At 36.9% G+C, this 144,179-nt stretch overlaps 1 protein-coding gene across 2 annotated transcripts; it reads left to right on the top strand.

Moving 5' to 3' along the window:
* The first annotated feature begins 78,273 nt into the window (after window positions 1-78,273).
* Window positions 78,274-137,106, top strand: DNAJC10 (DnaJ heat shock protein family (Hsp40) member C10). Of its 2 annotated transcripts, XM_024766541.1 has the most exons (24): window positions 78,274-78,470; window positions 79,030-79,080; window positions 79,975-80,324; window positions 82,122-82,284; window positions 84,261-84,311; window positions 89,961-90,043; window positions 90,652-90,783; window positions 91,346-91,439; window positions 92,524-92,601; window positions 110,450-110,493; window positions 111,141-111,278; window positions 113,275-113,364; window positions 114,141-114,254; window positions 115,773-115,887; window positions 120,850-120,977; window positions 121,278-121,394; window positions 125,152-125,253; window positions 126,466-126,621; window positions 127,575-127,708; window positions 128,357-128,410; window positions 128,686-128,833; window positions 132,324-132,443; window positions 134,234-134,338; window positions 135,642-137,106. In XM_024766541.1, the coding sequence occupies exons 3-24, from the start codon at window positions 80,121-80,123 to the stop codon at window positions 135,651-135,653; spliced, it is 2,382 nt and encodes a 793-aa protein (XP_024622309.1). In that variant the 5' UTR covers window positions 78,274-78,470; window positions 79,030-79,080; window positions 79,975-80,120; the 3' UTR covers window positions 135,654-137,106. The 2 variants fall into 2 exon arrangements, with proteins under 2 accessions (XP_024622309.1, XP_024622317.1); XM_024766549.1 differs by lacking the exon at window positions 79,030-79,080.
* Window positions 137,107-144,179: the final 7,073 nt, after the last annotated feature.

Here is a 144,179-nt window from a genome sequence, read left to right as displayed (position 1 = left end):
GATAGTTATATTTCCCCTTTTATTTGTAATTATGTCTCCTGCTGCTCTAGTTACCCTTTTTCTCACTCTAGCAATAGGATAGCTCTGTTAGACACCATAAGAGGCAATATCCTTCTACCTTGAAAATTATGTCTTATTTCCTTCACAGCTTCTGTGCCCAACTGGGTCCTAGACTTACTATAAGTAATTTCCTAGTTTTACAAAGTTAAATTATTGTTTCAAGTATCTCTATAACTGAAAGAAAGTGGAATACAGCAAAGAATTGTTTGTAATAATTCAAATTTTATTTTAAAAGATTATTACTCTTATAAACACACAGTTTATGTAGTACCCTTCGATTTTAAGTAAAAGGATCAAGTTTATGATATTATAAGACGATCTCAAATTATGACTACTATCAGGTGCCAGTGTTGCTTTGTTTCTCTCTGAATTTCTTAATTCATTAAATAAAAAGCATATTTTTTTCCAGAACCTAAGCAAAAGGAGAATGATTTCATGACGTCATGGTAAACTCAAACCACATAATTTGTAGCACTCAGGTTATGTTGTATCCATTTAGGTCTTAGAGACTTATTTTCCAATCCTGCTAGATTACAGATAAAGATGAATTTCATGTTGGCTCCATTTGCTGCAATCAAAACAAAGTAAAATAAAATGGCATGATGAATAGACTTACTCAAATACAATTAAGACAAACTGTCAGGGTGATAGCAGGTCAGCATGAAATGGGTAGATAGCACAACATGAATAAGATTTCAGCTGCTCGGGTCAACAATGTGACATTGATTGCATGGAAAATTTTGAAAACAACATCTTTATCCATGTAGTCAAAGAGATTTTCCTCATCTAATACCACTTTAAGAAGGTACACCCTGTCTTGCCCTGCTCCAATCTGGTGTTTGTACTTTTCTTCCTGTTTCTTATCTACATCATCTTCCAGAAGCCCCACCAGTCTGTCATTTACACAAAATCTAAAAACTAATTCACACTAAAATAGAAATGGCTAGTGTTATGTACAGTTACTTGTACTTAGAATACCCTTACTATTAGCTTGAAAGTCTTTGTCTCTTATTAAAAGAAGCCATGGGGGAAAGAGAAGAGGTGTTAATTTGTGATTTAGGTCATGGATTTGTTCTAGCAGGAATAGGAAGAACATGACTTCTGGGTCCACAGTTTTCTCATTTTGCTCCCACTTCCATTTCATCCTGCCCTTATTTCAGATATTCTCAAAACTTTTTCTAATCACTTTGCCTGCATCCTAAGAGAACATTATATTCTTCCAAAAACAAACTTCTACCTATCTCAAAAGCTTAGGTCCGCATGAAAATATTAAAAGGACAGCTATTCATGTTTAAGTTCAGTACAAATCCTCTTATCTGAAACATCAGCATTTGTAATTCGTCAATTTATCAAAACCAGTTGGTGTAAAGGGTTGAATCATTTAAAAGCATTGCATATATACTTTAAAATTTTTACCTGAATTTAAAATATACAAATGTACATTCATTTTCCAGTTTTTTTCATGTAGAGCAAAACATCTGTGAGTATGAGCCCACTACTTGACTGGAGTTTTGTGTGATACCTTGCATGAACCAAACTCCCAATGCAGTCTACAATTTCCAATTTCAATTTTTTAATATGAAGAGAAATCTCAGGGATGCAATCTTTCAAAACAATCTGAATAGAAAATCCTTTCATATTGTATAATTTCTCTAATGTTTTTACTGTTGTCTCACCAATACTTTATCTGACAGGAGTTTTAAGGGACCTTTTTAATTGAGTCTTTCCAAAGCATTCAGTCTAGTTATCATGCAAACAACACTCTTTTTCCATTCTTGTCAGTTTATGGAATATTTAATTAAAATTATGTTTAGTGGGCTTCCCTGGTGGCGCAGTGGTTGGGAGTCCGCCTGCCGATGCAGGGGACACGGGTTCGTGCCCCGGTCCGGGATGATCCCGCGTGCCGCAGAGCAGCTGGGCCCGTGAGCCATGGCCACTGAGCCTGCGTGTCCGGAGCCTGTGCTCCACATCGGGAGAGGCCACGGCAGTGAGAGGCCCGCATACCATAAAAAAAAAAAAAATTATGTTTAGTGATTATAATAAAACTCACATAAAAGAAAGTGTGGGGACAAGCTTCTTGATTTATGGTAAGTATGCAACTGTCCAAGGAGGAGCAGAGTGCATGAGAGAGCAGTCTTCAGCCATCTGCATTCAGCTTGCTCTGGTCATGGATATGTTTTGCAGAGGGAATGTGGAGCACCAGTTCAGTGGGCAAGTTGGATAAATCAAGGTGTGCGGAGAGAGCCTCTACTCGGTACAATGTGGTCTCACAGACCAACATAACTCAATAAAGCTTGAGCCAGACACAGGAAAATCCAGTTATCCCAGAGAGTTCTCTCGGGTACTGTCTCTGCGAAGAGATCAAACAAGGAGTATGTATTATAACCATCCACCTCCAATATGTTTATAATACTAAGATACCAAGTATTGGAGGAAATGAAAATAACTTCAGGAACAGGGTGGACTAAGAACACAAACAATTGAAACAAACCAAAGCAGTAGCAAAAGAGTCCTGCTTTGCCAAAGCAGGTTTTCAGCTGTCAGTTTTGTAGCACAAAGCTGATCCAATTATCATATTTTGTGATACTAAGGATTGCAGGTGTCACTATTATTCAAGGAATAATGTTACCCTTGCCTTGAATGCCTCATCTCACATGGGTAGCACTTTTTGATACTCAGAGAGAAAAACAACTCTCTAATGTGAGGACTAAAAGAAAATAAGTTTATAAGAATACTTGATGAAATGAGAATGAATTGTTTTAATAGCAGTGACAGATATTATAGTGATCAAAATTCACACAGCATGTACGGGTGAAGATTCATCTTTAGTAGGCCCTTAATTACTGCATTCATCCTAATGATTGGAACCTGCTCCAGAAATATGAAAACAGGTGCACAATAAAAGATAGCATAAAATGTCACTCCATGTGAATATAAACTGCAGTTGAAATTATTGTATTGGGTTGGTCAAAAAGTCCGTTCAGGCTTTTTGATAACGTTGTACAGAAAAACAAACTTTTGACCAACCCTATAAGTAATATCATGCAACTTATAGGATCTTAATAGAATAATTTGAATTTAAAAATTTAGAACAATAAATCAATTGGATACTCTTCATTATAAAAACCTCTATTTTTCAGTGAGGTTGACTACCTCTTTTATGGTTTTTTTGTTTGTTTGTTTGCTTTTTTGCGGTACGTGGGCCTCTCACTGTTGTGGCCTCTCCTGTTGTGGAGCACAGGCTACGGACGCGCAGGCTCAGCGGCCATGGCTCACGGGCCCAGCCGCTCCGCGACACATGGGATCTTCCCGGACCGGGGCAAGAACATGCGTCCCCTGCATCGGCAGGCGGACTCTCAACCACTGCACCACCAGGGAAGCCCTCTTTTATGTTTTTTAATTATTTGTACTTTGTTATTTGTGAACTGCTTATATCTTTTGCTCTCTTAACTTTTAGGCTGTTGGTCTTTGGTTGAGCTCTAGAAGCTTTCTGTATAATGGTAAGATTTAATCTTTGCCTGTGATATGAATTGCAAAATTTTTTCAAGATTGCAATTTGTTTTTTGACTTACCATGTGGTATTTTTGTCATGAAGAATTTTTTTCTTTTTTATAGTTCCAAATCCACTAATCTTTTTTTATTAAAAATTCTGGATTTTGATTCATAGTTAGAAAAGCCTTCCCACTGAAAAATAAATTTTCATCTAGTATTTTAATGGCTTCTTCTTTTACATGTAAATTCTTGGTGCCACTGAAATTCATCATAGTATATAATGTACAATGTGGATCCAGTTTTATTTTTTCCAGAGAGCTACCCATCATCCCAGGACCATTTGTTTAATAATACATTTTTACCCATTAGTTTTGGGATAATACCTATGTAATATACTAGATTTCCATATCATTTATTTCTGGCCATTTGTTTATTTATATACTAGCTCTCTGTTGAATTATTGAGACATAAAATGTTTTGCCTCCAGGAAATCCTGCCCCTACCACTATTGCTCCTTTTATCAAAGTTCTTTTCAATATTCTTGTTCGTATATTTTTTCTATATAAACTTTATAATCAATTTTTCTAGCTTAAAAACACTTGGTTCTCTTATTGGATCACTTTAAATTTATAAGTTATGAAGAAATGATAACTTCATGATTTTGAATATTCCTGTCAAAATCTTGGTATATCTTTCCATTATTTCAATTCTTCTTTTGTGCTCTTCAGGAATGTTCTAAAAATTTCTAGATATAGGTTTTATATATTTCTTGATGTGTTTATTTCTAGGTATTTTATGGAGTCATTTGTTTATAGTTGTTCCTTATATAATAAAAAGTACTGATTTCTCTATGTTACTTCCATGTCCCTTTACTTCACTGAATGTTCTTATTTACAGCAGGTTTTCAACTAATTACATGGGGCAGGGGGTGGGGGGTGGGGTTGGTTATTATGCAATCATATTCTCTTCAAATAATGTTTCTTTCCTAGTAGTAGATACAAAAGGATGAACTTTATCCAAACAAGGTCAGAAAAACTGCAGTAATGAGACTGGAAATGAGGACTGAAATACATGTAACTGTAGAACTGACACTGACTATAAGTGAGGATAAGGGCAAAAAATCAGGATGTAAATATAGTATGTTCTGAAAATGTAGAAATGATAAACTAATAAATACAGGGAGGGCATAAAGGAAAGGTAGAGAGTAAATAAATTTTCTGATTGTCTTGTCTGTAATAGCTGGGAGTCAAAAATGTTATTTGAAGCTGACAAATCAATTAATAGAAATATATGCATATTTAACCATAGAAGGGTAAATACTAAGAAAGACAATTTTATTCTATACTATCAGATAGTGGAAGAAAATGGAGGGAACAGGAAGGAAGAAGAAACATGTTTATTTTATTAGTTGTCTTAGGGTTGATACTGTAGACTATACATAGTTATATTTATAAAGGCAACCACAAGGGAGGGAAAAAAACTCCTTAACTGTCAGAAGACATATAAAGAATAGAAAGCAAAGACAACAGACTTCATAGTAAAAGTTTTCAAAAAAAAAAAAAAAAAGTTTTCAAACATGTGTAAAATATGGGGGAATATTAAGTTTCTATATACATGCTTCCTTGTACATGCAAAAAGAAACTTTGGAAGGATATATAGGAATCTATATAAGGGAGTTACCTATGCAAGGGGAGGGGTGGGAAGAAGAATATAAAGAGTACTAGGCATATGGGGAAAAGGATGGTATAGACTTTTTACTGTGTTTTTAATTTAATTTAATTTAATTTTAATACTACCTAATCAAAAATTAATTTAAACATAATATAAAAAATATATTCAATCATTAAAAACTAGGCCCACTTTCTATCTGTTGTCATATCATAATTAAGCTATTCCCAATATTTTATAACTAATATAAAATTAAAGTGATTATTTATTAAATATTTCCCAAAATCTTGGGTATTTCAACATTCCCTCCCCCATAAAAGCAAATATAAATTGAAATATTTTAACCAAGAGCAAACCCATAATCAAAATTGGTTAATTGGGCTTATTCGTTCCAGATTTTAAAAGTAAATCATGGGCTTCCCTGGTGGCGCAGTGGTTGAGAGTCTGCCTGCCGATGCAGGGGACACGGGTTCAAGCCCTAGTCTGGGATTCTACCCCCAGCATCATCTTAAAAAAAAAAAAAAAGTAAATCATGATGATGAACAAGGAGAAGGAAATGAATTTATAATTAACAATTTACTATAGTTTTATATTCTAAGAGTACCATTAGTCTTCTTTACATTTTCATATAATGAGTTAGTTTTACAACTTGAATAATGACTAAAGAACTTTGCATAGTTTTTCTGAGGTAAGAAAAAAAATCTTAATGTTTTCAAATAACATTTTTATTATTACTCTTCTTAGACAGACGTGATAATCACTTGAAAATTTTAGCACTTCAGTATAGCTCCTAGTCATGGTACATGAGACAATATATGTCTTCACGGTTGACAGTTGAAATAATCTTCAATTGTCAAAAGACATATCAAAGAAAGAGTATCTGCACATTTTCCTAATTTACTCTGGCATACCTGAAGTCCCTGTAGAAACTATTTTTTTACTAAGCAATTGCATTTAATCTAATTAATAAGATAAAGACCTGTATGAGAAAAGTTTTCATGTTAATAAGCTTTATGGCACAAATTTATCTGTTATTTCTAAACCGATAGCAAACATCTCAGCAGGGTCTACATATGATAAGAAATCCTACAATATTAAGTTATTTTTAGCTAAAAAAATCTCTTTTATTTTTCTTCAGTTAAATTACAAACTATATAACATAATGAGAAATATTTGGAGTTTAACACTATGGAATTGTTCAAGCCAAAACATTTTCAGTATCAAGTGATAGAAAAATGTAAGACCAAAAGGTACATCTCCTGCTGAATCCAGGGGTTTAAACAATTTCATCAGAACTCTGTTTTCTTGCCTCTTTGATTTTGGTTCTGCTTGCCTCTGCTTTGCTTGAAATCACATAGGATTTGTCTGTGTATCAGCAAAATGGTTGCAGGTATTCCTAAAACCATATGGATTGTAGAAGTTAGAAACCTGGAGGACTCTGAATCACCCAGTTTGAGTTACATGCTTATCCCTTTAGCAACCACTGAAGTCGGGGGGATGCAGTGCTCTGAATGGTCAGGCCTGGACCATAAGCTAAGTGGTATTGAAAACATATAGACTGGCCAGGCCTAGCCAATTGTTATGAAATGGGAAAATGGGTGGCTCCCTAAAAGAGAGGTGCTAAAGGAGTTTCTGTATTTTTCTCTTTACTCATATCTGATGCTAAGATATCAAAGCCAGTTAAATAAGCTTTAGAGGCTCTGAAAAGGGTTTCTTTGAAGGCTTTCATATTCACATTAGAACCCTGAGTTATTTCAGGGAATACATCTGGTTTCAGTCCTGGGAATTGGATCTTCCGATGGCACTTCAGACTTTCTAGTGGCATCCATTGTTCCCTCTAATTGGCTTGGAAAATGTCTTAACACTTCTATAGGCAGAAACAAGTGATACAAGTTGGCAAACCTTTAACCAGGTCTCAAATAAGCACATGGCCAAGCATAGAAGATCAAAAAATTACAAGAGGGTTGATGCCTGTCATTTCTCTTCACCCACCCTCCTCTTGGAGCATGCACCATTCCCCTGCAGCCCTACAAGGCAGACAGTCCTACTCTTTGCATTAGCTGCTTAGGTCCCAGGTTAACTATTACTGGGTCCAGGCCCTCCAAGAGCCCAAGTCCTCCACAATTCCTGGCTATTTGCTGCTGTTCCTCCAGCTCAGTTTTAAGACTTTACATGTATTTACAATTACAGCACATTTTTACACTTGTAAACTCCTCTTGAGGTGGGTATAATTCTAATATTTAGAGATTAAAAAGTGGTGCTCAGAGAAGTTAATTAATTAATTGCCTAGACTGGCACAGGAAAGTATCGAGTCAGACAAATGAACCTATCTACAAAACAGAAACAGACTCATAGACATAGAGAACAGACTTCTTGTTGCCAAGGGAGAGGAGGGGAGGGAGGAGATGGACTGGGAATTTGAGTTTGGTAGATGCAAACTTTTACATTTAGAATGGATAAACAACAAGGTCCTAATGTATAGCACAGGGAACTATATTCAATATCCTGTAATAAACCATAATGGAAAAGACTATTTAAAAAAGGAATGTCTAGATGTGTAGAACTGAGTCACTTTGCTGTGCAGCAGGGATTGGCACAACATGGTAAATCAACTCTACTTCAATAAAAAAATTCTTAATTAAATTAAATTAAAATTTTAAAAAAATATTTAGCCAGGTCTTCCACCTAGGTCTTGTGTTTTTTTTCCCTATACCCAGCTTCCATGTTCTCTCTGGGTCAGCCTCACATGCTTGCCCTGGGACCGCTCTTAGTCCTCCGTTGTCTCTTCTGATCATCTCAGCTTCCTTCCTAACCCTTATATAACTTTCTTCCCAATAGCTTTGTTCTAAAGCAAACAGTACTATTTTGGTAATGAAGTATCTTTTGTTTGTTTGTTTTTTTAAGTAATTAAAATAATGTCAAAGTGGAAAAGAGGATTAATGAAAGAGAGAGACAGAACTCTCATCAGAACCATCAGGTACTTGCTTTGGCACATCTGAGAAAGTACAGGAAAATACAATATTGCAATTCATTTGCAAGACATTTAAGCTGCTTATGTTGATTTCTTGTTAAATCAGACTGGGAATTCAGCTAACTCTTGTTGACTTATAAAACCAAAATTCTCTCTTTAGCTTATGACAGATGATAAATAAATGCTGATGACCAATCTGTTACAATTTTCCCTTTCATTTAAATCCTCAGAAACCTACAGTTTGCCTGAAATAAGTCAATGCTCTTCAAAAGCCTAATGGTCATATTTAATTTATGTTAAGTCAGAGATACCTTCTTTCTAATCAGTGATTACATGAAAAAATCTTGTAACAAGCTTCTACACCCGAAGATTGACTAACCACCAAATAACCAATCTTAAATGTGGGCTTGTCCTCCTGATTTCTCAGTGTCAGAGAATATTCACACACACATACATATATATGATATATATATATACACATATCCTTATGCATTTATCCTTATATATATATATCTTGATATACATATATCTCCTTATATACATTCTAACATATTTTTAAATATATATATCACAATATCCATCTATATCCTTACATATATTCATATATATCCATACACACACACATATATACATATATATATAAAGCAATCTATGAAACCCAAAGTTGTTATTAGATCCAAATCATGGAGTTTGGATAATGGTTTCCAGAACTAACAGATCAAAAACCAATTGAATAATTGATTATGGAAAAAGCCTAAATCATGATTAAATAAATAAGGAGTTGGATTCTGTGTAAAGCTGCATGCGTAATTCTTTTTTTTTTAATTGAAGTATAGTTGATTTACAATGTTGTGTTAGTTTCTGGTGTACAGCAAAATGATTCAGTTATGTATATCTTCTCTTTCATATTCTTTTCTATTATAGTTTATTACAAGATATTGAATATAGTTCCTTGCTCTATACAGTAAGGCCTTGTTGTTTACCTATTTTATATATAAAAGTTTATATCTGCTAATCCCAAACTCCTAATTTATCCTCCCCTTGCTTTCCCCTTTGGTAACCTTAAGTTTGTTTTCTATGTCTGTCAGTCTCTTTCTGTTTTGTAAATAAGTTCATTTGCATCATTTTTTTTAGATTCCACATATGTGATATCATGATATTTGTCTTTCTCTGACTTGCTTCACTTAGTATGACAGTCTCTAGGCCCATCCATGTTGCTGCAAATGGCATTATTTCATTCTTTTTTATGGCTGAGTAGTATTCCATTGCATATATATACCACATCTTCTTTATCCATTCATCACTGATGAACATTTAGTTTGTTTGCATGTCTTAGCTATTGTAAATAGTGCTGCTATGAACATTGGGGTGCATGTATCTTTTTGAATTAGTTTTCTCAGGATATATGCCCAGCAGTGGGATTGCTAGATCATATGGTAACTCTATTTTTAGTTTTTTAAGGAACCTCCATACTGTTCTCCATAGTGGCTGTACAAATTTACATTCCTACCAACAGTGTAGGAGGGTTCCCTTTTTCTCCACACCCTCTACAGCATTTATTATTTGTAGACTTTTCGATGATGGCCATTCTGACTGGTGTGAGGTGATACCTCATTGTAGTTTTGATTTGCATTTCTCTAATAATTAGCCATGTTGAGCATCTTTTCATGTGCCTATTGGCCATCTGTATGTGTTCTTTGGAGAAATGTCTATTAAGGTCTTCTGCCCATTTTTAGATTGGGTTGTTTGTTTTTTTGATATTGAGCTATGCAAGCTGTTTGTATATTTTGGAAATTAAGTACTTGTCAGTCACAACATTTGCAAATATTTTCTCCCATTCCATAGATTGTCTTTTCATTTTCTTTATGGTTTCCTTTTGCTGCACAAAAGCTTATAAGTTTGATTAGGTCCCATTTATTTAATTTTGCTTTTATTCTTTTTGCCTTTGGGAGACTGACCTAAGAAAACACTGCTACAATTTATGTCAGAGAATGTTTTGCCTATGCTATCTTCTAGGAGGTTTATGGTGTCATGTCTTATATTTAAGTCTTTAAGTCATTTTGAGTTCATTTTTGTGTATGATGTGAGGGAGTGTTCTAACTTCATTGATTTGCATGTGGCTGCCCAGCTTTCCCGACACCACTTGCTGAAGAGACTGTCTTTTCCCCATTGTATATTCTTGCCTCTTCTGTAAAAGATTAATTTACTATAGGTGTTTGAGTTTATTTCTGGGCTCTCTGTTCTGTTCCATTGATCCATATGTCTGTTTCTGTGCCATTACCAAGCTGTTTTGATTACTGTAGCTTTGTAGTATTCTCTGAAGTCTGGGAGGGTTATGCCTCCTGCTTTGTTCTTTTTCCTCAGGATTGCTTTGGCAATTCTGGGTCTTTTGTGGTTCCATATATATTTTAGGATTATTTCTAGTTCTAGTTCTGTGAAAAATGTCATGGGTAATTTGATAGGGATTGCATTAAATCTGTAGATTGCTTTGAGTGTATGGCCATTTTTACAATACTATAATCCCTCCACCCCAAGATCATGAGATATCTTTCCATTTCTTTGAATCATCTTCAATTTCCTTTATCAATGTTTTTTAGTTCTCAGCATATAAGTCTTTCTGTGTGTATAATTCTTTATGTAAGGAATTCTTACCTCTGACTGACAATGTGCAAACAGAACATGGTTCAGAGGAAAGGAAGTAGGTTCCACACTCTCTGACTATTGAGCAAGCTACTTGATCTCACTGAGCTTGTTTCCTCACTTGTAACATGAGTGTAACAGCATTATTTACTGCAATGTGATGTTGTGAGTGTTTAACAATATAGTGCATGTAAAGTACCTGGCACATGCATTGAAGTACTCAATTAAAGAAAAAAAACTAATTGAGTTCAAACATTCATTAGGTTTGGAATCAAATGCAAGGCTTTTCTATACGGTAAAAGACTCTAGCAAAACTCTATACTATTAGGTAATAATTATAACTCTTACAAGTGTATGTCATTTTATAGTTTACAAAGTAAATATACTGCAAAGTGTAGAATGAGTTACTGAACCATAAGATTGAGGTTCTAACACCAGTTTTGCTAGAACTGCTATGCCTGTGATCTTCAGTATGACCTAATCTCTCTGAGACTCATTTTCATGTCTCTGAGTGGAAAGGATACAACCTGCTTCAGAGGATCATGGTGATGATTAACTGTGACAAGGAAGGTAGCATGAGTGGCAGAGTGACTAGCATATGGTTTCCTCTTCTTTCTCAATCCTATTTAAGACATAAGCAAGGCCAGTGAAACTCACCAAAGTGTTTGAACATAAGTGGATTCTAAAATAAGAAAAGTTGGGGCTTCCCTGGTGGCGCAGTGGTTGAGAGTCCGCCTGCCGATGCAGGGGACACGGGTTCGTGCCCCGGTCTGGGAAGATCCCACATGCCACGGAGTGGCTGGGCCCGTGAGCCACGGCCGCTAAGCCTGTGCATCCGGAGCCTGTGCATCCGGAGCCTGTGCTCTGCAACGGGGAAGGCCACAACAGTGAGAGGCCTGCGTACCGCAAAAACTAAATAAATAAATTAATTAATAAAATGAGAAAAGTTATGTGAATATATATATTTCAAAGATAAATAATACTATCAAGTTTTTTCAAAAGCGTAGAAATTTGAAATAGTGTAAATCATTTCCTACATCCTCAGGCACACCCACATGTTCCACATTTTTGCAACTGTTTTCTGTTATGGATTGTTGTTTTAATGTAAATATTCCTTTTTGCCTGATGAAATATTATTTCTTTGGGGTATTCTTTCTAATAAAATTGTCACTTATCATAAAATCATCACTGCCAATTTATTTCTTTTCACATTTTCCTCATCTGTACAAAGCCACAGAAGCATGGTTGGCATTTCTTATTCAAAGCACATCAATAATTTTGGAGGCCAGGCTAACTTATCTTTTTTCTGTCAAACTGAAGTCAACTGTTGTAACATTTGGAATATAATGGAAAGCCTGTCAGATATTCAAATAATAGTAGAACAGTGTTTATCAAAATCATTATGCTCAGGAAAAAAATTGGCAAAAACCTTGGATATCTAAAGTAAACAAAACATGATTTTTTTTCAGATTACCTTGTTTAAGTTTTCAACCCCTAATGAAAAAAAAAAAAAATGTGGCCAGTACTGAACAAAATATGCTAAATCCAAGAACAACATAATTGGAATTGTTAATATGACAGAGTAAAACAGTAAAAGTTATAACAGCTTCATGTTCCATAGTTAAGAGAAATCCATGTTTCAAATATTCTCTCTCTCCTAATAAGATAAATTATTATTCATCATAATGTCACCCAGAAGTAAAGAATTTTCCTAAAATAAAATTTCTCTTTTCCTAAATAGCTGAATTAGTGATTCATTGCTTTTCTGTTTGGGGAATAAAATGTCATTTTTCAGTTGAAAATAACTGCTGATAGGCTACTTGAAGATATAAAAAATACATAAATGAAATGGTATAGTGTAAAAAAGAAAAAAAGGCCTTTAGCCACTCTTCCATGTAATTAGGTCAGTAAGAATATAGGTCAGATTGGTCATGGATAATTACAGTAAGAATTAAACAAAGTCACCTCAAAAGTATAATTCCCAAGTCAGTGAAACGTAAGTGTAATCCAATTAAAGATTGTAATATAGCTGAAGAAATCATGTATTGATCAGAAAGGTTGATGCTACAAAATCAGTCTTTTACAAACATTGGCAGTGCCTCCCCAAATTGTCTCAAGTAAAAAAAATAAGAAATTTAGCCACACAAATAACCACTACATAATTTGTCATTTTTCTTGTGGGATCTTTATATATGTGCTTTGTCTTTATAATGTGTCAACGGCCTCCTAGAATTTAACTTAAGCATCATTGAGATAGCCTGGAAGCTTCTGCAGGGATGGAATAGGGTCATTTAGGGAAAGACATGTCACGTCACCTTCTTCTGAAGAGAAGAAAAGAATTTAAGTCCAACACCGTCTGGTTCCAAAACTCTTTCATTAATATGTGGCCTTTAGAAATGCTATGGCATAAATCATCTTGGATGGGTGCAATTTCAGAATCATTTATTCCAATTCAATTCAGGACAAGGAGCATCTGTAGATCAAATAGCTTTCTAAACCCAAATTACACAGTGGGCTGATAAGCTATCAAAGTGAAATTCTGTCATTGACAGTGGAAGCTAGGCAGAGGAGGAGGGGAAAGGAAAAGAAAGATGCTCAAATTCATCTAGTGAGAAAAAAGTCACGGAAAAGGAAATGAGCATGAACAGATTAATTTCACGCCTTTCTAAGAGACTCTGTTCCAAGAAGTTGATTTTCAAATTTGCTTGAAGATAACTGTCTACAATAAAATTCTCAGACCTCTGCCCAGAACTGCTAAGCTACAGTGTGCCCGGGGAAGAAATCTGGTAACTTGGCAATCTGTACATATAAGAAGGCTGTTAGCGAGTCTTTTCAGATAACTTTGGGATACACTGTCTGAAAAGAGAATGTCAAGTTATTAGCTGAGAAGATGTGTTTATATGCTTATTGTGATATTCTGAGCTTTGGGAATAGTGAGCCTAATTCCTAATAAGATCATAATCCAGTTGTTGGAGTCAGAATAGGAACTCTGATTCAGATGAGCAGAACAAAAATATCAAGGCCTCACAATGTGGGGTGAGAGCTTAAGTGGACTCTATTAAGTAACTCTAGTTATTAAGAAGTTAAGGCAAGTTACAGTCTATTACCAGTTGCAATTACTTTAGACAAACAAGAGCATCCTGATATCTGCAATATGAAGACATGGCTGCAAATCTTGACTTTTTCAGCCACATTTTTATCATCTGTACAAGGAAGTGATGATACCCAATTTATAGATGCCTGTTATAAGAGCCGATACACTTTGTAAGTTAAATAATGTGTTTTGAAAGTGCTACATAAATGTAAGGGATTATGACTACCAGGTAAAGAGGATGAGGGCAAGTGTTGGTGTTAGGGGAGTCCAACAAGGTATGTCCTTAATGGTGGGTGGTGAAGCACCACAATGGGAATGCGGATGGAAGAACCGGACAATGCAGTCAAGTGGCAGCAGATAACATAGTCCCCTCTAGTGGCCTGTAGTTCACCTGCGACTACCGTCTCCAGGTACTGTACAGAGAGAAGTAAGATTCAAGTTACTTGGGGACGAACTGGGTAGCTGGAAGGTTACCAAGATAAAATCCAGACATTTGGGAAAAAAATTCATTGCCCACTTCCTGGAAATGGAATGTACGATGGGAGTTTTGCGCAACACAAATTATTAGCCCTGAAAGCACAGTCAGAATAGGAAAACAAAAGTGAGTTATTCCTAAAACTTCAATTCCCCTTGGTCAATTCTGGCAAAGCTGAGAAAGGGCTTTTATACACAAGGGCTGGTAAACCAAACTAAGGAGGCAACAATTATTCACACAAAATGGTATTTAAGAGAGACGTCTGCTGCCAGCAAAGAGATCCAGAGGTTTTAAGCACACATGGCTTTTTACGTACCAGGCAGGTAAGGTACAAAAATGGGGGGATGTGAGTATTGTTAGAATTTATCAATAAAATGCAATGGCTTAAATGCAGTCAAATTCAGATTTTTTTATAACCTACTGACAAACCAGAATAATCTCTGAGCTAAATTAAACCCTGAGTGACCAGGTTTTTACCATCACCTAGCCCATTAATGGCCCAGGGAAGGGGGCACAGATATAGATAATGCGATATCTTCATTTACTATTAAAAGATTTTTTTAACCTTCAGATTCAGATTTAAGGAATATTCAGTTAACACCTGCTATAATCCAGGCACTAGATGAGACCCTTCCATATACATTTAATGTGCAGGTAATTAGGGAAGAAGCAAAGTAATGTGATGATGCCACTCCCAGAAAAATCCCAAAACTCTGACTAAAGTAACAATATATGTTATTACTAGCAATAACAATCAAGTAAAGAAATTAAGTTAAACATAATTAAGCAATGCCGAGAAAACAATTAGAGCTACACGTATTAGATAGAACGTTTAGCCTTTTAAATACAGGTGTATTCTCCTGAGAACTTAATTACATCCTAGGCATTAAAGAACATAAACTATCCCAAGTGAAAGCATATAACATAAAACACAAAATCCCACTAACACATACTAATTTCAAGATCTTGCATGAGAATTCTAACCTTCTTGGAAGTATTCACGATGAATTTTAAATACATGCATTCATTGCTGCACTTAAAAGGAATTGTACCACCTCTTGAAAAACAGGAATAGAGTGCCCTCTAGAGTCTTGCTTGTATTTTTAATGCCAAATCAAGGGGAAATTGTTTTGACAATTTCTGGGTATGTTCATTAAAATTTAGAAATGTGGCAAATTTGTTTATTGCTGCTACAAAAACGTATGTATCTACAAAATTTAGTATAGTTATTTTCCCCCGAGAAATCTTTGAACATTACTTATCTCCATAGAACCGAAAAAACTAAAGTTTTAATTTAATATGTGTTGCATTTTTATTTTACTTTCTTTCTATGGCCTACACATACAAATATATTTGAAGCAAATCTAATAACAGCAAGCTAGTTTCATCTTTTATTTATACATATATCTATTTTTTAATTTATTTATTTTTGCTGTGTTGGGTCTTCGTTTCTGTGTGAGGGCTTTCTCTAGATGCGGCAAGCGGGGGCCACTCTTCAATCGCAGTGGGCGGGCCTCTCACTATCGCGGCCTCTCTCGTTGCGGAGCACAGGCTCCAGACGCGCAGGCTCAGTAGTTGTGGCTCACGGGCCTAGCTGCTCCGCGGCATGTGGGACCCTCCCAGACCAGGGCTTGAACCCGTGTCCCCTGCATTAGCAGACAGACTCTCAACTCTCAAAGCATTCTCCTGCGCCACCAGGGAAGCCCCCTATTTATATATATTATTTGTTTATATTATGCATTCATTTCAGTCTGTAAGTTCCCAAAACAGTGTTTGTTAATGTAACATTTGAAGCCTCTACCTTAAACTGAGACAATGCATGAGGATAACTAATTAATGCTTTTACAAATAAATGAATCAACCTACAATGATTAAAATAGAGGCGTAACTAGTAATGCCCTGTTTAAGACACACAGATCAGGATGAGGTATAACAATAGGCATAATAGGAGCACGTTTCTAAATAACATGTGAAGGCTGAAGCTGCAGACTTTGAACCAGAAGATAAAATTCAAAGTCTAAAACGATGAACAGTTAGTTCCTTCAGTTTAACAAGAGATAGGCTTTGATTTAATATCCAGCTATCCACTCTTTATCAATAAAGTCAGGGATCCAATCTCCTTATCTCTAAAATGGGAATAATTTTGAAATCCGAGCTTATTGCATATATTTGTATGGATCAAACGTGAAAATTTATAGACTGGCTTTATAAATTACAAAGAACTCTGTGTGTGTGTGTGTTATTATTTCTGTTCTTTATATAAAATTGAGAAGATTAGTAAATTTGGCTTAATGCGGCCATCCTTAAATAAACACATTAAGCATTCTCCTTGTATTATCACTGGCCACTCTTCAAGATTTTTGCCGGTGTTCCCTCTTTGCACATATATTAACTGTTCCTCAAATATGAGTGTTTTACATATTCTTTGGGACATTTCCCCATGATCTTTTTCTTTCCACCTGAAATTCTTCCTAAGGAATCTTTCCTTCCAGTGCCTTCAAATACCTTCTACAGTCTGGAAACACTTAAATTTACCTCTACAAACTAATTTCCTAACATCTAGATTCATATTCTAGCTGCCTATTTACACCTCCTTCATCCACAGCATCAGAGGAGCTGTGGGGCTGAAATCAAAGACATGATATGTTTGAGGCAAGATGCTTTCAGTACAAAGTGAGTCAAAATATACTTAGAACTATCCTCCCCAGCCACAGCTGGACTAGGAGAAATGACTAAGAGTATGTAAGGGCACCAGAGGCACCCTGATAAATCCACCCTGGTACCACTCAAATCAACTTGTGCCCTACATTAAATACAATCCATCACTGAATATTCAAGGCATTTGCTTCTTCAGAAAGCTTAATACACAAGTGATAGAGGCACAAGCTACAGATGCTACAACCCAAACTGAAATTCATACTCATCATCCTACTTCTCTGTCACCCTTTGTATATTTTTCTCTCCCTTCTGTCTACCAGGTTGCTCACTCTCCTCAGCTTATCCAAGTCGTCTACCTAGTGGAATAACCCAGATCTTCAACCTGAGAATCTGAGCTTTTATTTGCTTTGTTTTTATCATGCTATGGTCACTACAACTGTTGATTCATCGTTATCACCAGACATGAAAGCACCAGTGCATCTCCTCAACTCCATTGTTTAGTAGCAGTCCTAGCTCTTTGTGATCTTGAGGCTCATTTCCCCCCATGAATATAGTAATTCTTTTCTTCAGCTGCTGGTCCACTGGCGTGAGGAGCCCATAATAAATCAGGGTTGTCTTTTCATTCTTTTGAAGCAGTCACAACTTCAGGTTCACTAGATACTTCCTTGTATTGCTGAGTAAAAGAATTCTCCTAACCTAGCAGAGCTAAGCTGTCAAGAAAGGAAAGTGCAAATTGCACGGGTGGACCTCAGAGAGTGAATGGTGAGAGGGACCAGTTCTATATCAATGTCTTGGTTCCTGGACCTGTGTGTTTTAGCCATGAGGACACCTCATTATATATCAGCCAGTGATTCAACGCAATCTTGAAGGGAACTGGCTGAGCCATTCCATAATTATAATCATCCAGCTGTTTCCAGGGGATGTGATGTGTGGTAGGACAAGAGGGCCTCTTGGCCAGGCACCCACTTTCACACCTCTTTCTCTATGAAATGAGTTCCTCGATCTGAGAGGATGTTATATGGTATTGTTTTAGTAAATCACACATTGTGTAAGTGCTCGAATGGTGGTGTTGCAGAAGTACTGTTAGAAGGAAAGGTAAAGTATATTTAGAGAAGACATCAATTTGAATTTGATAGTAGGGAAGAATTACTATCATCTTCAGGATGGAAGGGGGTTGGTGTAATCAACTTGCTATCATGTGACTGGTTGATCTTACTGAGGGATGATAATGTCAGGACCTTACCACTGATCTCTGCTTCTAATAGATTCAGCAGCAGCGGTATCAGCCACGGTGAGTAGGACTCCACGTATCGAGGCCACGTACAGTCTCCATCCCTACCACCATTTCTACTCTGTTTTGAGCCCACTGCATAAGCACTGAGGTGGCTGAAGACAGAAGCTGACCAACATCCACCAGAAAGATGATTCTGTCCACCTGGTTGTTCAGTCTTTCTTCTGTGTTGGATGCATTCTAGTGAACAATAATAGAGATAGGAAAAGTCACACACTCATATGTCCAGCCCATTCTTCCTTGGACCTTCCTGCCCCCAATCTTCTAATCTTGCCTATTCCAGCCTCCTGACCAAGCCAAGATATCCACCACCTTCTTGGGAGGTATATCTAACTCAGTTCATTTCTCTTTCATACAAAGTAAACAACCATGTCTAAACCTCACACCTTTGCTCACTGAGAATATTCACTCCTTCCCAATGGTCCTTTAGGGCCACCTCTGAGCTGTAGGGAGATAGCAGCCCATATTTGGTTCCACATATGGAGCCAAACTATCTATAAAATAGTTCAATATATATAAGTTCAAAGAGACATATTAGTGCAACAGAGGTAGGTAAAACAGAACTTGGGTCACCTGTTGACATCATTTATTTGCCCTCGTGACTTCCTTGGGCCTGATCCCCAAAATGCAGTTTCCATTTGTCTTAGTTCATTTGGGATGCTATAACACAAATACCATAAACTAGATGGCTTGTAAACAACATTTATTCCTCACAGTTCTGGAGGCTGGGAAGTCCAAGATCATGTCAGCAGATTCGGTGTCTGGTGAGAACCCATTTCCTCATAGATGGTTGCATTTGAGCTATAACCTCACATGGCAGAAGAGGCAAGGGAGCTTTCTCAGGCCTCTTTTGTAAGAGCACTAATTCTGTTCATGAAGGCTTCACCCTCTGACCTAATCACCTCCCAAAGACCTCCATCTCCTAATACTATTATTTTTGGACTTAGGATTTCAACATATGAATTTTAGGGGACACAAACATTCATATTATAGCACCATTTTACAATGAATTGTCACTTTGCTCATCCAAACTTTACAATTCAGTGATCTATGCAGGTTGTGGTACAGCTGATGGGCAGGTGCTCAGTCTCTGCTAGTGCTCAGCAATGCACCAGAAACAGCTACTGGTAACTCTTTCCAGTGGAGGAAATGGCTGTGTTCTAAAACCCTGTGTATACATGTCCATGCCACTCTCTTACCGCGTCCCAGCTTATGTAGACTTTTAAATGATAGCCATTCTAACTGATGTGAGGTGGTACCTCATTGTAGTCATTTCTCTAATAATTAGTGATGTTGAGCATATATAAAAAAAGAATGCCTATATGTGTATAACTGAGTCACTTTGCTGTACAGCAGAGATTTGCACAACACTGTAAATCAAATATATGTCAATAAAAAAAGTTTTTTAAGAAACGAAAAAAAGAGACATTACAACTGATGCTACATACCACACAAATACCAAGAACATACAATGAAGAAAGAATAGTCTTTTCAATAAATGGTGCTTGGAAAACTGAATATCGACTTGCAAAAGTATGAAATCGGACCCTTAAATTATACCATACACAAAAATTAACTTGAAATCTATTGAAGACTTTTAATATAAGACCTGAAAACATAGGTGAAAAGCTCCTAGAATAAAATATAGGAAAAACGCTGAAACAATAAAACTCTTAGTATAAAACAAAGGGGGAAAACTCTTCGACATTGATCTTGGTAATCGTTTCTAAATATTAGACCAGAAGTACAGGGAACAAAAGTAAAAATAAACAAGTAGGAGTACGTCACACTAAAAAGCTTCTGCACCACAAAGGAAACAACTAGCAAAACAAAAAGGCAACCTACTGAATGTGAGAAAATATTTCTAAACTGTATATCTGATAGGGGTTAATATCTGAAATACTCAAGGAACTCACACAACTCAACAGAAAAACAACAACAACAAAAAAATCCTGATTTAAAAATAGGCAAAGAACTTGAATGGACATACAATGGACAAAAGGTATATGAAAAGGTGCTCAACATCACTAATCATCAGAGAAATGCAAATCAAAACCACAATGGAATATCACCTCAAACCTGTTAGGAAGTTTATTATCAAAAGGACAAAAGATATAAGATGTGTTGGCTAGGGTGTGGTGAAAAGGGAACATTTTTGCACTTGATGGAAATGTAAATTGGTACAGCCGTTATGGATAATAGTATGGAGTGTCCTCAAAAGATTAGAAATAGAACTACCATATTATCCATTAAGCCCACTTCTGAGTGCATATCCGAAGGAAATCAAATCAGTATCTTGAGGAGGTATCTGAATGCCCCTGTTCATTGAAGCTTTATTTGCAATAGCCAAGATATGGAAACAGCAACCCAAGTATCATCAATGGATGAGTGGATTTTTTAAATGTGGTATATATACAATGGAAAATCATTCAGCCATAAAAAATAACACCATTTAAAAAAACATGGATGAACCTGGAGGACATTATGCTAAGTGGAATAAGCCAGACAGAGAATACAAATACTGTATGTTCTCACTTACATGTGGAATCTAAAAAAGTTGAACGCATAGAAGCAGAGAGTAGAACACTAGTTTCCAGGGGTTAGAGAGTGGGAGAACAGGGATGTGTTGGTCAAAGGGTACAAACTTCAAGTTGTAAGATGAATCAGATCTGGGGATCTAATATACAGCATGGTGATTACCAGTAATAGTACTGTACTGTATACTTGAAATTTTCTAAGAGAATAGATCTTAAGTTTTTTCACAAAAAGAAAAAAAAATAGTAACTACGTGAGGTAATGGATGTGTTAACTTGCTTACAGTAGTTATTTCACATATATACATATATTAATTCATCACATTGTACATCTTAAATACAATTGTATTTGTCAATTATACTTCAGTAAAGCTGGAAAAAATTAATAGATAACACACTCAGTAAAGTTTAACAAGGAAGCAAGAAGTGGAGATTTTGCCAGTTACCAAGTATGTCTATTCCAATTATACATTCAGGAACCAAGGAAGAAAACACCAGCTATGCTCTACGGTCCACTGTAACTCAAATTTAGGCTAAGCCTCCATCTATCACCTGGCCACCGTAAGCTCCCATTTTGATTGGTGGATCATGGTGAATATGGGGTACCCAGAAATAATATCAATTCGTAACCTGTATCTAGTAATCTCTGAAAAGTCAGGGTATTTCCTTTTCCCCAGTGTGCAGTCCCCCTAGTAGTGGCCCTTTGAGAAAGGCTCGGAAGAGAATTCACAGTACTTACCTGGTGGATGCGTGCAGCATCCTTCCTCAAGAGGACCTGGTCTCCCCTTCCGTCAAGGAGTTCTAGGTCTGTGAACTAATTTGGGTCTAGAAATTAGGTAGAAATTCATCACTATGTGTAAGGTCGGATCTTAACAAACGGCACCACGAAACAGAGGAAAGCTTCAAGTGAGCTTTATTAGGGAGCGCTCCCGGGCGAGGTTCACTGGTCCGAGAGAAAGGGGCCAGAGAAGTCGCGCCCGGGCGAGGGTTGGGCAAGATTTTATAGGGGAAGGGAAAGGGGTGTGGTGAATCTGGGAGGGCGCAGGTTATTTCTTATTTGGTGGTCTTTTCGGGTATCCTGGTGGACCGTTAGTCCCGCCCCTCGAAAGGCGGGAAGGCTGGGCTGGGTTCAAAGTCCCCAGGTCAGTTCCTGGAACTGGGTGGTCCGGAATGTCTCCAGGGCAGTTTCTGGAACTGGGTGGTCCGGAGAATTTCGGTCTGATACCACCTGTGAATCTGATTGTGTTCCCCTGCCTCGGGCCAGTTGGCCTTACATCCCGACATCTTTGGTGTAATGGGTTGGCGTTCTGATCTCTGGCTACTTCATGCTGAATGGGGGCGTCGAAAGGGGAGTCGGGCAACCAGAGGTCCGAGGCTTAGGGGAGACCAGTGGGGGGTTCTGTAGGAAGCAAGGTGTAAGGACCGAGGAGTATTTGGTTTGTGGCCACCAGAGAGACTTCCTCCATGCGCCTGCGAAGGAACCTAAGAAAACAGGGAGCAAGCATGCTACGAAGAGGGTGCGGTCCGGTTTTGAAAGAGGGGTGTCAAAGAGTCCCTCTCTCGGCGGGCTGAGGGCCTCTACGACTTGGGGGCAGGAGTGGGAAGGGGAGGTCCCGGTATCGGAGATAGGCAAGAGGGAGGCCGGGTTTAGGGGGGGGAAGAGGTCGAGGGAGATAGCAGGGTTTTCAATGAACAGGTGGAGTGGAACTGTGGAACTCCTGGATGCGGGAGGGGCCCAGGAGGGAGAGAGACTTGTGGCCTAGGAGGTCGACCAGCCGGCGGGAGGAAAACACGGTTAGTGGGTGGGCCAGCGTCAGTTTGAGTGTTTGTTTTGTCAGTTCGGCTGCCACGGCTAGGGCCCGAAGGCATGGTTGCCATCCCCGAATGGTTGGCTCTAGCTGTTTGGAGAGGTAAGCCACGGGGCAGTAGGAAGGCCCTACAGGCTGGGCAAGGAGTCCAGTGGCTATTCCGGCCCGTTCATCCACAAAAAGGTGAAAAGGTCAGTTTGGGTTGGGCAGAGAAAGGGGAGGAGAAGATATCAGAGCGTTACGGAGGGTGAGAAAGGCCTGTCGAACGGCAGAAGGAGAGGTGAGGGGTCCTTGGGGGGTTTCTTTACTGGCTAGATATAAGGGTTTAGCGAGGAGAGCAAAGTTAGGGATCCAGTGTCGGAAAAATCCTATAAGGCCCAAAAAGGAGAGAATTTGTTCCGCTGTTTCCGGAGGCTGGAGTTCACGGATAATCCGGGTGCGATCAGCTGTTAGACCTTTTGTGGTAGGGGTAAGGTGAAGCTCCAGGTAGGTTACAGAAGATACAGATAATTGAGCCTTGGCTGGGGAGACCCGATAACCGTGAGAGCCAAGGTAATTGAAGAGATCTGCAGTATGTTGTCTTGAGAGGCTGAGAGATGGGCTACAAAGGAGGAGGTCATCTACATATTGAAGAAGTATGCTGGGGATAAGGGAGCAGGAAGTGAGGTCCCGTGCGAGCGCCTGACCGAAGAGGTGAGGACTGTCGCGGAAGCCCTGGGGAAGAACTGTCCAGGTGAGCTGACTGGAAATATGAATATCCGGATCCGTCCAGGTAAAGGCGAAGAGGAAATAGGAGTCGGGATGTAGGGGGATAGTGAAAAAGGCATCTTTGAGATCCAGAACCGTAAAGTGGGTTGTGGATGGGGGGATATGGGAGAGCAAGGTGTATGGGTTTGGTACTACTGGGTGGAGAGGAATTATGGCCTCATTGATTATTCGGAGGTCCTGGACCAGGCGATAATCCCCAGAGGCCTTGCGGACAGGCAGGATGGGGGTGTTGCAGGGAGAGTCAGTGGGGATAAGGAGTCCCTGGTTTAGGAGTCTGGTGATAATAGGTTGTAGGCCCCTAAGGTGAGTCTCAGAGATGGGAAATTGGGGCCTTGATGGAAATTTGGAGGGGTCCTTTAGGCGGATGAGAACGGGGGAATGGTGTGTTGCTATTATGGGCTTAGAAGTATCCCAGACTTGGGGATTGATTGGGTTCGGTGTGATTGGAAGAGGGGGATAGGAGGGGGAGGGTTCTAGAGACAGGCCGAGAAGAGGAAGCAGGAGTTGGGAGGAGGGGACCTTAGGGTCAAGTCTAACCAGCTGGAGGGAGGCCCCTAAGTGGAAAAGGACATCTCGGCCTAGCAAGGGAACTGGGCAGGATGGTATGACTAAGAAGGAATGAGTAAAAGGGAGTCCTTCGATATGACATGGGAGTGGACCGGTCTGGAGTGGGAAGGATGGTTTGCCATCAATACGCATGACCGAGATTTGGGAAGGAGAAACTGGCCCGGAATAAGTAGGCAGGACCGAATAGGTAGCCCCCGTGTCCACCAGAAATGAGATGGACTTACCCGCTACCTGTAGTGTTACCCTGGGCTCGGCGAGGGTGATAGGGGTCTTCGAGTCCGGGCGCCGTCAGTCGTCAGCCAATCCCAGCAGTTCGAGTGGTAATGCCGTTGGGTCGGCCTGCCCCCCGCGTGGAGACGCTGAAGGAGGGCCAGTCGTAGGGCAGTCACTCTTCCAGTGGCCCGTTAGCCCGCAGCTGGGACAGGGCTTAGAAGGAGGTTGGGGATTGGGACATTGGCGAGCCCAGTGGCTTTCTTTTCTGCATTTGAAGCAGGCCCCCGGCAGGGTTGCGTTTTGCGGACCCCGTGGATGCTGTGATCCATGGGAGATGGCCGGCCTTAGGGCGGCTACAAGAGCTTGGGTTTGGAGGGCCACCTTTTGGTGCATCCGAGCCTGTCGGATGCATTCTGCCAAATCCTCACGACCATTATAGACTTTAAAGGCCATTTTTACCAGATCTCGAATAGGGGTTTGAGGGCCGTCTTCTGCCCGTTTTAATTTCTTTCGGATGTCCGGGGTTGATTGGGTGATAAAATGGGTGGCCAGGACCGCTGCCCCTGCCGGGGTGTCGGGATCCAGCCGGGTGTAGAGAGTTAAGGCCTCTGTAAGGCGATTGAGGAAGATAGCTGGATTTTCGTTAGGTTCCTGGGTTATCTCTCTTAGTTTTTTCAAAATTGACTACCTTATGAGAGGCAGCCTATATGCCAGCCAGGAGGCATTGGATCATGAGGTCGCGTTTACGACGGCCATCTTGGCCATCCTGATAAGTCCAGCCTGGATCGGTGCCAGGTACGGCAGTCGCTCCGACAGGCATGGAGTTGTCGGTAAGGTGAACCTGATCTGCATGGTTTCGGGCAGCAGTTTGAATTCTTTCCCTCTCATCAGGGGTCAGAAGATAAGATAGGATCACAAAGATATCGTGCCAGGTTAGATCGTAAGCTTGAGATAGGTAGCGAAATTCTTTGATGTAGTGGGAGGAGTCGGCAGAGAAGGAGCCTGATCGTTTTTCAATTTGAGAGACGTTCTGGAGAGAGAAAGGGACATGGATGGACTCTGACCAGTCCTTCCGCTCCTGCTACCTCCCTCAGAGGGCACAGGAATCTTGGGAGTCGTGAGAGCGTGTATGTGCACTAATTGGCGAAGCAAGGGGCGTGGGGGGAGAAACCGTTGAGGGAGGCGGAAGAGCGGTTGGAGGGGCCGGGTTCGGGAGGAGGAAGGACAGCTTCAGGATAGGGTGGAGGTTGGAGAGGAGTTCTGGAGCGGGAGAGGCGAGAGGTTTGGGAGGGTCGGTTAGTGGGGAGGAATCCAAGGGGATTGAGGTTTTGGATGGAGGAGATGTTTGTTTGGCAAGGAGGATTTGAGAGGTAGAACAATTGACGCAAAGGGAGGGGCGGGAGCGCAAATACCAAAAAACCTGGACATAGGGGACCTCAGACCATTTGCCCGTCCTGCGGCAGTAATTATCTAGATCACGGAGGATGTTAAAATCGAAAGTCCCTTCAGGACTGATTGTCTAGAGGATATTGTGGCCAGGCCACAGTGGAATAGAAAATAAGCCATCGGCAACGGAGATCTTGGGTGAAACCGAGGGCTGTAAAATTGGCTAGGAGACACCCCAGGGGCGTCTTAGGATCTGGATTCGATTGTGAGGTTCCCATGACCCCCAGTCTGTCCCTGAGTGAATGGAGAGGGAGAGAGGCGTCCCTGGTCTCAGTCTCCAATTCACGGCAGGTCGGAGGGCGGTCAGGCGATTGGGACGTCTCCACAATCACCCGAGGCCCGGCGGGTCGGAGAGCGGTCAGGCAATTGGGACGTCTCCACAGTTGCCCGAGGCCCGGAGAGAGGACGGAGGAGTCCCTGACGCAGCCGCCATTAGGGACAGGGAGTCCGGTGGGCAGGGACTCTGGGGGTCGGAGGGGACAGGGGAGGGGGACTTACCCCGTTTTCTGCCGGATCGGGTGGATGAGTAGAGGTTCCCTGGTTGTCTCCTGAGGGAGGGGAGGAGCGGCCCGCTTGGTAACCCGCGGGGCTTGGTACCCCTCCCGGGTTTCAGCACCAAATGTAAGGTCGGATCTTAACAAACGGCACCACGAAACAGAGGGAAGCTTCAAGTGAGCTTTATTAGGGAGCGCTCCCAGGCGAGGTTCACTGGTCCGAGAGAAAGTGGGCCAGAGAAGTCGCACCCGGGCGAGGGTTGGGCAAGATTTTATAGGGGAAGAAGGGAAAGGGGTGTGGTGAATCTGGGAGGGCGCAGGGTATTCCTTATTTGGTGGTCTTTTCGGGTATCCTGGTGGACCGTCAGTCCCGCCCCTCGAAAGGCGGGAAGGCTGGGCTGGGTTCAAAGTCCCCAGGTCAGTTCCTGGAACTGGGTGGTCCGGAATGTCTCCAGGGCAGTTTCTGGAACTGGGTGGTCCGGAGAATTTCGGTCTGATGCAACCTGTGAATCTGATTGTGTTCCCCTGCCTCGGGCCAGTTGGCCTTACACTATCCACAAGGTAACTGACGTCAGGTTTTTAGCCATCAGATCTTTCGTTTTTCCTGTTATGAGTAATAAAGCAGCATTTTAGTAGGTTGCTCATCTCTTTCACTCCTAGTGACACTGTGGTCAATTAGTCCAGATAAGATAGATCAGCAGGCACATCATGACTGGGGACAGACGGGAGAAGCTATGAACTTAAGCAGAGGATGCTTATACACTGGTAAAAAATCAAGGTGGTATAAGCATGCTTCCACAAGGCTATACCAGATCAATCAACTTCACTGCGGTAGAAACCAGAATGAAACAACGAAGGGGCAAAACTCAGGCTAATAGAGTCCACCATGAGTAAATGTAAGCCCCACAACCAACACACACACACCTAGACACTCTCCTGAAATGGAGAAAGGAAAGTCCTTTGAGAAGGGAGAGAAACAGCCTTTTAGGAAGTTTGAAATTTGAATTAATTGACAATTTCCCCAAAAGAGGCTATTCTAGACAGAAGAGACTAAGTGAGTTTTAATAGGCAAAATTAAGTGTACTTCTCCTCCCACCCCAACCCCACCATTCACAGGATTACAAAGAAAGATCAATTCTCAAAATGAAAAGGTGTTACTTATTCTGGCCCGGTTGTGTTTTTAAGGTGTAACTTTTAATACAATGGCCCAGTGGGCTCAGGTGCTGGTATGCCATGGATTAAAGTGATGAGAGTTAATTGTTTTGACAGCATCTAAATCATTTTCTTAAACCCATAGCACCTTTTGACAAATAGTCCCCTCAGCTAACTAAAATTTATTGAATTTTTTACATAGTTTTAATGTTCAGAAAAAGAAAATTAAAGGATTGTTTTGGTTTGCTTTCTATTTTCAGTCTCTTCTGTAACTTCTCTTTACATGTAAATTTCACGCTTTAAAACAACAACGCCTTCACTAGACTATTTCTCCTTTCTAGGAGCATGTTATTTCTTTCCTGTCTTCTTGGTTAAGGATTTTAAATGAAGTCACCCCACAACCATATTTTCTTCATCATTAATTCTCTCTACAATCTCTTACATTTTAAATTTTGTTCCCATCCCTTCACTGAAATAATACTCTCAAAAATCTCCATGACTTCCGAACCATCTAATCCAATAGTAATTTCTCAACACTCAGTTTTCTTGACCTCTCTGGAGACTCTTATGTTATTAAACCTACTCCTTACTAAGAGTTCATTTCAAAGACCTGATAATTCTTCATTCTAAATATTTCTTCTCTCAAAATCTTCCTTTCCATTTTTACTGTTAGTGCTTCAGTAGAACAGCTCTCTACTGCACTATTACAGATGGTTTTCACACTGCTTATCTCTTTTTAATCTATTTCTTTACACCACCACGAAAATAATCTCCCATTTAGGTCCATCTCATATGTAACTCTTCCGTTTTGAAAAAAAAAAATCCAAGGTTCCTGTTACCGCGTCCAAGCTCGCTCGCTGCATGACAGGCTAATAAATCGGGAGACGAGGTGTTGAGACAAGGAATTGCGACTTTATTTGGAAAAGCCGGCAGAACAAGAATACGGCAGATTACAGTCCCCAAAAAGCCATTTTATCGGGGTCTGGAAGCCAGTTTCTTTTATAGAACAGAGAGTGGTGGGAGGTGAGGAAGCCAAGTAAAAAGACCATTAGTTTTGCCTGGCTTGGCCAGCATCGGAAGGGGATGTGTTAATTTCTCCTTTTCTGTAGCCATTCACAGGTGGGAAGGGTCAGATTCTCTCCCTGTGAGCTGAACAAAGGCACTTTAGTTTAACATTTCAGGCAGAGGGGCAGGCTTGTGTGATTATAATAACAAAAGCAATGAAAAGCAAAGGTTAAAGTCAAAAAGAACAGATCCAACATGGGGTCAGAACTGACTCTTCCCTGTTACATTCCTTTCATTTATTCCCACCTATGCTATTTAAACTAAATTATAAGGAATAGTATTTCTCAATCCTGGGTGCACAATAAAGTCCCTGAGGAGTTTTAAAAATATATGGATTCCTGACCACCTAGAGGGGTGGGATAGGGAGGGTGGGAGGGAGACGCAAGAGGGAGGAGATATGGGGATATATGTATATGTATAGCTGATTCACTTTGTTATAAAGCAGAAACTAACATACCATTGTAAAGCAATTATACTCCAATAAAGATGCTTAAAAAAATAAAAGGATTCCTCAGTCCCACAACAGCACCGGTAAATCAGACTCTCAGAGTGGAGCTCAGTGATCAGTATTTTTAAAGAGGTCTCCAAGTAATTCTAATGTGCAACCTAGGTTGAGAATCAGTGACCTGGAACTAGATCAAGTCAAAGTTAGAAGATACTGTCCTCCGCTTAGGGCAGTGGTGCATCACAATCACCTGGGGAAGCTTGTTAACATTCCTGAATTTCAAGCTTAGTGAATTAGAATCTCTGGTGGAGGTTTCTGAGCACTTCTATTTCTTAGCAAGCTTTCTAGGCATTCTTATTTAGCCAAAATGGTCCTGGTTTAGTGACAAGCATTGGAAACCAATCACCTAGCAATGTTTCTCCATCTTTAATGTGCATATACATCACCTGAGAAATCTTGTAAAACTGCAGGTTTAATTCATTAAATGTAGGGTGGAATCTGAGATTCTATAGTTCTAATAAGCTCTCAGTTCATGACTATACTGCTGGTCTATGGTTCACACTTTTGAGTAGTGTTAAAGAAAAAAAAATATTCAATGAGATTTGTTAAAGCATAATAAGGAAGACTTTATTCAAGGGGGGTGGGGGGAGACTATCAAGATGTGTACAGGGACCACTGAGATGGGATACTGAAGTGGGGGAGAGAGACTGGGCTCAACTCTGTATACAGCTGGGGCAAGAGGGAATTTATAGCCAAAGAGTAGGGTGGGGATCAGTGGATGGAAAATTACTAAAAGGAAACTTCGGGGATTATGGAGGATTGTGGCTAAACCAACTCAATAGGATTCTTGTTTAAGACAGTCTAGGGTGATCAGATATCACCTGAGGGATGGCAGAGGCTGAGGAACCAAACCAGATATCCAGGGAAAGGGATACTGATTAAACTGAGTTAGCAGGATACTTGCTAAAATTGGACGATGCAGGGAAACATGGAAATACAAGAGTCAGGCCTAGCTGAAAAAAAGTTCAGAGGAGTCTGAGTAGTTTGGACAATGAGAGAATCTTTGTTAATAGCCAGCATTCAAAGTATACAAACCCCATTTTCCCCTATACATATATTTGCTCCATCTTCCTTACTAGCACCATTTGCCTCTTTGCTCTGGTTATTGTAACTTTCCAAAATGTTCTTTCCTTTCTTCATGACCACACTCCACAATCCCTCCATCACTCTAGCCCCACCTCGACCTCTACCTGCTAAACCTGTCCTCTAAACTGCTAGAATATTTATTGTCTAAACTGATCATTTTCATGCTTAATAGAATAATAGCAATTACGTAAACATTTTGTGTTTCTGGTATCCCTGACTAGCTGTCTTCAGGGACTATGCTAAGTAAATAATAGGTATTTTTTAAATACTGGCTAATTGATTAACGGTTATTATAAGCGCCACTGTCTCCATTATTATCAGTTAATTGAGAAAATACGCATTTAAAAATTACTGTACATTTGTTAACGCTTTTATATAAACTTTTATTTAATAAAATAGCACATATACACTTTAAAATAGTTTACACACAGGAGATATTATGAATTTGGACTGTGAACAAATAACTCAGAAACATTTAGTTAATATTCACACAAAGGTTTCTTTTATAAAAGAGAGTCAGTCATTAAACACTTTTTAAGAACAGCAAAAAACGAATTTATAAAACAAAGAGGAGATGAAGTAGAAAAAAAACACAGATTTTCTGAGAACGATGTGTTTGTTCTACTTTTCTTCGGGTAAGCTGATTGGCTGGAAACCATTAAAGAAAAAAAACACAGTCTGGGCAGTCTGCCATGGAACAGGTTGGCTAGTCATTAGTAAAAGCTATTTTAGTTACTTCTGGATTCTCTGAGAAACCTTAAGAGTTTAGTTGAGCAGCATTTATGACAGGCTGCCTCTGTGCAATGTCTGCCAGAATTCTTCTGTCAACACATTAACTTTAGTTAAATTAAACTTGCAGCATTTGCCCCCTCATGATTTCTCAATTCCCTAGGCAATCCCTGAACTTCAATTTGTCATAATGATTTTATGGCCCCCGATTGGGAATCCCCATTCTAAAGCATTGTCCATTTCATCTTCTTATGTGTATGTTCAGTGGTTATCAACTGATCCAATAGAGTTGTCATTCTGCTACTGATATCACTCCAGGACTGAATTTCAGAAAATATCAGAGTCATTTCCCCAGAATGAAAAGAATGACACTAGGACAGAAAAATAACCATAACAACTCCCAAAATATTATCAGAATCCAGTTGCTACCAAATATTAGTGAAGATATACTATTTTATAATTAGCCACATGCCATTTCAGACATATCATTGTCTAACTCAGTATGGAAACTTCTATAATTCTGATTATTCCAGATTGATGACTTTGTAAATGTGATAGGCTGAGCTTAAATTTTCAAGTTTTGACGTCTTTATCTGAACGTGTAGTGTTACTAAAAATTAATTGGAATTTTGTAAAGTTATTATCCAGAGGTATAAGTACTGAGAGACAATTCTCCATGAGTCTCTTGCTCCTGAGCTTCTTGTGAGCAGAGGCACCGTCTTTTGTTCTAGACTATCTTTTCAAGTGTATTTGTATAGTGAATAGCTTTGGTAAATAGAGATAATGTTTCACCTGGAGCAAAGGGAAAGTTTCCTTATTGTTCATTATAAAAGATTCAGATTTCCATGAGTTCAGGGTTTCTCTCCTGTCACACAACTCACTATGTATACAGGCATCATCTAGTCCTATTCACATCATACTGTGGGTATAGAGGCTCAGGGAACCCATACAAAAATATTGATATTCTGGCTACCACTATTGCTATAGTTAATTAAATTGTCCTTTATCTCTCATCTAGTGATTGCGTGTCTTCAGCAGCATCCATGAGATTAACTTGTTAACCTGCAAATAGGGCAAAATTTCAGACTCTTAAAATTTCTTGAGAATAACAAATAAATTAGACTGAAGTAGATATATTGGTTCCTAACAGGTCACAATGAATCATTTACATTTTTCTAAAAATGGGAATTACACCAGTTGCTACCAAATATGTCATTGTAATGAAAGCAGTCTTTTCCATAAAGCACTCTGATAGCAACGTTTAATTGTCCAAGCTAAGAAGAAACATACTGTTTCTAAATAATATCAACTAAAATTTAGTATCTAATAAAAACATTTACATAGTTATGGGAGTATTCAAGAATAAATTAAATGATTTACTTATATGTAGCCTACCTTAAAAGGATCAATAAATTTTATTCATTTTCTGTATCCGTGTACTTTAAAGATACATTGGGATTCCTTTATAAGAAATTCATGAAACTTTAGAATTTGAAGGGATATGAAAGAAATCTAATATAAGTTTCTATTTTTATGAGAAGGTAATGAAGCCCAGAGAGGCAAGTAACATGACCCCACTTTTTACCATAGTCTACAAACAATAAATGCTGGAGAAGGTGTGGAGAAAAGGGAACCCTCCTGCACTGTTGGTGGGAATGTAAATTGATACAGCCACTATGGAGAACAGTATGGAGGTTCTTTAAAAAACTAAAAATAGAACTACCATATGACTCAGCAATCCCACTACTGGGCATATACCCTGAGAAAACCATAATTCAAAAAGAGTCATGTACCACAATATTCACTGCAACTGTATTTACAATAGCCAGGACCTGGAAGCAGCCTAAGTGTCCATTGACAGATGAATGGATAAAGAAGATGTGGCACATATATACAATGGAATATTACCCAGCCATAAAAGAAACAAAACTGAGTTATTTGTAGTGAGGTAGATGGACCTAGATTCTGTCATACAGAGTGAAGTAAGTCAGAAAGAGAAAAACAAATACCGTATATTAATGCATATATGTGGAACCTAGAAAAATGGTACAGATGAACTGGTTTGCAGGGCAGAAATTGAGACACAGATGTGGAGAGCAAACGGGGAAAGTAGCAGGGGATGGGGTGGGGGTAGGGGTGTGATGACTAATCTTAAAAATTTTATTAAAAAAAAGAAAAGAAATGAGGATGGTGTTTAACTGGGAATAAGGAAGGAGCTTGTGATGAGAAAATGATATGGGGGGTGGTTTTGAGATGCTGACAAGTATCAATACTTTCAGATCTGAGTAGTGGTTATGTAAGTATTCTCTTTTTATTTGTCACATTGACAGTTTTGTCCTGTGCACTTCTCAGTACGCATATCATATTTTACAATTAAAAACCTGCGTAAAAAAAAAAAAAAAAAAAAACCTAAGTACAGGTTGAAAAAAAAAAAAAAAAAGCGGGGACCATGGGAGGTATACTTCTTGAATGCTAAATCTCTTCTCCTGTCTGCCCTCCCTCTGAATCTGCCCTTCCCTTTCCTGTTGAGGCCTCTGTGATTAGAGCACAGACATTCGGGCTCACCCTAAGCCAAAGTATTAGGTCAGTAAAGTTGGTCTCCTGAACTACTTTTGCCTTCTTGATGGCGCACCTTTCTTCTCCCCATCTTAAGTATCCAATATATTTGTCCTCCTTTCCACTTTCCTAATGAAGTCTCCTTTGTTGTTATTGGCAAATGGAGCTGAATTCATTATCCCTGCTGAAATAATTTGCATTTTAATAAGACACAAAATCTATTCCATTAGTCATTAGAGCAGTCTTAATCATCATATATCATATAGTGATTCTGTACTACATAATGAGCTTGATTTAAACCAATTTGAACTTGATTTGGATGGACTTAGCAACCTGCTCTTCCAGAGGAACTGAGAAAGATTTTCTATACACTTCCTTTCCTTACTCTACTACACAAGTTTACGGACTGGAAAATTTGCTTGTTGCTCCAGAAGCTATCTGCAAACTGGGGTGAGAACTGAACTAAAATATACCTTCCAAATATGCCAGCAATACCAAAAAGAGAAAAACATTAATTAATACAATTACATGGTTTTTCTTGTTTAATCTGCTGAAGTAATGGTTTATGTTAATAGATTTCCTGATGTTAAATTATCTTTCAACCCTGAAAACCAAAAAATCACTTAATTATGGTTTATTACTCTTTAATACATTGCTGAATCTAATTTGCTAATATTTTATGATATTTGTATCTATATTCATGTATACATTTGTTTGAACTGTTCTTACTAGTATTCAGGATTAAGGTTATCTTTGAAAAATTAGTTGTAGTCTTTTTCTATGGTCTGAAATAGTAAATAATAGAGAACTTATTTGTTCTTTGGAAGTTAGATTGAATTCAGATATAAAACAATCTGGACCTGGTGACTTTTTATTATTACCTCTAAAAACATTTCCCATTTCTTACACAGTAATCAATGTAGACATACATGTCTACTTCCTCTTGGATCATTTTAGGTAATTTATATTTTTATAGATATCTATAATTATATCCAACTTAATCATAGATTACCTAATTTATTAGTTTTTTTATAAATCCATTTTCCATTTTTATTGCTCTAATTATTTGGCAAAATTTCAGTCTTTATAACAATTCCCCAGAGTTCTGTGAAACTTTGCTTCAAATTTCAAATATAAACGTCAGTGAAACATATGGTGAACTCCGATGTACCTATCACCAGCTTTGACAACTACCAATTTTGGTCCATGTATTCATTTAACTTCTACCCAATTCTCCCTGCTCTATATTATTTTGAAGCAAATCACGAATACCATATCATGTCATTATAGATATTTGTAGTATTTATCTACACAAGAAATTTTTTAGCATAATCACAATGCTATTGTTACAACTGAAGGAACAAGAATTTCTTTTTTCTACTAAAGTATAATTGATATATAACATTACATTAGTTTTGTTTACAACAAAGTGATTCAATATTTGTATATAATGTTAAATAATCACCACAATAAGTCTAGTTAACATTTGTCACCATATATAGTTACAAAAATGTTTTTTTCTTGTGATGAGGACTTTTAAGATCTACTCTCTTAGCAACTTTCAAACATGCAGTACAGTGTTATAAACTATACTCACAATGCTGTATATTACATCCCCATAACATTTATTTTATAACTGGGATTTTGTGCCTTTTCACCCCTTTAATTCATTTCACCCAAACCAACACCAATTTATACTGTATACTATGAACTTGTTTCTTGTGGCGGTTTTTGTTTGTTTTTTATATTCCACATATAAGAAAGATAGTACAGTACTTGTATTTCTCTGTCTGATTTATTTCATTTACCATAATGCCCTCAAATTCCATCCATGTTGTCACAAATGGTGAGATTTCGTTCTTTTTTATGGCTGAACAATTTTTCATTGTGTGTGTGTATAACGTTATCTTTTTAATTATTTTTTATTGAAGTGTAGTTTACATACAGTATTATATATATTAGTTTTAGGTGTACAATATAGTGGTTAGACATTTATATGCATCACAAAATGTACACCACGATAAGTCTAGTAAGCATCTGTCACCATACAAAGTTATTAGAATACTGTTGACTACATTCCCTGTGCTGTATGTTATATTCCCATGATTTATTTATTTTATGATTGGAAGTTTGTACCTCTTAATCCCCTTCACCTATTTCATCACTTCCCCTATCTCCCTCCCCTCTGCCAACCACCAGTTTGTTGTCTATACTATGAGTCTGTTTCTGTTTTATTCTTGTTTTGTTTGTTCATTGTTTTGTTTTTTTAGATTCCACATATAGAGAAATCATATGATCTTTGTCTGACATGTTTCACTTAGCATAATACCCTTTAGATCCATACATGTTGTTGCAAGTGGCAAAATTTCACCCTTTTTATGGCCGATATTCCATTGTATATATGTACCACTTATTCTTCATTCATTTATCAATGGACACTTAGGTTGCTTCCATATCTTGTCTATTCTAAATAATGCTGCAATAAACATAGGGCTGTATATATCTCTTTGAATTAGTGATTCCATTTTCATTGGATAAATACCAAAAAGTGGAATTGCAGGATCATATGATAGTTTTATTTTTAATTTTTTGAGGAATATTCATACTGTTTTCCATAGTCCCTGTACCAATTTACCTACCCACCAACAGTGTAGGATTCCTTTTTCTCCACGACCTGGCCAACAGTTGTTATTTGTTTTCTTTTTGAAAATAGACATTCTGACAGGCATGAGTTGATATCTCACTGTGGTTTTGGTTTGCATTTCCCTGAAAATTAGTGATATTGAGCATCTTTCATGTGTCTGTTGACCATCTATATGACTTCTTTGGAAATATATCTATTCAGGTCCTCTGCCCATTTATCAGTTGGATTGCTTGTTTGGTTGTTTTTTTTTTTTTTTATATTGAGTTATATGAGTTCTTTGCACATTTTGGATATTAACCCCATATTGGATATATAACTTGCAAATATCTTTCCCCATTCAATAGGTTGCCTTTTTGTTCTTTTGATGATTTCCCTCACTGTGCAAAAGATTTTTGGTTTGATATATCCCCCTTTGTTTATTTTTGCTTTTATTTCCCTTGTCTGAGGAGAAAAATCCAAAAAGATACTGCTCAGACTGATGTCAAAGGGTTTACTGTATGTTTTCTTTTAGGAGTTTTATGGTTTCAGGTCTTGGATTTAAGTCTTTAATCATTTTGAGTTAATTTTTGCATATGGTATAAGAAAGAGTTTTGGGTTCATTTTTTTGCATTTATCAGTCCACTTTTCCCAGCACTGTTTATTGAAGATACTGCCATTTCCCCATTGTATGTTCTTGCCTGCTTTGGTGTAAATTAATTGACCATATAAGCATGGGTTTATTTCTGGGCTCTCTATTCTGTTTCATCCATCAATGTGTCTGTTTTCCTGTCAGTACCATAGTGTTTGGATTACTATAGCTTTGCAGTATAGTTTTTATTGAAATATAGTTGATTTACAATGTTGTGTTAGTTTCAGCTACACAGCAAAATGATTCAGTGATACATACACACACACATATATATATATATATCAGATTCTTTTCAGATTCTTTTTCTTTTTCAGATTTTTTTCCATTATAGGTTATTACAAGATTCTGAATATAATTCTCTGTATCTGTCAATCCCAAACTCCTAATTTATCCGTCCTCCCCTTTCCCCTTTGGTAACAATAAGTTTGATTCCTATGTCTATGAGTCCATTTGTTTTGTATATAGATTCATTTGTATCATTTTTTCAGATTCCACACATAAGTGATATCATGTGATATATTGTCTTTCTCTGTCTGACTTACTTCTCTTAGTATGATAGCCTCTAGGCCCATCCATGTTGCTGCAAATGGCATTATTTCATTCTTTTTTATAGTCAATTATATATATATAAAATTATAAAATAAAAATATAAAATATATGTATAAAATTATATATATATATATATATATATATATATATCACATTTTCTTTACCCATTCATCTGCTGATGGACACTTAGGTTTCTTCCATGTCTTGGCTATTGTAAATTGTGCTGCTATGAACATTGGGGTGCATGTGTTTTTTCAAATTAGAGTTTTCATTTTTCCCAGATATATGCCCAGGAGTAGGATTCCTAGGCCATATTGTAACTCTATTTTTAGTTTTTTAAGGAATTTCCATAGTTTTCTCCATGGCAGCTGGATTTACATTTTAAATTTAAATTTACAATTTACATTCCTACCAACAGTGTAGGAGAGTTCCATTTTCTCCACATCCTCTCCAGCATTTATTATTTGTAGAGTTTTTGATGATGGCCATTCTTTATGTTTTCTTTTAGGAGTTTTATGGTTTCAGGTCTTGGATTTAAGTCTTTAATCATTTTGAGTTAATTTTTGCATATGGTATAAGAAAGAGTTTTGGGTTCATTTTTTTGCATTTATCAGTCCACTTTTCCCAGCACTGTTTATTGAAGATACTGCCATTTCCCCATTGTATGTTCTTGCCTGCTTTGGTGTAAATTAATTGACCATATAAGCATGGGTTTATTTCTGGGCTCTCTATTCTGTTTCATCCATCAATGTGTCTGTTTTCCTGTCAGTACCATAGTGTTTGGATTACTATAGCTTTGCAGTATAGTTTTTATTGAAATATAGTTGATTTACAATGTTGTGTTAGTTTCAGCTACACAGCAAAATGATTCAGTGATACATACACACACACATATATATATATATATCAGATTCTTTTCAGATTCTTTTTCTTTTTCAGATTTTTTTCCATTATAGGTTATTACAAGATTCTGAATATAATTCTCTGTATCTGTCAATCCCAAACTCCTAATTTATCCGTCCTCCCCTTTCCCCTTTGGTAACAATAAGTTTGATTCCTATGTCTATGAGTCCATTTGTTTTGTATATAGATTCATTTGTATCATTTTTTCAGATTCCACACATAAGTGATATCATGTGATATATTGTCTTTCTCTGTCTGACTTACTTCTCTTAGTATGATAGTCTTGGCTATTGTAAATTGTGCTGCTATGAACATTGGGGTGCATGTGTTTTTTCAAATTAGAGTTTTCATTTTTCCCAGATATATGCCCAGGAGTAGGATTCCTAGGCCATATTGTAACTCTATTTTTAGTTTTTTAAGGAATTTCCATAGTTTTCTCCATGGCAGCTGGATTTACATTTTAAATTTAAATTTACAATTTACATTCCTACCAACAGTGTAGGAGAGTTCCATTTTCTCCACATCCTCTCCAGCATTTATTATTTGTAGAGTTTTTGATGATGGCCATTCTAACTGGTGTGAGGTGATACTTCATTGTAGTTTTGATTTTCATTTTTCTAATATGTAGTATAGTTTTAAATGTGGGAGCATGATACCACCAGCTTTGTTCTATTTCAAGATTGCATTGGGTATCTGGAACTTTCATTATTCTATACAAATTTTAGGATTATTTTTTCTAGCTCTGTAAAAAAAAAAAAAGCAATTGTTTTGATAGGGTTGTATAAAATCTGTAGATTGCTTTGGGTAGCATGGACATTTCAACAATATTAATTCTTCCAATCCATGAGCATGGTTTACCTTTCCATTTGTTTGGTCATCTTCAATTTCTTTCATCAATGTCTTATAGTTTTCTGAGTACAAGTCTTTTATACTTCCTTGGTTTGATTTATTCCAAGGTATTTTATTCCTTTTTTTTTTTTTGCATCTTTTTGATGTAATTTTAAATGGGATTATTTTCTTAATTTCTCTTTCTCATAGTTTATCATTAGTGTACAGAAACACAACAGATTTCTGTATATCAATTTTGTATTCTTCAACTTTACTGAATTATTTTCCTAATAATTTTTGGCATAGTATTTACAGGTTTTCTATATATAAAATCATGTCATCTGCAAAAAGTGACAGGTTTACTTCTTCCTTTCCAATTTGGATGCCTTTTATTTCTTTTTCTTGCTGATTCCCATGGCTAGGATTTCCAATACAATGTTGAATAAGAGTGGTGAAGTAGGCATCCTTCTCTTGTTCCTGATCTTAGAGGAAAAGATTTTATCTTTCCTCTTTGAGTATAATGTTAGCTGTGGGTTTGTCATATATGGTCTTTATTATGCTGAGGTATGTTCCTTCTACACCTACTTTGTTGAGAGTTTTTATCATACATGTATGTTAGATTTTGTCAAATGCTTTTTCTGCATCTATTGAGATGATCACATGATTTTTAACTTTGGTCTTGTTTTTATAACACTGATTGATTTGCAGATATTGAACCATCCTTTCATCCCTGGGCTCCATCTCATTTGATCATAGTGTATGATCCTTTTAATGTATGTTGAATTTGGTTGGCTAGTATTTTGCACTGAGGATTTTGCCTGTATGTTTATCAGGGGTATTAGCCTGTAGTGGTTTTTTGTTTTGCTTTTTGGCTTTTTTTGTAGTGTCTGTGTCTGTTTTTTGTATCAGGGTAATGGTGGCCTTGTAGAATGAATTTGGGAGTGATCCTTCCTCTTCAATTCTTTGGAATAGTTTGAGGACAGGTATAATCTCTTCTTTAAATGCTTAGAAGTCACCTGTGAAGCTGTCTAGTCCTGGACTTTGTTTATTAGGAGTTTTTTGGATTAGTGATTCAATTTCACCACTAGTAATTAGTCTGTTCAGAGTTTCTATTTCTTCCTGATTCAGTCATGGAAGATTGAATATTTCTATGAATATATTCATTTCTTCTAGATTGCCCAGTTTGTTGGCAGTTAATCATTCAACTAATCTCTTATGATCCTTTCTACTTCTGTAGTGTTTGTAGTAACTTCTGCTTCATTTCTGATTTTATTTGAGCTCTCTTTTCTTTTTTTCTTGATAAGTCTAGCAAAAGGTTTATCAATTTTGTTTATCTTTTCAAAGAACCGGCTCTCATTTTCATTGATCTTTTCTATTGTATTTTTAGTCTCCTATTTATTTATCTATTCTCTGATCTTCATTATTTCCTCCCTTCTACTAATGAGATTTTTTTTCTTCTTCTTTTTCTAGTTCTTTTAAGTGTAATGTTAGATTGTTTTTTGTTTTGTTTTGTTTTGTTTTTGTTTTTTTTTTGAGATTATTCTTGTTTCTCCAGGAGGCTCTCCAAGATTAGCAAGTGAGTCTACCCAGGCATTTTTTAAACTGCTGCTTCTGCACTGGGACTCAGATTGAGTGAGTTTTTGTTCACACCTCTGAGGACTGAGGTCTCAGATTTCTACAGTCTTACAGCTCTCTGGAGTTAAGGCCTGCTGATTTTCAAAACCAGACATCCTGGTTACTGATGTCAGCATCATGGTAATGTCAAATGCTCACTTTTTCTTTCCCCTTCCATCTATAACCAGTAAAATATCCGTAACTCAACAAAGGTCCTTCTGTCCAAAACAACAGGATGCCAGAGTGTTCCACACATCTGTACATGTAAAGGCAGGTGGACTGGAATGCATAGAGAAGGCAGATTGAGGGAACAGCAGCGGCGGTACCTGTAATCCCAGCCCCCCAGACTTGGCAGCTGTGCCCACAGCCCCAGAGAACCTGGTAGCAGAAGGAGAGGTGGCACACATGAGTCCAGCCTCCTGACCAAAGACCTGCCCCCAGCCAAAGGGAACCAGGCATCAGTGGCAGCAAGGCCTGTGATCGCATCCCTCCAGCCACAGAGGTACCTGCAACTCTAGCCCTTCCACCGGCAGTGGCAAGCTTGCAAACCCCAAAATCTTGGACACAAGGTGTCTTTGACCCTGAATTTCCACACTCTCCCCCTTCTCCAGTGATGGCAGAGCCCACAACCCAGGAGACCCTGGACACAACAGAGGCACCCACCATATTGGTGCCCAGGCAGTGATACCAACTACAGCATCAACACTAGCAGCAGCAGGCACCAGTAGCCATAAAGAGACAAGCAGAGGCATCGAAGGTACTGAGTGACACTTCTGAGAGAGGTGGTAGAGTGTGGAAAGTACTGATTCCCAGATATAGCCAGAGGCAGCTCAGGTAAGAGAAATCACAAACTTGTGTTATAGTGCCACCTACTGAAAGACAGAAGAAAGGCCTTTAATTACTAACCTGTTGAATTGTTAGAATCAAGTGAAAAAAAAAAGTGTACCTATGAAGAAAGGTGTTCAGTACTTCAAGTGTGCCAGAAGAGGAACAACTCATCAAGCACAATGAAAAATCATGGGAACACTGTGTTACAAAAGAAAAGTAACAGTTCTCCAGAAACCAAATTTAAAGTCATGGAATATTGTGATATAAATGATGGAGAATTAAAAATAGCTGTCATAAAGAAACTCAACAAACTACAGAAAAACTGAGAAAGGCAGTTTAGTGGGTTCAGGAATAAAGTTATGAACAGAAGGAATACTTTACCAAGTATTTTAGAGTAGAATACTTTACCAAGTATTTTAGAGTAAAATACTTGGTAAAATCTTTACCAAGATTTTAGAGTTTCAATCAAGAGATTGAAACTCTAAAAAACAACCAAACAGAAACTCTGGAGCTGAAGAACTCAATAAATGAGATGAAGAATGCATTAAAAAGCAGAAGTAGAGCAGGCAATATAGAAGAGAGAATTAGCAAGCTCAAAGATAGAAATCTAGAAGTGATACAGGTAGAAGAAGAGACAGAACTGATATCTAAAAAAATGAAGAAATTCTATAAAATTTATCCAGCTCCATTAGGAAGGACAACACAAGGATAATGGGAATGTCAGAAGGAGAAGAGAGGGAGAATGGAGGAGAGTTTATTTAAAGAAATAATAGCTGAGAATTCCTAATTACCTCAACACAAAAGACCTTCTCCAAGACACATTATATTAAAACTTTCAAAAGTCAATTACAAAGAAAGAATTTTGAAAGCAGCCAGGGGTAAAAAGGATGGTATCTACAACGGAAACCTCATTAGGCTATCAGCAGATTTCTCAGCAGAAATTCTACAGACTATGAGAAAGTAGAGTGACATACTCAAAATATTGAAAGATAAAAGCTGTCAGCCAAGAATACTCTACTCAGAAAAGTTATCTTCTACCTGAAATGAAAAGGCAAAAGTATACAAAACTTTGAGCAAGGTGATAGACAGAATCAGAAAATTAAAACTCTGTATTAGAATAGGTTGTTAAGCACTTAATTATATCATAAAGGTTAAAGGGAAAAAAGCAATAAAAATAACTATAACTATTTCAATTTGATAATGATCTCACAACGTAAAAAAGGATAATTTGAGACAACAAAAACATAAAAGGGGAAGAGGAAATGGAGAGAACCCATATAGGCAAATGGAGATAAGATGCTATCAGTAGAAAATGGACTATTTTATCTATGAGATTTTTTTTTTACAAACCTATGGTAACCACAAAATATAAATCTAGAGCAGAAACATGAAACATTAAAAATGAAGAAAGTGAGAAAAACATCATAGAAAACCACCGAACCAAAAGTACACACAGAAACACAAGGTGTGAGGGGAGGAGATATAGAACAACCAGAAAACAAAAGATAAAATGCAGTACTAAGTCCTCATTTATCAGTAATCACCCTAAATGTAAATGGATTAAATTCACCAATCAGAAGATAGAGTGGCTGGATGGATTAAAAAACAAGACCCAACTACACACGCCTCTAGGAGACTCATTTCAGTTCTAAAGGCAAACACAGGCTTAAACTGAAGGGATGGAAGATGATACTACAAGCAAATGGCAGCCAAAAGAAAGTGGGTGTGGCCATACTTATACCAGACAAAATAGACTTCACTCCAAAAAAAGGAAACAAGAGACAGAGGTGGACATTATATAATGATAAAGAGGACAATTTATCAAGAAGACATAACAGTTATCAATCAATATATATGCACCTAACATAGGAACACCAAAGTATATAAAACAATTACTAATAGACCTAAAGGGAGAAATTGACAGCAAAAAAATGTTAGAGGACTTTAACAGCCCCCTTACATCAATGAATAGATCATCCATTCAGAAAGTCAGCAAGGAAACAGTGGCTTTAAATGCAACATTAGATCAGGTGGACTTAATAGATTTATATAGAACATTTCACCCAGAGGGAGCAGAATACACATTCTTCTCAAATACACATGGAACATTCTCAAGGATAGACCATATTCTCAAGGATAGACCATAGACCATATGGGACTCAAAATACGTCTCAATAAATTTAAGATTAAAGTCATATCAACCATCTTTTATGACCACAGTGGAATGAAACTGGAAATCAACTACAAGAAGAAAGCTGAAAAAGACACAAATGAATGGAGACTGAATAACATGCTACTGAACAACTATAGGGTCAACAAAGAAATCAAAGGAAAAAATTTAAAATACCTGAAGACAAATGAAACTGAAAATACCACATACCAAAATATATGGGATGCAGCAAAAGTGGTACTAAAAGGGAAGTTTATAGCAATACAGGCCGACCTCAAGAAACAAGAAAAGTCTCAAATAACAGTCTACCCTTACACCTAAAGGAACTAAAAAGAACAAAGCCCATAGTCAGTAAAAAAAAGAAAAAGAAATGATAAAGATCAGAGTAGAAATATATAAAACAGTGATTTAAAAGATAATAGAAAAGATCAATGAAACTAAAAGCTTGTTCTTTGAAAAGATAAACAAAATTAACAAATCTTCAGCTAGACTCATTAAGAGCAAAAGAAAGTTCGGATAAATAAAATCAGAAATAAAAGAGGAGAAATTACAATGGATTTGAAGAGAATACTATGAATAGCCATATGCCAACAAATTGAAATACCAAGAAGAAATGGATAAACACTTAGAATCATATAACCTTCTAAGACTGAATCAAAGAAATAGAAAGTCTGAATAGACCAATCACTAGTCAGAAGATTGAAATATATTTACATATGTATTTCAGAGAGAGAGAGAGGAGACCGATTGCTATATACAAACCTCATGGTAACTATAAACCAAAATCTATAATAGATACACACACACACACCCAAAAAGAAAGGAATCCAAATATAACATTAAAGATAGCCATTGAATCACAAGGGAAAAGAGAAAAAGAAGAAATGAACAAAAACGACTACAAAAACAAGACAAAAACAATTAACAAACTGGAGATAAGTACACATACTTATCAATAATTACTTTAAATGTAAATAAACTAAAAAGGAGATGTGATATATTTTTAATGTTTAAAGAACTGTTTTTTAATTTTATTTATCTTTTCTTTTTATTCCATTACTTTTAGAGATTTTTTTTGTTTCCTCTATATTCATTTGACTTATGTTGTAATCATATTTGCATTATCTACATAGATGTCAAAAATGCATTCATTAATATAAAATAGCCATACCTAGTAAAAATATAAGTGAATGAGAATGAAAAGAGACTACTATTTAACAAAAGCCAATAGCTATCATATTAAACAGTAAAATACTAAATTAATTACCACTAAAATCAGCAAGAAAACAAGAAATATCTATAATCACCTCTAGTATTCAACAGCCTTCTAAAAATCCTAGACAATGATTTAAGATGAGTAATTGAATTATTGAAAATAAATATTGAAATCAATGAGATAATTTAATTTCTACTTGTAGATGTTATGATTCTATATCCTTAAATTCAAAATTATCCTTTGAAATATTTTATAATTATAAGAAAATTTAGTTAACAAGTATAAATGAGAATTTAAAAGATGATAGGTGTCTTTCAATTCACTAGAGAAAAGAATTATTTATTAAGTGATGTATCTTTTATCTTCTGTTTAGGATGTAGAAATCTGAAAAGAGCATCACTCCCACACTAACAATAAGAAAAATCCAGATAATCTATAAAAGCATAACTTCCCTTGAACCCATCAAAGATCAGAGATCTCAGGGTAACCAACTAGCCTGAAATCTGAGGAAAGATAGATGCCTCCAAGGAAAGACAGGTCATGATCAGTGGCCCACCTAGAATAGAGCACAGGAGGAAAACAGGACAGCCAAACAATCCCATAAGAGTATTTCAGCTAAAATGAAGGACAAGGGAAGGTAGAAGCAATAGAGATATATAGGGTTAAACCAATGCTTTATTTTATAAACTGGAAAAAATTGAAATTATTTCCTAGTAACAGGACAATTTGAGATGGCTACAGAAATCTCCAATGATGAGAAACTAACCCATTCAACTACTAAGATTCATATTTCTACTCAGAGATATATGGAATCTCCAAAGATTTTTTTTTTTTTTTTTTTTTTTTTGGAGTATAATTGCTTTACAATGTTGTATTAGTTTCTGCTGCATAGTGAAGTGAATCAGCTATAGGTATACATATACCCTCTCCCTCTTGGGCCTCCCTCTCCCCTAGAATCTCCAAAGATCTTAAGTATAAGTTTTTTCAGATTCCAAGAGGCAAATAGATTAAATTTCACTTTGCATATGACCAATAATCTACTAAAATACCCACAGGAATATAAACCAGTTTATGTTCTGAAGTTGGCTCAAGCAAGTTCCAGTTTGTGACACCAACAGGTTCCACACTCATTCCTTGCTGTCTAAATGGGATAAGGGAGCAGTGTCCCACACAGCTGCTGAGAGGTTACTTCCTAACTCTAGTCCTTGATATTACATCCTAGGTTAAGTCCTTAACTTCTACCAAAGTCACACTATTCAAGAAAGAAATGGGTTTTCCTTCCCCTGGCCCACTGTTGCCACAGGAAGTCATAGCCGTGATATCTTGGAGTTTCCACCTCCTCTCTGACTGTATTTCTTTGGTTTTCAGAACTAAACGTAAAAAATAAAAGACCTCACCTTTCATTCCCACAAGAGAATTGGTGTGGTTTCAAATTTTAAAAAATGAATGTAATATCTAAAGTATACCCTTGTGTAATGATCTCGACCTTCTATCTGAGAGACTACTGCTCTGGCTCTTTTTCAACATTCCTTTCCTAGAGGGAATAGATAAAATCTCATCATGTAATTGCCATTAATCCAACTCACCTCTTTCTAAACTATGGCTCAGCACAGATTTGTTTTGTTTTGTTTTTTAATTGAGAAATAAGTCACAAACCATAAAATTCACCCTTTTAAATTGTACAATTTTGTAATTTTTAGTAAATTCACAAAGATATATAGCCATCATCACTATATAACTTCAGGACATTTTCATCAGCCCAAAATCTCATTAGAAGTCACTCTCCATCCTCCCACTACCCCATGGCAATTCCTAATTTATTTCTGAATCTATCAATTTGCCTGTACTGGGCATTTTGTACAAATGAAATCATACAGTATATGCCCTTTTATGTCTGCTTCTTTCACTTAGCTTGTTTTCAAGGTACATCAATGTTGTAGCATATATCAGAACTTCATTTATATAGCCAAATAATATTCGATTTTATGGATACACTACAGTTTGTCTATACATTCATCAGTTAATAGACTTTGGGGTTGTTAACACTTTTTGACTACTATGATTAATGCTGCTGTGAACTTTTGTGTATGAGTTTTTGTATGTACATACATTTTCATTACTTTGGGGTACATATCTAAGAGTGGAATTATGGGAGTATATGGTAACTCTGTTTAACATTTTAAGAAATCATTACAAAATAGCTGCATCATTTTACATTCCCACCAGCAATGTATGAGGTTTCTGATTTCTATACATCCTTGCCAACACTTGTTTTTATCTGTCTTTTTTATTCTAGCCATTCTAGTGGGTGAGAAGTGGTATCTCTTTGATTTTATTTGCATTGCTCTGATAGCTAATAATGTTGACCATAACTTGATGTGCTTACAACTCATTTGTGTATCTTCTTTGGAGAAGTATCTTTGCTCATTTTTTAATTGGGTTATTTGTCATTTAATTGTTGAGTTGTGAAAGTTCTTTATGTATTCTGGATACTAGACTCTTATCCAATGTATGTTTTTCAAATATTTCTCCCATTCTATCTGTTTGTTATGTGTTCACTTTCAAAATAGTGTCCTCTTAAGCATAAAACCTTTTAATTTTGATGAAGTCTAATTATCTATTTTTGTGGGGCTTTCTTCTGCTTTTGGTATTATATCTAAATGTCTAAAATACTATTGCCGGGGCTTCCCTGGTGGTGCAGTGCAACCCCAAAAAAAAAAAAAAAAAAAAAAAAAAAAACTATTGCCAATCCAAGGTAATGATGACTTATACCTATATTATATATATTTACACCTATACTATATATAAGATATATATTATATAATCTTAGCTTTTACATTTAGGTCTTTGATCCATTCTGAGTTAATTTTTATATATTGTGTGAGGTAGGAATACAACTTCATTTTTTGCATGTAGATATCCAGCTATCCTAGCCCCATTTATTGGAAAACTACTCCTTTCCTAATGAGGTGTTTTGGCACCTTTGTAGAAACTCAATTGACCACAAATGTATGGGTTTATTTCTGAACTATCAAGTCTATTCCATTGATATATATGTCTATTTTTATACCAGTACCATGCAATCTAGATGATACAATGAGTTTAGATGAACACCATGCATTTAGTGGGTTTGTATTTCACCTGAGGAACACTGGATTTGGGGAATTTACTGCTTTTACAGCAAGCAGTAATTAAGCCTACTCTTTGTCTAGAGGAGGATGTATCTCATGTCTTAAAGTATTAGATACACAAACAACCCTGAGAAATGGTCCAGGTAAAAGAACAGTCAGGACATGGCAGTTTTGGTACACTCAGCAGAGAAGAGACCCATGAGCGACTGTCTCTCCTGACAGGGGAAATGCTACTTAGAGTTGGAAAGGGCAGATGTGTCTGTGTTAGAACAAATTCCTACATAAAGGACACATACCATTAACTAATACAGCCTATTCATATGCTTAAAAATAAGAACCCAGAGAGAAGAAAGTTTAAAGATTCAGGAAGAAGAGGAGTAATTAATGGAAGAAGCTCTCAAGAAAATGGATTATGGAACCCAGAGCTCTAGTGGGAGGAAATGAAGGACTATTGATTTTACATAGAGAAAAAAATGCAAAAAAATTTTAAGACAAGAAATACAAAAGAAATTTAAAAGGTGATTGTGTGTGATTATGGGATTATTGATTTGTTTTACTTCATTTACTTTTCCATTTTTTGAAAGTAAATTATTTTTATAATCTAAAAAGCAATCACTATTATGGACACATTTTGAAATCTGGAGAAAGAACTCATACTATAAAATTTAAGAATTTAATAGCTTTGACTGATAAAGTATTTCTTTCTTTGAGAGATGTCTTTTAGAATTTCATTCCTCATGTGATTTAAAAACCAAGCATATCTTCTGAAATATATGGAGCATGAAACAATACTATTTCTTGTAGATCATTGTTATAAAGTCATGATTTAAGTTTAAATCATAGAACTCAACAATATTTATGTATAGTTTCTTAAATACTTCTAAATGTAGTTTTAAAGCGTTTCTCATTACAAAATCTTGTCTTAGAGCTTAGGCGTTGACTTTTCGCTCTCATTTTTTTCTGTCTTGAGCTTAGTTAGGCTGATTGCTATAGCTGTTCCAAGATTTGTAGATGGATTCATCATTTGAGAAATGTCAAAAGGCCAAACTGTCCCAAGTCTCAATCCTCCTGGTCTTCTAAGATGCATGAAATTCCCACCATTAGAGTCAGTCCTATCCCTTAAGATATTATGTCCCCAGAAAGCCTCTATTAAAATAAGAATGTGCTGGGGGGAAATGAGGCTCATGAAGGCAGTAGTGCTCATCGGCATGATGAAAAGAACATGGGCCTTGGGGTCTAGGTTTGAATGTTGGCTCAGCCACTTGCCACTTAGCTATATGACCTCAGAATGTTGCTTAACATATCTGAACCTCAGATTTCTTACCTATTACAGAGAAGCAGTTCTCCATTGGTCTATGTTGACCAGAAGGCAAGACACTACACTGCCAAGTGGACGGGAAACTGCCTTTTGTCCTCTGGGGCCTGCTTGCTCTCTTACACAGTGAGTACCTGTATTTATAATCTTTATGTGATAAGCAGACCAAGAGGGCCTGCTTTCCCAACTCCAACTTTTCACCGGTAAGCAGATAGATAATAACAGACAGATGGATTCCAAAATGTAGGCTTGGAAGGAATTAGGAGGCATTTCACATCCTTCAATCCAACTTTACCAGTAATATGTCTGAAATCTTGAGCCCAGTTTGAATTAGGTCTCTGATGCTGTATTCTATTGACCAGAACCCTGGAGGGGAAAAGAGGTGAGTAGTATAATTGAGAAAACAACCCCTACTGTGTAACTTAAACAATAATAAATGTAAAATAACAATCACTGTGCCTGGAGCCAAGCAGGCACTCACCAAATGCTAGCTCCCCTCTCCCTTCTTGAGGAATTTACCAAGTTGAAAATATGCTCAATTTTCTATTAAACTCCTCTCGTGCATCAGAAGAGCAGCAAAGACAGTCAGCATTTTACTCTGGTAGCAGTGCTGCTAAATGGTTATTATCAGTGACAGAATGCAACTTCCATATACAGGTCTCATGCACCTTGTTGCTATTCCTAAACTATAGCTCCTCAGGACAACTTTCAGGTGCCATATTTTAGAAAGCTGATTAGGTTTTTACTAGGAAAAAATGGTTTCTTGCCTCCTACCCTAATGTCTTGTGGGAATATACCTTAGACCCTAAATATACCTTTGAATCCTAAAGTTCAACTCTTGAGATTCTAAAGGTAAGAAATCTAAAACAGCAAAGGTTTTATGCAGAATGATACTTACATCAGCATTGTTTATATCAGCAAAAGGAAATCTAGAAACAACTTTAAAAACTAGAAATAAACGCAGGGTGACTGTTTAAATAAATTATGTTAAATCCATTCGGTGAAATATTATACACTACACTATCATTAAACATATGTTTATAAAGATTATGTTGTAATATTGAAAATGTTTATGTTAGGAATTTAACTAGAAAGAACAGAATAAATATTTTTATAGATCTGTAAAAACAGAATGAGATACAGAAAAGTGCTAATAGTAATTATATTGGGGTAGTGGAGGATGAGCATCAACTTTTTCTACTCCTTTTTGTGCCTATTCTTATTATGAAAAATATATATTTCTTTTTAAAGTCCAGAGACATTTGCGTATAGTGAGCACATCACATACCACATCACCAAGGCAAAGGGATAAAACTGCCTGGCTATGACTTCATTTCCCCTTTAAGGTTGTTCTTAATATTCATTTCAAGCTGATTTCATCTCTAAATATATTCATGTGGGAGAACATGTGAACACAGTGTATTTGGCCCTGAGACCTCTAGTTTCTAAGAAATGTCCACAGACACTTGGCAGCACTTGTCAACTAACAGGAGGATCAGGCAATAAAGTATTTCAGTTATTCTTGAGTATTAAAGACTATCTCTGACATAGCCCTTATCAGTAATAATATTGATGTTTTGATTCCTGTTTGACTCAAATCTCCGTGATTATTCTCTTTTAATCATAACTCAAGGAGAAGGGATAAGTGGTAATACTAAGGCCTCAGGCCTTACCCTGAATCTTCACAAAGGAAACCAGGCTAGAAATTATACTCATCAAGATAACTCATGCTTCTAGACAAAGCTCTGTATGAAATAGCTGATTATCCACTCTCAGGAGGCAATTTACTCAATTTCTTTTCCCAATAAAGAAATGGGTATGACCTGCTGATTGTTTCAGGCTCACAGGTGTTGCATTTTAGTTACTATACCAAATTTTTCTTACTTTTTAGTTTCTAAAAACTGATTTTATCACTTCCCTGAGGAGATAATGAAGCACTATGATTTTGATACACTAATTAATATATTTTATTAGAAACATTTAAAGTCAAGAATGCAGATGTATGATTTTACACTGTAAGACAATTGTTATCTCACTTGAGTTAATTCCTCTTCAAAAAAATAATAGAATAGACTATTGAAGGTTACTTAGAGTATGTGGAATTTTAGATGACAGTTATAGGTGCTTAAGAAATATTTCCACTAAGCTTAAACAGCATGATGAAATACCTTTCTCTGCTGTAAGAATATTTCTGTAGAAAGAAAAAGGTTGTTTGCTTTTTCCTTTTATGTTACCATTTGTGAATGCTTATCATATACCAGGCTTTTTAAAGACATGCTCTTTTATAATTCTCAAAACAATTTTGTGAGATAATCATTATGACTGTTTTACAGCTAAGGATAAAAGAGGTTAACTGATTTGTCCAGGGCTAAAATGGCATAGCTGGGGTTCAAACCCAGGTCTTTCTCATCATCCTGTGATCTCTGCTTTTGGTCATGGTACTGAGGCTGCTGCCAGCACTGCTGGTTATTAATCTCTGTTTCTCTCCTGAAGAAAATGGACAAGACCTTATTTTCCAGATAAACGTACACATAGGTTGTACGAGATGCACATCATAAAATATGTGCAATGAATTATCAGATGGGGTCAGAGAAAATGGAGACTCGTCTTATTTTTTATAATTATAAAAGCTATAGAAAAGACATTCCTGATTAAGGATATGTATTTCGTTAATATTAAATGAGAACAATACTTTTAAAAACTATTTCTTAATTATTTAGGTTACTTTTAACTTATCATAGGCCATATTTGTAATCTTTGCTTTCACTAAACTTAAATTTTTAGCAAAGTGACTGGTGTTGCTCCCTCATCACACCATTGATGTGACTAGTATAAATTCATGTTTTTTCCTATTAGAAATAAAATTAGTAAATAGGTGGCAGTCAAAATATATCAGTTTGGATTTTTGTGAATTATTTATTCTCTTCCTTGTGATCTTTCAGATAGGTAAATCACACAAAGTACTTTCTAAAAAGATAACCATTACTTTTTAAGATTTCAAGTTATAATAACAAGTAGAGATGAAAGTTAATGATATGAAACTGTTCATGTATTTTAAGTTGATTGTTAAAAGTAGAACAGAACCAACCAATTTGTTCTAGACAGACTAATAAAAGCAGAATAGAATTTCTTTTCAGGAGGGGGTATGGGGAAGTATTTCAAGATATATATTTCATGTTATGTAAAATATCCTTCTTGGAATTTGATCTTATTTCTAATAACTCTTCAGTCCCCAGTGGCAATTTATTTTTAAGTTTCTCTTAGACTAATTCTAATTTACATTCTGGAAGAAACTGACCTATCTTCCATTCATTAATTTTCACAGCCCTTGAAAGATCAGTGACTCCCCATGCTAAAGGATCTCTGATTAAAATGCTTTTATGAGCAGAGGGAACAGTTGGAAATTCTGATTCTGATCAGGGGGCTGGAATGATCTGAGAGAAAACAGAAATAATTTTAACACAGCTAAGCAGGACTCACCTCTTTAGTTGGGTCTAATTTATGTCCCCATTCTACAGAAATTATTTACTAAATATCTATTATGGTGCAGACCTTCCCCAATGTGAAACCTAAAGAAGAAGAAACAACACACCTCTTGCTCACATGGCCTGGGGGCCTAATCAGACCAAGCTGGGAATTCCAATTCTGCCAATTAGCTGTGTTGCCTTGAATAAATCATTTCACTTCTCCAAACTAGGTTTCCTCATCCATGAAATGAGTCAAATATGCATACCTCCAAAGAAACTGAGGACTAAAAATAATAAAAGCAGCTAATAGAATATCTGACATACTACAAACCATCTATAAATGATAAGTTTCTAGCTCTAGTCCAGTCTCATTGCCTTGGTTACATGAATATAGGGGTTATAGGAGAAATATTACTAGTTATAAAACTTTAGTTCTTTGAAGCTCACCATTCCTACTCTTATTTCTTCATATCTCTCCAATCAATTCTGCTTTTCAATCAAGTTGCTGCAAGCGTTCAGAACTCTGTAAAATTTAAGATCCAAGGTAATTGATCTGACAGTGAATCTAGAGCTGGAGGGGGAGGCGGAGTAACACAGGATACATAAACTAAAAACAGTTGAAGTTATTAAAATAAGTAAGGATATTAGATAAATATTCAGGTACACTGTTCTCAGGATACAGTGGGAAAAGTAGCAAGTCTTCTTGGCACTTGGATTGATCAGTGGTTCGGAAACTCTTGCCTCAGAGTCTTTTTACACTCTTAAAAATTGGTAACTTCAAAGAGCCTTTGTTTATATCTGTTGTGTCTATTGATATTTACCATATTAGAAATAAACTGAGAAATTTAAAATATTTTATTAATTTTCATTTTAAAAATAAATCATTACATACTAAAATACATGTTTATGAAAAATTTCTCCCCAAAATTAATGAAGATGACAGTATTTTACAATTCTATAAATCTCTTTAATGTCTGACTTTATAAAAGACAGCTAGATTTTCATATCTGTTTCTACAGTCAATGTACTGTGATATGACACATCATGTAGCCTCTAGAAAACTTCGCTGTATATTTGTGACAGAATGAAAGTTAAAAAAACACAATCAACATCTCATTATTATTATGAAAATGGTTTTGACCTCATGGATACCTGGAAAGATACCAGGGTCCCCAAGAGTCCCTAGATCATACTTCATGTCCTAATGACCGAAGTATTTAAAGATTATTTTTTCCTCAGTTATGTCCTGGAGAATGTGGCAAACTGCAGCCTATGGTTTTCTTGCTTCTGCAACTGACAAATTGATCAAGTAGAAACAAAATCAAATAAAATTTTTAGTGTTTACCTTTAAGAGTATAGAAAACCTCCAAGTATCCTGAAGGACCAAAGATCGTGTACAATAATTTTTCAAACAAAAATTCTATATGAAGTGAAGTCTTGCTCAATGCAAAGACAGTTTGCTTTCCCAGCATACTCTGGCAACTCACCTTACCTAATTAATAGTGGGTGACACTCTGCTGGCTCAGTGGCATTTTTATGAATTGAACAAAAACAATAATAATGGAGATAGGAGGAGACAGGCATAGTGACAGTATGCTTGTTACCATCAACTTGGTGGCAATCTACTCCTTAGCTTTGTAAATTAAAAAATTATTCAACTAATTAACATTGCTAATTAGTAAAGGAACAGGCATTGAAGAGAAAATTTTTTACAAGAAGTAGATTAGGTCTTTGGGATATAAATTGATCTTGATAAAGACTAACTCTTCAAATGCAAAATTTATGACAACAGAATTAAACAATTATATTTAATTGCAGAATATTGCTGATATCATTATGATGCTATAACACTTTCTTATAGGGCTTCCCTGGTGGCGCAGTGGTTGAGAGTCCGCCTGCTGATGCAGGGGACATGGGTTCGTGCCCCGGTCCGGGAAGTTCCCACATTCCGTGGAGTGGCTGGGCCCGTGAGCCATGGCCGCTGAGCCTGCGCGTCCGGAGCCTGTGCTCCGCAACGGGAGAAGCCAAAACAGTGAGAGGCCACGTACCAAAAAAATAAACAAACAAACAAAAACCCCAAAACCAAAAAACTCTCTTATAAGTGTAATAACTGCATTAAAGTATCCACTGCTATTAAGAGGGAATATATCAGATTTTTGTAGTCAGTTATGCCAAAAGAATTGTTCAATATAATACTAAGCTTTTGTTGAAAAGTCTATTATAGAAATTAAAACCTTTCAGTGGAGAACAGGATAGAAGCCTATATCAATATGTGAGAGGCTGTTGTTAGGTATGACAAGTCCCAAAGTTATCATCACCAGGTCAGGCACTTGCATCTAGACAGATAGGAACAGTGGTTCAGTGTTTAAAAATCTCAGAGGGCCTTTCATTGTCTTTCATAGTCTACTCCCTTCCCTGAAACCCTATTCCCTCATTTAGAGATAGAGAATGCTTGTCCTTTTTCTTTAGCATCTCCATTAAACATTGAGGAAGGTTCTCTGCATATTAGCATGCAACTGAAATTTTAATATTTTTATTTAATCTTGGTTTTGAGTATATTAATTTGGGCAAAAGGCACATTTGGTTCTGTCTGATGTTTTAAAATGTTGGGAGGGAAAAATGAATAACCCTGGAAACAGCATTTAATAAAGCAATTCTTAGGTATAAAATAAATTCACCAAGAAACAAGGAGTCATATAACTTGAAACTGGTTACAATGAGTAATATATTCCAAGATGACCAAAGTAAACTTTTCTGATTGAAAAAAAAGAAGTAACAAGATTATTTTTAAAACACCACACCCGTATTCTTTTGTTTGTTTTCTTGTCCCCACCACAGAATTTTAAAGGACACGTGGCTGCTAAAGCAAGCAGAAGTTGCACAAAACAAATAATGGTTCTCTCTTATCCACAGAAAAGTCTGGTTAATTAGAGACTAAGCAATGTTAGCAATATAAGAAAGACTGGGCCCTCAAAGCATTCTGATTTTACAATGGTAGTAGCAAATGAATATGAAAGAGTAAGCAGTGGTTTTAATGAGTCCCAGGGTTTACAGTACCAGAGGTAAGAGAAAATTCAGGTTTCTCCTCAAAGCAGAATGAGGACACTCAAACATAAATTTGGCAGTGAAAATGACAGCTTATGCACAGCAATCATTATGTGCGGGGAACTGTTTCTAAGTGCATCACTTCTACGATTGTTCACTTACTTCTTCACAACAATTATTCGAGGTAAGCACTAGTTTATGCCCCTTGTTACATCCAAATAACCCATGGGCCAAAGAAAAATTATAAGGGAAACTTAAAATATTTTTAACTGAATAAGAATGAAAACACAAGTGAGATACCACTAAAATGATAGCAGAAGAGGGACCAAGATGGGGACATAGGAGTCTCCTGAACTTCCCTCCTTCCACTAATGCACCAAATGTACAGCTACACATAGAGCAATTCCCTCTGAAAGAAATCCAGGAACTAGCTGAGTGACTCTGGCACATTAGTCAAATGAGAATGCACTCACAGTGAGATGGGTGAGAAAAGCTGAGACACATTCTTGCCACGAACCCCACTCAGCACAGCACCCCACAGTTAGGAGGGAAGCCCCAGCTTCCAGCTTCTCCCTGAGAAGTAAGAGGCTTGGACCACACATCTAGCACCACAACTTTTAAGATTCCCACCCAAGGGACGGGCCTTCAAGACACCTGGCTCTTCAGGGCCTAAGGGGCCTGCATCCATGAGATTCTTGGAACTGAGGCAAACAAAGAAACAGTTCTTAAAGGGTGCACGAATGTTTGACACAGCTATCCCCCTGGGGCTGAGTGCAAAGGGAGTGGGCAGGGATGCCCACCTCTCCTGACTAAATCCAACAATAAAAACAGGTCACCAGGATCTCTCTGGAAAAAGCTTCTGGAGCTCCACCTTTTCCACCTGCTGCCTGAGGGATGGGGCCCTAAATTGCCTGGCTCTGACAGCCAACATGATTTGTAATCACAAGTTCTACAGGATTATAAACAAAGAAACAATTTTTAACAGGCGTGGGCATGAGTACTGGCCAGAGCTATCCCTCTACAGCTCAATACAGAGGGAGCAGGTAAAAATGCCCATTTCCCATTCTCTCCCTGAAAGGAGTCTTGACTGCATACTTCACAAGCTGCTGCATAAAGGTCCAACTTCCAATTTAACATGTATCTAGGGACTGGCTATGATCTTCCACAGAGACTGGGGAGCTGGTGGGCACACCTTTCACCTTCTCACAGAGCTTGCATGCATGGGTCCCACAGGACAATAACAAAAAAAGAAGCAGTTTTTAAATGATACAGAAGCAACCCCACAGCCATACACCTGGGACATGACAGACATAGATAGAAAATTTCAGCCAACAGGAGCAGAGTGCACATTCTCCTTATACACAGATCATGCTCCAGGATAGATCATATGTTCGTCCAAAAAAAAGTCTTAATAAATTTAAGAAGATTGAAGTCATATCAAGCATCTTTTCCAACCACAGTGGTATAAAACCAGAAAACACTTACAAGAATAAAACTGGAAAATTCACAAATATATGGAGATTAAACAACATACTCCTAAACAGCCAATGGGTCAAAAAAGAATTCAAAAGAGAAATCAAGAAAGACCTTGAGACAAATGAAAATGGTATTACAACATACCAAAACTTACGGGATGCCACAAAAGCAGTTCTAAGAGGGAAGTTTATAGTAACAAATGCTTACTGTATGAGAAAAGAAAGATTTCAACTAAATAACCTAACTTGACACCTCAAAGAACTAGAAAAAGAACAAACTAAGCCCAAAGTTCATAGAAGGAAAGAAATAACCAATATCAGAGTGGAAATAAATGAAACGGAGCCTGAAAAGAACAATAAGACTGAAATCTGGTTTTTCAAAAAGATAAAAAAAATACCCAAGCCTTCAGCTAGACTTGGCAAGAAAAAAAGAAATAGGATTCAAATAAAATTATAAATGAAAGAGATGTTACAACTGATAACACAGAAATACAAAGAATTCTAAGAGCCTACTGTGAACAATCACGTGCCAAAAAATTAGATAACCTAGAAGAAATAAATTCCTAGAAACATACAACCTACCAAGACAAATCATGAAGAAATAGAAAATCTGAACAAACTCATTACTAGTAAGGAAGTTGAATCAGTAATCAAAACCCTCCCAACGAAGAAAAGCCCAGGACCAGATACCTTCACAGGTGAATTCTACCAAGTGTTCTAAGAAGAATTAACACCAGTCCTTCTCAGACTCTTCCAAAAAGTTAAAGAGAAAGGAACATTTCCAAAATCATTTTACAAGACATTTTAACCTCATACAAAGCCAGATATGGACACTACCAGGAAAGAAAATTACAGGTCAATATCAATATCACTGATGAATATAGATGCAAGGATTTCAGCAAAATATTACCACATCAAATTCAGCAATACATTAAAGGGATCATACAGCATGATTAAGTGAGATTTTTTTCCCTTGGGTGCATGGATGTTTCAACATATGAAAATTAATAAATTTGATATACCACATTAACAAAATAAAAGATAAAAATCATATCATCACCCCCAATAGATCTGACAAAATTCCACATTCTATCTTGATAGAAACTCACAACAAATTAGATGTAGAAGGAACATACCTCAAAATAATAAAGGTCGTATATGACAAGCACACAGCTAATATTATACTCAGTGGTGAAAAGCTAAAACCTTTTTCTCTCAAATCAGGAAGAAGACACTCTCACCACTTTTATTCAACACGCTAGAAATCCTAGTCAGAGCAAATAGGCAAGAAAAAGAAATAAAAGCATCCAAATTCAAGAGGAAAAAGTAAAATTGTCTCTATTTGCAGATGACATGATAGCTTATATAGAAAATCCTAAAGACTCTGCCCAAAAGCTATTAGAACTAATAAATTCAGTAAGTTTGCAGAATACAAAAAATCAGTTGTTTTATACTCTAACAACATATAACAACGTGTATCAGAAAAATTAAGAAAACAATCTCATTTACAAATGCATTAAGAGGAATAAAATACCTAGGAATAAATTTAACCAATGAGGTGAAAGATCTGTACCCTGTACCTTTCACCATACACGAAAATCAACTCAAAATGGATTAAAAAGTTGAACATGAGATCTGAAGCCATAAGACTCCTAGAAGAAAACATAGGCAGTAAGCTCCCTGACATAGGTCTTGGTGATAATTTTTTAGATTTGACACCAGAAACAGACAACTGCAAGAACAAACAAGTGAGACTATATCAAATTAAAAAGCTCTGCACAGCGAGGGAAACGATCAACAAAATGAAAAGGCAGCCTACTGAATGTGAGAAAATATTTGCAAACCACAGCTCTGATAAAGAGTTAATATCTAAAATATACAAAGAACTCATACAATTCATTATCAAAATCAATAATAATAATAACACAATTATAAAATGGGCAAAGACCTAAATAGACATTTTTCCAAAGAAGACATACAGATGGCCAACAGGTACATGAAAAGGTGCTCAACATCACTAATCATCAGGGAAATGCAAATCAAAACCAATGAGGTATCATCTCACTCTTGTTAGTATGTCTATTATCAAAAAGATGAGAAATAAATTTTGGCAAGGATATGGAAGAAAGGGAATCATTGCATACTGCTGGTGAGAATGTAAATTGATACAGCCACTATGGAAAACAGTACAGAGGTTACTCAAAAAGTCAAAAATAGAATTACCATATGATCCAACAATCCCACTTCTGAATATATGTCCAAAGGAAATGAAATCATTACTCAAAAAGATATTTGTACTCTTGTGCTGCACCCCGCAGGCCTGCAAGTCCTGTGTTTGCACAGCTTCAAGACCGAAGAAAGAGCCCAGAGTCAGCAACAGAGACGTCAACAGTTTAATGGATGGAGTAACTTACACGTCTGAAACACTGTCCTGGAGCGACACCCCACTGTGCGCGGCAGGACATGGTGGTAGTCTTCGCTCCCGATCCCGGGGGTAAGGGGAGATTATCAGTATAGGGGAATTGGCGTCAGGTGGGCTCAGCAGTCAGCAGGGAAACCAGCAGAGGGGCACACCCCTTATCCCCCTTTGATAAGAACAATCACTAGCTGGGGCCTGGGGCAAGTACGTAGGAAGGTCAGTCTGTGGGTAAGATGTAGGTAAAGCAGGCACTCATCAGGCGGGGGAATGTACAAAGAGCAAGAGAACAGCCATCTTGAGTGGCCTGACCATCCAACTCTTCTGTTCATTTCAGTATTATTCTGGAAACAACCTAAGTGTCAACAGATGAATGGATAAGGAAAACATGATAGATAGAAGATAGGTAGATAATAGCTAGCTAGCTAGCTAAATAAATGGATAATAGATAGACGTATACACACACACACTAGAATATTATTCAGCTTTAAAAAAGAAGAAAATCCTGCCATTTGAAGCAACATGGGTAAATCTGGAGAACACTAAGCTAAGCGAAATAAGCCAGACACAGAAGGACAAATACTGTATTGTATCACTTCTATGTAGAATCTAAAAAAAAAATAGTCAGACTCATAGAAACAGAGAGTAGAATGGTGGTTAATCTAAAGCCTAGATTAAATGATGGCTTCCAGTTGATGAGGTCAAAATGTCAGAATTTTGTTGGCATACTGTAGAGGAAGAAGTCTAAAGTCTCAGGAAAAAGGGTAAGTTGGAATGGATCTATTATGCTCTGCCACTCCCAAACCATCCCTTCAGGAGGACCAAAAGAACATTACCTTCACCAAAGTATTAATAAATGCACTGGGAAGAGGCAGCAGCATCCTCAAAGAGCTCTGTGGTGGCTACATTCTATAGGTCAGAAATGGTTGTGGGGAATGCTGCAGTAGAAATGAGTTGCTTGATCTCATTGAGAATAAGATCCCAGAATTGTAGAAGCCAGGTGGTACGGTTCAACTGGCAGCAATCGAAGGGTGCAATTATTAAAGAGATGGAATGAAAATCAAAGTATTTTGACCGCATTGATCTGTAGCAAATGGCTAATTGACTATAGGGTCCCAATGAATAAGAAAGATAGGCACCTACTAAGGTGCTGTTTGACATTTATAGAAGGAAAACTTCTGGGTCTACAGGGCAGAAAAGTAACTCAAGTCACCATAGCTGGAATTCACAGACTGTTACCTGGATCCCAGACCTAACCAGTTCCCAAATGTAGAGTCCCTCAATTGAGAGAGATGCCGGCAAGGTGACAACAGGAACATACTGTGATTTTTCCCCTTGGGCCTTCCCCAGGGGAGCCAGTGCCCTTTTGCCAGACTGACACTGGCCTTGCAAAAGGGAAATAACTAGATCTTCTGGGAATTTTTCAGATACTAGTTCTGAGTTTTTGCTGATCCCTGGAAACTCAACATGTCACCATGATCCACTAAGCAAGGTAGGACTCAATGCAGTTTTGGCCTGAGTCTAATAGTAGGCCCAAGAGGATGTGAACCCATCCTGTGGTTATTTCCCCGGTCCTAGATTGTATAGTATAAATAGATATGCTTAGTTACTGGCAGAATCCCAAGAATTGGTTCCTTGAGGGGGAGGTAGGGCTTTTATGCTAGAAAGGGCCAAATGGAAGCATCTGAAACTGTTGCACACAGACACAAAGAAAGCAAGCCAAAAGCAAGATCACATCTCTGGGTGAATTTCAAACATTAATACCACCATTAAAGGCCTGAGATATGCAGGGTCAGTGATTCCTAATATATCCTCATTTAACTTGCCTTTTTGGCTGGGTCAAAAGTCACTGACTCTCAGAGAATAAAATGGTGATGCCAAAGGAAGTTACATTTTCAGCTAAGTTTTCTTAGCTGAAAAAATCTAGCACAATCTTTGGCACATGGTGTGCAGCTGTTAACCTGTTAAATGCTTTTTTTTTCAGTTGGATAAGAGAAAAGAGAAGCAATTTGCATGTACCTGGCACCAACAACAATATATTTTTATTACCTTATTCCAGGGCTATGTCAAACCTCTTATTGTCATAATATGCTTTAGAGGGTCCTTGATCATCCCGATATCCTAAAGACTATCATACTGATCCACTATATTAATGTGGAACAGATAAGTGGGATGTACCAAGCCTTACTAAGGCATACATATGCCAGAGATTAGGAGATACATTTCAGGATTGGCTACTCTGGTAAAATTACTAGTGGCCCAGTGGTCTAGGACAGGTTGAAATATTTCTTTTAAAGTGTATAATGGTATGAGTTAATATAAGTTATAATGGTATAAGTGGTATAAATGGTAAAATTATATGAGTTGCTGCACCTATCATGAAGGAAGAAGTTAAACATTTGGTGGCTCCTTGAATTTTGGAGGAAATATTTACAATATTTGGGTGTGTTACTCCAACTCATTTACCAATTAATTCATGAGACTGGACAGTTTTAGATGGACCTGACTTAAGAAAGGGTCTGAAATAAGTAGATCTACACTGTGATGCAAATGGTCATGTTACTTGGAACTTATGACCAGCAGACCCAATGATATTGAAAGTGCCTTTGGCAGACAGAGATACTATAAGGTGCTTCTGATACGCCCCAATAGAAGATGCACAGCCTAGGGTTTTAGAGTTTTGTTATATGACAATGATGTCCTCTTGTAACAAATATTATCAACGTGAAATTAGCTCTCAGTTTTCCCCTAGACCCTGGTAAATACTGAATGCCTGACCCTGGGCTACCAAGTAAACTGAATCACAAACTGAGTGTTATCTGATCCACCAAACATAAATCAATTTCTCTGGGATGTAGGACTTGCCCTGTTGCCACCACACTCTCCCACCTTTCATAGAGCTAAGAATGAATGCATGTGTAATAAGAATGATAAGTGTAGTGTCCACACAACAGAGTGTCTGTGCCCAGAAGTGCAATATTTCAAGGGACAAGGTAGAGGATGGGCATGACCCTGGTTGTGTGGCCACAACAGTGGATCAGGATATAGCAGTGCCTCCGGGTTAGTGTCCATCCACCCACTGGCACAGGATGCAATCTAGGCTTCCTAACTGATTGATCAAGTCAGGGTGGAGGGAAAAGGAGTGATCGTGGGAAGTCATATCTAGGCTTGGGTCTTGCACTGTATTTGCTCCACTCCAGAAGATTCCATGCCCCCTTCTGGATTGCTAGAAGATAGCTAAGAACAGATAGACCCCTGAGGAGATGTACCTAAAACAGATATAGCATTAGGCATGTGGCCCAGTCTGCCAATGGGATGATGAACAGCAGACTGATGAAATTTGTCCTTTTCAGAGACCTATCCCAGCATTTTACTGCCACACACTCTGCAGGTGATATGTGCATGGAATAGCCTATGCTAGGAGGCCCAGCTTAATATCTTCTGGGCCCTGAAGTATAATCCAGTGTCTGATTGGAGGGTCTCTGGACAACCCAAGAGTCAACAGCATCATACCTCCAATGTTGCAACCATGTGTATGAGCGTCTGCAACTGGACAGCCAATGCCTCTGCTTTAATACACGAATCATCAGACGACTCTGGGGTGATGATGGGCTGGGACTGGTTAGCAACTACCTAGAGGACACATACCTTACCAGACAAACCATTTTATTATTTAAATGTCATAGGAAGGGATATAATTTTTGGTTCCTCCCTGTTCTCATCTTCCAGATGGTCTGGGCCCTCCCCTAATATTCCCTTTATCTCACACACTAAGCACGCAGTCTGTTTTTTAAAGGAAGGGCTCCCTACGCCCTAATTATTTCCATAGAACATAGTTGGGGACACCTTCAAAGTTATTCTGCTTGGCCCCTTTATTTAGATGCCATAACTTCATAGTCTTCCAAGAGGCAGCCTCGTGGTGGAGGTCCACCCAGCAGTTCTTTCAGTTCACTTGGTCTGATTTAAGGTTATCACTGTCATGGGATCGGGGTGGGGGGGTGTGTGTGGATGATCATAAGGGTCACATACTTTATACTTCCCCCCCTTTTCTTGCTCTACATAGTGCCCCAACAACATTCTCTGTCTCATGCTACCTAATCTTGACAGAACACGTGACACCTAATCTTGACATGGTTACGTGACAACCTACATTGCTCTGATTATAGGAAGTGGATTAGGGAAATGGTTCATTTATTTGGTCTTACTTTACCTAAAATTCTTTGCCCATTCCACTCATCAGAATGTTCAACTAGTAGTTTCACCTCCGGTTCCAGTTCACACTTCCTCTTCTGCTTCACCTCCGTGTAACTCCCTCTCAGGCCTTAATAACAACTAAGGAATATTGACAATCTGTATCTCACCAGGGCTTAACATTCTTAGCAAATTTATTGCTTTAGAAACATGGGACTTCCAAGGACTAGTTCCTGCAACCAGTTGGTAATTATCCATCCCAGTCCTTGAAGCTAGTCATGATGCCCTGTTTGGGCTTTTCCTACTTCCACAGTAGGTCTTTGATCTGTGGTCCTTGGTATGCTGGGACAGATGCCCTACTTTTGGGGCCAATTGTTAAGCGAACAACATCAAACACTCCAGGCCTGTATAAAATTCCTAAGAAAGAAGTAGTAGGTGTACAGGTCCCCCATTGCCTATCACAACCTGGCTAGGACCCCCAGGCATCTGGAAGGCCAGACATTAGACTCAGAAGGAGCATCCGGGCACTAGTGCTGTGGGGATTTTGACTAGATAAACACTAGCCCCTCTCTGTCATGATCAGCATTCTGGATCTAAACCTTGTGGTTGCTGTTGTTGGATCAGTGGCTTGATCTATCACCTGAGAATTCTACCAGCACTGAGGTCCTTAAACACTCAGCTATGACTTATTTCCATGGGAAATCATGGAGAAGAAGCGAAAGGTCAAATCCCTTTCTGAGAAGAGAGCCTGCAAGGAATAAGTCTCAGACAAGTTTATTCTAAACTTTCACTCTGCTTTATTCCTTTGTGTATTTTCAACATACACATTTAAAGTCCTTTTTGTAATGCTTAGATTTCCCATTTCCTCTAGTGTAAAATCTTCCCCTTTTTTTGATCTAATTGGCTCTTTCATAGGAAAAAAAAGTTTCTGACTGCAACAAAATGTATAAGGTTATCTCTCTCACAACAGAATAAGTATATTATATCATGATGTAGAATACTGTTGTTTCCTTTCATTTACTCCTTCTCCACCTCTTATTTTAAATTAGGTTTTTTAGAAGAAGAAATAAACCCATTTCTCATATATATCTTATAGCTGATGTCTTAACTATACAAGCCCCAGACTTAAAATTCTTGATGAGAGCTCATCTTTCTTGGAAGTTTTCTTCCATTTTTGCCCCTTCCCCTAGTACTATTTTGTATTTGTATGTGCTTCAGAACCTGCTCCACATTGGTAGGTTAGCACCTCCCAGGGCTCCTGTCCTATATGGATGGTACAATTCTGAGCCCTACTCCAGAAATGCGGCATATTCCCCTTCTCAATCTTATGCAGTTAGCTCTGCTGACATTGCCATCAGAAATTAGGAAGTTCATTTATCACTGTAAATTCCAGGAAGGAATGCAAATCCATTTGTTCCTGAGCAGGCAATGCAGTCCCATCTTTTGGTTTTGTGATGAGAGAAGTTTTACCAACAGAAACCCTCAGTAATTGCTGGTAGAAATGCATAATGGTACAGCCACTTTGAAAAACTGTTTGCCAGTTTCTTTAAAAAATAAGTATCAATATATACTTACCATACAACCCAGCAATCACATTTCTGGGAATTTATTCCAGAGAAATTTACATTTACATACACACACAAAAACTACACACAAATATTCATGGCACCTCATTTGCAAAGGTCCAAAACTGGAAACAACCAAAACGTTCTACAATAGATGAATGGTTAAACGTACCATGGAATACTGTTCAGAAATAAAACTAATGGAACAAACTATTAACACCTGCAACAACTTGAATGAATCTCAAGGGTTTTAGGCTGAGTGAAAATCAAATCTCAAAATGGCAAAATTATAAAGATGGAAATATGGTTGTCAGGGGTTAGGGGTGATATGACGTGGCGGGGGGGGTAATCTCGTGACTAAATGGGTAGCATAAAGGAGACCTCTGTGTGGTGATGGAATAGTTCTGTATCTTGAGTGACACCAAGGGCACCAAACTATGCAAACATTGCATCAATGTCAATTTACTTGTCTTGATATTGTACTATAATTACATAAAATATAACCATTGGGGAAAATTGGATGAAGGCTTCACAGGGCATCTATGTATTTTCTTTTTTAACTTCCTGTGAACGTACCACGATTTTTAAATAAAAAGCTAAACAAAAAGAAATAAACTTAATAGCTCTGTATCTTTTTTTAAATTGAATTCAAAGTTAAAAACCGTCCCGCAAATAAAATCCTAGACTCAGATAGCTTCTTTGGTGAATTGTACCAAATACTCAAGGAAGAAGTAATACCAATTCTACACAAACTCTTCCAGAAAATTGAAAAGGAGTGAATACATCCCAGCTCATTCTATGAGCCCAGCATTACACTGATGCCAAAACCAAACTAAGACATTATGAGAACAGAAAACTGCAAACCAATATCCCTCATGAAAGAGAAGCGAAAATCCTAAACAAATTTCAGAAAATCAAATCCAACAATATATTAAGAGGAACTGTATTATGACCAAGTGAATTTATCCAAGGAATGCAAGGACAGTTTAGCATTCAAAAATCAATCAACTTAATTCACTATATTAACAAACTGGGGAGAAAAAAACCCAAACATGATCATCTCAATAAATATAAACAATTCGCTTGAGAAAATTCAACATCCATTCCTAATAAAGCCTCTCAGCAAGCTAAGAAGAGAACAGAATTTTCTTAACTTGGTAAAAGTCATCTACCAAAAAAAATATAGTTAACATCTTACCTAATGGTGAAACACTGAATGCTTTCCCCCTAAGATTAAAAACAATCTGTTCAACACTTCTACTCAGCATTGTACTGAGGTTCTAGTCACTACAATAAAGCAAGAAAAAGGCATAAAAAGCATTGGTTGGAAAGAAGAAATAAAATTGTCTTAATTCATACACAACATATTTTTCAAAGAAAATCCAGTGTAACCTACAAAAAAACCTACCATAGTCAATTTAATGATGTTGCAGGATATAAGTAAAAATAATTGTGTTACTGTATACTCACAATGAATAAAAAATACTGAAAAATATAAATTATAAAATTTATAATAGCATCATAAGATAAAGTTCAGAATCATTTCTCTCAGAACTTTGAGGAAAAATGCCTTCTTGTATTTAGTTTGCCTTTAATCTGAATATCATATATGCTTTCTTTCTTTGGAAGCATTTATCATTTTGTTCCTTCCTTTGAGGTTCTGGTTTTCTCACAAAATATGTTTTTCATTCATCCTGTTCAGCACAGTGTGTCCTATTAATCTGAAAAGTTGAGTCTCCTACTGTAGGAAATATGTCTGAAATTTCTTACATTGCATTTGCTCTCTCATCTCTTCTTGGAATCTCTGTAAGAGTTCCCAACTTCTCAAATCAATGGATCCATCTTTGTGTCCTACATTCCTAGAGAATTCCTCATTTGATCTTCTAGCTTGCTGGTTTTCTGTAAACATCCCTCTACTCGGTCCATCTTTGAGATTTTTATTTTAATGATTATACTTTGCATTTGCATTTGCATTGAATTTGCTTCTTTGTTATAACAACCTGTCCTGGTCTCCAAGTTTTGTTTTTTTTTTTGAGGGGGACAGGGCAGACAAGAGGATGAGGGTTGTACTTTTATCAGTATATTTCTTTACAAATTCTATAACATTGCTGTTCTTTTTTTGTTTTTAATTTATTTATTTTTGGCTGTGTTGGGCCTTCGTTGCTGCACACGGGCTTTCTCTAGTTGCGGCGAGCAGGGGCTACTTTTTCTTGCAGTGTGTGGGCTTCTCATTGCAGTGGCTTCTCTTGTTGCGGAGCACAGGCTTTAGGTGCACAGGCTTCAGTAGTTGTGGCTCACGGGTTCTAGACCGCAGGCTCAGTAGTTGTGGCACATGGGCTTAGTTGCTCCACGGCACGTGGGACCTTCCCGGACCAGGGCTCAAACCCGTGTCACCTGCATTGGCAGGAGGATTCTTAAGCACTGTGCCACCAGAGAAGTCCCAACGTTGCTATTCTTAATTCACATATTAAATTTATTCATCTATTCCTTCAACAAATACTAAAATCTACTCTTTAACAGATAACTCTAGAATATCATAGGCAAAGCAGACAATATTCCATGTAGCTGACATTCTAGTAACATAAGTAAAGTTGAATTTTTTATAATTATTTTTTGGTAAAAATAGTTGAAAAATTTCCTCCCTGCTCCTACCCCCAAAAGATCACCTGTGTTCCTCCTGGGATGCACATAGCCCACTTTGTGTGCACTATTAACTCCACTTTTTAAAAATAATTAATTTATTTATTTATGGCCTCGTTGGGTCTTTGTTGCTGCACATGGGCTTTCTCTAGTTGCAGCGAGTGGAGGCTACTCTTGGTTGTGGTGCATGGGCTTCTCACTGGGGTGGCTTCTCTTGTTGTGGACCATGGGCTCTAGGTGCAAGGTCTTCAGTAGTTGTGACATGCAGGCTCAGTTGTTGTGGCTTGCAGGCTCTAGAGCTCAGTCTCTAGAATATCATAGGCAAAGCAGACAATATTCCATGTAGCTGACATTCTAGTAACATAAGTAAAGTTGAATTTTTTATAATTATTTTTTGGTAAAAATAGTTGAAAAATTTCCTCCCTGCTCCTACCCCCAAAAGATCACCTGTGTTCCTCCTGGGATGCACATAGCCCACTTTGTGTGTACTATTAACTCCACTTTTAAAAAATAATTAATTAATTTATTTATGGCCTCGTTGGGTGTTTGTTGCTGCACATGGGCTTTCTCTAGTTGCAGCGAGTGGAGGCTACTCTTGGTTGTGGTGCATGGGCTTCTCACTGGGGTGGCTTCTCTTGTTGTGGACCATGGGCTCTAGGTGCAAGGTCTTCAGTAGTTGTGACATGCAGGCTCAGTTGTTGTGGCTTGCAGGCTCTAGAGCTCAGGCTCAGTAGTTGTGGTGCATGGGCTTAGTTGCTCCGCAGCATGTGGGATATTCCTGGACCAGGGCTTGAACCTGTGTCCCCTGCATTGGCAGGTGGATTCTTAACCATTGTACCACCAGGGAAGTCCCCCATCTTTTGTTAGTTGTATTTTTATTTGTTTTGGGTTTTTTTCTTAGTTTTGTGCCTTCTTTGTTGAGTTGATCTTGAAATTTTGGTGATTCTTAGTTAGGCTATCTTTGTTTTTACAACTCTTCTTGATAGCTTATATGTATATGCTATTCCCATGTACGATAGGATCTCCTTTGTGTTCATGAAGGAAGGGAAAATGTGCTGCTGAGAGGAATGTGACATTCATTAATTTTCTGAGTATGTCTTCTTCTCCTCCCTCCTAGCAAACCAGGACCTTTCCCTGACATCTTGAAAAATCTCATGCCTTCACTGTACCTGTCTGGCAGCAGATGCCTCCACAGTGTACTGCTTGATTGGTTGGAAGAGAGTGATTAGAAGAGGCTGTGCAAAAAAGAGTTAACATAGCAAACCTGAGACTGCTCTCCTTGGAAAGTCTTGCTGGGAAGCTGGTCTTTGTCTGGGGTCTGGGAACTTGGCTGGTAAACAGTTTCCTGGTACAAAACTTTCCTTAAATAATAAAAATGACTCACTGTACCTAAACTCTAAAACAATGTCATTTGTGTGGAACATTTACTTTCCTTCTGATGGTCGGTCTACAATTTTGGTGCCTACTGAGCAGAGGATGCCTACCTGCCCAGTTGCCAATAAAAACCTTAGCCACTTAGTCTCTAATGAGCTTCCCTTGTACACAACCCTTTGCATGTGTTGTCACAACTCGTTGCTGGAAGTGTGCATCCCGTGAACCCTACTGGGAGAGGACTCTTGGAAGTTACCTGGTTTTCTCCAGACTCTGCTCATGCATTTTTCCCCTTTACTGTTTCTGCTTTGTATTCTTTCCCTATAGTAAATCTTAGCCATGAGTGCAATTACATTCTCAGTCAGATGGGTCATTCTAGTGAATCATAAAACTTGGGGATGGCCTTGAGTATGCCCAATACAGGGGCTCACCTGCATAGCTACCCTAAATTCAGTGCTTCAACCAACCAACATCTCCATGTCCTTTCATTCCCATGTCATTCTCTTCTTAATAACATCCAGAGCCATTCTCACATTTTGCAGCATTCTTCTCCTTTGGGCTTTGCTCAGTGATTTCTTCTGTTAACTTAACACCTCCTGTCTTCCACATTTCAGGGACCCCTCAAAATTTCTGGTCCATTGAGGGCACTTGTTGTTCTGCAGCAATGATTTGGACATTTTTAAATAAACATCTCTATCATCTCTAAAGATTTGGGATGTGGTAGACTGTCAAGCACATTTTATCAGTTTATATTCCAATCTCCTGGTCCCCCTTTTTCTTTTCTTTTTTTTTTGTTTTTGGCCATGCCACGTGGCTTGTGGGATCTTAGTTCCTTGACCAGGGATTGAAAACCCTAGCCACTCCAGTGAAAGTGCTGAGTCCTAACCACTGGGCTGCCAGGGAATTCTACCCCCATATTTTAATCGAGTAAAATAGAAAGAAAAAATATTTCATTAGGACTGTCAACCTATATTTGCTTTTTGTTTGCTTTCAATTCAACTTACCAATTATTTATTTAGGAATTAGTGCCAAGAGAAGCCAATGTATATAAAATATATATACAGATATGTGTATATATACATATGTATATTTATATGTTATACATTTTATGTATGCTTTATTGTGACTTTTTTGTTTAAGTATTTAATTACTACATAACTTTTTTAACACTAAAAACTGTAGTGTCAAAAAATTGGGATATAGGGAAATAAGCATAAAATAAAATAAGCTTAAAAGAAAGGTCAGTTGTAGGTAAAAGGAGACCTGTTTATTGGAGATTAAAATGTGAAATTATAATTATCATAGGAATATAAGCAACTGAAAATTCAGCTGAATTTCACACACATAATGAATGTCAATTCTATCAGTAGGTGCTGTAGGTGATTTTAAGACATCAACCAATTTGTCTTTACAAATAAGGTCTGATCTAATAGACTATTACAATTTACCCCCAAAGTCAAGCACTTGTGATAGGTTATTATGAAAAAAAAACTATGAAAATAACACCTTATTAAATAAAAGCTATCAAAAATACTTCAGTTAATTAACTGATTATGGACTCCAGATCAGGACTGCCCAGGTTGGAATCCAGCTTCTACCACTTACCAACTGTGCAACAGTGGGCAAGTAGCTTAACCTCTCTTAGCCTCAGTTTCCTCACCTGTAAAACTGACATAATGATTGCACTTACCTCATAGAGTTGTTATGACAATTGAATGTGTTAATGTAAGTAAAGTGCTTGATATAGTGCCTGGGACATATAATGTATATTAAGTTTCAGTTATTATGATTATCATTTCATACTGGCTAAGAAATCAAAAAACACAGGTAGTAGTCCCATTACATTCATTTACGTTTGAGTAATGAATATTTTGACTCATCTGAGTCTTTAGGCAAGTCACTCATCAACATTCCTGGGCCTCCATTTCCTCCCTTATGAATTTAAGAAGTAAACTTTACAACCTCAAAGACTCTACCTGGTTCTAAAATTCCAAATTTATTAAAGAAATTTTTAAAATTTAGAAACACCTATACTGTCCTCTCATTCTACTCTGTACACTTGAGCCCAAAACTGAGTCCCTCTGGAATACATTGTTTGTATCACTCATTCAACATTTACTATTTTTCTACATGTGAATGTATGTTCTTCATGCCTCTCCTCCCAGGACAGACATTGATGACTTTAGAGACAAAGGGCTATTCTTTCCTCTTTGCACATAATAAATATTGATTCTTTATTCCGTTGTAATGCATGTGTTGAATAAGTGCCAAGAACTGTTCTAGCTAGGCAGTGAGAAAAAAAGTAAATAATATCTGATTCCTGATCTCAAAGAATTCATTAGACCAACCAATGAAATGTAATTACAATATGGTGTGATAAATGGAATAATAAAGGATGGAGTGATCAAACATGCTTGAATGGCTCACAGAAAAATAATTTTTAGAAGAAACGTAAACTGGATCTTAAAAGATAAATAGCAATTCCCCAGATGGAACTAAAAATGAAACAAGGGCTTCCCGGGTGGCGCAGTGGTTGAGAATCTGCCTGCTAATGCAGGGGACACGGGTTCGAGCCCTGGTCTGGGAGGATCCCACATGCCACAGAGCAACTAGGCCTGTGAGCCACAGCTACTGAGCCTGCGCGTCTGGAGCCTGTGCTCCACAACAACAGAGGCCGCGATAGTGAGAGGCCCGCGCACCGCGATGCAGAGTGGCCCCCCGCTTGCCACAACTAGAGAAAGCCCTCGCACAGAAACAAAGACGCAACACAGCATAAATAAATAAAATGAAACAAAACAGTCCCCTCGTTATAACATATCTCATGCATATATGATGGAGCTATTTTATCAAGTTTTGATTTATTGTACTGAAGCTGGCAAGGCTTCGGTTTCTCTGAAGCAAGTGGACATTAATTATCGGAAGTAGAGATCTGTCTTCAGATATCTTTCTCTTCCCCGCCATGACCAATTCATCACCAAATCCTATGTATATTACCTCCCACTTTTTTCTTGAATCTGTTCATTTTTCTACATCTGAACTAACTGCACCCTAGTTCAAGACATTATCCCCTAACACCTAGGCCATAGTCTCCTAGCCAGTTTTCCTATATTTACTATTTCCCTCTTACTATAAATTCTTCAAACTATAGCTAAAATGATTATTAAAAAATAATCCTGGCCCTTCCCCATCCTGAATAGTTCAGACCAAGAGCCATTAGGTGGGTTTGGCACGAGTTAGAGCCCAACCAAGGTGAGGAGAGTGTCCATACTGGGTGAAGGAAAAGAGATGAGAGAGCAAGTGAGTGCATATTGCAACCATTTCTGGGTGTCCCTGTGGGAGTGCAGCCTGGCATAGGTTGGAACCTGCATGAAGTGGGTGGAGCATCTGCTCAGGAGAGTGACCCAGTATAAAATGTGAGAAACCAAGTGGGATGAAGAGGGCAACTGCACAGGGGAGGGGCTAGCATCAGCAATGGGAGATTGGTTACATAGGGGGAATTGAACATTAAGTACATATGTATCAAGGATAATGGGAATCAGTTTTCTCATTTTCAGGGAAAGGAGGAAAATAGAATGAACGAAATGAAATGGCATTATATTGGAATTGGAGGTACTGGTGGGACCTCATAGTTTTATATATATGTAAATGTGAACATGTGTATGTGTGTGTGTGTATGTATGTGTGTGTGTGTGTGTGTGTATCTATACATATATGTATTCCCAACCTCTGTCCACTGGTAAGAATTGGGAGTAACAGCATCCCAAAAGCATGGAGCATGGTTAGCACCAAGATCTTGCTATCTAAATACCATTCTCTGAAAGAATCAGGACTTCTTGTAGAAATGGCTGGTATCAGGGCTGAGGCAGGAAAAATGCTGGATGAGTGTAGAATGTCTTACTGTGCTCTAAAAGAAACATATTCAAAAAATGATGGGGATTGTCAAAGAAACATGAAAGTCAGCTTGAAAGAATTCCAAATAGTCAAATCTAGAACAACTTGGGCATCTAAATAAATGATAATAATGGATTTTAACCCTTTAAACAAAATAGGAATCCATGAATCCATAACATAAATTAACGAATAAATTGAAAGTTTGAGGAGCGACAGGATATTCATAGGGTTTTGAAGTATCTCCCCACAAAGCACTTCTTAATTACAAAGAGAAAAAATGTAACTTTACAGTGGAAAGGCCTCACAGAAACCTCTTTAATCAAACGATCCAATTTAACACTACCAATAACGGGACAAATCAAGATTTGGGACCACATCATAATATGCAATGAAAATAACATAATGTCACTTCTACTAGATTCCCGACAAAGATGCATAACCTAAATCTGATCATGAGGAAACATCAGACAAACCAAAAAAGGGAGACATCTATAAAATAACTGGCCTGGGGCTTCCCTGGTGGCGCAGTGGTTGAGAGACCGCCTGCCGATGCAGGGGACACGAGTTCGTGCCCCGGTCCGGGAAGATCCCACATGCCGCGGAGCAGCTGGGCCCGTGAGCCGTGGCCGCTGAGCCTGCGCATATGGAGCCTGTGCTCCGCAACGGGAGAGGCCACAACAGTGATAGGCCCGCGTACCGCAAAAAAAAAAAAAAACTAGCCTGTACTCTTTACAAGTATCAAGATATTGAAAGTCAAGGAAAAACTGAAGAACTGTTTCTAACTGAAGGAGCTAAGGAGTTATGACAACTAAATGAAACACGTCGTTCTGCGCTGGATCCTACAAGGACATAATTGGGACAAATTGCAAAGCCTACAAGGGATATGAGGATTAGATAGTAGATTAGATGGTAATAATGTATCAGTGTTAATTCTCTGATGATTGTGTTGTGGGTATATAGGGGAATATCTTTGCAAAAAATACACACCATAGCTTTGGGAAACAATGGGAAAACATGTCAGCAACTTACTCTCAAATGGTTGAGGAAAACAAAGAAACTTTGAAATTTTTTGTAACATTGAGATTGTTCCCAAATTTTTTAAAGTAAAATCATAACAATAACAATGATGATGATGATATTCCACTAAAACTGGCTGTGACTTTTTATTGCTCTTAGGAAAAGAGACAAGAATCCCTAAAATGAACTACAAGACTTTTGCATGATCTTGTCCCTGTGTACTTTACCAGGGTCATCCTGCTGACTCTCTCTCTCCTTTAGGCTCACTGCATTCTGTTCTTTTTGATCCTCAATCAACCCATGGACTATTCAAGTACAAAGACCATGCACTTGCTCTTCCCTTTGCCTAAAACATTCTCTAATTCCTTGCCCATATACATTAAATTTCTTTTTTATTTTATTTATTTTGGTAATACCTTTTCAAACACTTTGCTCCCCAAAGGTCAGTTCTCCGTTATTTACCCTCACAGCATTATATATTTTCCCTTCATAATTATAGACTTGCTTGAATAAAAGATTAATGTGTCCTCCATTATCCTACTTCTTTGGGGCAGAGTTATAACTTTGCTCACCACTTTACCCCAAGGACCTAGCCCAGAGGACAATAAACAATGTTAATGAATAAATGAACTGTTGATGATCAGTCCATTCACTTGGGCCCTTGACTCTCTCCTATATCTGCAGCCTCCCTCTCTTTTTTGGCTCCTAACCAGCTTTTAAACTTGTTCAAGTCTTTTCAAGCCTAAAGCATTTCCTCTCTTGAATCCACATCCTCCTTGAATTGCAATAAGTTTACCTGCCTCTCTCTTCATCCAAACTTTCAGTAGATTCCTATTGACTTACAATTTCCATTTCCTCAGCTCCCATCCAATCTCCAGTCCACTGCAATCTGGCTTCCACCCCTACCACCCACTAAAATTGTGCTTTCTGTGATGGCTATAACCTAACTGCCAGACCCAATTAACAAGTTTTAGTCAGTATCTTACCTGAATCATTCTCATTAACTTCCTTCATGTTCAGTTGTTTTTGAATATATCTAATCACCTCATTTTTGACTCCTTGATGAGCTCTTCTTTTTCAGATCACTTCTCAAATTAACTTGTTTTATTCCAAAAAAATGTATTTAGTACCTACCATATGCCAAGAAGAACTGGCATAACTGACAGTAACTAAAGCAAACAAAAATTCCTGTCTTCGTGGAGCTTACATTCTTTTTATTAAAATTAAGGTAGAATTCACTGGCAGCATTATATTAGTTTCAGGTGTACAACATAATGATTTGATATTTCTATATATTGTGAAATGATTGCCACAATAAGAATTTTACAGAAGTTTATTCTTGTGATAAGAACTTTTAAGATCTACTCTTCTAGCAATCAAATACCCAATACAGTATTATTCACTATAGTCACCCTGCTGTACATTACATCTTCAGGACTTATTTATTTTATAACTGGAGGTTTGCACCTTTTGACTCCTTCCCGCATTTCACCAACCCTCCTACCCCCAGCCTCAGGCAACCACCAATCTGTACTCTGTATCTATGCAGAGCTTGGTTTTTTGTTTTGGGGTTTTTTTAGAATGCACATATAAGTGAGATCATACAGTATTTGTCCTTCTCCGCCAACTTATTACTCTTAGCATAATGCCCTCAAAGACCGTTCATGTTGTCGCAAATGGCAATATTTCATTCTTTTTTATGGCTGAATAATATTCCACTATATATACATAATTTTCTTATCTATTCATCCTTCAGTGGACATTTAGGCTCTTTCCATATCTTAGCTATTGTAAATAATGTTGCAGTGAACATATTGATGCATATGTCATTTCTAATTAGTGTTTTCATCTTATTCTGATAAATACCCAGAAGCAGAATTGCTGGATCGCATGGTAGTTCTATTTTTAGCTTTTTGAGGAACCTCGGTACTGGTTTCCGTAGTGGCTATACCAATCTAGATTCCCACGAACAGTGCACAAGGGTTCCTTTTTCTCCACGTCCACTCCAGCATTTGTTATCTCTTATCTTTATAACAATAGTCATTCTAACAGGTGTGAGGTGTTGTCTCATTGTGGCTTTGATTTGCATTTCCCTGATGGTTATGTAATAGGGAAGAACCATTGTATTCTATTACAAGTTAATCACTAAAGGAATGTTGCCTATAAGCTTAAATTACACATAATGCCCATCTCTGGGAACCCTGCCTCCCAGGTAACGAGCATTAAGGTAAAATACCTTTGTAGAGCTCACAGGAAACATCCTGACCAGGCCCACCTGTGAATGACTGCAAGGAAGAAATTAACACATCCCCTCTGGAGGTTGACCAGAACCAGGAAATGTTTGACTTTACTCCCTCCCCTTTTAGTATAAAAGAAGGCTGAATTCTAACTCAGGCAAGATCGTTTTTTGGGACACAGGTCTGCAATGTTCTTGGTCTGCTGCCTTTCTGAATAAAGTTGCTCTTCCTTGCCCCCAAAACTGGTCTCTCGATTTATTGGCCTGTCATGCAGCGAGCAGTATGACCCTGCTGTGTATCTTTATTTGGACATAATCTAGGGAACTTGAAATAGATATATCCAAATCAGAATCCTTTATCTTCTCCCTAAACAGATCTTCATTCTGTGAGTGGTACTCAGCCACCTAAACCAGAAGTTAACCCTAGATCCTTTCTCTCTTTTATCTCCCACAACCAACTAATCACCTTTTCTTGCCAAATTTACTCTTTCTGTAACATTCTCCTAACTGTTCTCCCTTTCTCTAGTCATGGTCCCTTTGTATTCACTCTCCAATAGCTACCAGAATGATCTAAAATACAATCTCAGTCCCTTACTTAAAAGCTTTACGCTTTGATTACCTAAAAGGTAGTCTATGTCTTCATCATGGCATAAAACCCACTGTAATCTTGGCCCCTGCTTGATTCTCCAGTTTTCTTTTTTGCTCTTCAATTTACTCTAAAGATTTTCGTGGCTCACAGGGTGACATAATGATTAACATTACAGTCTCTGGAGCCAGGCTGCTCAGGTGTGAATCTCAGCTCTATCGTATATTTACCTTGGTTTCCTCAACTGTGAAATGGATATGTTAATAGTCCCTGTCATATGATTACTTGGAGGACTGAATTACATGTGTGCTTAGACCAGTTCCTGGCACTTATTAGCTACTATTACATTAGGCTGCTTCTAATATTTCTGCCTTTGCTCTGACTACTTTCTCTTCTTTCGGGCAATATATTAGTTTAGCTATGGATCCTACGTGGTCATCGTTTTTTAACAAGCTGACATTTGATTTACTACACGTGAAATTGTTACCAGTTACAACTTATATTAGGGTTGATGTCATAAGCCAGCATCCTCTTCATCAGGATGTTTTCTCTTTTGATGGTTGCAAATGCAGCTACTTCCATTGTTCTAGTTACATTTCTGCAGATCAAAAATGCAGTTTCTATACCACGTCATTTAGATGTAAATGTGGGAGAGAGGAGTATGGATAACTCTCCAGTTTCCAGCTTGGATGACTAGGAAGTCAGGCAATACTGTAGAATGCTCAAAGGTTTGTCACCCACACGCTCATAAATATTTTTATTTCTTCCAAATTTCCTACTGCCTCTTCAGCCCTCTAGACCGACACTGCTATCAATGTCACTTAAGTTAAATTCCCCTTTCTGCCCCACCCACCCAACGACCAGAAAAATCCTCTACAGCTGTGCCTTTCCCTTTAAGAAGAACAGGGTCACAGGGAAATTGCACGCCTAAACCCGCCCTCCGGGGGAGGGGGGGGAATTGGTCCCGTCACCACAGCAACGGGAGCAGAAGGGGGCGGACTATGTCGCCCAGCTTCCGGTCCGCAGCGTGAGCCAGCCGCGAGGGTGCGGCGGCGCGGGCTTTGTGGGTATTGCGTGTTCTTCGGCTCCGGATTGAAGCCGGAGCCGGAGCCGGATTCCGCGCAAACGGCCACGTCAACCTAAACCTACACCGCCCTCCCCACCCCACTGCGCCCGCAGATCCTGAGACGAGTCCTCCCAAGCAGCGTCCTCCACGCCTTTCCCACAATGCCCCGCGCCAGGCCCCGCCCTGCCTCGCCTAGGAGGCGGCCGCGCGAGCAGCCGAGCCGAACCGGCCGCTCGTCGCTGCCGGTGCGGCTGGCTGCTCCTACCACATCTCGGGCCCTGCGGGCTAGCGGTCAGAAGTGCGTGCTTCCTTACCGCACGCACAGCTTGTGTTTGGCCTAGTGGGGTCCGCCGCCAGGGATTGAGGATGGGGAAGTAGCTGCGGGAGACGACCTTGCAGCACCGAGGTGGGCATGGGCGGGGGAACGGGGCTCTGCTGGAGCTGGCGGCGGCCTGGGCCCTCCGGGAAGGGAGGGGCTAAATGCCTGTGCACCGGAATCTCCCCTCCTTTTCGCTCTCGAGGCTGGTTTATTGTGTTCTGGCTTCCAGTCTTCTTCCTTTCTACCTACACCGCCATTCCTCCACCCAGCAATTCCCCACTTTTTGCTCCAATTTCTCACTTTACCCTCAGTTATCCAGGTTCCTTTCTCCCTAATCCAACCTGAGATTTCACACACCAGCAACACTTGACAGCCTCTTTCACCCAGTGTCTCCATCTTTCCCCTCTCCCCGCAACCCATCCTGGAGTGGTGGCAGCGAGGAGTTAGTGTTGCATTTACCTGCAGCTTCCACCTGTCCCCGCAGCTCGGCGCGCAGCCTCAGGCACGCCCACGCTGAGAACCACCGCTAGGCAGGGAAAAAACATCGCTTGTCTAAAAGTGGTGTTTGAGAATATATTCTCTATTCTAAACGTTTTTTTTTTTTAGTCTGGATGTTTATTAAACTCCATCACTCTATTTTACAAAGGGTTTTCTGGTGGCGTGAAAAGGATTAGAAATGAACCAAAACCATTCACAGGTAAGGAAAAAAAAATTTAAATAGGCATTTAAGATTAAATGAAGAAAGGAGGAACTGAGGATGCTAGGAAGGTTAGATTTTTCGAAGCATTATGACATGTTTGGAACTATTGATAAAGTATACAAGTTTACATGTGATCTGATTTTATTTTTACCCTACACAGGTGAGCGTGTCTAAATAACTGATTCCTTTTCTCCTTTTGTTTCTTTTTCTATTTTTATTGATGCCAAATGTAAACTTTGCAGTAAAATTACTGTTAACTTGCAGTTATTAGTCTTCTAGTTTATAAAATAGTAACTACTTAGGTATAACGTAAGCACCTTCTGAGAAAATTCAGGGGAAAAAATGTCCGACTATGTAAGTTGTTACAGCAATATAAATTCACTGCTATTCTTGGACGGTTTATATGAAAAATACCCTCTAGAAGGATCTGTTGCTTCTTTCTAGTACCCCCAAAGGGTATTTCCTACAAGTGAAATTTGATTGAAATGAAAACTGAATAGCCTTAAAGGGGTGAAGAAATAACCAAAAAGGAAGCACATCAAAAGAGGCAAGCTTAAGCTGGGTAGAAGATGGAAGGAAATAGCTTTCCCCCCATTCTCCCCCCTTGTGTTCTGGTGCTGATAGAGCAAGTTGCTGCACTTGTTTGTTTGTAAAGAGTTCTAGGTAGCTGCCACCTCACTAGCTACCTTTTACCTTTATCTGCTACCTTGAGTGATCTCACGAATCTGGCTACCCAGATAACGGAAGCAGTGGAGGGGGCCCCCAAAGAACAGAGCCTGATTTGTCATTTACTGGAGATTTTATTGCTGGCCATGTTATTTAGTAAATAGCGTTAATGATGTGTTTGGTTTTTTATTAATGTATTTCAACTACCTGATTTTCTCTCTTTAGATTAACATTTTGGGAAAAAATTCATGATACCTGTTTCACCTTTGGAGTAATGTGGACAGAAGTTCTCAGATTTGCATATTACATCAACCGGAACCAGTGGCATTATCTTAATGTTCACTTGAGTCAGAACTTGGACAAGAAAAACAATGGGAGTCTGGTTAAATAAAGATGACTATCTCAGAGACTTGAAAAGGGTCATGCTCTGTTTTCTAATAGTGTATATGGCCATTTTAGTGGGTACAGATCAGGATTTTTACAGTTTACTTGGTGTATCCAAAACTGCAAGCAGTAGGGAAATAAGACAGGCTTTCAAGAAATTGGCATTGAAGCTACATCCTGATAAAAACCCGGTAGGTAAAAATTTCTTTTTAAACGTATCTAATTAATGTGTTTTAGTAAATTTTGGTATGTATTTAAATTATTTTTAAAATTATTTTAAGTGCTCAAAATGCTTAAGAACAATCACGTCAAAAATCATAATTCAACTTCTGTACTAAAAACAGAAGAAGCAAAATGTTCTAAGTTCAGAATAGTGTAAAGGAATGTCAGTACCAAAAATACAGTTCTCTCTTAATTTGAAAACTAATTTCCAAGTTATATTACAGATGTTAATCACAAAGCAGTAGATTTCCTAGTAAAGTAGTTTAAAATCAAGTATTTTAGAACAGTAACAAAAATTATTTCCTTAGAACTTAGAGGGTATGTTGCTAAAAATGGCAGTAATAGCTAGTAATAGTATGCTTCAACTTTAACTATTTTCTCCCATGTGCAAGTCTAAGAACAGAGTCAGAAAGTATTATAAATTAAAACTTGGGAGCAGCCAAATCCAGTTAATTCCAATCATAAATATTTGAATATGTATTCTATGATGTAATCCTTCAAAACTGTATTAGTTATTAAGGTATTTTTATAATTTATCTCATTCATTTTTTCTTAATGAGATTTGATACTCATCAAGGAGAAAGATTTAATTATATCTAGATAGAATTTTTTTTTACTGTTAATTTCAGTAACTGCAGTTTTGTTTTTTTTTTTTACTATTTTTATTTATTTTTTATGTTTTATTTTTGGCCTCACCACGGATTCAGTCCCTGACCAGGGATGGAACCCCGGCCACTGCAGTGAAAGCCTAGAATCCTAACCACTAGGCCACCAGGGAAGTCCCTAGATAGAATTTTAAATAGGATTATTTTATTTTGATTACATAAAGCTGAGCAATAGAATCAGTATTTCTCTAAAACTCTTGTTAATTGGTAATCGTTTCTTGAGATCTACATTGTATTTTTAGGGTTTTCATTTTTTCAGATTTTTCTTTAAAATTTCAGAATGTTATTTCAGGTTTCTACATGAAAGATGGTAGACCACTTACAACGAAGTATTATTTAGATGAAAACATTCTTCAAAAAACAATTCTATGAAACAGTAACAAATGAAACGTATTAATCCACTTTTGAGTTGTTACTCTGATATTAGTCCTTATGTCATTATCTGATAGATTGGAGTACATAACTTTTTTTTACTTAAAGTACTGAGTTTTGCCTCAAATAGAAAAATAACCTACAAATTTCTTTGTGGTTGTTTTAAGGGTAACACATAATATTTATAATATTGTTTCCAAGGGTTCATTAGTCAGTTTTTTCTGTTGCATCTCTTACAAGTAGTGATTTATATTTGATGACCACCTCTATCAACCTTTTGAAGCATCAATTCTCATTTCTATTACTGTTGGGGTTTTTTTGTTGTTTTGTTTTTTTGTTTTTTTTTTTTTTTACGAGGGCCTCTCACTGTTGTGGCCTCTCCCGCTGCGGAGCACAGGCTCCGGAGGCGCAGGCTCAGCGGCCATGGCTCACGGGCCCAGCCGCTCCGCGGCATGTGGGATCTTCCTGGACCAGGGCACGAACCCATGTCCCCTGCATCGGCAAGCAGACTCTCAACAGCTGTGCCACCAGGGAAGCCCCTACTTTCGTATTTTTTAAGATTGGAGTTCTTTAGAAATACTTTTTGACTTTTTTATTTCAAAGCATGAGCACCCATTTCATATTGTACTACTCCTCCTTATCTTGGTATCTGTTCACACAGAAATCTCAGGATTAAGTTAAATCGATTGTGTATCTGAAACAAATATTATATCTAATATTTTTTAATAGAATAACCCAGATGCACATAGTGATTTTTTGAAAATAAACAGAGCATATGAAGTACTCAAAGATGAAGATCTGCGGAAAAAGTATGACAAATATGGAGAAAAGGGACTTGCAGATAATCAAGGAGGCCAGTATGAAAGCTGGAATTATTATCGTTATGATTTTGGTAAGATGATATGATATTCCTTATGAAATTATTGTTTATTCGAGTAAATTTAGAAAATTTTGTTTCACCACTTAGCTAATGTATAAACTATTACATAGTTAACATGTGTCCCCTTGACCTTTTTTTAAATTTATTTTATTTTATTTTTGGCTGCGTTGGGTCTTTGTTGCTGCACGTGGGCTTTTCTCTGGTTGCAGCGAGTGGGGGCTACTCTTCGTTGTGGTGTGCAGACTTCTCATTGTGGTGGCTTCTCTTGTTGGGAGCACGGGCTCTAGGCGCGCGGGCTTCAGTAGTTGTGGCACACAGGCTCAGTAGTTGTGGCTCGCAGGCTCTAGACTGCAGGCTCAGTAGTTGTGGCGCATGGGCTTAGTTGTTCTGCGGCATGTGGGGTCTTCCTGGACCAGGGCTCGAACCCATGTCTCCTGCATGGGCAGGCAGATTTTTAACCACTGAGCCACCAGGGAAGCCCCCCCATTGACCTTTTTAATATAACATGAGAGTGGAATTCAAAAGGAAAGTCAAGTAGTATGTAGATATCTATATAAATATGAAGGTGTTTTGGTCATAATCTTGCTAAATACTTTTAAAATAAGGATTGTTATTTAATTTTTAAAAATATTTGTATTAGAAGTTAAATATTGAAGCCTTTCAGTATTTTTAGAGCATCATATTTTCCAAGGAAGACTAAAGTTTCCTTTAATAGTGGTCACTTCAGTAGAAATTCCATTCTTCTTAATTAGTAATGATTAATAATGGTTGAAGGTATTGACAGGAATGAGAAATGAGACAAGAGCAGAGAGAGTAAACAAGTTAAAGAGATTGAGGGAGGGGGAAAGTAAATACAGGTGTCAAGCAAAGAGGGAGCATTCCGGTACCCAGTAGTTCTCTTGTGATTGTTTTAAGGGTAACGCATAATATTTACAATCTCTCTTAATTAGCCTCAAATGCAGTCAGAGAACTGAAGTATGCTTTTATCTTAGACTAAATAAAATATATGCACTTTATATCTGGAGTATTTGTTTCTCAAGACTGACTTTTCAAAATAGTATTTTCAGGTATAGTCACTATAGCTTAATAGTCTATAACAGGTGTCAGCAATCTATATTTCACAGACTAAGTCCAGCCTGCCACCTGCTTTTGTAAATAAAGTATTATTTATACAGTTTTGTTCATTTATCTACATATTATTTTTCACACTTCAGGGGCAGAGTTGAATAGCTGTGACAGAAACCATATGTCCCACAAAATCTAAAATATTTACTAACCCCTGGTATATATCCGTCACTAATATTTAGATAATTTATGTAGTAATGAGAAACTTTCTCACATTGGTGTTAATTATTATTATAAATAAAATTTATATTTACTTAAGTTTGCTTCTACCTCTTCAACTATTCTAATTATATAAGACTTTTAGTAATACAAAATATTTTTAAACGATAACACATTAAAAAAAACATGCAGTCTGAAAGTGAATGAGGTCTGTAATCTAGTTAACAGTAATGTACTAGTGCCAATTTCCTGGTTTGGATATTGTACTAAAATTACATAGTATGTCACCAGTAGGGGAAGCTGGATGAAAGATAAGTAGGACTCTGAACTGTTTTTACAATTTCCTGCAAGTCTATAATTATTTCAAAATAAAAACTTTTTTTAAAAAACGTATAACAGAAATTTTCTGTGGAGATGACATTGTGTGAATATTGGGAATCCCCACCCCCTGCCACACACAGACACACACACTCCATGACAGTTCATATCAGGAAACTGATGTCTTTTGATACTCTTTAAATGTATCACCAATGGTATTATTACTCTTTGCTTTTCTCTTAGTGTGTTGCATATTCTTCCACTTGGAGATTTAGTATAGCAATATGATTTTTGATGATTGAAACAAAAATAAGTAACATCTTTCATGTGGTAATTTATTTTTATGGTGAAGTTTTAACTATAATTTTATGTACTTTTCAAAATAGGTATTTATGACGATGATCCTGAAATCATAACATTGGATAGAAGAGAATTCGGTAAGTTTGTGGGTATATGATTTTCCAAAGCTAGTTCAAGACCAGTCTCCTAACTAAAATGCTCAAGGACAAATGTATTTAGAAATTTTTAAAATTTTAGCAAGGTAAAATGGTATATACTGTATTTTAAATAATGTTCTATAACCATAGTTGAGGTTTTCACGTAGTTGCTTTTATTGTCGTCATCACCTTTTCTTTCCATTATGTCAGTGAACTTTTATGACATTCTGTGTATTAGCAACAATAATTATTCCTCTCATTTGGCAGTTGAAATGAAACCTTAGAAGAGCTAGCAACATCCTCAACATTCTGTACGTGTGTGTTTGTATATAATTGACACATTTGAAATAATGAACCAATATTCTTTCTATATTTTTTCACATCATTAAAAAGTGTTTATATTTAAGAGTAGTTACGTAAAAAAAAAAGCCTAATACAAAATTGTGTATGCAGTATAATACAAATCATACAAAAGGTATACACATAAATGCATAGAGGATAAAAGCTGGATGAGAACAAAATAAAAATATTAGCACTGATAAAAAGTTCTTAGCAGAATGTGGGGCAGTATACTATTTTTTAAAAAATAGCAGTGAAATGCATAAGTGTGTATACTAAATAAAAGAAGTAAAAATAACACATAGCCCCCATATCAGTTCAGGATATGTTTGTATGCCAGGTGAGCTTCCTGCAAACTTGCAGAAATACTTCTGGTTTTAGAACTTTTATATTTCAGGGTTTTGAATAAGTATGTGGTTATTTTTGGAAGCAGATTTAATTTGATCTGTGATTTGTGTGAAAATGGATATAAAAATATACTTCTGCACTTTGCAGTGCATTGTAGAAAACCTAAAAGATTCTTACATTTTCAAATTTGTACACTTGTAATAAAATATTCTTTTCTACTTCAAACCAATATATTTTACCTCAAATCATATTTCAATTTTATTTTGCTATGTTACAGTCTCATTTAATTTAGAAAACTAAAATTGCATACTAGATGCAAAATAGATTTATATAATTTCGCATGTTATCATCATAAACAATGTGTTGCAGTCACTTGTTTCTGTACAGTTCCTTCCAAGCAAGAATTGCATCGGATTCTTACTTTGTATATCATGTTGGCGAGTTCAGGCCTACAAGGTAGCTGTTCAGTACATTATTTTGTTAAAAGTCTTGTAGTGAACACTTGAACAAGCTCTAAGGAAAATGAGTGTCTTCTCTACAGAGGAAATGGAGGATAATTTGATTCATGTGTATTGTTGGTAGACAGAACCGACACCCATGTCACAAGCTTGCAGAATCATAACTTTTTGGACTGTAGTTATATGAACCTGTTGATTTTTCTGCGGTTATTGTCTCTCATCTGCTAGTCAATCAGTAAGTATTTTGTGGTCCTGTGGGGCAGAAAACTTTGGAATTAGAGATAGAATTAGAGAAACTGAGCAAAACCTGCAAGCTGACTAATCCATGAATCCACCCAGAATGAAAGACTTTCCTGATGGTTGTATTGCACATGGGTTCAAACTTTTTCAAATTTGTCATTATAGAGAAAAGGTTAAGAACTGCTAATAATTCATATGGAACTCCAAATAGTAGTTAAGAATTAATTAACAGTCACAAAACCTTAGAGACAGTTTTTCAGAAATAATTAACTGACATTGATAGGTTCGGTGCAAAGTTGCCACTATTCAGTCTGAACTCTAATACTACCCTGTGTATTACTAGGCTAAGACAAGCTGATCCTTAAGTTTTAGCTGAAGAAGCCTAGGGAGGACGATAAATAAGGATGGATAGTTGTATCAACTTGTGCCTATGTAAATGTGACATTAGCATACTTGCTTGTGGGTCTCTTTCCATTACCAGTAGCTTCTATTGGTTTGGGTCACTTAATCTGGTCTTTTGTGTAACTAATTATATAAACAATTATGGAGTTATTTTTAAGTTATGTATGTTCTCTTGCTCCAGAGAGAAGTTATATTTTCTTCTGACTAGGGTCACTAACAATCTCAGATCAGCTTTATCCAAACAGAGACTGAAATTATTCAAAAGCTGAGCTTTGTACTTGTACAGGACTGGTCTCCTTCCAGTTCATCTTTATTTTCAGGACCCTTCTCTACATGTGCCCTGAACTCCATCTTTGTCCCTCTAGTCTCATGAATCTATTGAAAGCTCTGCTCAGTTCCTTGCCTATCAACTACCTCCTGGCAAACAGTGCCCCCCTGATTTCTACCTCCTCCCATTCCTGGGCCCTGTAATTCTTCTCTGCATTGGTAACTCTCTGATGCTTTCAACAGAAGTCTTTTGTATTTTGTTCAGTTCTGAAGTTGTAGTGGAAGAGTTAATCCAAATTACATAGTTCACTTTTATCAGGAGTGGAACTCTGAAGTGTTCAGCTATAGTACAGAAGAAAAAATGTGACTAATAAACTTCACTTTGAAGTTCTTATCCTTCCCATTAAACATGATGCATATTATCTTTTTATATGTCACAGAAAAGTATTACGCAGTTATTAAAACAAGTTCTAAATAGTATCTGCAAAAGCAAAGAACATCTTGCACTTAACAGTAGTCATTTTGAGTGGTACCCACACAATACATTCTCCTTTTGAAGACAAGCTCAAGAAATTAAAGAGGAACTCAAAGCACTTCTGCCTCTTTTTACATTTTTCTAGGCTAACAGAAGCTATTAGCTATAATCACATAAATATTAACAGACATTAGTTATAGTTGTATAGTTTAGAAGCTGAAAATCACATTTTGAAATATACTTGTTCTATTCTGAGTTACTGGGTTATGCAAAAACATCCCATTGAGCTTTGATAATACAGTATTAAAAATATTTTTAATAATAGTGGGAACTGGGCAAACAAGTTAGAAGTAGTCTATGAAAACAAAGTACCAAGATGGGAGACATTTTTTTTCCCACTTTAAATAAGGTTTTGTGTCAAATTAAATGCCATTATTTTTTTCCCTTCCAGTTTTATTGAGATATAACTGACATACAGCACTGTATAAGTTTAAGGTGTACAGCATGATTTGACATATATCCATCGTGAACTGGTGATCAAAATAAGTTTAGTAAATATTCATTATCTTATACAGATACAAAATTAAATCGGAAAAAATGTTTTCTTGTAATGGAACTCTCAGGATTTGCTCTTAACAACTTTATATATGATATACAGCATTGTTGATTATATTTATGATGTAGTACATTCCATTCCTAGTACTTATTTGTCTCGTAACTAGAAGTTTGTACCTTTTGACCACCTTCATCCAACTCTCCTTCCCCCCGACCCCCGCCTCAGGTAACCATAAACCTGATCTCTTTTTCTGTGAGTTTTGTTTCTGAAGTGTAATGACATACAACACTGTTAGTTCCTGTTACACAACATAGTGACTTGGTGTTTCTGTACATTTCAAAGTGATCACTACAGTAAGTCTGATTATGATATGTCACCATACAAAGATATTGCATAGTCGTTGACTACTCCACACACTGTATATAGCAGTCTCTGTGTGTGTGCTTATTAACTAATTTTAACAGCCCTGCATTTTTACTCCCTCCTCCACCACATTTACTGACTTTGACGTCATATTTTATATCTTTTTGTTTTATATATTCCTTAATTATTTATTGAGTATATATTTTCCTACTTGTCTTTTAACCTTTCTACTAGCTTTATACATGGCTGATTTACTACCTTTATTGTATATTTGACTTTAACAATGAGATTTTTTTTCTCCCATAATTTTCATTTTTCTAGTTGTGGCCTTTTCTTTTTCACTTAGGTAAGTCCCTGTAACATTTCCTGTGAAGCTGGTTTCATGGTGATGACCTTTTAGCTTTTGCTTCTCTGTAAAACTTTTGATCTGTCTTTCAAATCTTTTTTTTTTTGCGGTACGCGGGCCTCTCACTGTCGTGGCCTCTCCCGTTGCGGAGCACAGGCTCCGGACGCGCAGGCTCAGCGGCCATGGCTCACAGACCCAGTCGCTCCACGGCATGTGGGATCTTCCCGGACCGGGGCACAAACCTGTGTCCCCTGCATCAGCAGGCAGACTCTCAACCACTGCGCCACCAGGGAAGCCTTGTCCTTCAAATCTTAATGAAAGCCTTGCTGGGTAGAGTCTTCTTGGTTATAGGTTTTTCCCTTTCATCACTTTAAATATATTGTTAAGATGTTCAAAGAATTTGGGAGAAGATTGAATGAACAGAGTGAGAAGTTAGAAGTTTTTGAACAAAGAGTTAGAAAATATAAAGAACAACCAAACAGATGAAGAATACGATAACTGAAATGAAAAAATACACTAGAAGGAATCAACAGTAGATTAGATGATGCAGAGGAATGGATCAGCAAGCTGGAAGACAGAGTAGTGGAAATCACTGAAGCTGAACAGGAAAATGAAAAAAGAATAGAAAGAAATGAGGGCAGTTTAAGAGACCTCTGGGACAACGTCATGTGTACTAACATTTGCATCATAGAGGTCCCAGAGGAAAGGGGCCGAGAACATATAAGATTTTACCTAAATTCATACCAGTTGATCTAAGTCAGCATGGCAGTTATTTTGACAACCTAGATAGAGTGGTCTATTTGTCAGACTTTCTAACCTTTGCCAAAGAACAGCTGATAAAATCCTAATGTATACGCTTCGCTTGTAATGTATGGTTTAACTGTTTTTCACATAGATCTGTGTGTCTTGTAACTGAAATGTAGGTGAACATTATTGTGCATGTTACTAATTAATCTGAATCAGTTACACATATTTAGAATAGTGTGCATGTTTTGATGTCTTGGTATAATTTATTATAACTTATGAAAATATTTTCTTTAAAAATTACTGATAAGTGATTTTCATATGGAATTACATGGAGACTAACTTAAAGCAAATTTTCTTAACTTTTTTATCTTGACTGTTAGAGCACCTCCTTACAATGATAAAATTTTTAAATGAATAAATTTTGTTTATATCAGGTCCTCTTATAGATTAGATTATAACGTATAATGTATTGTTGGGTAGATATTATGTAGTGTTCAGATCTATTAACAAATATGTATTCATGATTTGAATTGTTAAAAACTTTGATCCAATATTTCAAATAACACAGTTTTCCAAGGAAAATGTCTTATTAAGAGCAAAGATTAGATTTAATCCCCACAGTCCTTACTATGTCGTGTAGGTCTCTTCATTCTTTCAGAATCTGGAGTAGCTGTCAGAATTGATTGACTGTGTGCTTAACCAGTGCTGCAGATAGTAGAAGAGCTTAAATGTCAGTCTCTCGCACTGTTTCTCTTCATTTCTCTCAACCACACAGACTGTCATCAGGTTTGGCTCTTGCTTCCTTTTGTTGCTTCTTTTCTTTTTACAGCTTTTTGGTGACATTGATCATGCAGTTCAAGGTTGCTTCTTATTCATGTAGGGCTTGGAAGAGTCAAAAAAAAAAAAGGTATTGTTAGTTTGACAGTTGAAATAGTACGTTTTCTTCTTATAGAAAAAATTATACAGAAAATGATAAAGTCAATGTGAGAAATATATGACTTTTTTTCATTCTGATCTCAAGGAAAATTTTTAACTAAAATAGGTACAAACCTGTAGTAAATTGGTTGTTTTGGTTGTTCTAAGTTGTTTTGGTTTTATGTACTTTCAGATGCTGCTGTTAATTCTGGAGAACTGTGGTTTGTGAACTTTTACTCCCCAGGGTGTTCACACTGCCATGATTTAGCTCCCACAGTACGTATTTTTTACATCCTGATTTAAAGTTTTACTATTCACAACTGATCTGTTATTTGAGTGTTTTTTTAAATTTGAGTGTTTTTTCTATTAGTAGTAACTATAACAGAAATGACTATAATATTTTTTCACGTGTATATGGTTTTATTTCCTGAGCATAATCTCCTTTAAGAAAGTACAGCTTGGGGACTTCCCTGGTGGTGCGGTGGTTAAGAGTCCGCCTGCCAATGCAGGGGACACAGGTTCAAGCCTTGGCCCGGGAAGATCCCACATGCCACGGAACAACTAAGCCCACGGAACAACTAAACCCGTATGCCACAACTACTGAGCCTGTGCTCTAGAGCACAGGAGCCACAACTACTGAAGCCCGCGCGCCTAGAGCCCGTGCTCCGCGACAAGAGAAGCCACTGCGATGAGAAGCCTGCGCACCACAACAAAGTGTAGCCCCCTCTCTCCGCAGCTAGAGAAAGCCTGCGCGCAGCAACAAAGACCCAGTGCAGCCAAAAAAATAATTAATTAATTTTAAAAAAGAGGAAAGTACAGCTTGAAGATTGTTCAGGGAAAGATAAATGATCTTATCAGAAGAAACTTTTTTTTTCCCCTCATAGTGGAGAGACTTTGCTAAAGAAGTAGATGGATTGCTTCGAATTGGAGCTGTTAACTGTGGCGATGATAGAATGCTTTGCCGAATGAAAGGAGTGAACAGTTATCCCAGCCTCTTCATTTTTAGGTCTGGAATGGTAAGAGATAAAATTGGCATTTTTTTTTTTAATTGGTAGAACATTATAACAAGGGGAATACTAGAGAAAACACTGTGAATTTGTAGAATCTTTTGATTTTTAAGTCTTATTTTAGATGCCATCTAACTATAGTCATAATAAACATTTTTTATTATACTGTGAATACTTTTAGATGCCATTAGTTTGTCTTTGTTCTATTTCAAAATTAAATGTTTGCCAATTTCAGTTTCCACCTTAACATAATGTTAACCAGTATGCATGTTGTACTTCATAATTTACAAAGCATTTTACAGGTGTTTTCTCTCATTGAATGTAAAGTTCTGACTTCCCTTCCTCTCCCCAGTGTTGTGATAAAAGTGAAACTAAAAACATTATAAATAGTATTATTCAAATGTCTGACATGGAATGTGTGCAATCAGGATTCTTAGCATGTCAGTTAGAAATACACTGTACTATTGAGACAGAGCTTACTTATTCAGAATAATGGAGAATCAAGGTATTTGGTATGAGTTTTAAAAAGAAAAAGTAAAAGACATTTCTCTTTTTATAAATAAAAATATAGGCTGCAGTGAAATACCATGGTGACAGATCAAAGGAAAGTTTAGTGAATTTCGCCATGCAGCATGTTAGAAGCACAGTGACAGAATTATGGACAGGTAATTTTGTTTTCATAATTTGCTTGATTTTCAAGGATACTTTGAATTGGTATTTTAAGTTTTTCAGTGGCAATGTTCTGGTCATGATACTGAAATTTTAAAATATCTTTTCCATGCTTCTTAGAAGGAAATTGTATCATTTGTTCTGAGCCCTACTAAATAGTAGTCATTTAATAAATTAACTATATTTAGACATAAACTAAAACAGTTTTGATGTAAGACATGGGTATGAAGTGGGGCTAGGTGAAAAGGCAACTTTGAAAGTGCAACTAAATATTTAGTAAACCAAGTGTTTTATTGCTTTCATAAGTATACTACATCAGGCAGTAAATTCATGCCTGTATTCAGTTTAATTTTGAAATTTAAAAACTCTTCTAATCTTAGGTTTTGAATTCATCAAGTGACTTTAGGTGGGTTATTTAATTATCTGTACTACCCATGAAATTACAGTATTTACTTCTAAAGGGATGCTCTTATCATTCATTGAACACAGTTATGTCTCCGAAACTATGTTAAATACTAGGGCTGTAGTAATAAACTATGTAATCCCTGCCTTCCAGGTCCCCATTAGTAAACCATTAAAATGCAGTGTAGTAACCATTATGAGAGGTAAGCTTAGGGAAGCATGAAGGCTATGAAAGAACTCAGGTGGGGAAAGGAGGAAGGGTTAGGAAATTCTTCTTGAACGAGGTCAGATATAACCTGTCTTGAAAGTGAAGAGGAAGCCTTAAAAGGTCACTGTATTCGGGAAACTGGCAGTATTCCATGAATCTAACAAAAAGATGGGTAATGGGTAGAGTGGCTTGGGGAAGAATATGGCTGGCTGAATGGGTAGACAAAGCTCAGATCACAAGGGGCCTTACTTGCCAATTTGTTTCTTAATGAAATAATGAATTTAGATTTTATGTAATTAAAAAAATAAATAGTGGAAGGAATTTGATATGCTCAAGAGGATTTTTAGGAATCCTGAAAACTACTCAGAGTGGATTGGAAATGGGTGACATTAGAAGGGAAAACCCATTTAGAAAATGGTTTCCATTATGGAGTAGTAAATGATCAGAAATGTTCTTTATTTTCTCTTAAGGAAATTTTGTTAACTCCATACAAACTGCGTTTGCTGCTGGTATTGGCTGGCTGATCACTTTTTGTTCCAAAGGAAGAGGTAATATTTGTTATTTTGTTATGATGAAGAGACCATGACATTTGATTTTTAGGTGACAGTCTTTTTTTTTCCCTGGGTTTATTGAGATATAATTGACATAGAACATTCTGTAACTTTAAGGTGTACAGTTTGTTGATTTGCAACACTTACATGTTGCAAAATGATGACCACCACCATGACATTAGCTAACACCTCCATCCTGTCCCCTATTTACCATTTCTTTCTTGGGGCGAGAACATTTGAGATCTACTCTTTCAGCAGCTTTCAAGTATTTTATACAGTATTGTTAGCTATAATCACTATATGCTGTACAGTAGATCCCCAGAAGTTATTAATCTTGTAATTGGAAGTATGTACCCTTAGATTAAGTGAAAGTCTTAAGTATGCTTCTATAATTGATTATTTTCAAAATAAAATTTGTACCCTGTTATAATTTTTTTATTTAATGAATATTTCTTTTTGATTATTTTACACATAGTTATAAAATTAATTAATTTCCTTTTTATTTTTTTGAAATTGAAGTATATATTTACAATATTGTGTTAGTTTCAGGTGTACAGCATAGTGATTCAGTTTGGTTTTTTTGTGGAATATATTCCAATAATGGAATATATTCCATTATAGGTTATTACAAGATATTGGGTATAATTCCCTGTACTATACAGTAAATCCTTGTTGCTTATCTATTTCATGTAAAGTAGCTTGTTTCTGTTAATCCCACACTGTTAATTTGTCCTTTCCTCCCTCTCTCTCCCCTTTGGTAACCATAAATTTGCTTCCTGTGTCCATAAGTGTGTTTCTGTTTTGTATTAAACAGATTGAGTTGTATTATTTTGTAGATTCCACATATAAATAATACCATATATTTGTCTTTCTCTGTCTGACTTCACAAAGTATAATATTCTCTGGGTCCATCCATGTTGCTGCAAATGGCAATATTTCATTCTTTTTATGGCTGAGTAATATTCCATTGTATCCATACCACATCTTAAGCCAGTTGTCTGTTGATGGGCACTTGGGTTGTTTCCATGTCTTGGCTGTTGTAAATAGTGCTGCTATGAACATTGGGGTGCATGTATCTTTTAAAACTACAGTTTTTGTCTTTTCCAGATATATACCCAGGAGTGGAATTTCTGGATCCTATGACAGCTCTATTTTTCGTTTTTTTTTTGAGGAACCACCATACTGTTTTCCATAGTGGCTGTACCAGTTTACATTCCCACTGACAGTGTAGCAGCGTTGCCTTTCCTCCACACCCTTTCCAGCATTTATTTGTAGACTTTTTGATGATAGCCATACTTACTGATGTGAGATGATACCTCATCATGGTTTTGATTTGCATTTCTTTAATAATTAGCCATGTTGAGCATCTTTCATGGGCCTGTTGGCCATGTGTATGTCTTCTTTGGAGAAATCTCTATTTAGGTCTTCTGCCCTTTTTTTTTAATTCCTTTTTGGCCACGCAACACGGTATGTGGTATCTTACTTCCCCAACCAGGGACTGAACCTTCTTCCCCTGCATTGGAAGCACAGAGTCTTAACCACTGGACCACCAGGGAAGTTCCTGCCCATTTTTTGATTGGGTTATTTTTTTAAATTTGGTCATATGAGCTATTTACATATTTTGGATATTAACCCCATTTCAGTCACATCATTTGCAAATATTTTCTCCCATTCCTTAAGTTTTCTTTTCATTTTGTTGAAGGTTTCTTTGCTGTGCAAAAGCTTGTAACTTTGATTAGGTCCTATTTGTTTATTTTTGGTTTTTATTGCTTTTGCCTTGGGAGATTGATCTAAGAAAGTATTGCTACAATTTATGTCCGAGAATGTTTTACCTATGTTCTCTCTTAGGAATTTTATAGTGTCGTGTCTTATATTTAGGTCTTTAAATCTTTTTTTTAATTGATGTATAGTTGATTTACAGTGTTGTGTTAATTACTGCTGTATAGCAAAGGGATTCAGTTATACATATATTCACATTCTTTTTTTTAATATTCTTTTCCATTATGGTTTATCATAGGATATTGAACATAGTTCTCTGTGCTATACAGTAGGACCTTGTTGTTTATCCATTCTGTATGTAAAAGCTTACATCTGCTAACCCCAACCTCCTATTCCATTCCCCCCAACCCCCTCCCCCTTGGCAACCACCAGTCTGTTCTCTATATCTGTGATTCTTTTTCTGTTTCATAGGTTCATTTGTGTTGTATTTTAGATCCACATATAAGTGATATCACACAGTATTTGTCTTTCTCTTTGACTTACTTCACTTAGTAGATAGTCTCTAGTTGCGTCCATGTTGCTGCAAATGGCATTATTTCATTCTTTTTTATGGCTGAGTAGTATTCCATTGTATATATGTACCACATCTTCTTTATCCATTCATCTGTCGATGGACATTTAGGTTGTTTCCATGTCTTGGCTATTGTGAATAGTGCTACTGTGAACATAGGGGTGCATGTATCTTTTTGGAATGGAGTTTTTATTTTATTTTATTTTTTTTTTTGCGGTACGCGGGCCTCTCAGTGCTGTGGCCTCTCCCGTTGTGGAGCACAGGCTCAGTGGCCATGGCTCACGGGCCCAGCCGCTCCGCGGCATGTGGGATCTTCCCAGACCACCGGGGCACAAACCCGCGTCCCCTGCATCAGCAGGCGGACTCTCAACCACTGCGCCACCAGGGAAGCCCTGGAATGGAGTTTTGTCTGGATATAAGCCCAGGAGTGGGATTGCTGGATCATATGGTAATTCTGTTTTTAGTTTTTTGAGGAACCTCTATTCTGTTCTCTATACTGGCTACACCAACTTACATTCCCACCAACAGTGTTGGAGTATTCTCTTTTCTCCATACCCTCTCCAGCATTTGCTATTTGTAGACTTTTTGACTGGAGGTGGTACCTCACTGTAGTTGTGATTTGCATTTCCCTAATAATTTGTGATGTCGAGCATCTTTTCATGTGCCTACTGGCCATCTGTATTTTTTCTTTGGAGGAATGTCTGTTTACGTCTTCTACCCATTTTTTGATTTGGTTGTTTGGTTTTTTGTTGTTGAGTTGTATGAGCTGTTTGTGTATTTTGGAAATTAAGCTCCTGTTGGTCACATCATTTAAATATTTTCTCCCATTCTGTAGGTTGTCTTTTTGTTTTTGTTTATGGTTTCCTTTGCTGTGCAAAAGCTTTTAAGTTTGATTAGGTCCCATTTGTTTATTTTAGTTTTTATTTATATTACCTTGGGAGACTGAGCTAAGAACACACTGGTATGATTTACGTCAGAAAATGTTTTGCCTATGATTTCTTCTAGGAGTTTTATGTCATGTTTAAGTCTTTAAGCCATTTTGAGTTTATTTTTGTGTATGGTGAGAGGGTGCATTCTAACTTCACTGATTTACATGTGGCTGTCCAACTTTCCCAACACCACATGCTGAAGAGATTGGTTTTTCTCCATTGTATATTCTTGCCTCCTCTTTTGAAGATTAATTGACTCTAGGTGTGTGGGTTTATTTCTGGGCTCTCTGTTCTGTCCCATTGATCCATATGTCTGGTTTTGTGCCAGTACCACACTGTTTTGATTACTGTAGCTTTGTAGTATTGTCTGAAGTCTGGGAGGGTTATGCCTCCTGCTTTGTTCTTTTTCTTCAGGATTGCTTTGGCAATTCTGGCTCTTTTATGGTTCCATATGAATTTTAGGTTTATTCTAATTCTGTGAAAATGTCATGAGTAATTTGATAGGGATTGCATTAAATCTGTAGATTGCTTTGGGTAGTATGGCCATTTTAACAATATTAATTTTTCCAATCTAGGAGCATGGGTTATCTTTCCATTTTTTTGAATCATCTACAGTTTCCTTTTTTAATGTTTCATAGTTCTCATCGTATAAGTCTTTCACCTCCTTGGTCAGGTTTATTCCTAAGTAGTTTATTTTGGGGCTGTGATTTTAAAAGGCATTGGTTTTTTACATTCTCTTTCTGATATTTCATTGTTGGTGTGAAGAAATGGAACTGATATCTGTATGTTACTTTAAAATTTTTTTATACAGCAGGTTCTTATTAGTTATCTGTTTTATACATATTAGTGTATATATGTCAGTGCCAATCTCCCAGCTCATCCCACCACCAGCCCCCACCCCTGCTTTCCCCGCTTGGTGTCCATACGTTTGTTCTCTACATCTGTGTCTCTATTTCTGCCTTGCAAACTGGTTCATCTGTACCATTTTTCTAGATTCCACATATGCATGAATATACGATATTTTTCTCTTTCTGACTTCATTTTGTATACAGTCTCTAGGTCCATCCATATCTCTACAAATGACCCAATTTCGTTCCTTTTTATGGCTGAGTCGTATTCCATTGTATATATGTACCACATCTTCTTTATACATTCGTCTGTCAGTGGGCATTTAGGTTGCTTCCATGACCTGGCTATTGTAAATAGTGCTGCAGTGAACATTGGGGTGCGTGTGTCTTTTTGAATTACGGTTTTCTCTGGGAATATGCCCAGTAGTGGATTGCTGGGTCATATGGTTGTTCTATTTTTAGTTTTTTAAGGAGGCTCCAAACTGTTCTTGATAGTGGCTGTATCAATTTACATTCCCACCAACAGTGCAAAAGGGTTACCTTTTCTCCATACCCTCTCCAGCATTTGCTGTTTGTAGATTTTCTGATGATGCCCATTCTAACCGGTGTGAGATGGTACCTCACTGTAGTTTTGATTTGGATTTCTCTAATAATTAGTGATGTTGAGCAGCTTTTCATGTGCCTCTTGGCCATCTGTATGTTTTCTTTGTAGAAATGTCTGTTTAGGTCTTCTGCCCATTTTTGGATTGGGTTTGCTTTTTAATATTGAGCTGCATGAGCTGTTTATATATTGTGGAGATTAATCCTTTGTCCATTGATTCGTTTACAAATATTGTCTCCCATTCTGAAGATTGTCTTTTCATCTTGTTTATGGTTTCCTTTGCTGTTCAAAAGTTTGGAAGTTTCATTAGGTCCCATTTGTTTATTTTTGTTTTTATTTCCATTACTCTAGGAGGTGGATCAGAAAAGATCTTGCTGTGATTTATGTCACAGTGATCTTCCTATGTTTTCCTCTAAGAGTTTTATAGTGCCTGGTCTTACATTTAGGTCTGTCATCCATTTTGAGTTTATTTTGTGTATGGTGTTAGGGAGTGTTCTAATTTCATTCTTTTACATGTAGCTGTCCAATTTTCCCAGCACCGCTTATTGAAGACTGTCTTTTCTCCATTGTATATCCTTGCCTCCTTTGTCATAGGACCATAGGTACATGGGTTTATCTCTGGGCTTTCTATCCTGTTCCATTGACCTTTGCTATTTTCTTTATTTCTCTTTCTTTTATTTGTGCTCTGATCTTTATGAGTTCTTTCCTTCTACTATGGGTTTTGTTTGTGCTTCTTTCTCTACTTCCTTTAGGTTGACTCTCTGCACTTCCTGGACTTGGGTGGCTGTTTCCTTTCCCATGTTAGGAAGTTTTCAACTATAATCTCTTCAGATATTTTCTCGGGTCCTTTCTCTCTCTCCTCCTTCTGGGACCCCTATAATGCAAATGTTGGTGCATTTAATGTTGTCCCAGAGGTATCTTAGGCTGTCTTCATTTCTTTTCATTCTTTTTTCTTTATTCTGTTCCATGGCAGTGATTTCCACCATTCTTGTCTTCCAGGTCACTTATCCATTCTTCTGCCTCAGTTATTCTCCTATTGATTCCTCCTAGTGTATTATTCATTTCAGATATTGTATTGTTTATTTCTGTTTGTTTCATTCTTCTAGGTCTTTGTTAAACATTTCTTGCATCTTCTTGATCTTTGCCTCCGTTCTTTTTGCGAGGTCCTGAATCATCTTCACTATCATTATTCTGAATTCTTTTTCTGGAAGGTTGCCCGTCTCCACTTCATGTGGTGGTTTTTCTAGGGTTTTATTTTGTTCTTTCATCTGGTACATAGTCCACTGCCTTTTCATATTGTCTTTCTTTCTATGAATGTGGTTTTTGTTCGACATGCTGCAGGATTGTAGTTCTTCTTGTTTCTCTGTATGTTACCCTTGTATCCTGCTACCTTGCTGAATTTATCAGTTCTAGTAGTTTTTGTGTGGTGTCTTTAGGGTTAATTATATATAGTATCATATCATCTGCATATGATGACAATTTTACCTCTTTCAATTTGGATGTGTTTTATTTCTTTCTCTTGTCTGATTGCTATGGCTAGGACTTCCAATACTATGTTGAATAGAAGAGGCAAGAGTGGGCATCCTTGTCTTGTTCCAGATTTTAGTAAGGCTTTCATCTTTTCACGGTTGAGTATTGTATTGGCTGTAGATGTGTCATAAATAACTTTTACTATCTTGAGATATGTTCCCTCTGTACCTATTTTGGTAAGAGTTTTTATCATGAATGGATGCTGAATTTTGTCAACTGCTGTTTCTGCATCTGTTTAGATGATCATGTGGTTTTTGCCTTTTCTTTTGTTCATGTGGTGTATCACATTAATTGAGTTGTGTATGTTGAACCATCCTTGTGAATTTAGGATGGATCCCACTTGGTTGTGGTGTATGATCTTTTTTATGTGTTGTAAGATTCAGTTTGCTAATGTTTTGTTGAGGTTTTTTGCATCTATATTTATCAAAGATATTGGCCTGTAATTTTCTTTTTTGGTTGTGTCTTTGTCTGGTTTTGGTAACAGGGTGATGGTGGCTTCATAGAATGTTCTTGGGAGTGTTCCCTCCTCTTCAGTTTTTTGGAAGAGTTTGAGAAGGGTTGGTATAAATTCTTCTTTGTATGTTTGGTAGAATTCACCTGTGATGCTCTGTGGTCCTGGACTTTTGTTTGTAGGGAGTTTTTAAATTACAAATTCTCTTTCATTTCTAATGATTGGTCTTTTCATATTATCTATTTCTTCTTGATTCAGTTTTGGTGGGCTGTATGTTTCTAGAAACCTATCCATTTCTTCTAGGTTGTCCAATTTGTTGGTATATAATTGTTCATGGTATTTTGTATTTCTGTGGTATCAGTTGAGATTTCTCCTTTTTCATTTCTTATTTTGTTTATTTGTGTTCTCTTTCTTTTCTTCTTGGTATGCCTGGCCAGGGGTTTGTCTATTTTCTTTACCCTTTCAAAGAACCAGCTCTTTGTTTTATTGATTATTTTTATAATCTCTATTTTACTTACTTCCTCTCAGATCTTTATTATTTCCTTCCTTCTGCTGACTTTAGGTTTTGTTGTCCTTTTTCTAATTCTTTTTAGTGGTAGGTTAGTTTGTTTATTTGAGATTTTTCTTGTTTTTTGAGGAAGGCCTGTATCACTATGAACTTCACTCTAAGAACTGCTTTTACTGCATCCCAGAGATTTTGTATCATTGTGTTTGCATTGTCATTTGTCCCAAGGTATTTTTTAATTTCCTCTTTGATTTCATCGTTGACCCATTGGTTTTTTAGTAGCATGTTATTTAGTCTCCATGTAATCGTTTTTTCCTCATTTCTTTTTTCGTGGTTAATTTCTACTTTCATGGCATTGTGGTTAGAAAAGATGCTTGAGATAATTTCTATGCTCTTAAATTTGTTGAGGCTTGTTTTGTGCCCTAGTATGTGGTCAATCCTAGAGAATGCTCCATGTGTACTTGGAAAGAATGTGTATTCTGATTTTGGGGGGATGTAATGTCCTGAAAATATCAATTAAGTCTAGCTGTTATATTATGTGGGGTCTCTGTTGCCTTATTGATTGTCTGGAAGATCTGTGCATTGATGTGAGTGTGGTGTTAAAGTCTCCTACTACTGTTGTATTCCTATCAATTTCTACCTTTATCTCTGTTAATATTTGTTTTATGTATTTGGGTGCTACTGTATTAGGTGTATGTATGTTGATGAGTGTGAAGTCCTCTTGTATTGATCCTTTTATCATTATGTAGTGTCCTTCTTTATCCTTCTTTATGATCTTTGTTTTAAAATCTTGTTTGATATGAGCATTGCAACTCTTACTTTCTTATCATTTCCTTTTGTATGAAATATCTTTTTCTATCCCCTCACTTTCAATCTATGTTTGTCCTTTGCCGTAAAGTGGGTGTCTAGTAGGCAGCATATTTTAGGCTCTTGTTTTTTTAGCCAGTCTTCCACTCTGTGTCTCTTGATTGAAGCATTTTGTCCATTAACATTTAAGTTAATTATAGATAGATATGTATTTATTGCCATTTTAAACCTTGTTTTCCCATTGATTTTATATTTCTTCTTTGTCTTTGTTTTCCCTTTTGTCATTTTTTTTTCACACACGCACACTGTATTTTATTTTTACAAGAGATAAATAAACTGACACCAAGCATTGTAAATGGATGACCCTTTTGTGGTTTTATGATTTTCTTTTGTATTATACTTGTGTTCTCTTCTTTTTGGTTTTTGTGAATCTATTGTATGTTTTTGATTTGTGGTTACCCTGCTTTTCTAGCGTGTTAACCCTTCCTATTTCTGCTTGCCTTAGACTGGTAGTCTTATAGGCTCAAATATATTCTAGAAAAAAAATATATACACACTTTCTTACTCCCCACATCTTATGATTTTTGATGTCCCCGTTTACATCTTCATGTTCATCCTTTTGCTGTTCATTGTGGTTATCGTCATGTTCACAGAAGTTTTTGATTTCTTTTTTTTAATTTGTGTACTGGCTTATTTAAGTGACTTACTTTGAGGTTGTGATTTTCTCTTTCCTATATTGTCCTGCTTCTTTTCTCTCTGATGTTTTTTTTTTGGCCACGTCATGTGGCATACAGGATCTTCATTCTTGGACCAGGAATCAAACCCATGCTCCTGCTGTGGAAGTGCAGAGTCTTAACCTCTGGACCGCCAGGGAAGTCCCCTGAGAAATTCTTTATCTCTCCTTTTATTCTAATGATAATTTTACAGGGTAGATTATCCTATGTTGTAGATTTTTCCCTTTCAGGACTTTGACTATATCTTGCCAGTCCCTTCTGGCCTGCAGTGTTTCTGTAGACAAATCAACTGATAGTCTTATGGCGGTTCCCTTGTAATTAACTCTTTTCTATTGCTGCCTTTAGAACCCTCTCTTTAACTTTTGCTATTTTTATTATCATATGTCTTGGTGTAGGTCTGTTTGGGACCCTCTGTGCTTCCTGTACCTGGATATCTGTTTACTTCTTTAGGTTTGGGAAGTTTTCAGCCATAATTTCTTGTAGTACACTTTCCATCCCTTTTTCTCTTTATTCCACTTCTGGAATCCCTATTATGCATAGGTTGGCACGCTTTATATCAGAGGTCCCCAACCACCGTGGCCTGTTAGGAACCGGGACGCACAGCAGGAAGTGAGTGGCAGACAAGTGAGCAAAGCTTCATCTGCCACTCCCCATCGCTCCCCCTCACTCATTACCACCTGAACCATCACTTGCATTACCACCTGAACCATCCCCCACCCCCACCCCCACTCCCATTGGTGGAAAAATTGTCTTCCACACCAGTCCCTGGTGCCAAAAACGTTGGGGACCACTGCTTTATATTATCCTGTGGGTCTCTTATATTGCTTTCATTTTTTTTTCATTTGGCTTTCTGTCTGCTGTCCTGATTGGGTGATTTCCATTACTCTGTTTTCCACATCACTTATCTGTTTTTCTGCACTATTCATTCTGTTTTTCATTGCTTTAACTCAGCTTTCGTGTCGGCAAATGAGTTTTCTAATTTTTCTTGGTTCCTCTTTATAGTTTCTAGTTCCTTTTTACACTATTCTGCATTTCTGTTGATAGCCTTTCTTAATTTCTTTAGTATTTTCATTACCTCCGTTTTGAACTCGGTGTCTATTAGACTGAAGAGGTTTATTTCATTATTTGTTCTTTCAGGGGAATGCTCTTGGTCTTTTAACTGAAAGTGGTTCCTCTGCTTCTTCATTTTAGTTATATTTCTCTTACTCCTTGAGTTTAGGAGAAACAATTATCTTGTGGTCTTGAATGGCTGTTTACATATGGGGGCATCCCTGTGTAGTTTGTGTGGGTTTAATTTATTTGTTGTAGGGGCTCTTTTTAGTATGGATGCCTGTCACCTCTTTCCTCAGCATGTGCTTGTTGTCATCCCCTTGATAGGGGGTGTGCAGATTCAGTGGCTGGTGCCCAGTCCTGGGGTTCTTGACAACAGTGGCAGCTCAGGCGACCCCCTGAAGCATGCGATGGGAGCAGAGGTGGCTTGCGACCACTCCTGAGGTCTGGGAGGGAGGCGGCGGGGGCTGCAACCGCTCCTGGCATCTGGGCAGGCAGTGGTGGCAGCTTGTGACGTCCCCTCGTTCCCTTGCAGGCACTGCCCTACCCTCTGCAAGTGTGTGCACGGGGAAAAAGGCTACAACCTGCATCCTGCCCCTCCCCTTACGCAACCCCCAAATAATGGCAGCTGGCCTCTAAGGCGGCCCAGGCTTCTTCTGTGCACACCACCAGCCATGGTCGCACTGGATTCCAGCACCCCCCAGGGCTGTCTTCACATAGTCAACCCTAGTCCTCTCCCCAGTTCTGATTTCTGAAGCCTGAGTTCCAGTACCCAGCCCCTGCCCGCACTGACAGACACAAGCCTCTGACTGGAGAGTGCAGGGTGGTGGCACTGACCATTTGTGCGGTTCTTCCTTCACTCTGGCTGCCGCAAGCTAGCTGCTGCACTCTTCTCCGAGTCTCTGAAGCTCCCCTTCTGTCCTGGCCAGTCTCCCTGCCAGGGGGGCTGGCACCTTTCCTCTTTCTCAGCTCCCTCCCAGGGACACAGGTCCTGTCTCAATTTCTTTCTTGCTTTCTTTTTTTTCTTTTTTCCTACCTGGTTACATGGAGATTTTCTTGCCCTTTCAGCAGTTTGAGGTGTTCTGGCAGTGTTCAGTATATTCTATGAGAATTGTTCCACATGTTGATGTATTTTTGATGTATTTGTGGGAGAAGGTAAGCATCACATCCTACTACTCTGCCATCTTGATTACTCTCTCCTTTAAATCATTTTGAATTTATTTTTGTATATGGTGGGAGGGGAGTATTCTAAATTCATTGATTTACATGTAGCTGTCCAGCTTTCTCAACACCGTTTGTTGAAGAGACTGTCTTTTCTCTATATTGTTGTTTCCTTTGTCATAGATAAATTGATCGTAGGTGTGTGGGTTTATTTCTGGGCTCTCTGTTCTGTTCATCTATATGTCTTTGTACTAATACCATGCTTTTTGACTACTGTAGCTTTGTAGTATATTCTGAAGTTGAGAAGGGTTATGCCTCCAGCTTTGTTCTTTTTCCTTAGAATTGTTTTAGCAATTCTGGGCCTTTTGTGTTTTCATATAAATTTTAGGATTATTTGTTCTAATTCTGTGAAAAATGTCATGGTATTTTGATAGGGATTGCATTAAATTTGTAGATTGCTTTGGGTAGTATATCCATTTTAAAAATATTCTTCCCATCTAAGAATATAGGATATCTTTCCATTTTTTTGAATCATTTTCATTTCCTTTACCAGTGATTTATAGTTTTCAGCACGTAGGTATTTCACCTCCTTGGTTACGTTTATTCCTAGGTATTTAAATTTTTTGATGAGATTTTAAACGGGATTTTTTTTTTTACTTATATTTCATTTTTAGTGTATAGAAACATGACAGATTTCTCTGTATTAATCTTGTATGCTGCTATCTTGCCAAATCCCTTGATTAGTTCTTATACTTTTTTGGGTGAAGACTAGGGTTTTGTATATAGAGTATTGTATGTCATCTGCAAAGGGTGGCAGTTTTACCTTTTCCCTTGCAATTTGGATACCTTTTATTTCTTTTTCTTATCTGATTGCTGTGGCTAGGACGTATAATACTCGGTTGAATAGAAGCTCTGGGAGTGGGCATCCTCGGCTTATTCCTGAATTTAGAGGGAAGGCTTTTACTTTTCACCACTGAGTATTATGTTGGTTGTGGCTTTGTTGTAAATGGCCTTTATTATGTCATAATATGTTCCCTCTACACCCACTTTGGTGAGAGTTTTTATCATGAATGGATGTTGAATTTTGTGAAATGCTTTTTCTGCATCTGTTGAGATGATCATGTGATCATGTGGCTTTTGTCTTTCCTTTTGTTAATGCGGTGTATCACACTGATTGATTTACATATGTGGAACCATCCTTGTGATCCTGAAATGAATCCAACTTGATCATGGTGTATGATCCTTTTCAGGTATTGTTGGATTCAGCTTGCTAATATTCTGTTGAGGATTTTTGCACCTATATTCATCATAGATACTGGCCTGTAGCTTTTTTTTTTTTTGTAGTGTCTTTGTCTAGTTTTGTAATTAGGGTAAAAGTGGCCTCATAGAATGAATTTGGAAGTGTTCCCTCTTCTTCAGTTTTTTGGAATAGTTTGGGAAGGATTAGTTTAAGTTCTTTATGTTTGGTAGAATTCTTCAGTGAAGCCATCTGGTCTTGGACTTTTGTTTGCAGAAAGTTTTTCTTTTAATTATTATTACAGATTCTGTTTCACTTCTAGTGATTAGCCTGCTCAAACTGTGTTTCTTCTTGACTTAGTCTTGCCAGGCTGTATGTTTCTAAAAATTTGCCCATTTCTTCTAGGTTGTCCAGTTTGTTGGCATGTAACTGTTCATTGTATTTCTCTTCCGATTGTTTGTATTTCTGTGATAACAGTTATTTCTCCTCTTTCATTTCTTAATTTATTGGGGTCCTCTCTTTTTGATGAGCCTGGCTTGTCGATTTTATTTATCTTTTCAAAAAATCAACTCTTAGTTTTATTGATCTTTTTTGTTGCTATTTTTTTCCCTGATCTATTTTATTTCTCTCTGATCTTTATTATTTCCTTGCTTCTGCTGACTTTGCACTTTTTCTTTTACTAATCCTTTTAGGTGGTTGGTGAGATTGTTCATTTGAAATTTTTCTTGTTTCTTGAGTTAGGCCTGTATCGCTGTGGATTTCCCCCTAAGAATTGCTTTTGCTGCATGCCAGAGATTTTGTAATGTGTTCTCATTTTCCTTAATCTCAAGGTATTTTATAATTTCTTCTTTGATTCCATCTTTGACCCATTTGTTTCTTAGTAGCATGTTGTTCAGCCTCCACATGTTTGTTCTTTCTCTGTTTTTCTTTCCATAGTTAATTTCTGATTTCATATCATTGTGGTCAGAAAAGATGCTTGAAATAACTTCTATCCTCTTAAATTTGTTGAGGCTTGTCTTATGACCTAGCATGTGGTCTGTCCTATAGAACATTCCATGTGCACTTGAAAAGAATGTGTATTCTGGGGTTTTCAGGGGATGTAGTATTCTGTAGAAATCTATTAAGTCCAACTGGTCTGTTGTATCATTTAAAACCACTGTTTTCTTCTTGATTTTCTGTCTGGATGATCTGTCCATTGATGTCAGTGGAGTGTTAAATCTACTATTACTGTATTTTTGTCAGTTTTTCCCTTTATGTCTTTTAGTATTTGCTTTATATATTTATGTACTGCTATATTAGGTGCATAGGTGTTAATGAGTATAATATCCTCTTCTTGTGTTGATTCCTTTATCATTATATAATGCCCTTCTTTGTCTTTTTTTATGGCCTTTGTCTTAAAGTCTACTTTGTTTGATATGAATATTGCTACCCCCACTTTCTTGTCATTCCCATTTGCCTGAAATATCATTTTCCTTCTCCTCACTTTCAGTTTGTGTGTGTCTTTTATCCTGAAGTAAGTGTCTTGTAGACAGTATATTTCAGGTTCTTGTTTTTCTTTCCAATCAGCCAGTCTTTTGATCAAAGCATTTAGTCTGTTGACATTTAAAGTAATTGATAGGTTTGTATTTATTACCATTGTAATCCTTGTTTTCCAGTTGTTTTGTAGTTTATTTTTTTTGTTTTTTCTTTTGGTCTGATGATTTTCTTTTGTTGTATGCATGACTTCCTTTCTTTTTGGTCTTTGTGAATCTATTCTATGTTTTTGATTTGTGGTTACCATGAAATTCAGGTGTGTTGACCCATAACTATCTACTTGATGTAAACTGATAGTCATTCAATTCAAACACATTCTAAAAGATGTACATTTTTTATTCCCCTCCCTGGTACTTTGCAATTTTGATATCCTATCTTACATGTTTAAACTTATCCTTTTATTTTTATTATAGAGTCACTTTTACAATTTTTTTGACTGTTTAGTCTACATACTAGTTTATTTAAGTGATCCTCAATTCTTACTATATATTTGCCTTGCCTATTTTGATTTTCTCTTTCCTATAGTGTCTTGCTCCTTTTCCATTTAGAGAAGACCCTTCAATATTTCTTTTAGGGTAGGTTTAGTATTACTGAATCTTTTTAGTTTTTGCTTGTCTGAGAAATTCTTTATCTCTCCTTCTATTCTAAATGATAATCTTGCTGTATAGAGTATCCTAGGTTGCAGGGTTTTTTCCTTTCAGAACTTTTAGTATATTATGCCACTCCCTTCTGGCCTGCAAGTCAGCTGATAGCCTTATGGGGGTTCCCTTGTAATTAACTCTTTTTCTCTCACTGCCTTTAGGATGCTCTTTTTGTCTTTAAGTTTTGCCATCTTAATTATGATATATCTTGTGGGTCTGTTCAGGTTCATCTTGTTTAGGATCCTTTGTGCTTCTTGTATCTGGATATCTGTTTCCTTCTTTAGGTTTAGCAAATTTTCAGCCATAGTTTCTTCAAATAAGTTTTTGATCCCCTTCTCTCTTCTCCTTCTCAAACCCCTATTATGCATAGGTTGGCACATTTTATATTATTTTATAGATCTTGTAAGTTCCTTTCATTTTTTTTTTCACTTGTCTTTGCTCTTCTGATTGGGCGATTTCTATTATTCTGTCTTCCAGCTTACTTATTCATTCTTCTGTGTCATTTAGTTAGCTGTACATTGCTTCTAGATTTCTTTTTATCTTAGAAATTGAATTATTTATCTATTTTTGATTTGTTCATCTTTGTAGTTTCTAGTTCCTTGTTACAGTGATATGCATTTATATTGATCTTTCTTAATTCATTTAGCGTTTTTATAACCACCATTTTGAACTTGGCTTCTGGTAGACTGGTGAGCTCTGTTTCATTATTTGTTTCAGGGGATTTTTCTTGCTCTTTTACTTGGGAGTATTTCCTCTGCCTTTTCATTTTACTTAACTGACTCTGTCTCTGAATATAGGAGAAACGATTATCTGTTATGATCTTAAAGGGGTGTTTTTATGTGGTAGCATCCCTGTGTAGACTCTGTGTGTATGATGGACACCAGCCATGTCTTTTTTCGGGGTATGCTGGTCGTTATCACCTAGATAGGGGGTTTGGTTGGTTTTGAGGGATCTAAAGACTGTGCAGGGTGTGAGGTGGGACTTCCTCTTTGCTTCATAGCTGTTGCCGCCCTGTCAGGGACAGGGCCTGCTCCCCAGCTGTTGGAGTAAATGCCCTGTGGGTCGGGCTCAATCAGGCTCCATTCCCCTTGAGTGGTGCCCTGCCCCCAAAGGAGGTGATTGCTGAAGCGAGTGAGGCCCATGTGCTCACAAAGGACCAGTACACCACCTCTGTAGGCATCTGAGGCTCCAGTCGGAACCAGCCCAAGGTCTCATCCCTTCTTCTGTTTATCCCAGACCTAGTGCAAGGTTGTGGTGTGGAGTGGGTGAGGCTGGGACATTCACTAGGCTGGGGCTGGGGGTTGGGGTGTAGTGGCTGCAGGAGTTGAGGTGGCTGTGCTACCACCAGAGCACTGGGCTGACCCCATGGCAGTCTTCTCCCAGACCTGTCTGCCCCAGCTCCAAGGCTAAGCTGCTGTGTGGAGTGGGTGGAGCCAGAGCATTGGCTCCACTGGGAGGCAAACTGCAGGGTGCTCCTGCAACACTGCCTGAGCAAGTGCTGACAGTGGCCACTTCCACTCCACCCAGATCACATCCCAGGACCCCAGTCTGTCTCTGCATAGCTAGACCAAGTCTTCTCCCAGGGCTTGGTTGGCTCAAATCTAGCACCAGGCTGTGGTATGGAGTGAGCGGGGCCGGGATGTTCAACCAGCTCGGATTGGGGAGTGTGGCCAAGTGGCAGCTGCCAGTGCAAAGCTCTCTCCGCCCTGATTTTTGGTAAACCGGCACATGCGTACTCCTCATGAGTAGAGTCTAGGCTTCTCTAGCCCTTCGTCTGTCCCAGCAGTTCTCCTGGCAGCCAAGGGTGCTTGTCTCCTCCTTGCAGGACCCCAGGACTGGAATGTCCAGTCTGTGGTTCAACCCACTTGCTCCCCACATTGAGGGTCTGCCCATGGGGACCTTCTCTTCCTTTCAGATCCATCTCAGATGGGGGTCCCAACCCTATGCCTTTTCCATCCTACCTGGTTATATGGAAATCTTTCTTGCAGCCTTGGTTGTGTAGGAGTTCTGCCATTTTCCAGTTAGTTTTCCATGAGAATTGTTCCACATGTAGATGTATTTTTGGTATGTTGTCAGGGGAGATGAGCTCCATGTCTTCCTACTCCACCATCTTGATCTCTCCTCTACAGTTATTAATTTCTTAAAGTATCATATGGTTTATATTCAATGGGCAAATTTTTCAGCTTAATTATACTTATGGTAAATTATACCATCAGATAGCTATAAATGTTTTTGACACTTCAAAAAAATAATTAGTTGTTGACAGATACAACCCTCACAAAATAATAATTTTTTGCAGTTACTGCCTTTCCCTCATATGTATTCATTTCAGAAATGTACATGTTTGCCTCATAGAAGTATATATTTGGGGGACTTCCTTGGTGGTCCAGTGGTTAAGACTCCACACTCCCAATGCAGGGGACACAGGTTCAGTCCCTGGTTGGGGAACTAAGATCCCACATGTCATGTGCTGCAACCTTAAAAAAAAAAATGTGTGTGTATATATATATATATATATATATATATATATATATATTTGAAGATGATAACTTTCCGTTTCTAGGACCCTTTCCCCTAGTAAATTAAGTTGGAAGTTCAGTACCCTACACAAACATAAACTGTATTCAAGCAATAAGATTGGTTAAAAATTGGTCCTAGTGTTAGAAAATATCCTAATTAATGAATGCATTTTCATATGTTTAATCCCAACATGGATCTTTTCCCCATACTTCACCTCTCAGCCTTTATGCTGCTGTGTTGGAAAGGTATTGCCTTGCAGATAAAATCAGCCACTCACCTCATGGGGTAAGGCCCATCTTAGGAATGTATTGCCTTGCAGCAAAAATCACCCTTAAACTTAGTCTGTCATTGAGGGGTTTTCCCTCATTTTGGCCTAATGCACATGTTTCTCTCCATTCCACACATAAAGAAAACTTATAAAGCTTTCTGACATTATTTTACTTTTACCATAGGTAGATTGATTTCACCTGTCCCTGTGAGCTGTGTGATGCTGCATCTCCCTTTCTTCTAAATCTATCTCATTGTATCGTAACATTCATATTTATAGAGGACTTACATAAAAATGGTGAAGAAGCTATTCTAAGATTGTATTGTATTTTAAGGATTCTGCACATATTGTTATTTATCAAATAGGCATTACATTTTATTACTCCAAATCATGAGATCCCTTGGATAAAGGGGACTGTTGATAGGAGGAGACATTTGAGAATAAGTTCCTAAAGAGGTACTTGAGAGGGAATTCCTTCTTTTTTTTTTAGCTGGAAATCCTGAGAAACTAACGGGAGAGAATAAAAGACTAAGGAGAGGGAAGGGCGGGGTAGGGAGAGAAAAGGGGACAGGAGGGAGAAGAATGAGACATTGACCTCTATGTCTACCTAGTAAATAAAAGTCTCAGTATTTACCAGCACAGCCCAGTTAATTGCCTAAGAATCAACATGATGGTTTGGGGGAACAGCTAATTACAGACTTAAGCTGAAATTGCCTCATAAGTTTTTTTTCCCCCACCAGATTGTTTGACTTCACAGACACGTCTCAGGTTAAGTGGGATGTTGGTAAGCATCAATAACTTTGTAAAATTGTATCACCATGTTAAGAAACACATTTAAAAACTGATCCCACATATTTTCTTTGGTGGTTTCTTAAACATTTATCTCACTTATTTGTAATCTTTCTTGTTTTCTGATAAATGTATTCATAGCTGTAAGTTTCTTTCTAATTAATTAGCTGTGTTCAATACATTTTAACATGTGGTGTTTTCGTTATCATTCACTTCTAAGTATTCCATTAGAGTTCCTCTTTAACCAGGAAGTTATGTATTAGTGTTTTTGTCATTTCTAAACATTATTTTTTGTCGTTTTGTTATTTTACTTATTTAGTCTCATCATATTATGGTCAGGGAGTGCAGTCTGTGTGTTGTTGATACTTTAACACTATTGAAGCTGCCTTATGGTTTGGGAGTTTGCCACTTACGAAGATTGTTAATGTTCTGTGTATGCTTGAAAATGTTTCCTATGTAAGGTGTAATTTTTATATATATTAGATTAAATTTATTAATCATGTTACTCAAATCTGCATCATTTTTTGAGTGTTCTTTTTAAAAGTTTAATTAACAGTAGGAAAGTTGTGTTTTTGCTAGATATAAATCCTTTTAACTTTTTCTTCCACTTACAACACGATTTTTTGTTTCTTTCCATTTTAGGATGGTCTTGTTAATGTAGGATGGATGGACTGTGCCACCCAGGACAACCTTTGTAAAAGTTTGGACATTACAACAAGTACTACTGCATATTTTCCTCCTGGAGCCACTTTAAATAACAAAGAGAAAAGTGGTATTTTGGTATGAATCACTTTAATTTCTTTACACACACATGTATTCAAATACATCATTTTGTAAACAATGAGCAAAACAAGGAATGAGTTTATATCATCTGATTATAGGACACTTAATTATTTAGAATATTTAATTTCTGGGATTCTGTTTCATATTTCAGTTTATAAAGTTAAGCTATAAGGATTATTTTTAAACTGGCATAAACCATTACAGTTTTAAAAACCCAAAGGTATGGAATACATTCTTAGGTTAAATGAATATTTATTGGTTTCCATTTATTTGTATATTTTCTAATGTTAAAATATAGATCATTGGTAGGTTTAGCTGGAATCTGGTATCTGTTTTTTTAAAGCACCCTGTTAGATTCTGGTGTAGACTCAGTTTGGCAATCTACTGGTGTGGTTCACATTCCTAATTTTATAAATGAGGAAACTGAGGTTCAAGATAGTTGTCAAGGAGCTGAGACAAATACTGGCGTATCGGATAGGTCCCTAGAGAACCCACAAAGAAAAACAGACTGATATAAGACAGACTACCTTTAGTGTTCTTTTCTGTATTTTAATTTTTGATATAAAACAGCAAGCTCAGATATGATCTTAGGAAACATAAATGAGTGATACTAGAAATGTGACAACACAGAGTGACGAATTAGCAGTCCCTGTCCCTCCTAAAAGCATTCAGGTTTTAAAAAATGTAAAACACTATGCCAGCTAAATATGTCTGGTAGGTGAAATTCAGAGGCTGGACAGTACCCTTCTAGATGTAGCTGCCAAATTTTACTCTAAAACAAACAGGTTTATAAGGAGGTTCTACTGGATTTGTAACTTACATGTTTATATAAGCTGTTATGGGAGTATTTTTAGTAAAATCTTCATGAATGTGACTAAAGTGAATGAGCTTATAGTACTGAGACATGAAAGTCTTCTGTTTTGGCCTTTTAAGCCCTTTGGTAACAAGTTATTTCATAGATTTTTTGGGAATATGCTATAGATTGTTTTTTAAGCTGAAAATTGAGTTTTCTGTACTTACGTTATAGACATTGTTTCTATTGACTATTCTCATGTCAAACACAATTAAACTGTGAATACAGTGGTAGTTCCTACAGGTTTTTAATGGAGTTTTAGATCTTTCAAGTAATATATGAATTTCAAATAGTTTATTATAATTAAAGATATACAATAAACTGTTTCATCAACCCCTGTATACATTTTCTTGATGTAACTATTGCTGCACTCTGTAATAGCAGCTGCTTCCATGAGAATTAGAAGAGCAAAGAGAGTTCTATGAGAAAAATATGCTGAGGATAAAATATGGACAGAAATAAAGAAGGTTTGTTAGAATCAAGATGTGTCTATTTCAGTTGTTTTGTTTTAAATAAGAGACCTAGATCTAAAATATATTTAATTTAAAATATATATTTTATATATATACATTTTACTCTGTAAAACTCCTAAGTGGTTTAGTTTTGGTACATTATTTCTAAAAATCTCTATAATAAAGTCCATTCCAGTTTTCCAATAAGTTTTTCTTAATTCCTATTAATTATTGATTGGGGTATGAAGCATCTTAGATCACCAAATATTCTAGTGTTTTAACAAGAATTCGTAAAGCATTGGCATTCTGTAAAACATGTTAGCATTAAAATTAAACTGAACATACCATAGCTTTTTCCCAATGAGCCAGAGGTCACTCCAGGTTATTTTGAGGATTATCATTGAATATGCAGCATAGTTAATAGAAAATTCCAGGTAATGAAACACCTAATAATGAAATTTATTTTACATCACTGTTTTTTAAAGAAACAACCCAGTTTAATAATTGCCACAATATGATATACTGTCCTTTTCTTTTTTTTGGAAAAGGACATTTAGGATAATTAGCTTAAAAACTGTGTAACTTCTATGATTACTTTCCTTAAAAGTTCTTTCTCTGAAAACTGAAAAACTAAGATACTAAGATAAGTGAACGTTGATTAAAAAGATTACGATTCTCTTACTTCTAGTTTCTTAATTCATTGGATGCTAAAGAAATATATTTGGAAATAATGCATAACCTTCCAGATTTTGAACTACTTTCGGCAAACACACTAGAGGTAATATTTTTTTAATAATAAATAGTATTAAATGTTGGTAACATTTCAGAACTTAACATTTTAAAATCAGCGTTTGTTTTATTCATTTTGGAGAAGAAGTAGCAGTTTCAAAGGACTTATATATATATCAGTTGGTTCTAGGTTGAACTCTAATGCCAGGGTTGCTGGCGTTGCAGCTTCAGCGTGGATCTGTAGTTTTGGAAACCTAACTAGTCCTGAAGGTAGGCTGCAGGAGGTGCACCAGAAAAGGCAAGATTTTGATCACAAAGCAACTTTGGATCTGATCTGGAACTCTTAGTTCTCGCTTACAGAACTATCTGTATTGTTCACTGAGAATTAAGAAGCAACTTGAGAAATATTCAGTTTGTAGTAGAATCAATTATTTTTTCTACTTTTTGATCCCAGAGTGTTCTAAGTCTATATCCCTACCAAACTTTTTGTTAAACCTGAAGAAATCTGACTTCCCCACCTTTCAGCTTTTTGGCTCTGTGTTGTTGAAATCATACTTTTTCCTGGCACAGTCATCGTCTTTAAGATTTTATGATTTAGTGACTCTTTTTTTGTGTAATATTATATAATTGATTTATATAGCATTATTACAAATAAACTACAAAATAAGAATATGACTGGGTCTGAATTTTAGACAATGTTTTGAAATAATGGGTAGGATAGTTAAAATTAAATCAAAGGAATAGAAATTATTGATAGAACTCTTAGGATTTCCCATCTCTCATGTTTCTTTTCCTTTATCACTTTCTTCTTTAATCACTTTTAAGGATCGTTTGGCTCATCATCGGTGGCTCTTATTTTTTCATTTTGGAAAAAATGAAAATTCAAATGATCCTGAGTTGAAGAAGCTAAAAACTCTACTTAAAAATGAACATATTCAAGTAAGAAAAGTGTATTCTGCCTAGCCTTCTGCTTACGTGCTCTCTTCTTAATTTAGTACATAAAGTTATGTTTTAAATAACATAAAAATGTTTATTTGAAATTCTAGGTTAAGAAACCCCTAAATGCCTTTGTTCTTCTGTTGCGTTTTCTTTTTTGTATTAAAAGTTAAAATGATATCCAAAAAAGGTTAACCTTCATTTCTTTTGGGTAGTTGGTATGTGATAAATCTGTATGATAGTTTTTCTGGAATGCATACTATAGAATAGGATATCTTTCCCTTTTTTAAATTCTTATTTCTTTATGTAAGTAATTTCATATTTATTATTTTAAATTAGCATATATAAATAAGCACTAAAATGAATTAAAGTAGATGCCTAAAAATTATCCACATTTTCTCCACTGTTAATAAACCTACTGAGAATTTACTGTTATAACCTTTCAAGCTTTTTAAGTGTGGGCATATGTATGTGTGTGCACATATATGCATATTGTAATGGCCATTGTAATAGACATACATGTAAATTTATATGTATGCTTTTTAATCAAATTAGATTCACTAAATTCTCTCGTAAAATTTTCCATTTAGTGATATAAATTTTTCCACATACCAGTGTAATGTATATGTGTGTGTGTATATGTAAATGTATCAGTCATCGTCCTAAAGACCAAGCAGTATTTCACTGTATGGTTACACCATGATTGTTTGACAAATCCTCTTTTACTGGTGACTTTGTTTCCATTTTTATATCAAAAAGATATACTGCAAAAATGCAGTATGAGGAATTTTTTGAACCAAGGTTATATATTTTCTTCAAAATTTTTTATCCTCATTACCAGAGTCTTCCAGGAAGTTTATATCAGTTTATATTCTTACTGATAGCATATAAGTGACCATTTCTCTATACCAGTGCCAGCCCTGGTATTATCATTCTTTATAATTAGCACTGTCCTGATAGGCCAAAAGTGATTTGTTAATAATACTCATTTTCATTAATTGCTTTCTACTTTATTTTCCATGTATGTCTCTGGCCCATTTTCTTTCTCCTGATAGGATGTTCATATTTTTATTTCTTAATAGATCCTTTGTCTTAAATGCTACAAATATTTGATTTATCATTTGCCCACTGGGTTTTTTTCCCATATCGTATGAAAATGTGAACCTTTTTCTTTATTATTTCTGCTTGTAGGGTCTCTCTTAAGACATTCTCTCTTTCCCCCACCCCACTATTATATAAATATTCTCTACATTTTTAGAAGGGTGGTTTCTTAAACAATAATATTTTCTTGGAAATTTCCTCTCAGATTTTTGAAATCTCTAGGAGGCATTTTTTTTTATAACTAAATTTAGTTTCAGTGTTAAATGTAAATTAATTAGTTCTGTCTCTTACTTTCATGGTCCATTAACTTCTGTTTAGAAGCTGTGTTGTTATGCAATGTCATTTTTGGATTATCCTTATGAATATTTGAATGGGTAAGATTTTATTTTCAACGGATTAAACCTTCTCTTTATACTTTAGGTTGGCAAGTTTGACTGTTCCTCTGCACCAGACATCTGTAGGAATCTCTATGTTTTTCAGCCATGTCTAGCAGTATTTAAAGGACAAGGAACTAAGGAATTTGAAATTCATCATGGTAAGAAGGGAAAAAGTGATAAAAATTTCTCAATTTTCAAATAGTAATTCTTAATTCTACTTTTTAACCTTGTTTTATATGGACATGATTATGAAAAATAACTTTGTTCTCACTTATTAGTAAATTTGTTCCTTGTGGGGAAAGAGATTTTGAATTAAATATAGTTGTTTTATCTTCTTTACTGTTTAAAATAAATCCCTTTTTTCTCCCCAATATTTTGATCACTGTTTCAATAAGAGCTCTGATGACTTGTCAGGCTAGTAAGGAATTTCAGGGTTTGTCTTGTTGACAAAAATAAGAAACACCTAGTTTCCATTTCAGTATGCCAAATGTAGCATCTCAATCATTAGGGGCAATTTCTAGACATTGTTTTGGATTTTTCAAACACTAGATGACCAGACATCTCCATTAACTGCTTTGTTATCTCTCTTGAATTTATATTTCTGCATTTCACCTGGTTTGGGACTTTAGCCCTGCATCATGAAAGTACAGTTCCAATTCCTAGGGTTTGGAATACATCATGGGCCCTGTCCTAAAAAAGGTCAAATGTAGCAAAAGAGAGACATAAACTACTGACTATAACACAGTTAGTAAATAACAGGTATTGATAACTATGCCTGTTACATGACAAGCACTCTTTTAGGTGTTAGGAATGCAAAATTATAAGACATGGACTCTGCTCTCAAGAAGCTTAAAATATCATGTAGTGGTGGGTGACAGGAGGGATATTTATAAGAAAATATGAAAAACATTGTAATAGTCATTATGTATAAATTATAAGATTAAATAAAGAGACTTTTGCATAGTATAGGTCAGGAGGTGATCTTTGAATTAAAATGACATTTGAATACTCAATTTCCCAAAGCAAATAAGAGAAAAACAAGTGAGGCCCTGTAAACTGAAGGAATTCTGTGAGCAAAGACTTGACAAGATAAACTTAACAGTAACTACTGTTTATTCAGTACTTTTTATAAATGAGATGTTTTTCTAAAAGAATTTGCATATTGTGCATATCCATCTTTATCTTCACAACAACCCAGCAAGGGAGAAAACTGAGGCTCAGAAAGATAAAGTAACTTGCCCATGACAACCAGTAATTGGTCAAGGTAGATTTTGTATCCAAATGTGTCTGACTCCAAAGCTTATGCTTATAGCCACGCTAAACTATGCCACCAAGTTTTAATAATGGAGTTCTGTTCCTCTGAAATATTTCTCAGATTCCCCCTCACTGCCTTATTTCAGGTCCATCATCTCCTTCATCTTCTTTAATATTCTCCAATATAATTGTCTCATAGCATTTTCTCTTTACAATTAATTACTTGTTTTATCTGCAGATTTATTACCCTAGAATACCTAGAACATTCACATGTCACTTTTTTGCCTTGAATCTCCTGATCTCTTTTAGAATAAACTTCAGATTCCTTAGCATAGGAGCAATGACTTTGTCTTGCTCACCACTGTATTTCCAGCACCTAGGATGCTGGTGCGTAGTAGCTCAGTAAATAGTTGTTAAATTAATAGGGTACATTCACTCTCTGCCTCTGCCTGTTTTTCCAGCCTCATCTCCCACCTCTGCCCCTCCAAATAATCTTAGCTCCGCTACTTGTAGATCACTGAAAATATGTTCTTTCACTCCTATGCCTTTACACAGGACTTTTTTCTTGTTCCTGCACTGTAATCATTTCTTCCTGCCCCTCAAAATATTTAGCGAATTCCAAGTCACCCTTCAAAACTTTGCATAAAGCATTTTCTCCCTGTAATATACCATGAATAACCAAGTACTTCCTTTTGTATTTTGTCACTAACTTTATAGTGTAACTTGTATTATTTCTTTGGATTTAAATAGGTGTTGAGTATTGGATTTAAATAGGTGTTTTTTATGAACATTATGAACTAGTAGAGAAAACAGACAAGTAGATGGTCAACTTTTAAAATGTCTGAGGTGAGGAGTATTATCTATTTCTGAGTAATAAATTACCCCAAAACTTAGCAGCTTAAAACAACAAACAAACATTTATTAACTCACACAGTTTTTGGTGTTCAGGATTCTGAGACCAGCTTAGCTGAGTGGTTCTGGCTCAGGTTTTCTCATGAGGTTGCAGTCAGGGTGGGTAAGGACTACAAGCCACCTGAAGGTTAGACTGAGGCTGGCAGATTTGGTTCCAAGCTGACTCATGGCATAGTCAGGAGGCCTCAGTTCCTTACCAGGTGGGCCTCTCTGTATGGCTACTCACTTCTCTCAGAATGACTTATCAGAGAGAGAGAGACACATACACACACACACAAGCAATGATAATCTGATCTCAGATAATATAAACCGTCACATCCACCATATCCTATTGGTCACATCCACCAACCCCGGTACAGCAATGGTATGAGTACCTGAGGTAGGGATCATTGGGGGCTATCTTGGAGACTGACTACCATAAGAGAGAAGTATGGGTTGCACTTAGGCAGAACATATAGATGGAATAATTTTCTGAGGTTAGAGAAAGCAAGCTCTTCATTGAGATCTAAAGTAGAAGTAATGGTTATACAAATAAAGAGGTGTTAAACACATTCCAACCCCAGGAACCGGCAAATGTATTCATGGACTCTGAAATAAAAGGGTACCTCATTCATTCTTAGAAAGCAAGAATTTCAGGATAACTGGAATGTTGAGTGTGGAAAGGAATGAGACTTGAGGCTTGAGAGGGCACCAGGGGTCCAAATTATGTGTTCCCTCTGTCAGGTAAAGTAATTTGGACTCTATCCTGGAGGCAAAGCAGAGGGGTTCATGGATTTAAGCAGAGATATGATTCAACTAGTTCTACATTTTAGAAAGGCGACTGGCTGCCTAGAATGGATAGAAACAAAAATTGGACAAAAGGAAGAGCAGGTAGAAGTCTGATGCAGTCATTTATGTAAGAGGAGATGGCTACCTTATCTAAATAGTGGTAATGTGGATGAAAAGAAGTGGACAGTGTTTTTAAATACCAAGAATACAAAACCAGTATAACTTGATGATTGTGGGGGTTTTGGGGGGTTTTTTGGTTTTGTGGGGGGGTGTTTTTTTTTTTTTTTTTGGCTGCATTGGGTCTTTGTTGCTGTGTGCAATCTCTCTCTAGTTGCGGGGACTACTCTTCATTGCAGTGCGTGGGCTTCTCATTACAGTGGCTTCTCTTGTTGTGGAGCACCGGACCTAGGGCGTGCAGGCTTCAGTAGTTGTGGCTCACGGGCTCTAGAGCACAGGCTCAGTAGTTGTGGCGCACAGGCTTAGTTGCTCCACAGCATGTGGGATCTTCCTGGACCAGTGATTGAACCTGTGTCCCCTGCATTGGGAGGCGGATTCTCAACCACTGTGCCACCAGGGAAGCCCCAATGATTGTGTTTAGATTTTAGATGTAGAGGAATAAGAAAAGGAAACCCAAGCTTCTGACTTGGTGAATTGGCAGCTGAGTGACTGATTGCACCATTCCGTGAGGAAGAGAACCCTGGGGGAGGAGGTGCCATGGAGTAGACACCCCCAGTTCACAGTTGAATATAGGCCTGGTCCTTAGGAGAAGAGTTTGGGCTAAAGCTGTAGGTACAAATGATCATCATATCAATGGTAATTGAAGCCTTGGGTGAGTATGAGCTTGTCAAAAGTGCATAGAGAGACAAAATCAGGGCCCTATGGGTCACTTGTCAAAGATAGAATTCATGAAGCAATTCAAGCAGCAGCAGCTAAAGGGTGAGAAAAAAGCAGGAGAATGTGGTGTCATTTTTCACTCTAAATATTTATGAAAATCTCTCTCTCTTTCTCCTACTGGCCTGTGAACTCCTTAAGGAGAAGGTCTGTATTTTTTTTAATTTTGCATGCACTATGGCATTTAAAACAGGACCTGACACATAAAAGGTGTTTGACTTAATATTGACTATCAAGTGAATGAATCAGAGGGCACATGGGAAAATGGACTATGTGCTGGTCCTAAGAAAGCTATTATTTGCCAAGCAAAGGAGTGTATTTTTTTTTTTTTTTTGCGGTACTCGGGCCTCTCACTGTTGTGGCCTCTCCTGTTGCAGAGCACAGGCTCCGGACGCGCAGACTCAGCGGCCATGGCTCACGGGCCTAGCTGCTCCGCAGCATGTGGGATCTTCCCGGACTGGGGCACGAACCCATGTCCCCTGCATCAGCAGGCGGACTCTCAACCACTGCGCCACCAGGGAAGCCCTAAGGAGTATATTCTTTAGGCAGAGGTCTTTAAGCAAGAGGACAACATGATCAGATGAATGTTTTTGTAACTTGCCTGTGGTAGCAATGTAGAAAATGAATTAGTTAAGGAAGGCAGAACAGAAAGACCAGCTTGGTTATTTCAGTAGGTCAGACTAAATTTAGGCAGTAGCCTAAATTGGGGTTGGAGATGGTAGGAGATGGAGCTATGATACAAAGAAAGAAGGCAAGAATAACTCCGGGAAATCTTATTTAGGCACCTAGTGGATGATTATGCCATTGCCAAGGTAGGGAAGGTGAGAAAAGGAGCAAGTTTAGGGGAAAATAGCTCAACATCAATTTGGATATATTTTGTTTAAAATGTTTATATGACACCAGTAAATATTTCCACTGGGCAGTTGGTAATACAGGTTTTGAATTCATAAGAGAAGTCTAGGTTGAAGAAACAGATTTAAGAGGCTGTAACAGTAGTTCAGGTAAGCAAAAAGAACTCAACACTGCAAGGAAATTATTCTGCCTCTGAGGATGAAGGAACTTTTCAGAGATCTTGACATTTTATCTGATCCTCTAAGAAACAGAGTAAAGGAAAGGTTTCTCCTGGCAGAGCAAACCTATGTGTATATAGTATACATAACACTAAAACCTCAACAAAATCAATTTGTTAATAAGTTTATCTTCCTTTAATATTTCAAGTACAAAAGCTTTGAAATGTTTCTGTGGATAAAAAGACAGAATGTATATTTTAATTTTTCTCTTTCTCTGTTTCAAAGGAAAGAAGATTCTTTATGATATACTTGCCTTTGCCAAAGAAAGTGTTAATTCTCATGTTACCACACTGGGACCTCAAAATTTTCCTGCCAATGACAAAGAACCATGGCTAGTTGATTTTTTTGCCCCTGTAAGTTATGTTTATCTGTCAAATCTCGATATTGTCATTTTCTCTTGTCGCAGCAAAAAAACATTTTCTGGGTCACCTTGAACCATGCATATTAGAATCATGTTACTCAGTTTGGCCACTGCCACATATTACTTCTAGGAAAGGCTGATATACCTGCCCCTCCCCTCCAAGGATTGAGACTATAAATGCGTAAGATTTGTAACTAAGTATGGTTTGTCTTACTTAGAATCTGCTTGTTGTAAAAATGGTGTTTTTTTGTTTCATTTGGCTCAGTGCTTATGAATATTTTTTCTTTCATAGTGGTGTCCACCATGTCGAGCTTTATTGCCAGAGTTACGAAAAGCATCAAAGCATCTTTACGGTCAGCTTAAGTTTGGTACATTAGATTGTACAGTTCACGAGGGACTCTGTAACATGGTAAGGCAAAGTACAAAAAATTTATTCTAATTAATATTTTTGTAAAATGTTTTGGCAGCCTAATGTTAAAGCAATAAAATAACTTTCAAATGTACATCTAACATTTAGAATAGTAACAAATTATTTAAAGAAATAACTTCAACAAAATGATATAAAATTATGATTGGACTAAATGTAAATAGATAATATGTGGTTCAATGTAGACAGGGTCTTATTTATGAAACTCAGAAAAATATTTAGTTGACTTGATAAAATACATGATTATTCGATTTTTCAATTATTTAAGATTTTTTTTAACTTAATATTACCTTTTGGTGGTCTATAGTTTTTACTCTTTGTCTTTTAAGTGTAGTTAATAGAAATTAAACAAGCTTCTTAACTTTTGTTTACATACAAAATATTTTCTTAGGTTAATAAATACTCTTCAGTTTAGGAAGAACTAGAAATTATAAAATATCCTTGGGGGAAAAAAAAACCTAAATCAAGCCTCCAGATACCAGTGTATAGGAAATCCAATGACAGAGGAACATGTCAGGTGACACCAGGTACATACAATCTTCAAGTCCCAGCATGTAGAGAACTTTACAGGACAAACACCAGTTTATTGGATATATACATTGAAAGAAGGAAAAAAGAGATGAAAAAGACTTACAAGACATATCATTCAAATGCAGTGTCTAGGCCTTGTTTGGATGCAGTTCAAATAAACTAACTCCAGAAAAAAACAATAGAGATAATTGGGGAACTTGAACACTGGATATCTGATGATTTTCAGTAATTATTATGATGGAGATATACAGATGGCCAACAGGCATATGAAAAGATGCTCAACTCACTATTAGAGAAATTAAAACCATAATGAGGTATCACCTCATACCAGTCAGAATGGCCATCATCAAAAAGTCTACAAACAATAATAAATGCTGGAGAGGGTGTAGAGAAAAGGAAACCCTCGTACACTGTTGGTGAGAATATAAATTGGTGCAGCCACTATGGAAAACAGTATGAAGTTTCCTTAAAAAACTAAAAATAGAACTGTCATATGATCCAGCAATCCCACTCCTGGATCTATATCCGGAAAAAGCAAAAACTAATTTGAGGAGATATGTGCACCCTGGTGTTCACAGCAGCACTATTTACAATAGCCAAGACATGGAAACAACCCAAGTGCCCATCAACAGACAGTTGGCTTAAGAAGATGTGTGTGTGTGTGTGTGTGTGTGTGTGTGTGTGTGTGTGTGTGTGTAATATTACTCAGCCATTAAATAGAATGAAATATTGCCATTTTCAGCAACATGGATGGACCTAGAGAGTATTATACTTAGTGAGGTCAGTCAGACAGAGAAAGCCAAATATTATGTGAAATCACCTACATGTAGAATCTAAAAAATACGAATATGTATATACACAAAACAGAAACAGGCTCACAGAAACTTACCGTTAACCAAAGCTTGTGAGGGGGACAGATAGGGGTATGGGATTAACAGATACACACTACTATACATAAAACAGATAAGCAACAAAGACTTACTGTATAGCACAGGGAATTATATTCAATATTTTGTAATAAGCTCTAGTGGAAAATAATCTGAAATATATATATATAAAACCGAATCATTTTGCTGTACAATTGAAACTAAATATTGTAAACTATACCTCAATTTTTTTAAAAAAAGAATGTTTTAAGAACATAATAGAAGTAAATGTAGGGTGAAATCTTTATGCATCTGTGTGAGGAATAATTTCATTCCACACAGACATGCATGCCTGTGTAGGCACACATACACTAAGGATAAAAATTATGAATGGGAATGAATTTGGCTACGTTAAGTGTTTAAAACTATTGCCAGAGAAAGAGACATTATAAAGTCAAAGCAAACAACAGAGTGAGGAAATATTTGCAACACACATAACTGACAAAACCTTACTGTCCAGAATATTTAAAGACTACAAATCAATTTTTTTTAAATAGAAGAAAAATGAGAAAAGTGTACAGAAATTTTGTAAAGGAGGAAATTCAATAAATATGGAAAATGTTCGACTTCACTAGTCATCAAGAAAGTACAAATTATAGCAATAGTCATACACCCCGTCCATCAAATTTTTTTTTTAATTTAGCTGACAATAGCAATTACATGAATAAATAAATTATCCAGTCACAGAGTGGAATAACCATAGAGGACTTAAAACTAGATCTGTCTTTACCAGCATGGGTAAATCTCAAGAATGTAATGAAAAAAGCAGGTTGCAGAATAGTATAGAGTATGATGAAATTATAGAAAGTTTATTTATAAGTGCTGAAACATTACAATATTCTGCTTAGGGATACATATGCATGTAGACAAAGTCTAAAACATCAATGGATTGGATACATGCTCTTTCCTGGTGTCAGGGAGGAAAGGAAATGGGATCAAGAAAGAACTTTCAACAGTCTGCCAGAATGGCAGAAAAGTTAATCATCTTTAAATGTAGCAGAGGTATACGTGAGTGTTTGTTATTCTCTTTTCATTATGTTTGAAATTTCATTAAAATAAGTTTAAAAAATGAAATAAATAAGGCCTTTCTTTGGTTTTGAAGGCCTTGTATGTGACTTTAAAAAGGTGCTAAGCAAAGATAAAATATTGTGATAAACTAATTAATTTGAATTCCTGTAGTTTTTCTACTTTTAATCTCAACTTTTAAATATCCTATAGATAATTAAGCAAAGTTTAAAGATTTAAAACTATTGCATCAAATTCACCTGGAATAGAGGTCAGGATTCACTACTCACTAATTGGTTAACTTGACCAGTCACTTAGCCTCTCAGTACCTCAGTTTCCTCATCTATAAAGTTGACTTAGTAATTTTAGCTTCTGAATAGAATTGTTGTGAGGAACAGATGAGAAACTCCACATGTCAGTGCTAAAAAGGTGCTCAGCACATAATAAGGACTTGTCAAATGTTAGATAAAATTACTGTTTTGTTCATCTAATGGGTTATTTGTGCTCATTTACGAAAGTTTGATAAATGTTTCCATTGTTTTTTGTAAAATTATTTTTGAATCCTAGTCAAAGATTCCAATTTGCTAATGAGTGCTTTTCAACTTTGAGGATGCAAAGTTCAGCTACAGCAAATCCACAGATAGGGATCTCTTTATAACTTTTTTAAAAAAATAAATAAGAAGAAAAGCTTTAGAGAAGTGCATTCTAGATTAGTGTTCATACTAATTCTGTGGAGGAAATTATAGTATTTTTTACCATAAAAGCTGAATTGAGCAAAGAATAAAAAGTGACCTCATTTTTAGGGCATGATTCATAATTCTTTAACCTAAAATATGGTTCTATACACATGAATTATTAATTTATTTCCTTATTCTTGCTATTTTTATTTCCTTGATTTTTCTTCTACTTCTGAACAAATTGGAGTGTTTATTATGGTATTAAAAAAAAAAAAAGCTAGAGATTAGTCTGCTCTTTACATCCTCATCACCTTGGTTCAGGAGGGCAGAAGAGGACTTCTCAGTGTTTCAGTGCCTGTGGATTTTATGGCTAATGGAGTAACTATAAATAAGGATCAAATACTCAGGAGTACAACAATAAATCTATTTCCTTTGCTAAATCAGGCCAGGCTAAAATTTTTCAGTCACCAGCAGTTTAGCAATGAGTTTTAAAAATCTTCTTGTTGTTACTTAAATAAAGGCAAGCTGGTTATGAATTTGAAACAATTGGGTAAAGTGTATAAAATCTTTGTTTAATTTGTATTCTCTCATTCCTAACAGTATAACATTCAGGCTTATCCAACAACAGTGGTATTCAACCAGTCCAACATTCATGAATATGAAGGACATCACTCTGCAGAACAGATCTTGGAGTTCGTAGAGGTATTTTAAGTTATAGCCTGTGGCTATAAATCCTTCCATGTATGTTTACACTTTGTATGAATAGTTGATAATGTTTAATAATAGGATTTGTTCTTTTTATGCCAAAACATTTTCTGACAACATTAATTTGTTAAATTTTCTACTCTTTTAAATATTATAGACTTATTTTCAGAGTTTATAGCAAGTATATGTTTTGTTTGTTACCTAGTATAGTGCTTTGTACTTATGGACATTTATTAACAGATGAAATTGTAATTTTTACATAAAGCCTTGTCACCCCCTTTCCCTGTTTTCTCAGGTAGAATTACCACAGATTATTCCTTTTCATTCCTATACAGATGAGATAGCAGTGAGCCCCATTCTTGTATAATTCCAAGAAATATGTGGCTAAGGACAGTCTTACCCCAACTGCCAATGGAGGGCTTCTTCAAGCCCAGGCAGCTTATGCCGAGCCTCCTGTGTTATTAGCCCAGAAGTGCTCTACATCTACAACATCTCCTTTTTTCTCACTAATAGTCTTAATTGACTAAAATAGTTACAGGGGAACTCCTAAGAAAGAAATGAACAATTCTAGCTTATTATCTGTGCAGTGACCATTCTACTTTCTGTCCTGCTCATCTCTCCCTCCTCCTCCAAAGTAATAGTTTTTTGTTTTGTGTTGTTTTTAATTGTTTCCCCAGGGAAGCGAACATCTTTATTAGTATTACCCAATCATGATAGACTGAAGCTCTGTTAAAACAGTATTTGGAGCAAGTGATCTGAGGTTGTGCAGTATCTCGTCGGAATGTCAGAAAAATAGAATAGTAGGCTTTCTGTAAATAATTAAAGGGTCATTTCCAAACCAATTATTGGTTCCAAAAAGAACTATATGGCCTGTGTAGACATCTGGGCAGCTCTTGGAACTCTTGCCTCATCTACCTCTAACCTTAATTAAAGTTGCCTGTTTTCTCTACCTAAGATGATTTTAGTGATGTATAAAATAAGAAAATATACCTTGATTTAATAAGACTGATGGGCAAAATCCAAGCTTAAAAAATAAAGGATCATTTCTTTTTAAAATAATTCACTATAGATTCTCTTTATATATCCTAATGTATCTTTTGATTATTCAGAAACAGGAACCTTTCTAAATGACATATACCAACAATTTGCCAAGAATATATGAACTACTCCTTTTTATATCTGTTACAATGAACGCTGTATTCTCTTTAGGATCTTATGAATCCTTCAGTGATCTCCTTGACACCCACCACTTTCAATGAACTAGTTAAACAAAGAAAACATGACGAAGTCTGGATGGTTGATTTCTATTCTCCATGGTGTCATCCGTGTCAAGTCTTAATGCCAGAATGGAAAAGAATGGCCCGGGTGTAGTAAAATAGTTTATTGTAAATCTTAACATTTACTAAGAATGTTTATTTAACAATTATTTTGAAACTGAGATGAGTGAACCCGCCTCTAGATTATCACTTAATAAAAGTTCTGATCACTTTTTATATACCAATTAGATTTCAACTCTGCTTCTGTCTGGTATATGAATAGTATAGAATAATTACCCTTTTTTCTATGTCACTTGGTGTATATTTGACCAAATTTCTGCTAGCATCAAACACACAGATCTCCTTTATTTCCTATTAACATTTTTTCTACTTCGTCATTTTTACAGCTTAAAGATACAGTTTCTTCACAATATTGTGAGACTTTAAAGTAAGAAAAAAATGGCCTTGATCAATGAAACAGATTTTTTAATTTCCTACAGAGTGGTATAAATCATGAAGGATCAGGAACAAATTATTTAAATACCAGAATGGAAAATGGAATTACTATTTTGTATTTATTTCTAAGATAAATAATAAACCTAAGAGTTAAAATTATTTAGTATCTTAAATTCATAATAATACAATTTTCTGCTCTTTTCAATAAAATTTTTAAATTTGGGCGTGACTCAGTATGCTGTGACCCATGGCTGCATTTGAAAAAGTAACTCTTTGAAATACCATTGCAAAGAACTTCATTAGTTCTTGGTTTCTAACACTTTGAATTTTATAACCACACAATTTTCCCCATGTCATAGATGAACAAAATCAATTATTTAATCTGCAATAATTGTAATAAGTTCTTGACTACAAAATTAGATTTCCAGTGCATTACTATAAATGTTCTGTTATGTTTTAAGCCCTTACCCATTTTTTTTTGGTGAAAATCACTGATAAATAATATAATAATCATCTCACAGTGACTATTTCTCTATTGTAAACATATATAAAATAGTTATAGTAATTTTATTCTAATTACTTTGATCTCTTTTTTTTCTTTTATAGACATTAACTGGACTGATCAATGTGGGCAGTATAAACTGCCAACAGTATCATTCTTTTTGTTCCCAAGAAAATGTTCGGAGATACCCTGAGATAAGATTTTTTCCCCCAAAATCAAATAAAGCTTATCAATATCAGTAAGTGTTCTCTAAAATTTGAAGATGTTTATATAATCATTTATTTATACAGTTAAAATTTAAAAGTTATCCTAACTAAATAAAAGTTAAACCCAGTATTTTTGGGAGCCCACCATGTTTAAGATAGTGTGCTAAGGAGAAATTTACAAGATGAAAAGTGAATTGAATAGTCCCACTGATCATGAAGCTGACAATCTTGTAAAGAAAATGAGGAGAGGAAGAACACTTGTTAAGCCCCTATTTGGTTTCAGGTATTCTACCAGCGGGTTTTTGCTCACATTATTTCCACTAGTCCTCATGGGTCTTAAAAAGTGGGTAGGAATTTGATAGACAGTAATAACTGGAATAAAGGTTCAGAAAGTAAAGCCTTGGAGATTTTGCCATTACCACAGATCTATAGGAAATGTCCAGCAGGCGGCTAAACATTCAGGTCTGTCCAGAGTACAAAAAGACATCGAGACTAGAGAAAAATATATTTGGAAAGCCATGTAAGCAGTATTTGCAGCTAGGTATATCTGAGAAAAGAGATGCTAGATGAAGTCAGTCAACTAAACTTATCTTTTAAATTGCTACAAAGAGATTGTTTTCTGAACATGTCCAGTAATAGAAAATAACTGTCTACAACTTATGTATTTTTTCTTCTTTCAGTAGTTACAATGGTTGGAATAGGGATGCTTATTCCCTAAGAATCTGGGGTCTAGGGTGAGTAATTAAAATATGTATCATTGTATAAATTATATTCAATGCTATTTACCTTCCTCTCATGTCTGTAGCTAAATTTACTGAGTTGTTTAAGGTTCTAGCATTTTAAAGTACTTAGTAAAGAATTATAATTTACCAAGATAAGGTTGTTCTTTATTACATTATTACATTGTCATTCTTTGAAGTCATTTAACTTAGAAAGATTTGCAATATTCTATTTTAGATGTTTGCTTTGGTTTTGTATAATGAAAAGTAATTTTCATCCCTTGTCACAGATTTTTACCTCAAGCATCTATAGATCTAACGCCTCAGACTTTCAATGAAAAAGTTTTACAAGGGAAAAACCATTGGGTGGTTGATTTCTATGCTCCTTGGTGTGGACCTTGCCAAAACTTTGCTCCAGAGTTTGAGCTCTTGGCTAGGGTAAGTAAGTCATGTCTATCTACTTAAATAGGTTGTGGTCACTGGCATGTTTTAATAAGTAGATAAGACATAGTAAATATATTTCTTAAAAGTTTCCTTGAATTTAAAAAACTCTGTTCCATTTCTGTGATTATAATCTTTGCAGTCAGTAGATTTCTTCCTTCTTTGTTAAAGCTTTTAGCTAACATCCTTATCTTGGTTGACATTGTCTTCTTAACCAAAATAGCCAGAAACCTCACTTCTGCTTGTTCCTTATTTTCTTCCCATCACCATTACTCTGCTGCCATCCAGGCAGTCACTAGATCCTATCAGTTCTATCTCCTAAATGCCCTTCAAATCTGTCATCTCCTATCATCTCTGCTAGCCTTTTGTTCAAGCCTTCATCATCTCTCATCTAGACTCAATCATTTGTCCCCTGCATCGGCAGGTGGACTCTCAACCACTGCGCCACCAGGGAAGCCCCATATGTGCCTCTTAACAAGTCTCATATTGCCAGTCTACCTTCTTCACTTCCACCCTGATGATCTTTCTGAAATATCGCCTTCTCTGGCTTCCGGTTAACCACATTACTTGACCTGCATCCTTGACTACAAATCTCTGATGTGACCCTTCTGACCTCTTCAGCTTTATCTCTCTCCCTGACCTCACACCTTACACTCCAGGCACTACAAAGTACTCCAGGTTCTCTGAACAAGTACCCTTATGTACATGCTGTTTCCTCTCTAAAATGCCTTTTCCTTACCTTGGTCATCTAGATTTTTTTTCTCCCTATCGTACAAAACCCAGCTCTAATGGCATTATGTATTCTCTAACCTTCCCACTTAAGCAGTGTCACCTGGATATCAGGTACTCCATCAGTGTGCTTATACAATGCATGTTAACTATATATTAAGATATCTTTCTCCTCTATAAAACTATGAGCTTTGTGAGGGCAAGATACATGTCTTATCTATCTGTATATCCCCTCTGTCTTAACTCAGTAAACGCTTATAAAATTAAACTAAATGCAGTCTGTTTTGGTGTTTCTGTCATAACAGTCCAGTTAGTGGCCTCATCCAGACTGATAGCTTCCTCACCTCTATACTCAAGGAACTTTGCCTTTGGCTATGAAATATTCATTAGAATGAGAAAGTCAGTACCAGTTCCACCAGTCTAAAACAAAACCTGAACATCCCAAGCCAGGGGAATTTTTTAGCAAAAGGATTTCAAAAGCCCTATGGAGCCGTAAAACATTGTTTTAGTTATTGACTGGTCTTTGAAATAAGAGGTTATTCATTTTTTTCTACTTATATCTTCTTTTCCTCTTACGCTTCCTTTTTCTCCAATAAGTCTAACAAAAATGTTTTATTCCCTTATCCCTTAAAAACTTAATTATATATTTTGTAATGCAGCAACATCTTGCATATAGCAGAAAATTATTAAAAAGGTCATTCAGCAAATCCTAAGCACCAAGTAGCATTATGCCAAATATTAGGGCTAAAAAAATGGAAAGACAAAAATTTCATGTCTTTAACAAGATTTTAATCTAATGGGAATATAAAATGCAAATTAATATATATAAATCAAGAGGATCATTACTATAGTGAAATTAGAGTGAAACAAGAGTATGGGAAGAAGAAGGTCAGAGTCATGCCAGGAGGACAGAAAAGTTAGTATTTGAGATGAGAATTACAACATGACTAGGAGTATGGCACTTTGAAAGGGTTGGCTAGAGAGTACTGTAAACAGAGAAGACAGAATTTGCAAAGATACAGGGACACAAGACAGTGGAGCATGTTAAGGCTTCTCCACTGTTGGTCCAGGATTACCAGAAGGTAAAGACAGAAGGGGAGTGGCAAAAACTGAGGTGGCAAGAAGGAGATGGCTTGGTCTGCTTGCCTACACTACTCACATTGTACACTCTTCCTTACTGTTTTCATACTGTTCAGAATGTATTCTATATAAGCATTGGAAGAGAACTGTTGGATGTGTCAGGATCCATTTTATATTTTAGAAGGATCACATTGAATGGACTGAACATGAGCCATCAAGATCAGAGAAAGATCAGAGCACCAAAAACAATATGGTGTCCTTCTGTAACCTAAAGTACAAGTCAACTAGACTTTTCTGACCTTCACTATGAGTGTGAGTGTGTGTGTGTGTGTGTGTGCGCGCACACATACATGCTTCTGGATGCATTTTTGCTGGTGCCCTAGCACAAGTTAGTCCACCTGTTGAGTACCCCAGACTTGGGGACAAAATTAGAGGTAGCAAAGATATTTTAATTGTCCTGAAGTGAGAGGTGATAACCTGAACCAGGATTATGGCTGTGGTGATAGAAAGAATGGAACAAGTGTGAGAGAGATATAAGAATGACTGGGATTTAGTATTTGTCTGTGATAAGTACAGTAGAAAAAGGAGTCTAGGATGGCCCTAGTTTCTGGCCTGAACTGAGTGAATCGTTGGACAGAAGGAGTAGTGGGTTAATGCGAAAGGATTCATTTTAGAAATGTTATGTTTAAGGTGCTTATTTAAGTGAAACAGGCCAGTACATAGTTGACTGAAATCAAGGGGAATAATAGGGTTCAGCAGCATATAGGTATATAAAATCTCCCTGGGAGATTTTTCACAGTGAAAAAAATTGTTGATGAGAGATGGATCTGTGATTGGACATTTTAATTTGAGGGGCGGGTGTAGGAGGAGGTCCCCATGCTAGAAATGAGGAAGAAGAGCCAGAGAAGTAGAGTAGCCAAGAGAATAGTGATAAGCCAGGAAAGAAAAGAGGAAAGAAAGGTGTGGTCAGTAGTGACAGATACCCATTAAGAAGACTGAAAATTGTCCATTCAGTTTGGCCAAATAGAAGTTATTGGTGAACTTCTCGTGGTTTCAGTGAAGGGAGCGGTTAGAACAGAAGCTAGCTAAAATGTGTTGATAATAAGTAGATGATGAGGAAGTGGTCAAAGAATAAACTGCTCAAAAAGAGAAAGAAAGAAGCAGGGTGGTAACTAGAGGAACCAGTGCAATTAAGGAAGGAATTCATTTTGGTCATATGTGTATATACTGAAGAGTGAAAGATCTCCGAGAGAGAGGGACCAGAGAATATAGACATAGTCAGCCTTCCACAGGAGGAAGAGTGCTGCCTCAGCAGATGAGACCAGAGATCTGAGGGAGGTGGAGGACAGAATCTGAGATGTTTGTGGTGTGACAGACACATTGTGGGTAACAGGAGGAAGGCGAAGAAGAGTTCAGGATAAAGCTTCTCAATTTTCTTGATAAGGCAAAGGAGAGTTTATTTGCTATTGGCGGGGCTGTGCTAGGTAAATAAGAGTTCAGAGATAGTAAGAATTTGGAAGCAATCTTGTTTGAATGGAAATGATTAAAACTACTTTTTTTTTAAAGTAACAAATCCTTAGATTTATATATATTTAAAATTTTTAGTATCATATTGCTTTGTGGTTGCCAGAATAGTATATGCCAAAGAGAATAGCAAAGCATATTTTTCTCTTTTTAGATGATTAAAGGAAAAGTGAAAGCTGGAAAAGTAGACTGTCAAGCTTATGCTCAAACCTGCCAGAAAGCTGGTATCAGAGCCTATCCAACTGTTAAATTTTATCCCTATGAAAGGGCAAAGGTATGTACATGCCGCCTTCTGTGTGCCTTTCCTTTAGCAGGTAACGTTTTCTAGTTTCTTTCCCTTTGTCATTTTTAATTTCACTGCATGTCACTGAAACAAGCTTCTTTTCACATACACGCCAAGTGATTTTAAAAGATTTTTCTGCCTCACAGTTGATATGATCTCCATTGCCTTAAAATTTTTATACTCCTGAATAGGGAACTACTAAATAGACACACCAAAATACTAATAGTAGTTTTCTGTGGGTGGTATAATTCAAGGTAATTATTTTCTGTGAAGTTTTGTATTTCCTACTTTTATAGAATTAACATATATTATCTTTATAATTAGTTTTTCTAGGAAAGAAAGAGAAAATTAAGAGAATACTGTCATCATACTTACAAAATAGCCTTAGTACCTGAGCATTTACCTTGAGGAATACTTATTAATGGTTTAGACTATAAAATAAAAGTTAGGGTTCCATGGTTCATTCATAATTTCTTTTTTGGGCCACTGACAATATGTTTTTTTTTTTTTTTTAAACAAGAAAATTTGGCATTTACCAGTGCGTCTCTATGGTCATTGATACAAAAGCGTATATCTTTCAGCCAGTATAATTGCTAACTGAAAGGACTTATGACCTTTGCTGTCTTCCCAAGTAAAATAAGACATTTTTGACAATAGAACTGTGATAAAAATAAATATCTGCCATGCATTCATGTTTTCTTGTAAAACATTGAAATGAATAATTTCAAATGTTTTAATAGATACTTTTTAAGAATATCAGATTAAGATCTTGTGTTATTTACTTGTGATTATAATACATTTTGAAATAGAGCTAAAGAAATTAGATGATGAATTTCAGAAATGTAGATTTGTCAGACATCTAGATTTTTCAGTGAAGGATTTTGGTTTATGAGGAAGCTATCTCTGTCTTAAGAACAGTCTGGGGTAAGCAGAACTCAGTGATAGTAAAGGAGCTTTATACCAGAGCCTGAATCTTAATTCCTTTGGAATCACTAGCTTCCCAGTTCCCAGAACACTTGAGAATTAGGTGACATATATAGGCGTCTTATTCAGGTAGAATGATGTTAGGGAAGTATCAGTCACAGAATTAACCAGGCCATACAGGGAGCTGTTTGAAAACATGATGTTACCACATGTCCAGAGGATAAGATTAGGACCCAAAATATCCCTGTCCAAACAGAAAGGCAGGGGTAGAATCCAGAAGTCCAGCAGAGAAGGCCAAAGCAGAATGGTGATTGAAGTGAGAAATTCAAACCAGGTGAGCAGCTATACACAGAAACAAAATCCTAGCATACAGTTTGGAGTTCCCACCAGGAAGAAGGAAACAGGTGGCTCCAGATCCAAAATAAGCGGGCCTGGATGTATTGACCTGTCTTCTCTCCTGCTTTTTAGCCACCTTCCTGCTGTAGGTAGACGAGAACCAGGAAATATACATTGCTTTGCACTGTTGTAGTTGGTCAAGGTTTTGTCTATGCCAGTGACTTTAGATTAGAATGTTTTGAGTCCTCTGGGGACATCTTAAACAATTTAGACGTTTTGAGGCATTTGGAGTTAGCAGTGCATTTTAATCAAGGTATTAATTTACGTTTCCATAAAAGTATTGTTAGTATTTATTTCAGGTAAATTATTGGTTAACTGCTTTTGCAGCAGCATTTCCTTGAAGAAATTGAAGTTTTAAACACTTGGAACTTTAAGGAATAGTTAATCAAGTTTCTTAGATGGAAATGTCATGTTTTGATTAGATACTTAAAAGGTTATAAGAAGAATGTTTTCAATTGTAGAGAAATACTTGGGGAGAGGAAATAGATTCCAGAGATGCAAAAGAGATTACTACCTTAATATATGAAAAATTGGAAAACCTCCAAAATCATGGAAAGAGAAATAAGGTAAGGACTAAATCTAGAACTGACTCTGGCAAACAGTATTTGAATTTATTCTTACTATATAGTATATGTATCAATAAACAGTAAAATGAAGCTTCAAAAATTAGTAAGTAGTTAGAAATTTCTTCTTTGGAAAATATGACAAATTTAGCCTCTGGACACTTAAATGCTTAGAAATTGGGACAAGTAAAACCATTTAACAGAAAAATAGTGACTATGGTCATAAGTTATTAAAATTTGTTCAAATGTAAAAGCATTGATTTGAGCCTCATAACACTTTGGAGAGCAAGTTTTCTTTTGTTCTTGGTATAGTCAGGATGTATTAAAACCTGTATTCATCTTGCCCCCCACCCTTGAATTATCAAGAAGCATTGCAGCCTCTTTCCTGCTATTCTTCAGAGGGCTATTCATGTTTTCCTTTTTTAAATCAGTATCATTCTAGGACATATTTAGAAACAGACCAGAGAGTTTTTACAAATGCTAGAGTGCTTTCTGAATGGAATTTAATTTCTTGGATTCTTTCCCTATAAGGTGAAAAGACGAAAGAACAGCACAGCCTCTGAAGAGGGCTAGAGATGTCTAGCTTTATAGATCCATATTAGAACTACAGACCCTGGTATAGGAAGCTTTACAAGCTACCTCAAGAATTATGTTTTATCCAAACCTAAAAGATAGAAAAGAGATAGTTATGAAACTTTATTTTTTTTGTTTCAGTGAACAAAAATGTTTTTCTGATATTTTGGCTATGTTCGTTTTCTCAAGATGTTTTATTTTTAAAATTGTGACTTATCTCAAGTGAAACATTTGAAATCGAAAACATTAGTCATAAAGTAGAATATGCTAACTGAAATTAAGTTATAGAGCACATCAAAATATGACTTTGAAAGTGTGGTAAAGTTATAATTGGTATTATCTGCCATGGGCAAGTGAGAATTGTGAGATACCCTTTTTCCATTGTTACAACAGGTGAGATATACTTCATCTGATCTATTAAATAAGAATATTGAGTAATTATTTTTGAAAAGGTAAAACTTAGGTCAGGGCTTCCCTGGTGGCGCAGTGGTTGAGAGTCCGCCTGCCGATGCAGGGGACACGGGTTCATGCCCCGGTCTGGGAAGATCCCACATGCCGCGGAGCGGCTGGGCCCGTGAGCCATGCGTGTCCGGAGTTACTAGAAAAAAAAAAAAAAAAAAAAAAAAAAACTTAGGTCAGGTAAAACTTAGGTCAGTTTATTATTTTTAACTTCTTTTTAACATTAGATGTTGAAAGAGAAAGGAATTCAATCACTCTTACATTATTATTGTAGGATGAACTTTAATGATGTTGAAAATGAAGAAAAAATTGAAAAGAAATTGACAGATGACGTCAGAAGCCACCTTTTCAGAATGTTACTATGTTCTGGATGGGAATAAATGAACATTATCTTGGACTTGTAATTGCACTGCTTGAATTCTGTACAACATTAATATAAATGAAGGGTCTGCAGACTTTTTCCCTAAAGGGCCAGATCGTAAGTACTTTAGGCTTTGCAGACTATAGATGGTTCTTTGTCACATATTCTCTGTTTTTATTTTGTTTACAACCCTTTAAAAAATGTAAAAACCATTCTTAGCCTCAAGGCTGTACACAAATAGGCCACAAGCCACATTCAGCCCATGGGCCACAGATTGCTGACCTGACCCACAGAAAGATGTTTAGGCTGGCTGGCTCAAACATGAGCCTGCTCTATGATCTATGTACATGCTAAGTTATACAAAGTGTACTTTATCAATTCAAGTTTTGTGGCTGGCCTGAAAAGAGAACTTGGTTTTCAGTCACCTGTTCTCCTAAAAAATATCTCTGAAATTGATTATCTGACCATGTATTTCATATAAAAAACATACTCAAAATGTGGGAAAATAAACAGATACCCTATTTTCATGCTGTATTAATTATAGTGAAGAGATTCATTTTCTTTTCTAAAGGTTGAAGAATTGGTTTTAATTTTTCACATATGAGAAAAAAATTTATAACAGAAAGTAAACAAATCCTATTGATTTCTATAGTATCCACATATACCTGAGGGGGAAAAAATATTTATAGCAATTAACTGGGCATTGTAGAGTACCCCAAATATTTCTATATTTTAAAGATATGTGTTCATTTATTTTCTGAATTGCTTTCATAATGTTTTCCCTGTGATGGTTATTGATTTCTGAAGCATCTTTCTAATATCTGTTTTTGATTTCTGGAGTTGGTTTTGATGCATATCCTTTATTTACATTTGCCTTTTTTCCTTCATGGTTTTGGTTGTTCACTCTTGTCCAATGTTTATTATTCAAGAAGGAAAAATTAACTTTGTAGATTTGTTTTCCTAAAGCTCGTAATGATGCTGTGTTTATTCCAATTATTTTACTGTTGGAGGCTGCCATTTTCAGATAAATATTGGCCTAACAACTGAAGTTAATTTTGTAAGAAAATCAAGGATAAAAATTTAAGGATGGGATCTTTTAGTTTCTTAATTGTTCAGGCTCAAGGAATCCAAATGTTTTTTCCTTGCACATTAACAAAACATTGTAACATGTAGTTATTTAGTTATAATTCAGAATGTATGGAATGGTAAAATCCCAACTGATCAAAAGAGGTCAACAGATTTTTTTCAAAACTTAAGTTTTCCCAAAAACCTATTTGAATCATGCTTTATTATGTTGGGAGAATTTTGGGTTTTTGTTTTGTTTTGTTTTTACCCCATTCCCCAAAATTTCCTCATAAAGGTTAATTTATAACTGCAATTTATCCCAAAAGTAATCGATTTTTTTTTTCCATTTTCAAGTCTAACCCTATTCTTCATATTCTCACCCATATTGTTTCTTGTGTATCTTTTAACTTATCTTAAATTCTACTTTACACATGTGGGCACATACAGAAGAGTCACCACTTCTAACCTTAATTTTATAGCACCTTTTTTACTTATGTTCAGTAATGCCAAGTGCCTTTCATTTATTAAATTTTCAAAGCCTAGAACATTTTCAAACTTGGTTTGTTTCTACAAGAATTCCAAAATGGAATGCCTAAAGAAGTTTTGGTAAATATTTGCTGAACTTGTACCGATTATGAGAGTACCGCTATGCTGGACACAGAAGTGTGCAAAAGTAAACTAAACCCAGCGCTTAGTCCCTGTCTCCCTAGTGTCTGTAAACTCACAATTCTGACATGGGACCCATAAACAAGCTTATAGATACCTGTACTACTACCTATAAAAACTGGTTGAGAAATATCTTAGGCAGTAAATGAAATAGTAAATATTATGTATCCTGTAACTGGGCCCAGGTATGTGCCTGTAGAATCAGCTCAAAAGCCAGGACTACCTGGGAGACATGTTAAGTAACATGTAGCATAAAAGTAACATGCATCAGAATTTTCTGCAATCATGTCAGTATCATTGACATGCTGACAGGATTAAAGGTTCTAACGGCCACATTAGTGCGGTAGAGCACCTCTAGAGTGCCAGGTAAAACATGGCATTTTTCTCAGCAACACCATTTTTGTGTGCAGCTAGCCTTGGGTAACATAGCACCATTTCTCGCAGACCAGAGTGCATTCTATCAGGCAGCGAGACTTGAAAATTAGATGTTTAATGTGGTTATGTGAAACTGTTGGGAATGTGCGTTTGGGGCATTAATGATGCTTGCCTGCTCTAGTTCCCCAAATTTTATTTAATGTCTTTCATATCTTTTTCATTTTAAGGATATGATTAAGATTTTAAAATAACTATTTCAAAATAACTATAACTACTTTAATATTTTAAAGGTTTTCTTTAAATTTGTCCTTGTTTTCTAACAGTATTCAAAGCAGGAATTTTCTTTGAAGAGTACAGTTATTAGAAAAGCATTACTATGTTGTTTCCTATGGGACACAGTTTACAAAGATACTTATATAAGAAAGTTTTTAATGAAGAGGTAGTGTTTCTAAGCCATTTAAACAATTTTTGTATAATAGTCTAATTTCTTCAGTCTACCAACAAACTCAGATGTCTCATATTCAGTCCACCATGACTGTTTAAGAAATAGTACAAAGTTTAAATTAAAATGCATTTAAAATTTTCTGTAGTGATACTTGCAGGATAAAATTGATTCTGAATATGAGAAGGAAATAACCTTTCTGGTAGTATACCACTTTATATAAACCAAAACTTTAAATGTACCCAATGGGAATTCCCTGGTGGTCCTGTGGTTAGGACCAGGTGTTTTCACTACCATGGCCCAGGGTCAATCCCTGGTCAGGGAACTAAGACCCCACAAGCCATGCTGCACAGCCAAAAATAAAATAAATAAATGTACCCAAATTCTTCTGGTGAATAATCTTGTTTTTAGTAAGAGTAATAAGAAAATTTAGGTCAACCACCAAGCTAAGTATAAATATATTACTGATCATATATAAAAACGTTAGTGATTTACTGGCTTGAGTCTTTTTTTTTAACACTAGATTTACATTTAGGTTCTTGTACAAATGACCCACAGGTTTGAACTGTGCAGTTCCACTTACATGAAGATTTTTTTTCAATGAATAGGTTCTACAGTACTACATGATCTGTGGTTGGTTGAATCCATGGATGCAGAATTTCAGATACATAGGGCCAACTCTAAAGTTACACATGAGTTTTCGACTGTGCTGGGGGTTGGCAACCCTAACCCACACATTGTTCAAGGGTCAACTGTACTGTCACTCAATCCCCTTGTTAGCAGCTGGATATATTTTGTGAGCGGAAACTAACCAGAATAACAGAGGCTGATGCCAAACTGTCCCATATCAATATTAAATCCAGGAATGTGGTATCTTGACCACTTGATTGCATTATCTTGTCACTTGAGTGAATTATTTAGTAGCCTGAAAATTAGTAATCATGCGAAAAGGTCTGTGCTGCTCTAAATTAGGTTTTGCTTAAGATTCAAAAGTAAGTAAGTAAAATAGATCAGTAGAAAAGATAAGTCCCACAGAAGGGTCCCAGCATGTGGAGAAACTTGGTCCATCAAGGGCTCCTGAGACAAACCATACACTTAACAGTACCTGAGATTGGTCCTCATGACCAGACACAGTAGGAAAGAGGAAAACCCAGAAATGTGTTCTTCATCAGTCTGCCCTCTGGTCTAACAAGTGATAGACAATTCTTCATTAAACTACTGCTATTCCAAACATCTTGAGGAGGTTAAATTTTTTTTTTAAATAATCAATAGGTTCCAGTACAAGATGACTCCCAAACTCACCTCCTCCCATGGACAAATTGAATATACAGCTGTATACAGAACAATTCCCTCTGAAAGAAATCTAGAATCTAGCTGAGCAACTCTTACACATCAGGTGAATGAGAAAAAACCCACACTGGAGTGGGTAGGAGAGGCTGAGACACTATCTCACCATAAACCCCACCTGGCACAATGACATGACCAAGAGGGAACTCAGGACTACCAGTTTCTCCCTGAGGATCAAGAGGTTCAGACCCCACAGCTGGTGCTCCAACTTTTAAGACTTGGACCCAAGAGATGGGCCCCAAAGCATGTAGCTTTGAAAGCCAGCAGGGCTTGCCTCCCTGAGACCCACAAGGCTAGTGCAATCTGAGAAGCAGTTCCTTACAGGATTGTATGGACTCACCATGGCTAATCCCCCAAGGCCTAGCACAGAGGGAACATGCTGAAACTGCCCAGTCTTTACATGGAACAGGCCTATTTGCTTATCTTAAATGCTTTAGCCTGAACAGCAGTCTTCTACTTTAACACACTCCTAGGGACTCACTACATTATTACTCTACAGAGACCATGGAGGCTGGCAGGCACCATCTTTGTGTGCCTCACACCAGATCACCAGCACCTCCAGAGAAGGAGTTTGTGCAAACATCTGGCACCCCAGCTATTATGGCTGCCACCCAGGGGACATCCCTTGAACACCTGGTTCTGGTGGCCAGCAATGCTTGTGTATCCCATAGGACTGTAGCAAACAAGCAGTTCCCCACAAGCCTCAGTGCAAAGAGAACAGACAGAAATGCCATCTCCCAGTCATCCTCAAGAGGTGTATTTGCATACTTTAAAAGCTGCTGCCTGAGAATAGTTTCCAATCAGCCTGCATCTAAGTGTGGGACTGAGATCCATCCCCTTTGGGACACTGACAGGTCTTGGTACACTCTCCACTACTGAGAGCCACTAAGAACAAAGAAGTCTGCTTGGAAGATCACAAAGATGTGATAGCCAAGAGCTAGGGCATGGTTAAATGATAAGGTTCATCTACACAAGACCTTCAAAACTGGGAGAGCTGGTTTTACCTAATGCATAGAAACCAACACAGAGTCAAGGAAAATGAAGAAACAGAGGACTATGTTCCAAACAAAGAACTAGATAAAACCTCAGAAAAAGACCTTAATGAAACGGAGGTAGTGATTTATCTAATAAAGTTTCAAAATATAGTCATAAAGTTGCTCACTGAGGTCAGGAGAATGATGCATGAACAAAGTGAGAATTTCAATGCAGAAAATATAAGAATGTAGCAAGTAAAAATTACAGAGCTGAAGAATACAATAACAACTGAAAAATTCAGTAGAGGGGCCAACAGTACACTAAATGAAGTAGAAAAAGGATCAGTGAAGTCAAACACAAAACAGTGGAATTCATCCAATCAGAGCAGTGAAAAGTGAAAGAATGAAAAAGAGTAAAGATAGCTTATAGGACACCATCAAGCAGCCCAGTATTTGCATTACAGGGGTCCCAGAAAGGGCAGAAAAATTTGAAGAAATAATGGCTATAAGTTTCCCTAACCTGGGAAAAGACACAGACACCCAGATCCAGGAAGCTCAGAGTTCTAAATATGATGATCTAAAGAGACCCACACTAAGACAAGTTATAACTAAATTGTGAAAGACAATCTTTTTTTTTTTTTTTTTGCAGTATGCAGGCGTCTCACTGCCGTGGCCTCTCCCGTTGCGGAGCACAGGCTCCGGACGCGCAGGCTCAGCAGCCATGGCTCACGGGCCCAGCCACTCCGCGGCATGTGAGATCTTCCCGGACCGGGGCATGAACCCGTGTCCCCTGCATCGGCAGGCGGACTCAACCACTGTGCCACCAGGGAAGCCCAAAAGACAGAATCTTTAAAGCAGCAAGAAAAAAAAAAACTTGTTTCATACAAGGGAACCCCCATAAGACTATAAGCAGATTTTTTTTAGCAGAAACTTTGCAGGCCAGGAGGGAGTAGCATGGTGTATTCAACATGCTGAAAGAAACAAAAGCTGCCAACTAAGAATAGTCTACCTGGCAAAGTTGTCCTTCAGAATTGAAGAAGAGTTTTCTAGAAAAGCAAAAGCTGAAAGACTTCATCGCCACTAGACATGGCTTACAACAAATGTTAAAGGGGATTCTTTAAGCTGAACTGAAATGACACTAGTTAGTAACAGGAAAACATACAAAAATATAAATCTCACTGGTAGAGGTAAATATATAATTAGATTCAGAATACTCTAATGCTGGTGAGTTAATCACTTACAAATCTAGTTACAAAGGTTAAAACACAAGTAACAAAAATAATGAATTACAATAATTTCTTAATGGATACACAAGAAAAACATGTAAATTGTAACATCAAATACATAAGAGGGGGAAGTAAAAGGGTAGAGTTTTTGTAGGTTACTGAAGTTAAATTGTTATAGCATAAAACAGACTGTTATATATAAAAGATTATCTATGTAAGTCTCATAGTAACCACAAAGCAAAAACCTACAGTAGAGTCACAAGAGATAAAGAATCAAAGTATATCATTACAGATCATCAATTCACAGATGAAGGCAACAGAAAAGAAGAACAAAGGAACCACAAAATAGCCATAAAACAATTAAGAGATGGTATTAGTAAGGCCTCACCAACCTATAATCTAAATGTAAATGAATTTAATCTCCAATCAGAACACATAGAATGGCTGGATGGATAAAAAAATTTTTTAAAAACCCAACTATATGCTACTGACAAGAGACTCACTTCAGCTTTAAGGACACAGATAGTCTCAAAGTGAAGGGATAGGAAAAGATTTCATGCAGATGGAAACCGAAAGAAAGCTGGGATAGCCATACTTACACCAGAGAAAATAGACTTTAGCACAAAGCAAGTAATAGTGACAGAGAAGGTCATTATATAATAATGATGTCAGTCCAACAAGAAAATGTAACATTTGTAAATATTTATGCACCCAACATAGGAGTACCTAAATATATAGAGTAACTATTAACAGATTTAAAGGGAAAAATTGACAGCAATACAATAATAGTAAAGGACTTCAATATCCCACTTTTATCAATGGATAGATCTTCCGGACAGAAGATCAATAAGGAATCACTGGACTTTTAAACAACACGTTTGGCCAGATAGACTTAACAGACATTTACAGAACATTTCATTCAAAAACAGAAAAATACACATTCTTTTCAAATGTACATGGAACATTATTCAGGATAGATCATATGTTAGGCCACAAAACAAGTCTTAATTTAAGAAGTTTGAAATCATATCAAGCATATCCTCTGACCACAATGGTGTGAAACTAGAACACAATTATAAAAGGAAGACTGGAAAATTTTCAGATATGCAGAGATTAAACGATATGCTCCTGAACAGCAAATGGGTCAAAGAAGAAATCAAAAGGGAAATCAAAAAATAACGAGACAAATGAAAATGGAAGTACAAAATACCAAAAGATATGGGATGCTGCATTTCTAAGAAGCAAACAGCAATAAAAAGCCTACCTCAAGAAACAAGAAAATGTCAAATAAACAGCCTAACTTTACTCCTAGAGGAACTAGAAAAGCAAGAGCAAACAAAGCCCAATGGTAGCAGAAGGAAGGAAATAAATATCAGAGCAGAAATAAATGAAACAGAGACTAAAAAGTAAACAGAAAAGATCAATGAAACTAAGAGATGGTTTCCTGGAAAGATAAAATTGACAAAACTTTAAATGGGATAAATGAGAAGAAATGGATAATTCCTAGAACATACAACCTACCAAGACTGAATTATAAAGAAATAGAAAATCTGAACAGCCCCATTACTAGTAAGGAGGTTGAATTAGTAATCAGAAACTTTCCAACAAACAAAAGTCTAAGACCAGATGGCAACCTTTCTCAAACTCTTCCAAAAAATAGAAGAGGGAAATTTCCAAACTCTTTTTAGGAGGCAAGCATTACCCCAATACCAAACCAGTCAAGGAAACTATAAGAAAGGAAAATTACAGGCCAATATCCCTAATGAGCAATGATGCAAAAATCCTCAACAAATTATCATCAAACCTAATTCAAAAATACAGTAAAAGGATGAAACCCCATGATCAAGTGGGATTTATTCCAGAGGTGCAAGATGGTTCAACATCTGCAAATCATCTACTAATCGCATTTTTAAAATGGAAGATAAAAGTCATATGATCATCTCAATATATGCTGGAAAGTCATTTGACAAAATTCAACATCTATTCATAATAAAAACTCTCAAGAAGTAGGTATCAAAGGAATGGTACCTCAACATAATAAAGGCTGTGTGTGACAAGCTAACAGCATACTCAATGGTGAAAAGTTGAAAGCTTTTTCTCTAAGATCAAGAACATGATAAGGATGTCCACCCTTGCCACTTTTATTTAGCATAGTACTGGAAGCCCTAGCCAGAGCAATTAGGCAAGAAAAAGAAATAAATGGCATCCAAATCTGAAGGGAAGAAGTAAAACAGTTTCTACTTGCAGATGACATGATATTATATATAGAAAACCCTGAAGACTCTACCAGAAAACTGTTAGAACTAATAAATTAGTAAAGTTGCAGGATACAAAATGAATACACAAAAGTCACTTG

The sequence above is a fragment of the Neophocaena asiaeorientalis genome, unplaced genomic scaffold (genome assembly GCF_003031525.2).
Source record: "Neophocaena asiaeorientalis asiaeorientalis breed wild unplaced genomic scaffold, Neophocaena_asiaeorientalis_V1.1 scaffold113, whole genome shotgun sequence".
Taxonomy (NCBI): Eukaryota; Metazoa; Chordata; class Mammalia; order Artiodactyla; family Phocoenidae; genus Neophocaena; species Neophocaena asiaeorientalis.
This window is presented reverse-complemented; position numbering and strand designations above follow the sequence as displayed.

Bases quoted from the DNA above. Each gene is read 5' to 3' on its own strand.
- DNAJC10 (XM_024766549.1), top strand. From the start codon at position 80,121: ATGGGAGTCTGGTTAAATAAAGATGACTATCTCAGAGACTTGAAAAGG. The intron at 82,285-84,260 runs GTAAGATGATAT...TTTTCAAAATAG, and splicing joins TTATTATCGTTATGATTTTG to GTATTTATGACGATGATCCT. The intron at 126,622-127,574 runs GTGTAGTAAAAT...TTTCTTTTATAG, and splicing joins AATGGAAAAGAATGGCCCGG to ACATTAACTGGACTGATCAA.